Source organism: Oncorhynchus gorbuscha, linkage group LG11, assembly GCF_021184085.1.
Source record: "Oncorhynchus gorbuscha isolate QuinsamMale2020 ecotype Even-year linkage group LG11, OgorEven_v1.0, whole genome shotgun sequence".
Taxonomy (NCBI): Eukaryota; Metazoa; Chordata; class Actinopteri; order Salmoniformes; family Salmonidae; genus Oncorhynchus; species Oncorhynchus gorbuscha.
Genome location: NC_060183.1, coordinates 56,606,265 through 56,749,490, shown reverse-complemented (window position 1 = coordinate 56,749,490; position 143,226 = coordinate 56,606,265). Strand labels below are relative to the sequence as shown.

The window sequence follows — 143,226 nt, the reverse complement described above, 5'->3', positions numbered from 1 at the left end:
ATTTGTAGTCAGCAATAAGGGAGTGATTGCTTCCTGCAAGAGCACAAAATTCTTACAATTCTAGACATATTTGAAAAGTGAGTTGGGTAAAGAGCTTTTTTTTTCTTAAAGGGGCAGTGTTGTATTTTGAGACCGGCTTGAATAAGCTAAGTAGCCAATAGGCAGAGGGTTAGATAATTTGTCTGATTCACTGTGATAATGGTATGGGAATAATAATGCATTTTATTTTGTAAAGGTATTTTTTGCATCAAACAACACAACAACATTTTCAGTCATCTCCTTGTCTGAAGGACAAGTCCTGCATGTTTTTGTTTTTTCAAAAGTCTCATGGAATGTAGGCCTACATTGAACACCAGACATTGACTGCTACTGTAGGGTGAATGATAAAATTGTTAAGGGATGCATTTTCTCCATTGTTTTTGATGCTAGGCCACTCTGGTAGGCCTACATTATGATCAAATATCCTCAGTAGCCTACTTGGGTACCGCCTCAGTGTTCACAGTAAACGCTCACTCAGTAAACTCGCACTGCATTCTCACAATGTTCAAGTTTGTGCTCCGCAGACTTGAAATATGCTCAGTGCTGATTTTTTTTTAAGGAACATTGGTTAGCAGCCAATGGCTAGCAGTTTCTTACTGGCGATAAAAACAGATGATTGCCATCATTTTTCCAATCATTACTGAATTATTTAATGTAATAAGTCAAACATTAAACCTCGCAAACAATTCATAATATTTTTTAAAACTTTTATTTAATCAGGGGGGCCCAATTGAGACCAGGGTCTAATTTTCAATGGTTCCCTGAAAACAACATTACATTTGAACATCACATCATAAACAAATTATTAATGTCAATCAAAACTCATCAGGGTTTTCAAAATTCCCTAGTGGCACCAGGGAGTCCAAAATGTGTAACTAAAAGCGGATTTACCTAGTTCGATGGAGACCCGAGGAATCTCAAGAGTTAACCAAGACCTAACAACGAAGTTAGGTCATTCGGAAGCGTGTATAGTAGAGCTTTGTAAACAAAAATTTAGTAATGAAGTGATCTACGGGACTTTAATGAGGACCAGCCAACCTTTTGACATAGGATACAGTGATGCGTATTAAAACTATCACCTGTGATAAAGCGAAGGGCACTATGGTCGACGACATCCAAAGGTTTAAGAGTAGTGGCTGCTGCATTCCGATAAATGGTGTCACCGTAGTCAAGAACTGTCAGGAAAGTTGACTGTACAATCTGCCTTCTGCTGTTCAGGGAGAAGGATGATATATTTCTATAAAAGAAGCCTACTTTAAATCTCTAACTAGCTCATCCGTATGTTTTTTAAACATCAAATTATTATCAATCCAAAAACCCCAGATATTTATAGGAGGGAACCTGCTCGATGAAAGAACCAACCAATGTATGAATGTGTAAAGCCTTCTGAAATATCATTAGAAAACATCGTACATTTAGTTTTCCCGCATTAAGGACCATTTTTTTAAATTAACAAGGACTTTTTGCAAGGAAACAAAATCAGATTGCAGCTCCAGCATAGCCTGGTCAGCCATAGGGGCAATAGCGTATATAACAGTGACATTTGCATACAGATGAATGTTGCAGGTTTTTGAAAATAGACCAATATTATTTATATAAATAGTAAAGAGGACAGGTCCCAAAATCGAGCTCTCAGGGATACTTTTAGTAATAGTATGGTCGCCTTGTAAATAATTCATTTAGACCAGGTGTTTATTTGAAACAGACTTTTATCTGCTGAAATGTGCCGTATATTAAAAGGAACAGGCGGCTATTTGAGACTCACCGTTTAATTGTAGTTTTAGGGTATTCTATATTAGCCAGCACTTACAGACATAATATCCACCAGTAACGTTTCCTAAAAATAACATATTGTACTTCCACACTAGCCTAAATTAAGCTCACACTGGCCTAAATTAAACTCACACTGGCCTAAATTAAACTCACACTGGCCTAAATTAAACTCACACTGGCCTAAATCAAACTCACACTGGCCTAAATTAAACAAACTGACCTAAATCAAACTCACACTGGCCTAAATTAAACAAACTGACCTAAATCAAACTCACACTGGCCAAAATTAAACTCACACTGGCCTAAATTAAACTCACACTGGCCTAAATTAAACTAACACTCTCCTAAATTAAACTCACACTGGCCTAAATCAAACTCACACTGGCCTAAATTAAACTCACACTGGCCTAAATTAAACAAACTGACCTAAATCAAACTCACACTGGCCTAAATCAAACTCACACTGGCCTAAATTAAACTCACACTGGCCTAAATTAAACAAACTGACCTAAATCAAACTCACACTGGCCTAAAATAAACAAACTGGCCTAAATTAAACTGGCCTAAATTAAACAAACTGGCCTAAATTAAACTCACACTGGCCTAAATTGGTGTCTTGGAGATATATGTAACCACTTGCTGCATCACCTCAGTTTTTCAAATGTGCCTTTTCCAACCATCCTCCTATAAGTGACCCTCTGCGTGGCTCCATTACAGTTCTCCTTCAGTCTAACTCATGCTACCTGAGTCAGAAGGTCATTCCTAGACATGGCAGAATCCTGTCTGCCTCTTAACCTTGTTCAGCAGGCATACTGTAATATATCATCGTGCATGAGTGTCTCCCTCCTGTCTTCCTCATATACCACTGAGACAGCCAGACTCACAAGTCAGATAATTATTTGTGGATGGACTCTATTTGGAGAGATCGTTACTTCTCAACACTCTCCCCCTCATTCAATATCTATAGATACCATATCAACACATTGCAGTGGCCAACCTAATTATTATTTATTTGCTAATACATGTATATTACTTCATAACAAATGTTGCTCTTTCTACAGTAGCCACATTTTTTCATCCATATGTTCCTTCCATGAAAAAACATGTTGCACATGAAATAGAATCAACGCAGATGGTACAACATGTGGCAGAATTAGTCAAACTGCTGTACTACTATATAAGCACCTGACTTACCTATGAATCACTTGTACAGGAGCCAGCCTACTTTACATACCATCAGCACAGGTGGGGTCATCAGAAGAGAAGACACACGGTGGGTTATCCAGAGGTGGGCTTCCTTTGGGCCAATGAATCCTCTCCGTTGAGGACCAGATTATCTCTTTGTTAGTTCCATTGTAATGGGCCACAAGCTGCAAAACATCAAGAAAAAGTTCATGCAATTTTTACAAACGCGATGGCAGAAATTCCCATGGCCAAATGATACATTTAGAGGGATGAAAATGGAGCATGTTACCTAATTCAAATGAGCTGTTTTCTCCCACTTCAAATAAGAGCACAAATCACAGTATTACTCTAATGAGTGCCTGTTTAAATTCACAGTAGCATTAAAGCTGAATATTAAAATAGCCGTTACTCTTTTTCAGTGCCTTTAAAACATATGAGCCCATCAGTGAAAAAGCAAATCTTTGGCATGATTTTTTGGGGCATGTCCCATAATAAATAACTATGTGACTAAAATATTCAACATTAACATATACTAATATGTATAGCAAGACACAATATTGTTGACTTAACAGAACTGGCAAATTTTCAGACAAATTAGCTGTTTGGAAAAGGTTGTCTGAGAAATGGTGGCCTTTCAGCTCTAGCAATGGGAGGTTTATTGTTTGATGCTATGGGATTTGTCAGCCCAGTCAATAGCTTCCCTTTTCACAGAAGGGCATTGTGAAACATGACTCCCATGTCTCTAACCAGTTGCTGGAGAATGTCAGTTTAGCCTGCCTCCTTAGTGGAGGGCCAAACAGGCATGTTGGGTCTCACTGCTAGCCAGTCTGTGAAGGGGAAGGGCAGCCCCACTCAGAGGGATGTAAAAACAATGCAGGTTGTAACCGTTTGTTGTGGAGCAGGAGGACCACTCAACTCAACCATTTATCAATGGATTCACTAGTTGCTGGTTTCTACAGAACTGTGGCTTTCTAATCAGCTATTTATTCACATTGGGAAGTTTTGGTTAGGTTAGTGGACTTGCTGATCAATCTGTAACATTTGTGTCCTCCAGAGAGCAACTCTGGAACAGTTCAGAGAGTCATGGAAGTGTTTGTAGAGCACAAGACAAGATAAACAAATATCTTCATTTGAATTTCAGGGAAATGTTCATTTTTTACACATCTTATCATTAAAAGAGTACCGTACTCCAGAATACTGTATCTCCCAAACAGTAATAGCCTTTGCATGATGTTGAACATTTACTTTTAATTACATTGATGGCATCTTGGCAATTCCCAAGCAAAGCATTGGGATTTCAGCGCCACATAATTAATTATGTGGAGAGGAATTTCGAGGGAAATTGTTGTTACAGTAATTACAGCAACATCTGTAACAGATTAGACCAGTCCCCAAAAAAGCACCGCTCTCACTCATTACTAGTATTTACCACTGAAATATAAAATATAATAACCATAAAGTAAAAGAATTGATCTTTTGACAACATATATTTTTGTAGTTTAGAAACATAAATGTCTATGGAAATGTTGGCTAGAGCCATAAACAATAACTATAAATAAGACTGTATAAATAATCTGCATCCCTCATCACCTCTGTGGGATATTGTAAAAGCAGGAATTCGAACATGAACACTGTTAATGAAAGTTCACATAGGAAAACACATATTGATAATGCCAAATGTTTACTTGGAGAACTCTTAAGGGTTCTCTTGTAAATCACACTCAAAACGAACCTAAAAGTACCTTTGCCATAGTGAACATATGGCCACTCATCAAAGCATATTTGCATGACATCATTACATGCAGCTCAAATCTCATGATGATGCCAAAGTGATCAGTCTATCTGAGCCAGTCAGAGCCATGAGCTGCAGTCCCCACCACTGTGCATTGTGTGCACTTCAGACCACAATTCAAACAGTATAAAATAATGGTGCACTGTCTACCACTATGGTAAATTAGCAACAAATGTATTGTGTAATGTTTATAAACTATTGGTCCTTTTTGAAATAGTAATAAGTATCATGACCTGAACACAACTGTACAGTTAACTTGCCAGAAAAACAAAGCCTGAAAACAAAATAGCAAGTTGTGTCTTTCTGTGAGTGGCTTCCAAAATAGACAAGCTTTAGATGTCTTGCTTAAATTGATCTACCTGCAGAAGTATCACTTACCCCATACTCTCCAGATTCCTGGTTTGTCATTGCCCAGAGGTTAAAATCAGTGTTCCTGGCATTGTTTTTGTCTGTGGTCACAAGTCCTGTAACCCCTTAAACACAGAAAACCTTCACATTTAGACATTTCATATCACTCATAATGCAACAATGGGTTTAACAAATGCAATACCTTTTTCCTTCCCAATTGACACCAAATAGATGAATGCAAAGTCAACTAAACACATCACCATGATCAACTCATAATATTCACCCCAGAATCGCAGGTTTTGCATCCTCTGTGTGATGCTGATTCCATCGTTCTGGGAGCCCCCCTCAGCTAGCGTGTCCTCCAAGGCCTTAGCATACATCACAAAGCCATCATAGAAGCAGCCAGCGATGAAATCCATCTGAAAGGAATGGAATGGAGGTCTGTACATAAGCCAGCAAGAGAGTATTCTTCATGATCTTCATGTCTGAAACAAGTCGGAAACCAACAGGAACCCGAACAGCTTCTAGCCCCAAGCCATAAGACTGCTACATAGTTAGCCAAATAGCTACCTGGACTATCTACATTGACCCTTGTTGCACTTGACTCATCACATATGCTGCTGCTACTGCTTATTATCTATCCTGTTGCATAGTCACTTTACCACTACCTATATGTACATATCTACCTCAATTACCTTGTGCCCTTGCACATCAACTCGGTACTGGTTCCCCGTGTATATAGTCAAGTTATTGTTACTCATTGTGTATCTATTCCTTGTGTTATTATTTTTCTATTATTTAAAAAAAGTTATCTTTGCATTGTCGGGAAGGGCCCGTATGTAAGCATTTCACCTGTTGTTTATGAAGCATGTGACCAATAACATTTGATTGATTGACTTTGTTTACTATTTGCCTGGAATTCTACCTTGACCCCTATAGGCATGGGTCTATGGCTGTCTCTAGTTAAATATCTGTTTGCATACACTTAGTCTGCCAAAAGGCTATACATCTTCACAAAGAAGAGTGAAGTTTTTCATGAATCAAAGACGTCCATTAATAACTATGCATAAATGATCTGAATTTATGATCTCTCTTGGGTCCTTTGAAAGATATTTCAAAAACACAGTGCTTTTTTTCTAGTGTGGAGAATCGTATCAAAGGTGTAAAAGCCTTTCAACAAATAAACTTCGTGGCTCTGATGCTGAGATGTGGCAGGATTTCAAACAACTTACCAGAGAGGGTTCTATGTTCACATCAAAGTCCTTCTGAGCTCTAATGTGGAGCTCATCTTGGAACTGTTTGTACTCTGGATTATCAGGCTCCCTGTATGTTATTACCAACACAGACTGGCCGGAAGAGAGAGACAACAATGAGAAAGTGGAGCATTCCTGTGGAATTACACAGGGATGTAATTTCAACCTCAGTCCATAGGGGACTTGGCTTTGGGAAACGACATCGGTAGTCTGTGTAATACTTGGAATCCCTGAGTTGTGCATCGTTCTCTATCAAATAAACATGAATCCAACGTTTGTCCAAACAGCAGACCAGGCAATTCACGTGAGACATCCTACCACAAAATCTACCACTGTCTACACAGCAGGAATATGGTACGGATTTGATAAAAGTTGATTCATATGTTTATTTGATAGCGAGGGACACATTTCACTTCACGTCTGGTGGGTAGAGTTCCTATAAATTACACATATACCTGAGTCGACAGGAAAGTTTTTTTTGCCGTAGTCGCAACCCACCAAAACAATTCACAACTCAGGGAGTCCCAACTAATACAGACTCTGGATGTCCCAGAGCTATACATTCTACAAACACGTCACACAATAATTAGATGCTACGCACTTGCTCAGCACCTGGATTAAACTCTAGTTTCATGTCAAGTTAAACAGCATTTACCTAGCCAAAGCAATCTAGTACAGCCATCTTTACCTCTGCACAGGTCCCTGCAGCTACACTCTTCATCAAGCCAGCCAGACATACAAACCACATTCCCTCCCGCTCCCATGCATTTGCATGGTCCTAAACTCAGAACCTAATACCTCTAAACTGCATTTTCCTTTTAATCGGGATTGGAATGATTTTAGTGTCCTATTTTAAATTGTTGGTGTTGAGCTGCCATAACCAAATGACGTGCTTGGAATTACACCCAGAGCATCATAAACATGTACCAACTACTGTTTGACAGATTTTTAATGGTATGCAGAGTGATTTCCTACTGGGTGGAAATGTCAATGATAAACATGACATTTGAAGTGTATTGTCAACACCAGAAGTAGGATTAATGACGAACAGATGTCTCCTCTTTTATAATCTAAACGGTCTAATTAAAAGTCCATTATGAGTAAACAGCAACAACATTATTTATAGTGAAGAATAGACAATCTGCTGTATCCAAATGCACTTCAACTTATAGAAATGTCTTGAAGAGAAGGCAAAAACATAGAAGAGCAGCTGTGGTAACTCTGTATATTGCTTATGTTATCCCTCTTTCCTAGTTGCACCACTTGTTACAAATTTGCTATTACATGACAGTTGTGTCTTGTTGCATATTGTTTGATTATGTCTGGATGGAAAAGCACGCTTTCTGCCAAAGACTCAATATAAGGTCATCACTTGAGTTTTGACTTGTACTGTGCCTTGATATACTGAAATAAGCTTCATCCTGCTGAATGGCTCGACATAGTAATGATAAACAACCAACTTCCAAAAGCAATCAACGTTCTATGTGCAGCATATTGCCATTTCACTGAGTTACAGTTTATATGAGGAAATCAGTCAATTGAAAGAAATTAGTTAGGGCCTAATCTATGGATTTCACATGGCTTGGAATACAGATATTCGTCTGTTGGTCAAAGACACCTTACAAAAAATAGGCCTCAGGATCTTGTCACGGTATTTCTGTGCATTTAAATTTCCATCAATAAAAGGAATCAATATTAACTATGTATTAGTAAATCTCTACGAAGTTCTTCAGTTTATCTAAAATCCAACCACAGTGTATTGGTCCCGTGCACAGGATACAGGGTGTAAACAGTACAGTGAAATGCTTACTTGCAAGCTCTCAACAGTGCAGTGCACATTTATAAAGAAGAAGTACATAATAAGTAATAGATAGGTAGTAAGAAGAAAAATAGCCATGTTTGGAAATATATACATAATATTAATATACAGTATAGACAATGAAATGTGCTAAAGTGAGTAGTGACATGGTTGAGCAGCTTTGCTAAATTACAATTATTGAAGCTCTGTCGAGTTGGTTGTTGATTATTGCTAGAAAGCCATTTTCAAGTCTTGCCATAGATTTTCAAGTCGATTTAAGTCAAAACTTTAACAAGGCCACTCAAGAACATTCAATGTCATCTTGGTAAGCAACTCCAATGTATATTTGGCCTTGCGTTTTAGGTTATGTCCTGCTGAACGGTGAATGTCTTCCAGTGGCTTTTGGGAAGCAGACTGAACCAGGTTTTCCTCTAGGATTTTGCCTGTGCTGAGCTGTATTCTGTTTCTCTTTTAAAACTCCCTAGTCCTTGCTGATGACAAACATACCCATAACATGATGCAGCCACCACCATGCTTGAAAATATGAAGAGTGGTACTCAGTGATGTGTTTTGTTGGATTTGCCCTAAACATAATGCTTTGTATTCAGGACAAAAAGCTCATTTCTTTGACACATTTATTGCAGTATTACTTAAGTGCCTTGTAGCAAACAGGATGCATGCATTGGAATATTTTTTATTCTGTACAGGCTTCCTTCTTTTCACTCTATAATTTAAATGGAGTAACTACAATGTTGTTACATCATCATTTTTCTGATAATAAAATCATTAAACTAATTCACTGTTAAAATCACCATTGGCCTCATGGTGAAATCCCTGAGCAGTTTCCCTTCCCTTCCGGCAACTTAGTTAGGAAGAACGCCTGTATCTTTATAGTGACTGTGTGTATTGATACACCATCCAAAGCCTAATTAATAACTTCATCAAACTCAAAGGAATATTCAGCTTAATGACTCAAAACATTTCAGCTTTTCATTTTGTATTAATTTAAAAAATGTTCTACAAACAAAATTCCACTTTGACATTATGGGGTATTTGTGTGTAGATCAGTGGCACAATTTTAAATTCAGGATGTAACAACAAAATGTGGAAAAAGTAAAGGGGTGTGAATACATTCTGAGGGCACTGTAAGTGCCTTGATATTCAGTCTGATATCTCTACCCTAAACTTTTGTATTGTAACACTTCAGAAAAAAGATCTGCAATTGCCAGACAATAGCAGACATGTTTTACCACCACTTACTAATTAAGATGACTCAGTCAAGTGAATTAGCCTAACTTTTCTTTATCAATCCAAAGCCATTTGTAGCACCTTTCATTTGGAGTTCAACACCGGAATCCACATTTCCAATACTAAGTAGGTGACTACAGTAACTGCAGTGCAGTCAGTGACATTTAACAGCCAAATTGGAAGAGGAGCATCTGTACCCCCACTCACTTATTTTTTGACTCATTAATATGCATAAGTGGCTTTTAGCTGAAAAGAAAACACTCTCTCCTTCATTAAGTCCATCCAAGTATTAAAGAGGCAGGGAGGAAGTTATGACCTTTCTACAGATTATTGCCTGCCGGAGTCTGAACCATTATGAAGTTTGCATGTTGCAATTTCCTTTTGCAATTTGTGGGACCACAAATTGTTATTATAAGCAAAGGTCAGTTCTGACTTGAATGCAGTGAGTAGGCCTGGTTTAGGGGAAATTTGTGGGTTGGATTAAAAGGATGTGATAGGTTACCTCGTTAACTGTTAAGTTATGGATCAGAGAACCAAAATTGTTCCAAGCTGGTTGTCAATGGCTGGTGACAAACAACAAAAATATACATTGTACCTCATGCAATTTGTATTTGTTTACTGTCTACAAACATTTTGTTATGTTTTAAGATAAAACTTTACAGTAATTCATACACGTAGGCTACATGTGGGTCAACCTCATTCACCTTGATGAACTTTGTGTTCCCTTTTAATACAGGTTCAGTTGGAACAGAGGGGTGCGAAGGTATTCTTTTGATGGACAGGCTGCTGATTCACACACGAATGAGAGGTTTTGAATTGACTGACCTCAGTGAAAGACATCCATTTCACATGCCAAATGGCAGTTTCAGACTTGTGATCCTGTCTGGCTCCAATTACCGAAGGGGGGAAAGAACTGACACTTCTGCACCAACTAATTGACAGAGTATTTGGACACAATTACTCAAAAAGGATTCTGCAATAAATTAAATTAATCAAACGTAATGAATGAAATGGAAGGAATATTTCTCTGTCTCCATCCATGTTTGTCTGTCTGTCTGCCTGTCAGTCTCAGTGCAGTGTACCTTGAAGACCTTGATGGGATCAATCCAGAGGCTGTCGTTGTTCAGCCAGGGTTTGCGCTCCGTTAGGCTTTCAGCAAACACGTCCAGATAGAAGATGGCGTAGTTCTCAGGGTCTGGGATCTCACTCTGGAAAAGCTTCATGATTTTCAGAAACGTGTCCGGAGGCCCGCAGATATACACAACTGTAGAGAAGACAAAAAAAAACACAACACAAAAGTTACTTATAACTGATTATCTGAATTATGGTTCTATTTCCTATAACTGCTTTAGCTATTAAACCTCTCCATTTTGTGAATTGCTCCTCTTATCATTGGTAGACTAGATGTAGATATGAACCATATGAGGTATGGAAATCAATCCAAATCAGTAACTTCTGGGCAATGCTGTTATGAGGAATCATGTGTAGGTACGCCTACTGAAGTTGCACAGCCATGTGTCTGCTATTTAGGGGGAGTGTGCATGTGTGTTTAGAGTGTTTAAAGCTGTCTGTGCTGTACGCCTGCCTACATAATACCATCCCATTCTGCTTTCATGCAGTCTGCTCCATAGACAGTATGTCTGTAGGCATTATTTCCATTCGCTGCATATGTCATAGTGACTGCTGCCAGCTCTAAGGCAGTCCTCCCAGTTAGCAGACATTTCCTCAAGTGTTAGACCAAAGTCGGCACAGACCGCCTCGCAGACCCCAACTCTCATCTCTTCCAACATAGCTCACAAGGAGCCATGCCAAGAAGTCATGCCAAGTAGTCCTGATGTCTCCTGGACATCGTCCAAAACAAATGTAAAAAAGGCGGGGGAAAGTCAACCTGTGTTGTAGGAACCATAAGGATCTGCCTGGGCTTAACTTATTACAAAGCACATCAAATTGTTTGGTACATTTTGTTTCACTTAGCGGCAGACTCAAAGATAGCAACCAGCCCACCTTACCTGAACTCTCCATTTCTAGTAGAAGGCAGCATTAGCTCCCATGACTCACACAACATCTACACGTAGAGAAACGTAATGCTGCAATGACTATTAAATGCATCCCATTCTGTTCATAATCAAGCGCCTGAGTCTCCAAGCCTATATCATGATTACATTCCATTTGTAGTTTTCCCAGGTGTGACGCTTGAAAGAAGACAAATGGAACAGTCTCTGCAAAATTGCATGTTTAGAAACTACCATCAACGTCACAGTGTTTTGTGTAATGTGTATCTTACTTATTAAAGTGTAATACAAATATGACAGAGATCATTTTAGAGATCATTATTTTGTAGACCATTGTGTTACCATGGTCTAATCTGTTAGATGGACTTTAACAACTCTCGTAAGAGGACTTAGGAACCGTACGCCTTCATCGCATGTCTTTGTTCTCTTCCAGGAAGTTGTACACAACTTCCATAAACACATTTATATCTACGATAGACAGAAAAGAGCCAGTCACACAACACAAATGTGATGCATGCTGACAGTTTTTGATATACAGAACCAGTCAAAAGTTTGGACACACCTACTCATTCCAGGGTTTTCTTTATTTTTGCTATTTTCTACATTGTAGAATAATAGTGAAGACATCAAAAGTATGAAATAACACATATGGAATCATGTAGTAACCATAAAAGTGTTAAATAAATTAAAATATATTTTAGATTTGAGATTCTTTGCCTTGATGACAGCTTTACACACTCTTGGCATTCTCTCAACCAGCTTTATGAGGTAGTCACCTGGAATGCATTTCAATTAACATGTGTGCCTTGTTAAAAGTTAATTTGTGGAATTTCTTTCCTTCTTAATGTGTTTGAGCCAATCAGTTGTGTTGTGACAAGGTAGGGGTGGTATACAGAAGATAGCCCTATTTGATGAAAGACCAAGTCCATATTATGGCAAGAACAGTTCAAATAAGCAAAGAGAAATGACAGTCCAGCATTACTTTAAGACATGAAGGTCAGTCAATTCATAAAATGTCAAGAACTTTTAAAGTTTCTTCAAGTGCAGTTGCAAAAACCATCCACCGCTATGATGAAACACATCTCAACATCAACTGTTCAGAGTAGACTGCGTGAATCAGGCCTTCATGGTCGAATGCTGCAAAGAAACCACTAATAAAGGACACAAATAATAAGAGACTTGCTCGGGCAAAGAAACGTGAGCAATGGACATTAGACAGTGGAAATCAGCCCTATGGTCTGATGAGTCCAAATTAGAGATTTTTGGTTACAACCGCCATGTCTTTGTGAGATGCAGAGTAGGTGAACAGATGATCTCCGCATGTGGGGTTCCCACCGTGAATCATGGAGGAGGAGGTGTGATAGTGTGGGGGTGCTTTGCTGGTGACACTGTCGTGATTCATTTAGAATTCAAGCCACACTTAACCAGCATGGCTACCACAGCATTCTGCAGCGATACGCCATCCCATCTGGTTTGCGCTTAGTGGGACTATAATTTGTTTTTCAACAGGACAATGATGTGTATAAGGGCTATTTGATCAAGATGGAGAGTGATGGAGCAGCCAACAAGTGCTCAGCATATGTGGGAACTCTGTTGGAAAAGCATTCCTCATGAAGCTGGTTGAGAGAATGCCAAAAGTGTGCAAAGTTGTCAATAAGGCAAAGGGTGGCTACTTTGAAGAATCTCAAATATAAAATATATTTTGATTTGTTTAACACTTTTTTGGGTAATTCATGATACTTCCATATGTGTTATTTTATAGTTTTGATGTCTTCACTATTATTCTACAATGTAGAAAATAGTACAAATAAAGAATAAACCCTTGAATGAGTAGGTGTGTCTAGACTCTTGCCTGGTACTGTATATATATATATATATATATATATATATATATATATATTACAGGAAACACAATTTGTGTGATTTCAGTGAGAGGTCTATATAGTACCTGTGCTACATTATGTAGGCAACCCTGTTAGCACTCAGGTAGTCTGCAACAAACATTCACATACAGTATGTGCCTCCACAAAAGAGAAGACACAGCTTGATGTATTCTTCCTTCCAGCCGTATGGCATTTTTTACCTTTATTTAACTAAGCAAGTCAGTTAAGAACTTGCCTCTACCTTCTTGCCCATTGTTCTTTTGTCTGTACCCAATAATGTTTGTACCATGTTTTGTGCTGCTACCATGTTGTTTTGTCATTCATGCTGTGTTGCTTCCATTCTGTGTTGTCATGTGTTGATGCCTTGCTATGTTGTTGTCTTTAGGTCTCTCTTTATGTAATGTTGTGTTGTTTCTCTTGTTTTGTTCTATATTTCTATATTATATATATAAATCCCAGCCCCTGTCCCCGCAGGTCTTTTGCCTTTTGGTAGGCCATCATTGTAAATAAGAATTTGTTCTAGTTAAATAAAGGTTCAAAAATAAATACAAATAAAATAACACATTTCTTATTTACAATGACAGCCTACACCGGCCAAACACAGACGACGCTGGGCCAATTGTGCGCTGCCGTATGGGACTCCCAATCACAGCCGGTTGTGATAGAGCCTGTATTTGAACCAGGGTGTCTGTAGAGACGCCTCTAGTACTGCCTTAGACCGCTGTGCCACTTGGGAGCACAAGTGTATGTGTGCTTTTTAGTGGTCTGAAAATGATCAAGGTGTGAGCTTTCTCCACAAGTAACCTGGTGGGACTTTGAAAACATAATTGGCCTCATGTTCAGTCTGGTTGTTAAGGTTTGTTAATTTGAGGCAGGTAAATGTTTTTTGGGGAAGATATTACGTTTTGACCATTTCTCTTTTTTCATGAACAAATCTGATAGGAGGCTAATAATTAGACTTTAAAAGGTTTTCCCATCAGATTCAGAACACAAAATCAGAGGGACTATGTCGGAGTGAATCAATTTACATTACAAATCTGTACCTGACAACCACTGGCTTAAAAACAATCAACACTCAACGCTATACAGTACTGTCAAGACGTCAACCAAAATGAGAGACCACACAGTTGAGGTAAAGGTTGACAACCCAGGGTTTATATGTTGGTGATCTCAGAGGGATGAATGTGAATGGAATGTCAAGCCAGAACTCCAAGCTTAGACAAGCCGTGACAAAACCATTAGCTTCCGTGACCCCAAGCTCACCATGGCGGGCCCATAATTCAGCTAAGAGGTTTGGCAGCTTTCAAAATAATTTTCCTGATGTAACAGCAGTTAAGTACCATATGCAGTGTTTATTGCACTATTTGTTAATGTTACTGCTGGAAAAGTTTTTTCAAGTGCTTTAAAAGAGAATAAACCCAGTCATTTCCATGCATCACTCATTGACAACACAGCCGTATCTGTATTCTGTGCTATGCTGGTTAGTGCCGAGTCACTCTAGTCTATAATGTTCTTCTCAATCACTGATTTCTAATCAGTACCCTGACAATAACTATGGATGAAAACAGTGAGCCAAGAGTATTAATTTTGTGGTTATAGTAATGTTTTAGGGTTATTGAAAAAACCGAAGGCCCGTATCTTCCCAGATGATGTGAAAGAGTTTAGTGCCTTTACTTCTTCCAGATGAACCAACACACAGCATCAGACAGTTCCTACAAACAGAACAGTTCTGGGCCAAAGCACACATCAATATCACTTGCCAGTATTTGTGTTTTGCTGTTGGACTTTCAACACCCCAATTCCCCTCTATCGGTATAGATATTTTGATATTGCAGTATAACACTATGGTCCAAGGTGATTGTTTAGCTGATGCAACTGTCAGTAGAATTGATCGTTAACATCATTCCATTGTATTATTGATATGCAGCATCCAATTTTGATGGATTCTGAGTTACCAACCAATGTGAAAGCAACACATTTGAAAGCAACCAATTTGAAAGCAACAAATTCCTAAAATACTTAGTCTTGAATTTGTGAAATATTTATTCAACTGAGACACAAAAAAAGCATTGATGTCACTTAATTGTATTGATAAGGGTAAACAACAAGAAAGTCTAGCTGCATAATGCCTCTGTGAGCTGCCTGTTCCTGATGACTAACAGAGAGCAAACACTCACAAGTAACTGGTAGCAAACAAATGACCCATTTTCAACCTTAGATGTGTCAACACAATGGGTCATTTGCCACATCTAACAATAAATCCGAGTACATGGTGTATTAAGACAGAGGTGTAATGGGTCTCTACAGACAACATCTCTCTATATCACTAACAATACTATTTGTAAATGTTATAATGTAGAGTGATGTGTGTGTGACGACTTGGCAGAGTCTCTGTTTATATGCTTTCTCAGCCCATTACAAGTAGTGAGGATTAATGAACCATTTCTAAAATAGTTTTGGAGTTAATCAAATGTAATGACAACATTCCTGTTGTAATGAACATGTATTAACATATTCTACAGTGTGGGATCACCATGGAAACAATGTTACAACAGCTGTGTGTCACTGCGATTTTACAATCCACACTATTTGTGTAATGATAAGAATGTATTTTTAATTGTTTTGAAATAAGCAATAGGCTACATCAAGTACATTATGGTGAATTGTAAATAGAATGAGCTGGAAAACAAGGTGGTGTGAGTCAACAGGGCATTAATGAACAATAATAATGCCTTAGCCTTATTACAGGTAAAACTGAATATTTACAATACTTTTTTAGGTTTCAGCTGAAAATGCCTGTCTACTTAATTGGGATAGATGCTGTAAATAACATGTATGAAATACCTATTGAATAAGAAAAAAAATAAAGAAAATCTATGCGTGCAGGCACATAATCTCTCTCTCTCACACAAACACACTTTCAGTGATTACGCAGGTGGTTCACAGCAATAAATGGTGGTCTGGTAAGTCACATACTGGGTTTAGAAGTGCATTCTATACTGTCTTCTTCTCTTCACTTCTCCCTTTTTGTTTACAAAGCTCTTCATCACAAGCTTTCAACACATCTCACTTATCTGTTACAGTACAAAAATAAGGGCCACCAAACCCGCTCACAGGGTTGGTTAACTCTTGAGGTCCCTCGTGTCTCTACCAACCTGGGTAAATCAGCCTTTAGTTTTAATAGCTCATTAAATCTTGAATCCCTGGTGCCAATAGGGCAGTTTATAATTCTGATGAGGAGTGAATTCACTTAGGTTTAGAAGTGTTTTGTTGATTGTGGTGGCTTATTTGTGTTGTTGAGATGTGGTGTGTCTATCTGCTGTATCTTCTAGTTTATTGTTAACAGTTTTATTGATTTGATGTTGTGAGTGGTTTGTTCTCAGGGCACCATTGTGAATGAGACCCTGGTCTCAATTGAGACCCTGGTCTCTCCTGAATAGATCAAATCTAAATTTTAAAAAACAAAATAGGTAGGCTTACTAAATATGTTTTTATTATACTAAATAAGTATTCCAAGAACATGTTTAACTCCACTGTAGGCCTATGTAAGAATATGCTTTGACTAACACTGAGTGTACAAAACATTAGGAATACCTGCTCTTTCATGACATAGACTGACCAAGTGAATCCAGGTGAAAGCAATGATCTCTTATTGATTTCAGTTGTTAAATCCACTTCAATCAGTGTAGATGAAGTGGACGAGACAAGTTAAATAAGAATTTTTAGCCTTGAGAAAATTGAGATATGGATTGTGTATGTGTGCCATCACAGAGTAAATGGGCAAGACAAGATATTGAAGTGCCTTTGAACGGGGTATGATAGTAGGTGCCAGGCGCACCGGTTTGAGTGTGTCAAGAACTGCATCGCTTCTGGGTTTTTCACGCTCAACAGTTTCCCGTGTGTATCAACCACCCAAAGGACATCCAGCCAACTTGACACAGCTGTGGGATGTATTGGAGTCAACATGGGCCAGAATCCCTGTGGAACGCTTTCGACACCTTGTAGAGTCCATGACCCGAAGAATTGAGGGGAAAAGGGGGTGTTCCTAATGTTTTGTACGCTCAGTGTATATGACCAACACTGGCTACTCGTAAATTAAAAACGTAAGCCCAAATATCATATTAGCCTACTATCAAGCCAATGTTCCACATCTTATTATGGAACATCTACATTTCATATTGCACATGTGGAAATAGCCAATTTATAGACTTACTTCTTCCGTGGTCTTTCATGAAAGTAATGATTTCTTTATAATAGCTTGGCGAGTCTTGATATGGCAAGGCATCAACTGTGACATTTTCCGCTTTCAAAATTATGTAAATTCCTTCAGAGAGGAAGTAGTGAGGTCGGTCATCTTTTTTCACATCGTGAAAAATCAGAATGGCACGAGAGGTCCAATTAAACTGCGCGTGAATAATACTAGCAAAGTCTCCCAATTTTGTGGTTGAGGGTCCGGTGCGCACAATCGTTTTGTACTCATCCCCGTTAACAAACCCATATGCTGTTCCTCCCGCAGTTATCAATGGGAGTTTCCAATGAGATGCAAATCTTCCAACTGAGGCCACTGAATACACGCAACCTGGTCCGAAGAAAGCATCTGGTTTATTATAAAGTTTGGTGTCCACGGCGATAATCTGTGCCTTATTTTCTGCGCAGACACCGGTTGAATCCTCCGTGCTGAAATTCAAGAGTTGAATTGAGCGGCCTTTGAGAATTCCGTGCTTTTTCTGTAGATTCTCGTTCGCCATAATAATTGCTGGGAAAACCCGAGGCAAAGCCCAGGGATACTTGTGGTAATTGTCGGGAAGCATCACCGCAACTGTGATATTATTTCCCATATTCGTTCGACACCTGGATATGAGAGAGTATGTGAATACCACAAATAAACAGTATCCGAGATCCGTTTTATATCCCATTGCTTTAATTTGAAGTATAAAATAAATCCAAGAAAACGGACCTCGTGTGTTCACCTGGAGTAGTAAGACGCCTTACTGTCCTGAAACCTAACCATATGGCTCTCTATTGAAATGCAACTTCAGGCAATAGAAGAAATGTTTAGGTAATCCATGTGTCATTTATCATCTTTAACGTTGCTCTAATGGTTATCCAGCAGTGATTCTGTGCGTTGTTCACTTCAGCGCATTTCTCGGACTGATGTTCCTTATAACTCGCCCCTCCGAGTGTGATAACATCCATCCAAATGACTGGAACTTAAATCACAGAAACATTCAGTGCAGCCCCGCACACGTCATATCACAGGTCTGAGAAAGACTAGGAAGAGGCGCCCCCTGCCTGCTGTCCCTGTTCTTCAGTCCTGGTCCTTGGCACTAACATAACTGATTCAACTACCCTTGAATCAGGTGTTCCTGCTGGGCTAGAACAAAAACCTGCACACGTGTAGATCTCTATGACCAGGTCAAGAGATGATCAGTTAAATATGAACTGTTTTTGACAATAATCTGTAAGACACAATTTCAGCAGTTGCAAGCCTTGTGTTAAACTCCGTGGGAGTTGAATAAACAAAAATACAAGCATGCCGTACACATTCCCATTGCTATACTAGACGCTGAATTTGATTTACACAAATCTGAGATTCCATAATGATCCACTAGAGGCCAGGAGTTCCTCACAAGGGTTAATTTTGGCAAGCGCTACAATAATCTTTAATGACAAATACAATCATATTACATATTCATGTATATTTATTAACTCAGACAATTGTCATGTTATCAAAAGGGGAACTTCAAAATACACAAAGTCCAACCACGTGTCAATTCAATGTGCAACTTTGTTTTAAAAGCATCAGAACACAATGGTTGCTGAAACATATTGATAGTATGATTCATAACAAAGTCAAGCAACCTGGATGGTCAACAATAAAGACAGAATGAGAGGTTCATGCTCCTTATAGCCATTGGTATTGTAAGACAGTAATTCAGCACGATGCTTGGCATTTTCAGTTGCCTTTACAAACCCTATTTCTGAAAAGGTTCATCTGTGAAACTGGAGTCTCCAACTGCAATGCGGCATCATGTACATTTCAGAAACTAATCAGATATTTCCACTTTTCAGTTGAACCTCCTCTTTTCTCCTCTCTTCTCCCCATCCTCAGTTGGTGGACTTAGGCAGTCTGTAGATGCCTGCGGACATGATGAGCTGATGGTCTCGCACTTTCCTTTGCAGGAAGGCCTGCAGCTCATTCACGTCCATCTCTGTGACAATTGGTCCCGTGGCAACAAACATCCTGAGCATGGAGTGGATGCGCTCTAGGGTCATGGTCTCCAGGTTGGTCAGCATGGCCTGGATGTAGGCCCAGAACAACTGCACCAACAACCACGTACACAGAGGAGAGAGAACACTGCTGTTAGGGCTAGCTTGATTTATATTTGACAGGAGATTTGTATATGAATTCCATGCCTCCAATGTGTGTCTGCACGTGTGTGTGTAATGCACCTGTAGTTTCTCCTCCCTCTGCTCTGACTGGGTGGTGGTGTTGGAGTCTCCCTCCTCGTCACTGTCAATCAGCATCACCCCTTTCTCAGGTCTCTCCCGGGACGAGCCTGTTTCCAGGACAGAGTAGCGCCCCCCAGCCTCCTCCTTTAGGACCCCCTGCTGCTGCCACAGAGCCAACTTCCTCCTCACCATCTCCTGGGGCACGCCCAGGACCCCACTCAGCTCCTCCAGAGTCCACGAGCCTTCAGGACACATAGACAGAGAGAGCGATGGTAAAGCTAAATCTTAGTTACTTGAACAATGTTTGTATGCATTGATAAGTTGTACATAAGGCCTGTGATGGCCATAGTAATAACTTTTGTCTTGGAAGTGCAGGATGATGGCAGCATGGATGGGGGACACAGTCAGGTTAGTCAGAGTCCTGTCCTCCAGTTCCACATCCAGGGTCACTAAGCCCAAATGAGGCTTCCAGCTCAGGGTCCTCATCGCCTGGGGAGCGAGAGCATTTGAATTATGGAATTTCATTTTTAAATTAAATTTCCCTATTCATTCTCTGTTGGCCTGGCTGCCAGTCTGTTTATAAAGACTTCACTAAAGAAGAAACAGACTGGCACCCAGGCTACGGCTCCATCATCAAGTACCTTGAGTTTCTCGTAGCGGTGTGTGTAGGCCTCCATGGCTTGGGAGGCCAGGGGCGGGAGCTCCATCTTCTCCTCCTTCAGTGTGGGCCAGAACTCAGAGGACAGGATCATGGCTGACAGGGCCAGAGGGGGCTGCTCCTCCTCAGCCAGCCTGGACTCCTCCTCACGGATGTTGGTGTTGATCCTTCGTGAGTCAGCCACGTCCTGGAGAGAGAGAGAGGGAAGAGAGGAGAAGAGAGTGAGGCTCTGTCCTAAAGTGCTTAAATGCCCTCCTTTCCTCATACTGTACTGTCCTGTGTCCTCGGCTTTTATCCTATGATAGATGGGACTGCATGTATTTTTAAAGATACTGCTTTGATCAGTGGTGATCAGAGTATGTGAGCGGAGCACAGAGTGCCCAATTTGACTGGAGGTGGAGCAAGATTCCCCAAGGCCAGAGCGTCGGCCTTCTTGCCTGATCCAATTTCGCTCCAGTAGCGCTCACTTCACGAGCTCAGGCCATGCCCGTCCCAGCATGCATTTGTAGTCCACTTGTGTACTGCTATATTCCCTTGATTTAGCTACTGTCATCCAGTTTGCTAAATATTTTCATAAACAAACTGATAAAACAGGAGGACTAAGAGCAAAAGAGGGAGTGCAGTGATGGAGTCTCCACAACTAAATAATCATTGTGGAATCTGAAAAGACATGTATCCTGAAAGCATGATGGTGTACTTACTACGTGCACGTGCTAACAGAAAGGAATGAGGTTGGTAACTAGCTAAGTGTGTCATTGTAGCAAAGTATTTATAAACAAAAGAAATCAGATCTCTTAAAAGTTTTGTTCAGTTTCGTTCATTTATCTATACAATAGGCCAAAATTGATTTTGCATCCATTTTGATAGGGTTATTTTACCTAAAATCCTTTAGGCTTACCTGCAGAAAAATACAAAACAACTACGCACCCTGCCCAGCTGGCAAGAGTGGCCCAAAGGGTGTTTAGCATCCCCAGTGGCTCTGCAAGTGTGGAGAGGATATTCTCCACTGCTGTTCTGCTCTCCAGGCACCATCACATGAGTCTGAAGTCACAGACTCTGGCCAAACTTGTGTTTCTAAAAATGAATTCAAAGGCACTATAGACTGAGCCTAATAAGGCACTTTTCGATTACTTTGTATTTAATTTTAAGTCACCGCCTATATGCGCAATTTATAGACTACAATGATTTAATACAACAAAATGTTGTTTAAACGCTGAGCACTTGACTCCCTACCAGTCTAGTGTGTTGCACTCGCAAATGCTTCACCATGTAATTCTTTTTAGGCTATAGCCTTGAAATAATTGAAATAATATAGCCTAAATAGCACATTTTTGTTCCTCCTTACGCTCCCTGTCTGGCTCCTGACTTATTTAGAATGTTTATAAGCTGTTTAATATGACATGTAGCCCATTTAAAGTTATGAGCGCTTCTTCCAGTCACCTTTTTCTGTTGTTTATTCAAATACCTTTTTATTCCGACCTGCTCAACTCCACTCACATACTCTGATGGTGATCAGTTGTGACACAGCTAGGGAGTCATGATGTCAAAGCTCACGTTGGTATGAATGGGGACTTAAGGAGACACAGAGTAGTGTATGTACAGTACTTTACCTTCAGCATCACCTCGCAGTAGTGCATATGGGACTCTCCGAATCTCAGTTTGAGTAACTCCACATTACGGATCTCCCTGGAGGCACATGAGAAAAGTGACTTATAGAACAAATATGGAAGGATTTCACTCACCCAGTGAATACATTATAATACATTATACATTATAATCAACAAGACACCAGTATATCTGCGTAATAATAGTGTCTCCAAAGTGTCTCAAGTGTGTAGATGGATGCTGAGTAGTAGGATTTCATGGTGTGCAGTAAAGGAGTGAGTAATGTACAGTATAGCAATGGGATACATGCCTTTGGAGTGCAGGTACTAGCTACTGTACGTGAGTGTTGCGTACCTGGCTGTATTGTAGTTGAACTGGTGGAGCAGCCTGTCTGCCAGGACAGTTCTGTACTCGTCTATGAAAATCTCTTTACTGCCATATATGCTGACCAGAAGAGTGATGATGTCAGACGAACGTCGCTTAGACCCGGTCTTGTCTGAGAGAAGAAGGAAGATGATTTTGCATTTAGTGAAAGAGATGTGTTGGAGAGGTGTTCTTTCGGAGCAATTCTAGTTCAATGCAGCAGAAACAGGAAACGGACACAGTTTGTCTAGTGTGATGACAACCAGATAGTGATAATCATATACAATACATCTCCACTGGAGAATTGGAGTTCACAGAGTAAGAGAATGCAGTGTGTGTAAGGTGGGTACACAGAGGGTTCGACCTGTCACAGCATCCTTAGGGTCTGGGGTCCATTCCTCTGGGTCGCTGCCCTCGTCCTCACTGTCCTGGGTCTCCAGGGTCACGGGGTCGGCACGGGACAACTCATTGGCCAGGTCACTGCAGCCCTCCGCATCTCCAGTAAGGCTGGCCACTATCTGACGCACTGTATCCTCCCGCGTCCTAGCAGCAGCACACAAACGTTACGTCAACATCACAGGAACTCAACAGCAATATGCTATGGGAATCAAATCAGTCAAGTATCAAATAAAATATCTGTCACATAATTCGCACACAACGTGTAGACTAACAGTGAAATGCTAACTTATGAGCCCTTTCCAACAATAAAAAATAGAATATAGAATATAGAGAAATAAAATAATAACACAAGGAATAAATACACAATGAGTAATTATAAATTGGCTATATACACGGGGTACCAGTACCGAGTCGATGTGCAGTGGGTACGAGGTCATTGAGGTAGACACACCAAATATACAAACATTTGTGGACACCCCTTCAAATGAGTGGATTTGACTATTGGTACTTTTTAACTTTATTTAACTAGGCAAGTCAGTTAAAAACTAATTCTTATTTTATAATAAACCCTCCCCTAACCCAGACAGCGCTGGGACAATTGTGTGTTACCCTATGGGACTCCCGATCACGGCCGGTTGTGATACAGCCCAGGATCGAACCAGGGTCTGTAGTGACGCTTCTAGCACTGAGATGCAGTGCCTTAGACAGCTGCCCCACTCGGGAGCTGTTTATTCTCTATGTTGGTTAGGTCGGGGTGTGATTAAGGGTGGGTTATCAAGGGGAATTGTACATCTATGTTGGCCTGGTATGGTTCCCATTCAGAGGCAGCTGTTTATCGTTGTCTCTGATTGGGGATCATACTGTATTTAGGTAGCCATTTCCCAATTTTGCTTTGTGGGATCTTGTCTATGTATAGTTGCATGTGAGCATTATTATAGCTTCATGTTTCGGTTATTTGCTTTGTTGTTTTGTTCTTTAAAGTTTTCTATTCCAAAATAAAGGATGGAAACATACCACACTGCATCTTGGTCTACTCCTTATGACAAACGTGACAGTTATTGTGAAGTGGAAAATATCTAGGAGCAACAACGGCTCAGCCGCAAATTGGTAAGCCACACAAGCTCACAGAACTGGACCGCCGAGTGCTGAAGCGCGTAAAAATCGTCATTTGGAACAGTCACTACCGAGTTCCAAACTGCCTCTGGAAGCAACGTCAGCACAATATTTGTTTGTCCAGAGCTCCATGAAATGGGCTTCCATGGCCGAGCAGCCGCACACAAGCCCAAGATCACCATGTGCAATGCTAAGCGTCGGCTGGAGTGGTGTAAAGCTCACTGCCATTGGACTCTGGAAATGCATTCTCTGGAGTGACGAATCACGCTTCACCATCTGGCAGTCCTGGCGGACAAATCTCGGTTTGGCGGATGCCAGGAGAATGCATAGTGCCAACTGTAAAGTTTGGTGGAGGGGGAATAATGGTCTGGGGCTGTTTTTCATGGTTCAGGCTAGACCCCTTAGACCCAGTGAAGGGAAATCTTAACACTACAGCATGCAATGACATTCTCAACAATTCTGTGCTTCCAACTTTGTGGGAACAGTTTAGTGAAGGCCCTTTCCTGTTTCAGCATGACAATGCCCCCATGCACAAAGCAAGGTCCATACAGAAATGGTTTGTCAAGATCGGTGTGGAAGAACTTGACTGGCCTGCACAGAGCCCTGACCTCAACCCCATCGAACACCTTTGGGATTCATTGGAATGTTGACTAAGAGCCAGGCCTAATCTCCCAACATCAGTGCCCGACCTCACTAATGGTCATGGCTGAATGGAAGCAAGTCCCCACGGAAATGTTCCAACATCTAGTGGAAAGAAGAGTGGAGGATGTTGTATCAGCAAAGAGGGGACCAACTCCATATTAATGCCCATGATTTTGGAATGAGATGTTCAACAAGCAGGTGTCCACATTCTTTTGGTCATGTAGTGTATGTACATATTGGTAGGGATAAAGTGACTAGGCAACAGAATAGATCATAAACAATAGCAGCTGTGTATGTGACGAGTCACAAGAGTTAGTGCAAAAAGGGTCAATGCAGATAGTTAAATAGTTACCCAATAGCTACCCGGGATAACTATTTAGCAGTCTTATTGCTTGAGGGTTGAAGTTGTTCAGTGTCCTGTTTGTTCCAGTAGAGAGCAATATTCTCTAACATTTGCCTCACAATGCAACATGTAAAGTGTTGATCCAATATTTCATGAGCTGAAATAAAAGATCCCCGAAATTTTCATACGCACAAAAAGCATATTTCTCTCAAATGTTGTGCACAAATTTGTTTACATCCCTGTTATTGAGCATTTCTCATTTGCCAAGATAATCCATCCACCTGACAGGTGTGGCATATCAAGAAGCTGATTAAACAGCATGATCATTACACAGGTGCATCTTATGCTGGGGACAATAAAAGACCACTCTAAAATGTGCAGTTTTGTCATAACACAGATGTCTCAAGTTTTGAGGGAGCGTGCAATTGGCATGCTGACTGCAGGTATGTCCACCAGAGCTGTTGCCAGAACTGTTAACTTCTCTTGCATAAGCTGCCTCCAATGTCGTTTTAGAGAATTTGGCAGTATGTCCAAGCGGCCTCACAACAGCAGATCACGTGTAACCACACCAGCCCAGGACCTCCACATCCGTCTTCTTCACATGCAGGATCATCTGAGACCAGCCACCAGACAACTGAGGAATCTGTGGGTTTGTACAAGTTAAATATTTCTGCATAAACTATCAGAAACCGTCTCAGGAAAGCTCATCCGCATGGTCATCGTCCTCACCAGGGTCTTGACCTGACTGCAGTTCTGTGTCGCAACTGACTTTAGCGGGAAAATGCTCACCTTTGATGGCCATGCTGGAGAAGTGTGCTCTTCATAGATGAATCCTGGTCTCAACTGTACCGGGCAGATGGCAGACTGTGTGTATAGCGCCATGTGGCCAACGGTTTACTGATGTCAACGTTATGAACACAGTGCCCCATGGTTGGTGGTGGGGTTATGGTATGGGCAGGCACGGATGGCAATTTGAATGCACAGAGATACCGTGATGAGATCGAGGCCCAATGTCGTGCCATTCATCTGCCACCATCACCTCATATTTCAGCATGATAATGCACACCCCCATATCACAAGGATCTGTACACAATTGCTGGAAGCTGTAAATGTCCCAGTTCTTCCATGGCCTGCATACTCACCAGACATGTCACCCATTGAGCATGTTTGGTATGCTCTGGATCAACGTGTATGACATCGTGTTCCAGTTCCAGTCAATATCCAGCAACTTCACACAGCCACTGAAGATGAGTGGGACAACATTCCACAGGCCACAATCAACAGCCTGATCAACTCTATGCAAAGAAGATGTGTCGCGCTGCATGAAACACATGGTGGTCACACCAGATACTGACTTGTTTTCTGATCCACGCCCCTGACTTTTTTTTAAAAGGTATATGTGACCAAGAGATGCATATCTATATTCCCATTTATGTAAAATCCATAGATTAGGGCCTGATGATTTATTTTTCAATTGACTGATTTCCTTATATGAACTTTGAAATTGTTGCATGCTGCGTTTTATATTTTTGTTCAGTGTAAATACAGATTACAATAATACACGTGAACCCACCTGAGGTACTTGCGGATTGGTTGGCACGCAACCTGCAGGATGACCATGGATGGGTCCAGCTCCCGTAGGGCCTTTATAGCTGAGATGTACACCGTGATGATGTCAGAGGTATGGACTCCTAGAGGGGAAGAGGAATGTTGTTGGGATGGGATTCATATACACAAGTCTAGTTTCTTCTGTAACATTGTGTTCGCAAACAACACTTAGTCTTCACTGCTTTAAATGTGTAACAGACAAAATAAACAGCAAACACAGTCATTGTTTGTAACCCGCCATCGGTTCACTGACCTGGGTGAAGCAGACGGGTGTCAAAGGCGGTCTTAAGGGACGTGAGGAGCTGCTGCCTCTGATTGGTTCTCTCCAGGCAGAACTTGAGGTCATCGATGGCAGGCTTTGACTCAGGGAAATCTGACAGGGACAGAACAAACCACAGCATGTGGGGGAGAATAAATAACCACAACTCTCCTCCCTCTCCTTCCCAACAAATCTCTTCCCTATGCCATCAAGTGCCCAACACTAACTGCTTTCTCTTATTATTCACCACCTCCCTATCTTCTCTCTCTGTTCCCTAACCCCTCACCTCTGATGATGCTGAAGAGCTCCTCGATCCTCATGTTGACGTAGATCCTGCAGAAGAACTGGTGCATGTGACACCTCCAGCGCTGCAGCACAGCGTTGGCTGGCTGGCCCACCACTCCAGCCCCGCTGCCTGTGCCGTTGGGCACCGTGCCCAGTCCACTGACTCCACCCACATCACTGGCAAACACCCTGCTCAACCAGCCCAACACCAGCTCTAGCCACTGGAGAAAGAGAGAATGAAAGAAGAATTTGAGAATATTTTTAAGTAAGATAATAAGTAAAACAGATAAATGATCACATTTCTGAGATTTGAACTTGGTGTAGTAAATTGTTTGACCAAATCTTATTTGGTCAGCAACCTATTCTGTTGAGTAAGGCAAGCTGGAAAAGTCTAACTTGTTCATAGGTAATTCCACTTTATTCTGTGAGGTGGTCCTCCCATAGACATGCTCTTTGGTCTACTGTACCTCCTGAAAGTCGAAGAGGAAAGAGCTCTCGTACTCCCCCCTGCAGTGCTGCTCCATCCGCTGCTCTATCAGTTTGTGTAAGATGGACGTCACTGCCTCTGAGCTGACCCGCTCCAGTAGCTGCAACCTGGACCTGGGGGGCGGGACAATCACACTTTAGCAGATTTGTAGGAAGAAACAACCGCACAAGATACATTTTAAACATAGCAGGCACACAAAGGTAGAGATGTAGACAATGGTTAAGGAAGTGAACCCTGATCTAAGACATTTGTGATGTTGTTGTTTGTTGTTGTCATATTTGAATGTAAGACGTTAAGCAGTACAACAATTAGAGTCTATAAAACAGAGCAGACAGTGACACAGCACCCCACCATTCACTCACAGTACTTGGCTGAGCTCTTGCAGCTGCTCCAGGGCTTGCTGACACCAGCATCGCTGAGTGGGGACAGTGCAGCCCTGACAGACCCCCCCCTCAGGCCCCCCGCCCCCCTCCTCAGCCTCCCCTGCCTCCCCCTCCAGGGTCATGTGCACAGAGAAAGTCCTACTGTAGAACTCCAGTATTCTCTCCTGGAGCACAGCCGAGGGGGAGAACAGCAGAATGGCCCTGATGACAGAGAAGGCCCTCTCACGGAGACCCCTGGCCCCAGGGCCACACAGACCACCCCGGCCCTCGTCCTGCCAGGTACCCAGCCTCTCCAACCCTCCTGGGGAAAAGGACATAGAGCACATTTTTATGCATATGGCAAGATTCTGTTCAGTCAAAATTCTAGCATTATTAAGAGTGCATTTAACTGTAACTTCAATGTTTGAACCCACCTAGGAAAGGTTGCAGTCTGTCCAAAAGGGTACGGAAGGCCATGAGTAGGATCCTGGCCCTGTCCTTCTCCTCCAGTTCATTCTCTGGTTGCTTCATTCCAGCCCAGAACTCAGGGGCAATAGCAGTAGTAAGACGCACCTGCAGGGTCTCCATTAGCCATCCCTCCAGAAACTGTCCCAGGCTGTTAGAGCACAGCAGGCTAAGCCCCTCAGAGAGAGACTCATCAGACATTGTGATGTCATTGGACACTGGAGACACCTACAGACAGAGGAAATTGTTTATGTTCTTATAAACAGATATGGTCTAAGGTGTGCATGTACATTGATAGATCAACATTGGTCTTAGCTAGTTAGCTAATGCCTGCCATGTGAATCTGTTAACGTTAGCTATCTAACGTTACATGTCCAGCAGCCAACCACAGTGGTACAATTGATCTTATTTCATTCTCACAACACAAGGTACTACCGTAGGCAAGTTAGGTCCATCTACTCACCAGAGCTGCAGTTACGGTGTCCCAAGCAGAAGGTAGCCCCTGTGGTACTGAGAAAAACATATCAGTAGAGTCCATCATCCCGGGTGGACCTAATTACTCAGCGAGAACCAGTCGATTGTGTACTGACAAAGTTATCGTCTGTGTTATATCACTCACCCATATTAATAATATGTACGTATCATAGTTTATAAGAAATACTAATATGAATCTAAAATGTAATTATAGATGCCATTTGATTGAAGTTATCGCGCTCTTCCTAAACCCGTGGCGCATAATAGTGACGTGTGCGTGGTTGCGGAAGTCATAAAAGTGTGGCGGAAGTGTACGTGACAGTTTGTTAGCTAGTTGTCGTGGAAACAAGCTAAATGGAGGGATTTTGAAGCTAGTTAAGGACAGTGTCAGTGTCGAGAAGGAGTCCATATCGACTGCCTACATCTTTGCACAAATGAGCCAGTTTGCAAACTAGTTAAACCTAGTGAGAGTTATCTGTAGCAATACCTTGGCTTCAAACGGCAAAGTTATTATTGAGTCGCTAACTAACGTAGATAGTACTCTGGCTGTGTGCGCGGGGAAGGGCCCTGAAGAGCTGGAAAAGTAAGTATAATCGACAACATCATGACCCAACAAGGAGCAGCGCTACAAACCTACAACAACGAGCTTGTCAAGTGTAAGTGAATGTGGCATTTCGTATATTTGTCTTTAAATACTACGTTGCTTTAGTTAGCTAGTTTCTACCTAGCTAACAGTTATGTCAATATGTTAGCTAGCTAGCTTCTTGTTTTCACTTGTTTGGGTCCGTTGTGGAAATATCTGTATTTTTATACTGTACTTAGGCCCTTCAGGGACAAAGATTTCCCGGATGTATCATATTCCAGCTCCTCATTTTGGGCAACTACAGCTAATTAGGCACGTGTGACTGAATCTGGTTAGTTAACCTTGAAAGAGTATGCTGCTTCTATCCCATGCTTTGATGCAGCCTGTTTCTAGGCTCTTTCTCTTTGCTGCGGTTTCCTTTTCTCCCAATAGAAAGTCATTATTTCCCTAGGTGCATGTGCAGACAGTTCTTTTTTTCCTATATCACTACACAAGAGTATGTGTGATTCAGTCAACTGAGTTGTTGAAAGGTTAGGGAGGGGGATTAAATGCGGCAGAATCATGTTATTCCTTAGTCTGTATTTTACAGGCAAGAGACGCTAGACTTGGACCCAGTCTGTGAGGAAGTTTACCTGTTTGACTTGTCAAGGAAATATGTTAAGTTTGAAATACTTTTGTATTAATTTATTTATTTAAGCCTTCATTTAGTAATTTACACACTTGTGACACCCAGTGTGTAGTTAGTGGGAGGGGATATAACTGTTACAGGAATGTTGGTATCCAAGTAGTAGGTGTGTGTTTGTACTGCAGATACTGTCTGCAGCTATTCCAGACTACAGCAGACCCATGGGAAATAGCCACTGACTATAATTGACCTAATTTTAGCACAGCCATCAAACCCCTGACACGTAGTTTAAATCAAGACATGGCATTCTGCTTGTGTAGAATTTAAATGCATCCAACTCTGAGTAACTGTTTCAATCAGTCCATGTATAGATGCCCATAATCTCACTGACATGACTGGTAATGTCAGAGGAAGTTGATCTAGACTTTAGCCCAGGTGTTCTGCTTCATAAGACTATTTTCATTGGAATTGTCTAAGATCAATTGAACCCTTGATTCTCAACCCACTCATTATAGTTTTGATATATTTGAATCATAATGGCTGGCTTTGAAAATATAGGCTAGTATTATGGAGCTGATTCGATGGAGTGTTGATGCAACTAATGCCTATCTTTATACTGTGAAAGATCTAATTCCATAGCTACGGACTAAGATGTGACCTCTGGCAGTGGGATTTCATTAATGTATGATTGATACAGTCTCTCTCACTTTCATCCATCACAGGCTGGAATGGGCTGATTCAACAGGAAAGGGATGCTGAGTGAGGGTGACCTCAATTTAGACCTCCCCCTCTTATCCCTCTTACATTGTGCACAGGAAGTCTGACATGTATTTAGAAGGATAGATTATAGGCCTCTAGGTTCTCTTTAAAATACCCAGAGTTCTTACTATTCAGGCTGTTGGGACTAGGAATGTAGGCCCAGGCTATATTTGATGCTAAGCATTCAAGTAATTAATTTAGGCTACGGCTACACTGTAAAAACGGTCATGTACAAATGAATTGAACTGAATACCATGGTCGTATCCACATTAATTGTACATTTACATTCCATCTCCTAAACAGCCAGTGTTTCCTTTTCCCCAGGTATCGAGGAGCTGTGCTCTAAGAGGGATGAGTTGAACCGTCAGATACAGCTGGAGGAGGAGGAGAAGGGTCGTCTACAACACGACATTCGCGTCCTCACTGAGAAGCTAAGCCGCGTCAATGAGAGCTTGGCCAGACGACTCACCGCCCGCGCTGACTTTGACCGCACCATCGCTGAGACTGAGGCTGCCTATATGAAGGTCAGGCCAGGGTTCAGGGGCTTTATTTTTCGTATGTTTATTCAACGCTAGTTTAGTCTCACAAAACCCTGAATGGATATGTCCGCTCATGTTAATTTGACTGCAAAAAGACCCTACAAAACGTACAGGGCAAGACATTTTCTGACCCACAAGAACCCTGGAATTACTTGTTGTAATTCAAGACAACATACATCCCACGTGTTTTCTTAATATTCAACTCCCTTGGCGTTACTAAGAGCTTAATGGCAGAGCAAACAAACGCCCGTAAGTGTCGTTAATTAAAAACTGAGTGCTCAAAGTCAGACTTTCCAATCAAATTGTTACACAGCACATTGTGATGCTGCATTTCATTCCCACTTACCTCAGGCTATATGGTATTTCATAGACTGAGGCAAGTGTCTCATGTTAATTCCTGCCTTATTCTCAGATTCTGGAGAGCTCTCAGACACTGCTGAGTGTACTAAAGAAGGAAGCGGGAAATCTGGGCAAAGCCACTGAACCCAGAGGGAAAGACCACTGACGTCCAGACTACCTTCCCTCTCACCCAGATACCAGCACTTCCCATCACCATCTTATCTAGAACTGTTTGTAATATATTTATGTACAAATGTTTTGAATATCTAATTCTGCTCTTTACTGGTGTACTTATTTTATATCAATTGAATTATTTTAATAAAGTTTGAAGATTCCCTTCACATTTGCCATGTATGGAACCAACTCAGAAGTAATTCCGTTTGTTGTGTGTGCTGTGTCTTTCAACAAATACGCACACTGGAAGATTCTGCCTTCACATGAGGGCTGGAGACTAGTCTGACACTCTGCACCAGAAACTATTCACACTGTCAATGCTTCATCTATTTATTGAGATTTCATTTGTACAGTTCTGACATCTTTTTTTGCCCAAATCATTGACAACTACACATTTTACAGTAAGCACATCTTTGATGCTGGAGATTAATAGCTGTGTAGCTGGAAGCCTCATCTTTCTTAACAGGAATATACAATGGTCCCAGGCTTCATCAATATTCTTTCAAGTGAATCTCTCATCCCAATCTTGCTGGTGTCACTGAAACATGCCATTATAAAGCCCTGGCTCTTGGTCCCCTGATTCAATTAAAGGCACAATTCCCAGGAAAAGCTGCTGGCCTACTTAGGGATTTGGTCCTAAATGCAGCAGTTGGCACAGATGAATGGCAGGTGTGCTCTATATGCTTTGTGGGATTATCAATGGACACTAACCAGTTACCATTCCCTGGTTTCCCCAATAGGGTTGTGGCAGAGATTCATTCCTCGTTTCTCATCGACATACAGTACATAATTGAACACTTTCACTTTGCCTGTATTTGAGGTTTAAAATAAAATCTTGACAAGTGTAATCATGAAACAGTTACAGTATAGAAATGTTGCCAGTCCTGTCTAATCTAAACCCCTTCCTTTGAAGATATTCAAAAAGCAATACATTGGAGTATATAAACTGTACATCAATACTGTCCGACGGAATGTTTGAGAATGCGAGTTGTCCACCACAGTAATTAACGAGTCAATTGGCATTGAGTAAAAATCTTGAAGATTTAGAGCCATCTTATTTTTTTAAGTCTCCAATAAACAATTGTGTAAGATCAATGTCTTCATTACTAAAATAGACCAGCTCACTGTGGCAGGGGCTCCCAAACTCAGTCCTCTGGACCCCAATGACTGCATGGTTTGGTTTTTGCCCTAGCATTACACAGCTGATTCAAATCAACTATTCATCAAGTGTGTAGTGTTAAGGCAAAAAAAACAAACGTGCACCTCTTGGGGTTCTGCGGACCAAGTTTGGGAAACGTTGCTCTATGGAATGTGAATGTGTAGGAGGTCTGGCTGTTGAGGTCAGAAGATATTCACTGGTCAATGAAGGAAAAACATGGCCATGAGGACACACCCTTCCTTGTTCCATCTAGCACAGCTATTTGATCCATACACTACACAAGAACGAGTATCTGAAAGGCGTCCTTTCAAACGCACATGCTGGTGAATTGTTTCAATAGTTGCTATTCTTGGTTTACCTTTGATCTTGGTATCTTTCACACTTGGCAGTGTTCACACATTAACACTGAATGGGGGAAATAGTTTATAATAGTATTTTAGACAATGGGTCTAATTTACTGTCCCTTTGACTTTAAGCTTCTTGCAGAAGGTATAACATCAAATGGTCACGGGCTGCTGAGGCAATATTTGAAGCAGTACTTCACAGCTCTTTGATGCTCAAACAAAGTTGAGCAGGTCTACAGAGCATTTCTTAATTATAAGAGGTGAGTGTTGACATTCGCTTGCTCCTGCACTCCTCTGGCAAAATCTCTAACACAACATTGGAAACATACAAAAACTAAAAAGGCACACAGAAGAAGCATACACTAAGGGGAACCAAGTCAATTGAAATCAGGTAGAAAAACAAATGAGTAGGATTTTGGAACCCTTGCCGCATTTAAGTATAGTTTGTTTTTGTCTGCCCATTCCCTATGAAGTGTGGCGTCCTCAGCTCAGGATGGCTTCCTTGTTTAAGGGATTTGGTCACCACCACAATCCCCTTTACAAGGACACAGACACCATACACTGCATTCGGAAAGTACTCAGACCCCTTGACTTTTTCCACATTTTGTTACAGCCTTATTCTAAAATGGATAAACAAAACATATCCTCAATCTACACAAAATACCCCATAATGACAAAGTGAAAACAGGTTTTTAAAATAGTTTGCACATTTATAAAAAAGAAAGAAACTGAAATACCTTATTTACATAAGTATTCCGACCTTTTTCTATGAGACTGGAAATGTAGATGTTTCTTCAACTTGATTTGATTCCACCTGTGGTAAATTTAATTGATTGGACACACACACCTGTCTATATAAGGTCCCACAGTTGACAGTGCATGTCAGAGCAAAAACCAAGCCATAAAAGTGGAAGGAACTATCCATAGTACTCCGAGACAGGATTGTGTTGAGACACAGATCTGGGGAAGGGTACCAAAAACATTTCTACAGCATTGGAGGTCCCCAAGAACAGTGGCCTCCATCATTCTTAAAACTGAGGAAGTATGGAACCACCAAGATTCTTCCCAGAGCTGGCCGCGCGGCCAAACTGATGGTCACTGACAGAGCTCCAGAGTTCCTCTATTGAGATGGTTGTCCTTCTGGAAGTTTCTCCCATCTCTGCAGCACTCCACTCATCAGTTCTTTATGGGAGAGTGGCCAGACGGAAGCCACTCCTCAGTAAAAGGCACAATGCAGCCCGCTTGGAGTTACCCAAAAGGCACCTAAAGGACTCTGACCATGAGAAACAAGATTCTCTGGTCTGATGAAACCAAGATTGAACTCTTTGACCTGAATGCCAATTGTCTGGAGTGCCAGTCTGGAGGAAACCTGGCACCATCCCTATGGTGAAGCATGGTGGCAGCATCATCCTGTGGGGATGTTTTTCAGCGGCAGGAACTTGGAGACTAGTCAGGATCGAGGGAAAGATGAACAGAGCAAAGTACAGAGAGATCCTTGATGAAAACCTGCTCCAAAATGCTCAGGACCTCAGAATGGGGCAAAGATTCACCTTACAACAGGACAACAACCCTCAGCACACAGCCAAGACAATGCAGGAATGGCTTCAGGACAAGTCTCTGAATGTCCTTGAGTGGCTCAGCCAGAGCCCGAACTTGAACCCAATCAAACATCTCTGGAGAGACCGGAAAATAGCTGTGCAGTGATACTCCCCATCCAACCCGACAGAGCTTGAGAGGATCTGCAGAGAAGAATGGGAGAAACTCCCCAAATACAGGGGTGCGAAGCTTGTATCGTTATACCCAGGAAGACTCGAGGCTGTAATCGATGCCAAAGGTGCTTAAACAAAGTACTCATAAATGTAATTTATAAAAACCTGTTTTTGCTTTGTCATTATAGGGTATTGTGTGTAGATTAATGAGGGGGAAAAAACAATTGAATCCATTTTAGAATAAGGCTGTAACATTACAATGTGAAAAAGTCAAGGGGTCTGAATACTTTTTGAATGCATTGTATTGTGGTCATTCCTGTTATACATACGCAGTATATATAATATGACAACAATGATGGAGACAGAGAGACATCAAGGCAGACAGAATGGAGCCAGATAGCCGCCTTCTAGAGATCGTAAAGCCTGGAAAACAGCATTATAATGCATGATTATCTTTCAAGCTCAGATTTCTTTGGACAATCAAATACAGTCTGTCAGAGATCTGGTTCAGACTTCACCGCTCAATGGCAGTCAGTGAGAGGAATTGGTAGTGGTTGAGAGAACAGACAGATCAACTGTACATGTGAGGGTGAGGACAGTCCAGCTGCTTGGGTTGTGTGGTTGGTTGATGTCTATGTATCAAATTAAACGTGTGTGAAGAAAAAAAAAAAAAAAAAAAAAGTGCTTTGATTGTGTTGGAGTGCGACTTGAGGTCCAATTCTGTTAAGTCTCACTGGGCACTGGTAGAGGAGTCTGGTCCCAGCCTGGGTTGTGTAACTGTGGTTCTGAGTCCAAGCTGTAGGGCAGTGGTCATTCCGGTTTGGTCCAGGCATATCAGAAGTACAAAGCAGGTTCACTGCTGAAATCTGACAGCAAGGAGCTGTCTGCTGGGGTGAGCTGATTATATATAAAATGAAGAGCAGGGTAAGGGTGGAGAGAGAGAAATAGAGTTACTTTAGTAAATGATGTGCTGTTATGCCATTCTGATACTTTTAAAGTAGCCCCACAAATGTTTAGGTTGATGAATGAATGTGTCATATCACACACAGTACCAGTCAAAAGTTTGGACACACTTACTCATTCCAGGGATTTTCTTTATTTTTCTACATTGAAGACATCAAAATCATGTAGCAACCAACCAAAAGAGCGTTAAACAAATCAAAATATATTTTATATTTGAGATTATTCTAAGTAGCCACCCTTTGCCTTTATGACAGCTTTGCACACTCTTGGCATTCTCTCAACCAGCATCATGATGTAGTCACCTGGAATGCATTTCAATTAACAGGTGTGCCTTGTTAAATTTGTGGAATTTCTTTCCTTCTTAATGCGTTTGAGCAAATCAGTTGTGTTGTGACAAGGTAGGGGTGGTATACAGAAGATAGCCCTATTTGATGAAAGACCCAAGTCCATATTATGGCAAGAACAGCTCAAATGTGCAAAGAGAAATGACAGTCCAGCATTACTTTAAGACATGAAGGTCAGTCAATTCATAAAATGTCAAGAACTTAAAAATAAAAATAAAACATTTTCAAATGCAGTCGTAAAAACCATCAAACACTATGATGAAACTGGCTCTCATGAAGACCACCATAAGAAAGGAAGACCCAGAGTTACCTCTGCTGCAGAGGATAAGTTCATTACAGTTACCACCCTCAGAAATTGCAGCCCAAATAAATCCTTCAGAGTTCAAGTAACAGACACATCTCAACATCAACGGTTCAGAGGAGACTGTGTGAATCAGACCTTCATGGTCAAATTGCTGCAAAGAAACCACTACTAAAGGACAACAATAATAAGAAGATACTTGCTTAGGCCAAGAAACATGAGCAATGGACATTAGACCGGTGGAAATCAGCCCTATGGTCTGATGAGTCCAAATGAGAGATTTTTGGTTACAACCGCCATGTCTTTGTGAGATGCAGAGTAGATGAACAGATGATCTCCGCATGTGTGGTTCCCACTGTGAAGCATGGAGGAGGAGGTGTGATAGTGTGGGGGTGCTTTGCTGGTGACACTGTCGTGATTTATTTAGAATTCAAGGCACACTTAACCAGCATGGCTCCCACAGCATTCTGCAGCGATGCGTCATTCCATCTGGTTTGCGCTTAGTTGGACTATCATTTGTTTTTCAACAGGACAATGACCCAAAACACACCTCCAAGCTATATAAAGGCTATTTGACCAAGGAGGATAGTGATGGAGTGCTGCAACAGATGACCTGGCCTCCACAATCACCCGACCTCAACCAAACAGATGGTTTGGGATGAGTTGGACCGCAGTAAAGGAAGAGCAGCCAACAAGAGCTCAACATTTGTGGGAACTCCTTCAAGACTGCTAGAAAAGCATTCCAGGTGAAGCTTTTTGAGAGAATGCTAAGAGTGTGCAAAGCTGTCATCAAGGCAAAAGGGTGGCTACTTTGAAGAACCTCAAATATATTTTGATTTGTTTAACACTTTTTTTGTTTACTACATGATTCCATAGTTTTGATGCATTCATTATTATTCTACAATGTAGACAATAGTGAAAATAAAGAAAAACCCTTGAATGAGTAAGTGTCCAAACCTTTGACTGGTACTGTTGCCTTACCATAACTTCCCCTGTCATCTGTGTGCGCTGGAAATTGGTGTCCCCCTGGTAAACAGGGTCATCAAGCTTATGTTCCTGCCAGCTGTTAAAATCCACAGTGTGCTTGGGAATGTAACTGGACAGATCTGAAGGCATAGGAATGAGCAAAGCACAATGCAAGTCTGTAGCACATCGGTTATTTATTATACATTCTTTTTTTGCACGAGCTCATGTACACGTCGATTAAAGATTGGCAATAAACTGTGTAATGAATAACTAATGTAATTATACTGCATATCTACTGTTTAAATGGGGTGAAATTTATGGGAGAGCAGATAAAAATGACAGATGTGTTTAGTTACAACTCACTGAAAGAGTTTTTGCCTGCTGAACCCCAGCGGTTTCTTCATTAGGATGTAATGCTAACTCTGACCAGTAGGTGTCTCCCATGCTACATCAAACAGTAGCAGTTCAGTGCCAAACCACCATGCAGCCATTTCCAGATTACTAATAGGTTGTATGAATTCATTACTTTCCCTTATCGTACCCTCTTCACCATTAAAATATGTTTCATTTAGTCAGTTTGATTACTTTCCCTTTAACTCTGTCCTCTTCTCACTCCAATTCCATCCCCTCCCTCCCTCTTCCTCTCATTCTATTCTTTCCTTTCCCCTCCCCCCCATTCCCTCTTTCTCTCTCTCACCAGTGCCGTTGCTGGTGTAGCTCGGACGAGGGATGTGGATGCGGCCCACCATGCTGGGTTGATCCTCCTCCTGACCTCCTCCCTTCCCTTCCGCCGCCGCCTCCTCATCATCCTCCTCCTCTCCGCTGTCCCACACGCTGCTCTCTGAGGGGTACTCATAGCTGCTCTGCATGCTCGACTCGTTGAACGATATCTTCAGCTGAGTGAGGGGGAACGGAGAAGTCCGTCAGTGATTTAAAAACACTCAAACATAAGACTCAGTGGTGAAATGGTAGGCCTGCTGTTTTCTATGGTTCTCTTAAGGGTTGAGTGCTATGAATTGAATTGATCTCCTATCAGCACTTTCAATGAGTAAGTGTAGCAGAGAGAAAATGTCAGCTTCATGTTAATTCATGTACAAAGCTTGACATCAGGCTAACTCAATGATTGAGATTTCCCCTAGCTCTGCTTGCCACAATAATAATTTTCTTCCTCAGCACTACAAAGTCAGTTTAGTATGATAGTACAGCCACAAAAGATTCAACGCTGCAGAATTAAAATACCACCGGTTTATTGTGCATACTGTACTTTACTCCCCTATGATGACAGAATAGTTCTGACCACATTGAACAATAAAATAAATTTGTTTCCTTATTACTGTATCATTAACTGTAATTTGGCTTATCGCATTGTCAGGCCGGCCTACTTTGATTGGATGAATTTCAACACCAGCATTGTATGTGTACGTGACCCAAACTGAACCTAGTAGCCTACACAAGCACATTATCTTGATATATTGGGGTTACCTTAAAGGCACTTGTAAATATGAGAATATGTGCTTGACCTGTGAGTTTAATTTTCCAGTGTTGGCCTCTAGTATCATGGCACAGGGCAGGTGGCAGCCTCGCAGGGGCTGCTGGCATTGTGATTGATGGCTGGAGAGCTAGTTGTACGACATCTCCGTTTGGCAACAGCCCAGCACTGCACAAACATGCCACCGTGGGGTGAGACTTTGTGGCAACATGTTGCAGAACGTGACTATCAACTTCACAACAGCCAACCTCAATAGTCTGAAGGCTTAATGAAACTCAAAACATTGACCTTTAATGGCTAATAAGCTGTGACAATTAAGCATACTATGCAGATGGGTACATGTACAAAATGAGAATAGGCTATATCTCAGACATTCAATAACTCAAGTCATTTCTCAACTTCTCAGCCCCGATGATACTGTATGCTTTGATAAAACAAAAACCCATTGAGGCATGCTGCCTTAACGCTGATTTCGAAAGTGCTTTCATTTTCACTTGTGGTGCATTTTTCAGTTCATCATAATAAGCATGTGCTTTTAGAAGGGAAAGGGCATGCATTGAACTCTATTAATAATCTAAGCACTATAATTAGACAGTTTTATAAATCAGTCATTTTAATTCCTTACAATTAAAATTACATTAAAACCCAAGAAAGATGCAGATATCATATTAGGGACAAAACCAACTTGTTTTTTAACCATGTGATCTATCAAGACAGTGAATTAGTTGTGTGTTTGGCCTGGTCGTGGCTGAACCAGTGGCAGCCGTGGCCTTCCAGTGACAAAGACCAAATGAGGAGCACAAATACTATTTTTAAAAGTATTAAATCCAGTCTAAAGCTATATCACTGGAGCTCCAGCCCCAAAAGACCATCAGCTTTACAAATCAGCTCTTTTAAATGTCTAAAACCCTCGCTCTCTCCCAAGTTCCCTGATCAACTTAATCACGCCAAAGCATTTCACCACGTGGCCCATGTCCTGCTTTAGGAGTCCATCTCCATGCCACGAGAGTGTATCAATAAAATCAGACTAGCCGCGGGGTTAGCTTCCTCTCTGTGTAGATCTGGGCTGAGACGTCAGGGCTGCCCCTCTCTCTCTGCCCACCCGTGGCTATGAAGGCCTGTAATTATTCAAGAAGTGATTGCTGTCCTCCTCTCTGGGCACTGAGACAGGCTAACAGAGGGCCGATTCAGGCACCAGGCTCTTCCCATTCACCACTGCACACTTCAACAGGACAGAGACCACAGAACCAAATTGTCTGAGTGCTCTCTCACTCCAAACACAGGACAATGACACGGAAATGACTCAGCTGAAGAGGATTTGAGCATTTGCTGTTGGTTTTTATGATTTTGTTCCTCAAGAGAGTAGTGAGAGTGTATTAATATAGTGTTGAAAAAAAATGGTGTCCGTTTGCAATTCTGTCTGTGCGGGAGAGAAAGTGCACAACAGAAAGAGTAACAATGCGAGAGAAGGAGCGAGACAAAGCGAGAGGGAATTAAAATTTTCCAGGCCACCCAGCACGCTGTCCTAGTTTAGTAGAGGGTACAGTGACATGGTGCACATTGAGACACACACAGTAGAATCTGGTAGAGTTCATCCCAACATTCTGGCAGCGGATTGGAGGGGAGCTCTGCTGTGGAAATTGGGTAGGAGCTACAGCAAGTACAAGAGTGCAGGGTTTGGGCATTTCCATTTAAAAGGACCCATGAGCACCAACATGTGAAGTTCGTAGGATAATGTCATTAATTTATATATATAAATTATGTACATAGTACCAGTCAGAAGTCTGGATGCACCTACTGATTCCAGAGTTTTTCTTTATTTTTAATAGGTTCTACATTGTAGAATAGTGAGGACATCAAAACTATGAAATAACACATGGAATCATGTAGGAACCAAAAAAAGTGTTAAAATCAAAATATACGGCGGGAAACAAACGAAAGTAGCCACCCTTTGCCTTGATGACAGCTTTGCAAGAGGTTCTCCTGCTCCCTTATAATCCGTGAATTCCTTTTTGATTGTTTTTTGTGAGAGATGTAGCCACTTTCGTTTGTTTCCCGCCGTGTCAATGGAAGTGCGTTGGGCTTCTCTTTTGCGGTAAAACCATGTGTGGTTTTTAGGAGGATGAGGATTATTGGCTTCTACTTGGCCATCTATACAAATCCTTAAATTAAAAAAAAGGAACCTGGTTTTGTCACTTTCTAATTATAAAAACAGCGATGGTGAGATTCAAATGGTGAGATGAATGCTACAGCTAGTCATGGCTTTATGTGTCCCTGCATCGGCCACATAGGCTACAGAAAGATTGGATGCATGGAGATTTATTTAGTCAGACAATGTCCACATTATTCTCACATTTTAGAATGTAATAATAATTTTTATATTGCTGCATTGGCAAAGTATAAAAAGCAATTATTCTTAAAGTGGTAATGTCCTACTTTAATACTTTTTGCATGTTTTTTGGAGCAGTAGGGTTCTATATTAGGCCCTATATGTACAATTATATAACATTGAGGTCCTTTAACATTACAATGAAGTGCTTGTAGAAGTCCCTGAAAGTCCTAGAATTTTGCTTGCCAATGTCTTTATGAACCCTGCTTAGAGTATGTATAGTCCTATGTTGTTGTATAGGTGGAGTTATGGGCCAATATGCATATATTCATTTTTATTCCTCTAAGTACACTGCATGATCATCTTTTAGATTTTTGTTTCAAACCAATTAGAAATTTTGATCACGATGTTACACATTGGCCCCATTATTTATAGAAAGACCCATATACCTGTTTAAACAAGCTTCCATCCCGAAATTAGGAATAAGCAAAGGCTTTGATATCTGGTCAAATAGATGGAAAAAGGTTCTTAGACCAGTTTCACAAACTTGGTCCTAGTCCTGGCCCCCCCCAGGTGCACATTAAAATGTAAATACTACAGTATTAACAAGTATTTTTCACTACAGTGAATACTACAGTAAAGTCCCCAAAAACACTACAGTGAATACTATACTATTTATAACATAGTATACTATTGTTTTTTCAAAACAGTAAAATAAAAGTAGAGTACAGTAGAACACACTAGAGTAGTGCCTACTGTACATATTGTATCTCATTTGATCTCGTCTGAACCAACCAAATATGGTGTTTGGGGGCAGAGCTCATTACAATAACAGCCAGTGTGTACAATCATTTCCAGATATGCAAAAGAAGGATATTGTATATTTCTACCTTTGTGTTCAGGATACATCACCATGAAGAGAAGGACATTCATATCCATAATTATACATTTCTGTATAGTACAAATCAGGGACCCATGATGAAATTCCATTAACAAAATAAAACATTTCAAAGTCAAGGTGTCTTTCTGCAGACATCTTTGAATCTTAATTCAGAGCAGATATTTAAGAGCTTTTGGAAAACGTGGTCTCATAAAATACTGAGGGAGATTTTACTGTAATTCGGTTACCAAACTTTGCATTTGCAGTCTACACAGTTCTTCCAGCAAATATGTTTTTGTGAAGTTCAGTGTAAATTGTTCAAAGTAGTCTTTGTGCATAGAGTTATATATATTTATATTTTATTTAACTAGGCAAGTCAGTTAAGAACAAATTCTTATTTTCAATGACAGCCTAGGAACAGTGGGTTAACTGTCTGTTCGGGGGCAGAACGACAGATTTGTACCTTGTCAGCTTGGGGGTTTGAACTTGCAACTTCCCGGTTACCAGTACAATGCTCTAACCAGTAGGCTACCTTGCCGCCCCATATGGTTTGTTAAACTCTGAAATCTGTTTAAAATGTATGCCAAAGTAAAAAAAACTGAATCAAAGCGTAATTGCATTACTGTGGAATTGCCCAATTGTAGGTGTGAGTGGGTTTACATGGGTGTGTTTTGTGATAGGAGGGGAGGAGGGATAGCCTTGTTAATGTCCCTCATTGAGGTGTGTGTGGGTTTACATGGGTGTGTTTTGTGATAGGAGGGGAGGAGGGATAGCCTTGTTAATGTCCCTCATTGAGGTGTGCGTGGGTTTACATGGGTGTGTTTTGTGATAGGAGGGGAGGAGGGATAGCCTTGTTAATGTCCCTCATTGAGGTGTGTGTGGGTTTACATGGGTGTGTTTTGTGATAGGAGGGGAGGAGGGATAGCCTTGTTAATGTCCCTCATTGAGGTGTGCGTGGGTTTACATGGGTGTGTTTTGTGATAGGAGGGGAGGAGGGATAGCCTTGTTAATGTCCCTCATTGAGGTGTGTGTGGGTTTACATGGGTGTGTTTTGTGATAGGAGGGGAGGAGGGATAGCCTTGTTAATGTCCCTCATTGAGGTGTGTGTGGGTTTACATGGGTGTGTTTTGTGATAGGAGGGGGGAGGGATAGCCTTGTTAATGTCCCTCATTGAGGTGTGGAACACACTGACCAGATGCCTGATTAAAGCTCATCTCCTGCCAGCCAGTTAATATTAGAATCCTACTACAATGGAGGAGACAGACAGCCACTCGCATACATTATCATATACAGAGAGGAGATTTGAGCGTAAACGATGTTGTGGTCCTTCTGTAGCTCAATTGGTAGAGCATGGCGCTTGTAACGCCAGGGTAGTGGGTTCGATCCCCGGGACCACCCATACGTAGAATGTATGCACACATGACTGTAAGTCGCTTTGGATAAAAGCGTCTGCTAAATGGCATATATTATATTATTATTATATTATGTGAAATAGCTAGCTAGTTAACAGTGCGCGCTAGTAGCGTGTCAATCGGTGACATGTCTCGCTCTGAGACCTTGAAGTAGTTGTTGCCCATGTCGCTCTTTTTGTGGAGCGATAGGGAACGACGCTTCGAAGGTGACTGTTGTTGATGTGTTTAAAGGATCCCTGGTTCAAGCCCAGGTTGGGACAAAGATAGGAACGGAAGCAACACTGTTAGATGGGCATGGATTGGAGTTATTCCACTAACATGTTGACTAAACCATTGCAAAATAAATTGACACGTTATTCAATAATTTCATTCAAATTCCTCGCGGGCGTTTACGTAGCCAGGCGCTAAAATCGAATTTGCTTCTATTATAGGCACTTGACGCGCTGCAAGTCCCGCCTCTCCCATCTACTCATTGGTTTATAAAACGAGCATATTAACCCACGTGGGTGTTTGAAAGATGAGTGTGGACATCGGTTCCAGTCCAGTTGGTGGCGATAATGCACTTTAAAGGTGGTTACCAACAGCCATATATAATCCACAGAAGAACAATACAAAAAAACAAGGAGAGATTAAGAAAAAAGAAAAAAGAAAATAAACTGCTTTCACCAGTAGATTTCTTTTTCGAGTAGAGAAAACCTGATTTGACTGAAATTGATAAATTATACAAAAATCCAGCAAAAAAATAAAAATGCCCATATGCATTTCAGGTAAAATAACCCAATCTTAATCTCCCAGGACAAATAACTTGCTGTTGCTAGGTTATCTTAATGTCCATGAATGTTTGTGTTAGGACCGGTCCTCAAATGAAAACACTACATGATCAAAAGTATGTCGACACCAGGTCGAACATCTCATTCCAAAAATATGGGCATTAATATGCCGTTGGTCCCCCCTGTGCTGCTATAACAGCTTCCACTCTTCTGGGAAGGCTTTCCACTAGATGTAGAAACTAGAGGTCAATTATGATTTTTCAACGCCGATACTGATTTTTTTGGGAAATAATGACAATTACAACAATACTGAAAGAACACTTATTTTAACATAATACATCAATAAAATCAATTTGGCCACAAATAATGAAACATGTTCAATATGGTTTAAATAATGCAAAAACAAAGTGTTGGAGAAGAATGTGAAAGTGCAATATGTGCCATATAAGAAAGCTAACGTTTAAGTTCTTTGCTCAGAACATGAGAACATATGAAAGCTAGTGGTTCCTTTTAACATGAGTCTTCAATATTCCCAGGTAAGAAGTTTTAGGTTGTAGTTATTATAGGAATTATAGGACTATTTCTCTCTATACCATTTGTATTTCATTAACCTTTGACTATTGGATGTTCTTATAGGCACTTTACCAGTGTAACAGTACAGCTTCCGTCCCTCTCCTCGCTCCTACCTGGGCTAGAACAAGGAACACATCGACAACAGCCACCCTCGAAGCCACATTACCCATGCAGAGCAAGGGGAACAAACACTCCAAGTCTCAGAGTGAGTGACGTTTGAAACGCCATCAGCGCGCACCCCGCTAACTAGCTAGCCATTTCACATCGGTTACACCAGCCTAATCTCGGGAGTTGATATGCTTGAAGTCATAAACAGCACAATGCTTGAAGCACAACGGAGAGCTGCTGGCAAAACGCAGGAAAGTGCGGTTTGAATGAATGCTTATGAGCCTGTTGCTGCCTACCATCGCTCAGTCAGACTGCTATCAAATCATAGACTTAATTATAACATAATAACACACAGAAATACGAGCCTTAGGGTCATTAATCATCTCGAAAACAAGACGTTTATTCTTTCAGTGAAATACGGAACAGTTCCAAATTCTAACGGGTGGCATCCACAAGTCTAAATATTCCAGTTACATTGCACAACCTTCAATGTTATGTCATACTTAAGTAAAATTCCGGCAAACTAGGCGGCCCAAACTGTTGCATATACACTGACTCTGCGTGCAATGAACGCAATAGAGGTGACAATTTCACCTGGTTAATATTTCCTGCTAACCTGGATTTCTTTTAGCTAAATATGCAGGTTTAAAAATATATACTTCTGTGTATTGATTTTAAGAAAGGCATTGATGTTTATGGTTCGGTACACATTGGAGCAGCGTTATGCACTGCATAGATTATATGCAACGCAGGACACACAAGATAAACTAGTAATATCATCAACCATGTGTAGTTAACTAGTTGGTTATGATGATTGATTGATTTTTATAAGATAAGTTGAATGCTAGCTAGCAACTTAGCTTGGCTTACTGCATTCGCGTAACAAGCAGGCTCATCGTGGAGTGCAATGTAATCAGGTGGTTAGAGCATTAGACTAGTTAAATGTAAGGTTGCAAGATTGAATCCCCGAGCTGACAAGATAAAAATCTGTCTTTAACCCACCGTTCCTAGGCCATCATTGAAAATAAGAATGTGTTCTTAACTGACTTGCCTAGTTAAATAAAGATTAAATAAAAAGGTGTAAAAAATATTATAATAATAATAATAATAATGTGCAAAAATACCGATTTCTGATTATGAAAACGGCCCTAATTAAATGGGCCATTCAGATTAATCGGTCGACCTCTAGTTGGAACATTGCTGCAGGGACTTGCTTCCATACAGCCACAAGAGCATTAGTGAGGTTGGGCACTAAAGTTGAGCAGTCGGCATTCCAATTCATCCCAAAAGTGTTCGATGGGGTTGAGGTCAGGGCTCTGAAGGCCAGTCAATATCTTCCACACTGATCGACAAACCATTTCTGTATGGACCTCACTTTGTCCACGGGGGCATTGTCATGCTGAAACAGGAAAGGGCCTTCCCCAAACTGTTACCAAAGTTGGAAGCACAGAATCAGCTACATTAGAATGTCATGTTGTAGCGTTAAGATCTTTTCCCTGGAACTAAGGGGCCTAGCCCGAACCATGAAAAACAGCCCCAGACCATTATTATTCCTCCACCAAACGCTACAGTTGACACTATGCAGTCGGGCAGGTAGGGTTCTTCTGGCATCCGCCAAACCCGTTAGACTGCCAGATGGTGAGAGTGATTCATCACTCAAGGAGAACGCGTTTCCACTGCTCCAAAGTCAAATGGTGGAGAGCTTTACACCACTCCAGCTGATGCTTGGCATTCCGCATGTTGATCTTAGGCTTGTGTGCGGCTGCTCGGCCATTTCATGAAGCTCCCGACAAAAAGTTGTGCTGACGTTGCTTCCAGGTAGTGAGTGTTGCAACCGAGGACAGAAGATTTTTACTTGCTACAGGAGCTGTTCCTCCTAGATGTTTCCACTGCACAATAACAGCGCTTACAGTTGACCGGGGTAGCTCTAGCTGAGCAGAAATTTGTAGCAATTACTTGTTGGAAAGGTGGCATCCTATGACGGTGTCACGTTGAAAGTCACTGAGCTCGTCAGTAAGGCCATTCTACTGCCAATTGTTTGTCTATGCAGATTGCATGGCTGTGTGCTTGATTTTATACACCCGTCCGCAAAGGGTGGGGCCCGAATCCACTAATTTGAAGGGGTGTCCACACTTTTAAAAAATATATATACTATAGTTTGTTCACAGTTGGTTTTGGCATTTTAACCTGCGTGTCATGAACGTGTCTGGTGGAGATAAACAATCAACATGCGCACAATGACAAGCGGAGCCGGTTTGATCAGCATGTAACGCACAACATTTCAATTCCAATTTTTTAACCAGCCTTAAAGTAGACAGCAGCTCTACAGAACACAAAATAGTAGCAGGAACCATTGGTTTCTGAACTCGCTAACAACCATTAGCAAATCTTCAACCATGTGTTAGTAACCACACTTACTGATTTAGTGCCTTGAAGTACCACCCCCTACTCCTTACACACAGTCAATCATGTAGGCAGAATCTCTCACAGCTGTGGATGAAAGTGTTTGTTTGCTACAGTGTGAGCCGTCTCTTAGATACAGTCAAAGAGAATATGTCAAATGAATGAAAAAGTGATATGGTCCATTACAATGTCAAAGCTAAGGTGAATATATACACCAAATGTACTAAACATTAGGAACACCTTCCTAATATTTAGTTGCACCCCCTTTTGGCCTCAGAATAGCCTCAATTCATTGGTGTCAAAAGTGTTCCACAAGGATGCTGGCCCAGTTCTTGACACACTCAAAACTGTTGCGCCTGTCACCTACTACCATACCCCGTTCAGACACTTAAATATTTTGTCTTGCCCATTCACCCTCAATGGCACACATAAACCATCCATGTCTCAATTGTCTCAAGGCTTAAACATCCTTTAAAATCAGTCTCTTCCCCTTAATCTACCCAGATTATAGTGGTTTTAACAGGTAATGTCAATAAGAGATCATAGCTTTCACCTGGTCAGTCTATCATGGCAAGAGCAGGTGTTCCTATTGTTTTGTACACTCAGTGTCAGGAGTAAGAGAGAAAGCAAGTGCTGTGTATGGACCTCTTCCTTAACTGGAATCCTAATGGCAATATAGAATGGCCGCGGCTTGCGTTGCCAGGGTGACAAATGCCATAGATAAATGGGAGAGAGGAGGTGGAGCACGAACAGGCAGTACAGGGCTGAGAGGGAGAACGAGAGAGAGTGGAAGAGGCATGCTAGTAGACAGACAGACCGTATTGTATATGCTCATTGAAAGAGGGAGAAATAGGGCATAGCGTTTGAGAGAACTAACTGAGTCTGATTATAACCTTACCACAGAAACACAGTGCAAGAACATAATACACCACAGAAAACCATGGCACTACAGACAGATATGATCTGTGAGAAAGACCATCTACAGTACATGCAGTTGGTGCTGTAACTGTCACAGTGGGGTTAGAGGGGAATGTGAATATTATGTGTTTGTATATAAATAGACAGTAGCACTGAACACACACAGTGTTACATATACAGTCAGGCAACATTATCTACAAGAACACACTGAGAAAGTGTTATTAATAGGGGCTGTTCCATCTGCCCACATGACCTCAACACACAGTACTGTTTTTATACATCCCCGAAACCACCTACACATCATTCTATCCATCCGGTTCTCAAACACTTCTCTTTTCCTCGTTCTTTCGATCGCTCTGACACACACGGCTCAGGTCTGAATTAAACATGACACTGACGCTTTGCTGGATGAATTCTAATTAGTGACTGGCGGAGCTATACAAATGACACAGGCTGTATGAGAGCTGTGTGTGTGTGTGTGTGTGTGTGTGTGTGTGTGTGTGTGTGTGTGTGTGTGTGTGTGTGTGTGTGTGTGTGTGTGTGTGTGTGTGTGTGTGTGTGTGTGTGTGTGTGTGTGTGTGCATATGTAGGTTCAATATTTGACTGTGTGCCATCATCATGTTGTTGGCATTGCCCCAATAGTTCCGTTTCTCACCCTGCCCGCCCGGGCTCACAAAACTCTACAGCCAGATCACACTAACTGGAACGGTCACGCTTGTCACAGGCGCCGACGAACCACACACAGGTCGGAATGAAGCTGAAGACCCAGTATCAATGGCATATTTACACCTCGGTATGGGTCTCGAGGGAAACACTGATCTCTGCTGCTGCAGTAGATGCACCTTAAATACACAGACCTACTGGAGAGGCACAGGTAGGCAAGCGTGTGACAATGGGACGTAGTCATGATGAATGTTCCAAGATGCTGAGATAGTGGCTGAAAATGTTCATCTAAACCACACTGAGCCTCTTGGGTCCGACAAACAAACACACACACACAGTGCGTACAGAATCAAGCACACCCAGGCAGGTACAGTTGAAGTCGGAAGTTTACATACACCTTAGCAAAATACATTTAAACTCAGTTTCACAATTCCTGACATAATCCTAGTAAAAATTCCCTGTCTTAGGTCAGTTCAGATCACCACTTTATTTTAAGAATGTGAAATGTCAGAATAATAGAGAATTATTTATTTCAGTTTTTATTTCTTTCATCAGAAGTGGGTCAGAAGTTTACATACACTCAATTAGAATTTGGTAGCATAGCCTTTAAATTGTATAACTTGGGTCAAACGTTTCGGGTAGCCTTCCACAAGCTTCCCACAATAAGTTGGGTGAATTTTGGCCCATTCCTGCTGATAGAACCAGTGTACCGGAGTCAGGTTTGTAGGCCTCCTTACACGCACACGCTTTTTCAGTTCTGCCCACAAATATTCTATGGGATACAGGTCAGGGCTTTGTGATGGCCACTCCAATACCTTGACTTTGTTGTACTTAAGCCATTTTGCCACAACTTTAGAAGTACGCTTGGGGTCATTGTCCATTTGAAAGACCCATTTGCGACCAAGCTTTAACTGATGTCTTGAGATAATGCTTCAATATATCCACATAATTTTCCTTCTCATGATGCCATCTATTTTGTTAAGTGCACCAGTCCCTCCTGCAGCAAAGCACCCAAACAACATGATGCTGCCACCCCGTGCTTCATGGTTGGGATGGTGTTCTTCGTCTTGCAAGCATCCCCCTTTTCCCTCCAAACATAACGATGGTCATTATGGCCAAACAGTTCTATTGTCATTTCTTCAGACCAGAGGACATTTCTCCAAAAAGTACAATCTTTGTCCCCATGTGCAGTTGCAAACCGTGATCTGGTTATTTTATGGCGGTTTTGGAGCAGTGGCGTCTTCCTTGCTGAGCGGCCTTTCAGGTTATGTGGATAAAGGACTCGTTTTACTGTGGATATAGATACTTTTGTACCCGTTTCCTCCAGCATCTTCACAAGGTTCTTTGCTGTTGTTCTGGGATTGATTTGCACTTTTCACACCAAAGTACATTCATCTCTAGGAGACAGAACACATTTCCTTCCTGAGCGCTATGACGGCTTCATGGTCCCATGGTGTTTATACTTGCGTACTATTGTTTGTACAGATGAACGTGGTACCTCCAGACATTTGGAAATTGCTCCAGAGGATGAACCAGACTTATGGAGGTCTACAATTTTTTTTCTGAGGTCTTGGCTGTTTTCTTTTGATTTTCCCATGTTGTCAAGCAAAGAGGCACTAAGTTTGAAGGTAGGCCTTGAAATACATCCACAGATACACCTCCAATTGACTCAAATTGTCAATTAGCTTATCAGAAGCTTCTAAAACAATTACATAATTTTCTGGAATTTTCCAAGCTGTTTAAAAAGGCACAGTCAACTTAGTGTATGTAAACTTCTGACCCACTGGAATTGTGATACAGTGAATTATAAGTGAAATAATCTACCAATTTTTGGTAAAATGACTTGTGTCATGCAGAAAGTAGCTGTCCTAACCAAAACTACAGTTTGCTAACAAGAAATTTGTGGAGTGGTTGAAAAACACATTTGAATGACTCCAACCAAAGTGTATGTAAACTTCTGACTTCAACTGTACATAGATACACACTAGACAAATGCAGACAGAGACCGACACACAGTCAAGGAGGGAGCAAGGAGAGAGGCAAAGACTGAAGCGTGCAGAAGAAAACGAAGTAGTGAGATAAGAGGAGAGAAGGAGGAAGTGTGATGAGGGATGGGAAATGACTCAAGGAGGTAAATAATTAAACACAATGGACCTTTACACCTGGAGCACACAATAATTGGATTTCCTGTGTTACAGACACGGTGCATTGGCATTATTTAAGTATAAACATTTTTAACTTCCCTTACGCATGGCATGACTTTCCCACAACCAATAAAAAACAGTTTCTCTTAACATTGGACAGAGGAATGCACTATTGTAAACCATGACTGCTGCTAGGATTGTAATTTTTTTCCAATTTGAGATTTTTCAACTAGGGCTGATCCCAAATAGTTGACTAGTTAATTGTTTGGTCGATGGGCTGTTGGTCAACAGTGATTTTTTATTTGTCAAGCAGTGTGTGAGATAGATAAATAAAAGAATGATGGCACACGAGACACCTGCCTGATTTGTACCCTTCTCAGTAAACTAATCCATTGGAGGCCACGTGAATGGCACAGTTCAAGAAGGGAATTGTGGCCAAAATGCACATCTCTACAGAATGTGCTCTCTCCCAACAATTGGTCCACATTCATTGTTTCATAACTTCATTGTGTGAATTGTTTGCCTTGATTGTTTTTACATTTTTTTTTTTTTAACCAGGCATGTCAGTTAAGAACAAATTATTATTTACAATGACGGCCTACTCCGGCCAAACCCAGACGATGCTGGTCCAATTGTGCGCCACCCTATGGGACTCCCAATCATGGCCGGATGTGATGCAGCCTGGATTCGAACCAGGTACTATAGTGTCCCGCATCTAGGACTGAGATCCAGTGCCTTAGACTCCTGTGCCACTCGGAAGCCCTATCAGTTCCCTATTACATATATTTATTTTTTACCTTTATTTAACTAGGCAAGTCAGTTAAGAACAAATTATTATTTTCAAAGATGGCCTAGGAACAGTGGGTTAACTGCCTGTTCAGGGGCAGAACGACAGATTTGTACCTTTTCAGCTCGGGGATTTGAACTTGCAACCTTCCGGTTACTAGTCCAACGCTCTAACCGCTAGGCTACCCTGCCGCCCCATATCACCAGTAGTAGCCTACATTTACTTTGAATTCCTAATCTGTTTGTTTGGTTATGGTCATTTCTATTAATGCATTTAATATATTATTCCAGTCTTTCACCATTGTCATTGTTGGAGTGGACACGTTGTTTGCACAGCATACAACCTATGCTACACATGTGAGAAACAAGTTTGGGTTTATTTAATTCAATTTAGTCATTTGTTTAAAGCGCTACTTGTCAATGTTGAGTAAGGACACACCCCTGATTATGTGTAAAAGTAGGCATATAGACTACCTGGCCTGCATGCAAATGTAGGCATATAAATATGTGCACATTTGGGGATCGGATATTATTTCTGATTGGCTTAATGAACCACCACTAATGACCTGTGGAGCTTCTCAAAGTAATTTTGTTTTCTTCACCTCAAATAGCAGGAAAAAAAAGTCTGTTTTTACATCCAGTGAGAATGACAATAGTTCATCAATGTAGCTGAAAGATCTTTCCAGCTCTCTCCCTTTTCTATAACCACTTAGCGTGAAATGGAAAAATGTCATGCCCTGATCCAGTCGAAATGTCATAAAATAGATCTACTTGATGAGCTCTTATCTCTAGGGAAAAATAGCCTACTGCTGTGTCGGTCTCAAGCTCACTGGTGGAAAGAGGGCCCTACATTTTTTTTCAATGTTGCAAGTTTGCTAGCATGAGCTTCTGGCTGGACCAAAGTTGATACAATGTTTAAAGTTGGTTGCAGACAGGCCATGCATAGCCTATGTGTTTTATATAAAATAAAATACTTTTTGTTGATATTTTTTACCTGCGGGCTGCAATGTTTTTATTTGTTGGCTTTATGTAGATTATTTTTACATAGTTGGCAATTTCAATAGAAATAACATTTTAGGTTGGGACCGGCAGGTAACCTAGTGGTTAGAGCGTAGGAATAGTAACCCAAAGGTTGCAAGATTGAATCCCCGAGCTAGCAAGGTAAAAAAAAAAAATTTTTAAATCTGTCGTTCTGCCCCTGAACAAGCTAAAAATAAGAATTTGTTCTTAAATCGACTCTGCAGCACTACTTTGCCCCGACAAGAAAGGGCTGTTTGAAAAGGTTTCCCTGTCAAGATGAGCGGTGACACGGCGTGTTGGGGACATCACAGAGAATGTGGAACAGTTGAAAGACCTGGGTGAAATCCTTTACCTTTTCTCCTTGGCACTGGATGCGAGCAGTGATGCACGTGACACGGCGCAGTTGTTGATATTCTTACGAGGCGTAACCCCAGACTTTGAAATTGGAGGTGATTTCTTCAGTGCAGTCAATGAAGAGCACAACCACAGGGAAAGATTTATTAGAGGAGGTTAGTAAAGTGAGTGGCAAAGCTGGGACTGAGTTTTGAAAAGTTCTCCAGTGTGACCACTGATGGTGACAAAACATGACAGGGGAAAAAAAGGATACAAGATCAAGTAGCTGAGCTGAACTCAGATCAGAGAATTATTTCCCTGAGTTGCATTATTCATCAGGTGCTCTGTAAATGTGTTGAAAATGAGTCATGTTGGAGAAACAGGTCATTAAAGTGGTAAACTTCATAAGAGAAAAATATTTAAACCACAGGCAGTTTGTCTCACTGTTGGAAGAGAGTCGGGTCATGCAGATCTCCCCTACCATACAAACATGCGATGGCTGAGTTTGGGGAAGATGCTTAAAAGGGTGTGGGACCTGAAGTCAGAGATTGCAGAGTTTTTTCAAATGAAAGGAAAATATGTGGATTTCCCTCAACTACAAGATAAAGAATGGTTGGCTGATTTTGCCTTCACCGTGGACATCATGGCCCTCATGAATGAACTGAATTCCAGACTACAAGGATAGGCCTTTTTGCACATCAGATGTACAGCCTTGTCAAAGCCTTCAAGGGAAAATGATTCCTTCTGACCCGCCAACTAGAAGCCAACAATCTCACCAACCTTCCGACACTACTAGTCTGTTCCCTATCAGATGACCAGCGGGAGAAGTTTACATCGCTGCTGTGTGCTTTGAACAGTGAGTTTTCTCGTCATTTTGAGGATTTCAAAGTGTTGGAAAATGTCATGCTGTTGGTTTCCTCTCCTTTCACCTTCAATGTGGATAACACTCCCACTGACCTGCAACTTGAGCTTATCGATCTTCAATCTGATGCAGTGATTGGAGATATATTCAAAACAATGTCACTGACGAGCTTCTAAAGATTTAGGAGTCATGCTTAGAAGATGTATGTACTGTTTGGGATAACCCATGTATGTGAACAGACAGACGTTGATGAATTATAAGTCAAGGCACAGTTAATCTCTTACTGACTCACTTCTCAACAAATCCTGCACATGGCGACGTCAGAATCTATACCGGACTTCACTGCTCTAGTCAATGCCCATCAGAGACTTCACTACTCACACTGATTGAGTAGTTTAAATGTAAAGTTGAGCTTATTTATGTGCATGTTGAAAAAGCAAAATAAGAGACATATCTGGACGTGATTTACAGTAGATATCTTTCGACACATTCATACACATGATGTATAATCCTGTAATATGATACCTTGCTGATTCATCATATCAACCTACTTCATTCTGGCCTATGTGACAGTGTAACATCATGGGTCCAAACTACAGTAGCCTATACTCCTCATCATGAGTCCCATATCTGGATAACAGGCCCTAAACTCCTGAGCACTAAATTGATAGCTGACAGACAGTTGCGCCTGACCAGCCTGGAAGACAAACAGCAGTTGAGTGTACTATCAGACAGCCAATACAGCTGACAGTCACAGGCCCCTCCACTCACTTCCTGATGATGATGACGACATGTGACATGGCCTTCTGCTGAGAGCCAACATGACAATTAATCGACATAGACCCATGAATGTGCTATAGAGGTGTGATTGGGACTGCTATTTTATGTTTTCTGCTTGATAAACAAGGAAATCTGTACAAAAGACACAAGGATCAAAGCATTTTAAATAAAAGGTTATAGGTTTTCAGTGATATGTTTGTGGAAAAGATTCAGGCCATATCATGAGAAGGAAGTACATTTGAAAATAGTCCAGCCTCAAGAATTAATCTATGACCAGAACATCTCGTTAGGGGTATGCTCCTGGCTGTACTACTATGGGTATTTAGGTTCCATAGGGTATTATCAGCTAGTCACAAGCACTTTTTCATTTGAATAGAGGTTATTTACAAGTTGAATATGGTAGCCTACTTGTAGTCTGGAATGACTGGAATTACTACAACACAACAACAGTACTTAAGAGAACAGCCCAGTCACCAAACCTTTAAAATCAGCTTGAATGAATAGATCAGTTCTATCAATTACACATTACTCAGCTGCGTAGGTCCAGGCACAGGCCTTCCACTGAGAAAACACATGGAAATGGCAACATGGAAGCACAGGAAGAATACAAAATGGCAGGAATGGTCTCTTCTCGTTCTGTCACGAACACATGGGCCATCTCCTGTTTCCTATAATAACTCGTCACCAACCTCAAAAACAACCAGCCACTCCTCCCAATCTCTTCCTGCCAGCTCAATTTATATTCAATGACAGAGAATTGCCAGACCACAACAAAGAAATACACCAAAAGTTGTTCCAAAAGGTACTAAATGCATTCGGAAAGTATTCAGACCCCTTGAATTTTTCCACATTGTTACATTACAGCCTTATTCTAAAATGTATGAAATAGTTTTTTCCCCCACCTAATCAATCTACACACAATACGCCATAATGTCCAAGCAAAAACAGTTTTAAAAAACGAAATAATTTAGCAATTTTAAAAAAAATCAAATTTACATAAGTATTCAGACCTTTCACTCAGTACTTTGTTGAAGCACCTTCGGCAGTGATTGCAGCCTCGAGTCTTCTTGGGTATAACGCTACAAGCTTGGCACACCTGTATTTGGGGAGTTTTCCCATTCTTCTCTGCAGATCCTGCATCTTTCCCTCATTCCTGACAAGTCTCCCAGTCCCTGCCGCTGAATAACATCCCCACAACATGGGGATGTAGATTGATTAGGTGGGAAAAAACTATTTCATAATTTTAGAATAAGGGTGTAACATAACAAAACGTGGAAAAAGTCAAGGGGTCTGAGTACTTAGTGAAAGCACTATGTTATTACACATTCTGTCAAATCTATTACCATTGAGAGAATCTAGGCCAATCAAATTATTAAAGCCTTATGCAAATCAACCCTGGTGCAGTGTGACCTATATAACCAACTATCACTCCTTAAAGATAACATCACAAGCAAAGAGTAAAGGCTTAAAGGACAAGCACGATTATCCAACACACTATCCAAGATAATAAAAAGAATTACAGTAGGGCTAGGTGTAAAGCATGTACATGTAAGGGCCTTATTTGAATCTGTCATAATGATTTAATAATAATAATAATAATATATGCCATTTAGCAGACGCTTTTATCCAAAGCGACTTACAGTCATGAAAGCAATGCTGAGACTTAACTCCAACATGCTGCAGAATCCCCCCCCTCAACATTCAGAACTGAACAAGCAACCGTGGCCAATAAATGAGTGGAAGTACATTTTTGCAGAAACACAAGAACCTAGTAGGCGGCGATACACTGGTTTCAAGAGCCACTCTCTTATATTGATGTGTTTGAAAAACTTTACATCCAGCAAGCTCAGTTCCTCTTGAAATTGATTTGAATAGGAAAAAGCACATTTGAAAAACTCATCCCAAATGCTGAAAAGGAAACTCACACAGAACCATAGCCAAGTAATTCCGCACAATTCCATAGGCCTACCCTTGATGCTTTTGTAATTGCTGCCCTGCCCTAGCTTTAATACCAGAGGAACCTTGGCCGTGGTAAAATGATGACCGGGAGGAGAAGTATGCATGTACATACAACAAAGGCGAGGGAATTTGGTGAGCCCAAACATAGCATGCCTAATGAATTCTATAGAGTTCAGAGTACAAAAACACTGATTGCTTCTGAGGGGCCTCATTACTGCCTGTGTTCTCTGTCTCCTGGCCAGGGACAAACACAGGGACACACACACACACACACACACACACACTCAACCTGCTCAAGTGTGACGGGAGCTGTGGTTGAAAGGGGTAAAGACAGGAGACTGGTAATACCTAGAGACCAAAGGAGTAGGATATGACAGAGACAGTGCTGCACTGTCAAGTATGTAGCCTAGAGCTCAGAAAAATAGCCAATAAACAAACAATGATATCCATTTGGGGAGAGTTACAATTCTATTCATAAATTGAAATGTATAGGAGTGTCTTGATTAATGAATGGAATTGATCCCAACCTTGGTCACAAAAACACATCTCCATGTTGCAAACCATGTTGATGGCTGGTGCTAAAAGTCAACAGCTTCTGCCTTCCCTGTTCAATATTACTACTAAACGGGACGTTTTTTTTTTCTTGTGCCGATGGTCGGGGGCCGGAACATAATTATAAATAATTTGTACTCTGCAAATTGACGCAAGACAAATAGATATTGTATTTTGAAACCTTGATTACATTGATACACGATCACGTCTATTTATGAGTGGAAATACTTAGGATATAGATTTTCTACATTCAAATAATTGAGGTGAATTTAAAAATAAATTGCAGGCCAAATCAAATTGAATTTGGCCCGCGGGCCACCAGTTGACAATTCCTGCTGTAGAGTTAGTAGAATTGAATGTTGAATATCCTACATTTAGCAACAGAGGTCTGAGTAATATACAGTGCATTCGGAAAGTATTCAGACCCCTTCCCTTTTTTTGTTAACTTAAAGCCCCATCAATCTACACACAATACTCCATAATGACAAAGCGAACATGTTTTTAGAAATGTTTGCTAATTTATAAAAAATATAAAAAACAGAAATACCTTACTAACATAAGTATTCAGACCCTTTGCTATGAGACTTGAAATTGAGCTCAGGTGCATCCTGTTTCCATTGATCATGCTTGAGATGTTTCTACCACTTGGAGTCCACCAGTGGTAAATTATTTGGAAAGCCACACAGCTGTCTATATAAGGTCCCAAAGTTGACAGTGCATGTCAGAGCAAAAACCAAGAGTTCCAAGACAGGATTGTGTCGAGGCACATATCTGGGGAAGGTTACCAAAAAATGTTGGCAGCATTGAAGGTCCCCAAGAGCACAGTGGCATCAATCATTCTTAAATGGAAGAAGTTTAGAGCCACCTCTTCCTAGAGCTGGCCGCCTGCCCAAACTGAGCAATCGGGGGAGAAGGGCCTTGGTCAGGGATGTGACCAAGAACCCGATGGTCACTGACAGAGCTCCAGAGTACCTCTGTGGAGATGGGAGAACATTCCAGAAGGACAACCATCTCTGCAGCACTCCACCAATCAGGCCTTTATGGTAGAGTGGCCAGACGGAAGCCACTCCTCAGTAAAAGGCACATGACAGCCCACTTGGAGTTTGCCAAAAGGCACCTAAAGACTCTCAGACCATGAGAAACAAAAGTATCTTGTATGATGAAACTCTTTAGCCTGAATGCCAAGCATCATGTCTGGAGAAAACCTGGCACCATCCTACGGTGAAGCATGGTGGTGGCAGCATCATGCTTTGGGGATGTTTTTCAGTGGCAGGGACTGGAAGAGAGGAAGAGATGAACAGAGCAAAGTACAGAGAGATCATTGATGAAAACCTGCCCCAGAGCGCTGAGGACTTCAGACTGGGGAGATTGTTCACCTTCAAACAGGAAAACGACCCTAAGCACACAGCCAAGACAATGCAGGTGGGGACAAGTCTCTGAATGTCGTTGAGTGGCCCAGCCAGAGTCCGCCTTGAACCCAATCGGACATCTCTGGAGAGACATGAAAAAAGCTGTGCAGCAACGCTCACCATCCAACCTGACAGAGCTTGAGAGGATCTGTAGAGAAGAATGGGAGAGACGCCCCAAATACAGGTGTGCCAAGCTTGTAGCATCATTACCCAAGAAGACTTGAGGCTGTAATCACTTCCAAAGGTGCTTCAACAAAGTACTGAGTAAAGGGTCTGAATACTTATGTAAATGTGATAGTTTTATTATACATTTGCAAACATTTCTAAAAACCTGTTTTTGCTTTGTCATTGTGAGGTATTGTGTGTAGATTGATGAAGGGAAAAAAAATCAATTTTAGAATAAAGCTGTAAAGTAACGAAATGTGGAAAAAGTCAAGGGGTCGAAATACTTTCCGAATGCGCTGTACATAGTTTTTTCCCTTTCTTCTTTGGGACAGACAGGGTTGTTTGGAATGAGGCCTTACATTAACCTGTTAGTAAAAGGCCTAGACAATGACACCACACAATGACAGATAAAACAGGCCTACTTAGACCAGGGTCCTGGGGTGAACCTGACTAATAGACAGCCCGTTCAGTCCCATAGCTTAGACAGGTGGGTGTCTGGTACTAACCAACTCAAGTCAGGTTTTCCAAACCAAATCCTGGGGACAAAGTAACAGGTTGATCAGATCAGTATGCTTCAAGCAAAGACATACCCAATAAAGCGCTAGTAAGGAAATAAATAACATACATTTGCAGGACAGTGGTCAAAAACACTGCAAAATAAAAGTGCCACACAAACACACTAACAATATAATCTACAGAGGTGTGGTATAATGAGAAGGGCTGAAAAGCAGACCTAAATTAGAAGCTTAGCCTAGTCCACTCCATAGACATTAAAACCAGCTGATAGTGATAGCTCCAACATCATCCAGTCATTTCTATGGAAAACTCCCAATGGGACATGAAGGCGGAAGTATTTGAATTTGAAGTGCGCGTCCTCTGCATCCATTTTGGTGTCACGCGTTACGGTGTTCAGAGTTTGTTATAACCACTTCATTGATGTGATTATGATATAGGTCAAGCCCTATTGGTCATGTACATGCGAGGCATACATGCGTCACGTAAAGAGAGCCAGAGGTTGAGGGAATGTTTTTCCTAAACAGATTATTGATTTCAGTAACATAACTTTTCATTCAGAAATGGGTCAAATTATGTTGCATCTTCAGCAACACGGACAGCATGATAAATACTGATGTTCTGTAGTGGTCGTTGGAGGAGAGAGAGAGACAATGGATGCTAGTCACACAGTCACTCACTGTCTTTTTTTAACACAGCGCCACAAGTCTGAGCCAGGCGGCACAATCAAATCAATTGTGGTCAGACTCAATCTAGTCATTTGTGTCTTAATTATTTAACCAAACAGCTCACTTAAAGCATCAGACAAGCTCAGTGCATATATTTGATTAAAAACACAGGATGTGTCTATATATGGAAAAATAGGTTTTAAAATTTCAACCAATCGATTGGTCGAAAGAACAGACGTCTCTTGGTCAACCAAGATTCTATTTTGTTGGGGACAGCCCTACAAAGGATCATGGTGAAAGTGGCCATAACTAGCAAAGGATCATGGTCTATGTAGTTGTTTTCATCTTGCCTGAGAGTTAACCTTAATGTCAATAGCATAAGGGCGCGAGCACATGGTCCTGTGTGTAGACAAATGTAGTAGTCAGAATGGATCACTATTTAAATATCTACATTTGTAGAGAAATTTAAAATAATTAATCGTGGGGATCAAACTTGATTATAATAAACAAAATTAGAGCGCAAAACAGCAGTCTAAAAAATGATTCTGCCAATCGTTATTTACATAGGCTTTCTAGGGCAGACCAGGGATTTTGGCACCACTAGGTTGCTATGCAGTAGCCGACAAGCAGAGCTCATGACTTCACGCTCCAGACCAGACACTGGGGGCTAGGCCCAAACATATGCATAGTCGCAAAGAAACATTGTTTAATTATACTAAATGACAAAGCACAAATGGAAAATGAAAACAAGGAGGGCTACATTATCACTGTAAAAAAGGCTTCTTTAGATTAGTGTTCAAACAGCATGTGAAGTACCACAAGTTGGGCACTGTGTCTCACCTTCTTGCCAGTGGAGCCTGTCTTGATGAGGCAGGAGCGTCCCAGGGACTGGTAACCACCAATGACCTCGATCTCCTCCACAGCAGGGTAGCGCTTCTTCAGCAGGGAACCCAGCTGGGCGTAGGGGGCCTGGGATGGCGTGGGGGGGGTCTGGGCCCCTCCGGAGGGCTCCTGGGGCTCTGGAGAGCCAGGCTGAGGCTCTGACTTACGTTTAGGCACCACAGTGAAAGTATTACCCTTCCGCCCATGCACCACTGGAGTTGGACTGGGGGCTACAGGCTTCGAAGGGTCCACATCTATGTCATCTATGTTGGTGACAGGTAGCTGGTCAGCTGGGGCATCCTCTGGAGGTGGCGACTGGATAGAGGGAACTGAGGAGGGTGCTGGGGATGGAGAGGGGGGCTGGGTGGCAGTGGGGAGAGGTGGGTCTGGTTTGGTTGGCCTGGCTGCCCTCACCTCTTTCCTCTTGGAGGCTGCTGGGGTGGGTGGAGGGGTAATGGGAATTGGCACTCCTGGAGTGGGCATCTCTGCCAATCTCTGGGAGGGAGGAAACTTGATGGGGCTGGAGGGGGCCGTGCTTCCCGGGGAAGAGGCTGCTCTGTGGCGTTTGGGGAAGACGGTGAAGGAGTTGCGGGACTGGAGGCGCAGGTTGGCAAGGGCACGAGCCTGGATGTCCCCGGAAGGCAGCAGGGAGAGGTCAGGTTGGGGCGAGGGACAGATCTTGAACACTGGAGAGGGGGGACACATCAAGGGTGTGGTGGGTCTGGCAGGGGACTCGGCACGAGCACAGCAGGTATCCGGAGAGCATGGCACCTTGGATTTGGGGGGCACCTCTGTGCTCTCCCAATCGCTCTCTCGGAAAGGCTTGGTCAGGGGCCCATCTGCCTTCTCTCTGGGGTTGCCCACCACACTGTGTCCCCCACTCACCTCAAAACGCTGACGGTAGGAAGACACTGATAGAGGGGGTCCAGCAGAGTGCAGGATGCTGTCAGGCTCATAAAGAGGGGGCTGTAGATTTGGTTTCGAAGACTGGGAGCTGGGGGAGACTGAGGAAGATGACTGTGTGTTGCCTAGGGTGCGGACTGGTGAGCTAGGCTGGGCGTGTGATTTGTATTTTGGCACCAGATCTGGCTGTGGCTTGGGTCGTTGTCTTGGCCTGCTTGAACTGGTCTCCAAGTCCAGTAGGTTCTCTGTGCTGCGAGACTTGGGTTGCAGTTTTCCGTAGTTGCTGTCAAATTTCTGCAGCATGCGGCTCACCCTGCCCTGACCCTCTCCTGTCTCGAATGCGCCCTCGTGACAAGGATGACTTAGCGTGCTCAAGTTCTCCTCGCTCCTGCTTAGTGTGGTGTCATAAATAACCACCTCCTTTGCCCGTATCTCGGTCACCCCACCAGCTCTCCTGTCCAAGAGGTCATTGAGGGAGCTGTAACTGCTTAGCCCATTCTGCTGCAGATAAGAACCGCTTTTTATTCCACTGGCCCCCGGAAAGTAATCCGGATCGGATTCTATGATAATGATATTCTCAGCGCGTATAGTCCGAATTCCAGGTACACTGCCATACAATTCCAGTATGTGCTGGACGGGACGAATGGCACACTCCCTGTCCTGCCGTTTCTTTCGCTCCTTCTCCAGTTTGATGAAGGGATTCTCCTGCAATGGGCCTAGACTGTCCTGCAGAACCAGGCTTTCCTGTCCCTCGCCATCGTTTACCGTTTTCTCCGAGTCATACGGGTCGGTGGCAGTCAAGGAGTCTTTGTTAGTTTTCACCGGCGAGAGCTCTGGCGAGGTGGGGGAACTGCCACGCTTGCCTGCAAAGTGCTGGCTCGCTGGAATGATGGTGTAGTTCCGAACTGAATCAGCGTTGGTTTCATTGTCTTGTTTGGGGGCGCTGCTGTTTCCCGTTATTTCGCCATTAACCCGCGATGAGCTCGCGTTAGGGCAAGGCTCAGCTGCTCCTGCTCCAGACCCGCCACCCTTTGCTTTCCTCCGCTCCAGAATCTCTCGTTTCCAGGCCGGCATCGTCGGGCTCTCCTGCCCAGCCTCCTGACGGAGAACACGGACTTCTCCTCCACCAGACATTGTGGGGAGAAATGTAATGTATCCGGGAGATGGTGTTCCCCGACTGGGAAAGAAAGCTGTATGTCGCTGTACCTGCAGCGCCGAAAATCGCATACACACTTACATCCCCACGGTCTCTTTCGGTCTTTCTGCGTTCTTCCTCCTCTGTCTGTGACTCCTGCCCCGCCCTCCGCACCTGTAAATCTACGTCATTATTCAGTCTTAAGAACAGCGCCCCAAGAAGCAACCTCATTTGGTGATATCGATTTGGAATACACCCCATTTTCACAGAGTACCACCCATCAAAGGAAATCCCTCCTCTTTCTATTGTTGAGTAAGTAAAGAGGAACTGTCACTCAAGGAAATTCAGTTCAGCCCCACTTTTACGGTTTAACCCTTTCAGTGAATAAATTGAAATATTTTATCATACAAGCACGTATCGACTCCTCAATTGTTCTTTTATTTATTTTTTAATCAATGCATTTCATTTCAATTTAATTACTGACATAAACATGAAAAGTACCATTAAATGGTTTTAATAGATTCAAGTATTTAAATGTGTGTGTGGAGCAGAGCAAATAATCGACCATTCGTGTCCAAGACCAATACATTTAAAGTCCCTGCTGTTGCCTTGCCAGCACTCTAAATAAAAGGGTGCTGGATATAAAATAATTAATTTGGTCAAGCTATGCCTACTACTATTCTACTAGTTGTTTAGGGAAAACATTAAATGAAATCCTGTGAGACTATTGGATCATGTTCGATTCTCTCACCTTAATCCATGTAATAATAGGAAAACAAGAGATTGGAGCTTGATAGGCCTAAAATGGTCAAACAGCTCAACATGTATTTTATTTTCCTAAATGAAGCTTATGCAGCCTTAGCCATGATATTAGCGATTATGACTTTTCCTTCCATGAAAGTTCATATAGGAGTGAGTTCCTTTTATTACTTGAACGGCCTTGCCAATGTTGGTTTAGGCATAGGAAATTGAGTGGGTCACACGCCCATCTTCAATGTAAATAGCGACACCTTGTGCCCACATTTCGTCGTCATAAGGCACAACAGTGGACATACCAAAGATCTAAGTCTACATGGGACATAACGGCAATCCGTTCAGCATTGTCCAAAAGAGGGCTGATTAATGTTTCATAGATTTCTGATGATATTAAATAATATTACACTATCAACTTTACCTGCTTAAATGTTTATTTACACATATATACAAACAACAACAAGGTTACCAAAAACGAGCAGAAAAGAAAACAAACTGGGACAGTCTAACCAAATTCAAGACAGTACTTCAATTATCCCTCCCCAGCACCACATTTCACGTTAGGAATTACACTTTGAAGGATACAATTAGGCCATGCTTGAACAAGAGGACCATAACACAGATCAAATACAATACATTTTATCCACAGGCAGCAATGTTCATGGGAGAGCCATACAGACAAAGCGCATGGAAACACTGTCACACTGTCCTCAGACGAGGTCAGAAACTGAGGGGAAACCCATGACCCTCATCTCCAGCCATTAGTCCACTGACAATAGTCTGTTAATTAAAACAACCCACCTGTATAGACGGGTTGGCACACAACGTCACGAAAGTGATCCAAGCGCATCGATGTGGCCCGGAATGCATGCGTTGTTATGATAGCTAGCAATAATAGTGAATTTCGTTTTGCATGGCCCGGTGCCCAAGATGGGTAGGATAATTCACTTAAGACCGCGGTCTACCCGGGGCCATGCAAAATTAACTCCACCATTGACAAGAACCTGCCATGAGGGGAATGGTAGGTGGGTCGTTGTAGCCTGTATCTTCTCATTGATATCATATCTTGTTTAGAGGTGTTTTCGCTAGCTAGCTAACCAATAATGTATTTGAGAGACAGCAAGTACTCATTGTGCAAATATATTTATGTTTTCAATAAACATTGAAAGTAAATATAGTTTACATGTTGTCAACAATCTAAGCCAGGGATGGAGAACTTTGGGGGTCACGAAATTCTGAACTCATGAGGTCTGGATCTGTGTACCTACATCCATACAGTCCCCCTTACATCCAGACACACACATTTGATTTATTACCTTTATTTAACTAGGCAAGTCAGTTAAGAACAAATTCTTATTTTCAATGACGGCCTAGGAACAGTGGGTTAACAGGGGCAGTACGACAGAATTTTACCTTGTCAGCTCGGGATTTGATCTTGCAACCTTTTGGTTACTTTTCCAACCCTCTAACCACTAGGCTACCCTGCCGCCCCAACATGCCTTAAGAGCCAGCCCTAACCTTTTGGGGGCCCTACCTTTTGCACCCCTACCTTGCAAGCAAAACGTGACAGCGGAAGGAATAATATGCAGTTTTACAGCTAATTTCCTGATATTCTACACATTCTACCTTAGGGAGAGAAATGTTTGCTGTTTTTAATATGATATCTGAGTGAGTAACAAAATCAATGGGGCCCCCCTGGTCGGTAATTAGACAAAGTTTAAATAGCTGGCAAGACTATAATTTACCAATCTAAAAAATGTTAGCTGACATGGTATAATTGAGTGACTGACATAACATGAGAAAAACTGCTGATACACAACCAAATTTGCCCAACCTGGTCTGGGTTCCCCCCCCCCATAGTTGCGCACGCATCAATTTTGTTGCTAAACAAAACTGCCCCTGGCCTCAGTTGACGCGGCAGGCACGAATCATCAGCAGCTGCAGGAGGATGAAGAGCGGTGAGACAATGAGACCGAACCACAGATCGCGCGCCTGCTCCTGCTCTGCCAGCTTCTGGCACAGCAGCACCTCACACACCAGCTTAAGGCTGAGCACCGTCAGCACCCATAGCAGCCTCAGCACTGCCAGCCTTTTCTCATTCTCCTGGTACAGCCGGATGGACACGATGGCTGTGAAGTAGGTGCTGAGGCCATCAGCGGCAAACAGAGGGATGAAGACCAGCCACCAGCTCATCCCAGGGTCAAAGAAGTCGGCCCGTAGCGCTACCAGCACGCTGAAAACCAGCAGAGCCCCCAGTTGGAGGAAGAGCTCAAAAGTGGCAAAGCCCAGCCATTGGACCAGCTCCCGCAGAGAGAACAGCATTGCCTTAAGGTGGAGGAAGTAGACACAGGTGGACTGTTCAACCAGGGATGAGCTGGGGTATAGTCACTGGTTCGACTCAGGAGAGGTGATGTTCCAGACTCAGGGTGGTAAAGTGTGAAGGAAAGGAGACATGGACATCTGGGCAGGAATCCACAGAAGGCAATAGAAGAGGAACTGCTGCACAGACGATAAAGTTCATCTACATCATTGAAGACAGTGGGGGGCAGAGAGGACGGAATACTGTGAGCCAGTGATGAGCTTCACATGTGGAGGATGTCTTCAAAGAATCAAGGTGTTCTGCCTTTATTTAGAAACAGAGATATTTTATTCAGAGCATGACAACCAAATGTAACTTCCATTTATTGAAATGGCCATACACTGAACATCAGGGACAATAACAGTTTTCAGTTCCCTTTTACCAAATTACATTGTAACAAGCGTGAAGTCGATTGAAACAAACGTATCAAAAATTGCAAACATTGTTAATCTCAATCTGTAAAGTTAGTCTAGACGAAACTGATGTGTCGTTCAGAAATACAATGGTTCGAGGGTAGTGATGATAGTTGAAATCGCAAACGAATAACGTAATATCTGTCTAGTAGTTAACCGATCAAATGCTGTATTGTCAGATTATTCGGATAGTTAGCTAACGTTAGCTGAGCTACAGTCAGACAGTGCTAGCACAATGAGCTAGCTCGCTATCTACAGAATCTCCTAGCGAAGCCCTTCTTCATCTCATACTAGCAAGCTACAATCACCACATACATCTATTTCTCCTTCTTTGCACGTGTGAACTGATGGGGGTTATTGTATGACATTACAAGATTTTAACAACAGTTTGAGGTTTTACCTTAATCCATTGAGTTCCGATTTTTTCGTAATGTTTTCCTTCCTTCACTGAGATAGTGTACAATCGCGAGAATTTGTACGTTCACGGAATTTACGGTGGCCCGTTAGTGCGTGAGACTAGTGCAAGCGAATGCCAATGAGCAAGGACGTACTGTACCAGGTAAGAACACGAACATTAACCTTGTTGTATGTTAGTTTATGCTGATAAATTACGTTTTGGATGTTGCAAGGTGAACAAGTTATACATCTGCAGAATATGAGCAGGAGGAGTTGCAAGTGTGCTTGCTATAGCCGTTTGGTGTATGGAGCACATGATCCTTGATCGAATAAATTGAAGTTAGCTTTCTGTCATTACATTTAATTATTTTACACCTATTGTTTAATAACAGATTTAGCTTAATCATTACTAATAGTGGGTGTTGTATGTCATAAAGCACAATATTGTAAACTTGCTTTCTAAATCAGTCATTTAACTCGTTGTATTTTTATTTTATCAAACGCGCTTTTTTTGTCAGGTATCGCTTTAACGTTACTCGTTTCCAGCTGTGAACTTTTGATGTCAGGTGTCAAAGCATGCATTTTGCTTCTCTAGTCCGCGTGTTTATGGATAGTTCCTAAGAAAATAGGAATTATGGACGGACTCTCCACCCATTTGAATAAAATCAGCCATTTTAATATAAATGTAGACCTTTTCATGTTAATAAATCTTGAAATTATATCATTAAACGGATCTGGGATGTGCTTTCATAAATGTGAACAAACACTCTTGCTCACGTTGTGTGAACCAGCATTATCACTGCTGTCACTCAGGGTCATCCAATTGTTTCGTTTAAGTCGGGTTTCACGCATGCTTGGCCAGTTAATGTGGGTGAATGTGTAAACCATTCTCTCATTCCAATGCCTCTCAGAAATGTGGGCGTGAATATAAGTTCCATTGTCAAACACCTCTCTCTTCCTCTCTCTCAGGGCAAAGATGCAACCTGTCGAGTCTCTCCTCCACAGTGGCTATTTCCACCCAACACTCAGATACTGGCAGACCTGTGCCTCAGACTTGAGACCTGAGAACCTCATCTACCCCATCTTCATCACGTAATGTCTCTCCTCTACCACATAGACACTAGGATGTCTTGATGTTGTGATACAAATGTCAAAGTAAGGTAAACTGTACAGTACCAGTGAGAAGTTTGTACACACCAACTCATTCAAGGCTTTTTCTTTATTTGTACAATTTTCCACATTGTAGAAAAATAGCGAAGACATAAAACTATGAAATAACACATATGTTTGAAAAAGTTTTTAAAAATGAGCATATGTGGGAACTCCTTCAAGACTGCTGGAAAAGCATTCCTCTTGAAGCTGGTTGAGAGAATGCCAAGTGTGCAAAGCTGTCATCAAGGCAAAGGATGGCTACTTTGAAGAATCTCAAATATAAAATTTGATTTGTTTAACTCTTTTTTTTTTGGTTACTATATGATTCCATATGTGTTATTTCATCGTTTTGATGGCTTCACTATTATTCTACAATGTAGAAAATAGTCAAATTACAGAAAAACCCTTGAATGAGGTGTGTCTAAACTTTTGACTGGTACTGTATATATTTGGGTGGCTATGTGTCTTTGTGACATGGCAGCTTTCTGGTTCTTTTCTCCAACAGTGACAGCCCTGATGCTGTGGAGCACATCGCTAGTCTACCTGGCCAGGCCAGGTAATGACTCCAGATTACATGTTCATTTGGTTTATAATCTCATCTATGATAATTGCTCATCTATGCTGGGTACAGTAGTTGAATACCCCCAATGTGCTATTAATGTATCATGTATTGTAATCCTATTTTAAAACATATGACTTTGAAAAAAAAATACTTTCAATTAGAATTATCATGGCTATTTGATTGAGTGAGAATGAGCGGGGGATGGGACCATTGAGAGCAAGGCTGTGACCTCCAGATAAATACTGTGAGGCAGGGTGGATCCAGAGACAACAACTGGGCCAAGATAAGAAGAGAATCCATTAGCTTTTTGTCCCTCACAACCCTCTCTTATCATGTACCGTTTGGTTACAATAAAGTAGGCTGTAAACCAATACTGAGCCCTAAACCTTGGTACTATTATGTGTCAGAGTTGAAAATATTGTGTCTATAGTTCAAATCAAATCCAAGTTTATTTGTCACGTGCGCCGAATACAACAGGTGTAGACCTTACAGTGAAATGCTTACTTACAGGCTCTAACCAATAGTCCAAAAAAGGTATTAGGTGAACAATAGGTAAGTAAAGAAATAAAAAGACAGTGAAAAATAACAGAAGCAAGACTTTATACAGTAGCGAGGCTATAAAAGTAGCGAGGCTACATACAGACACCGGTTAGTCAGGCTGATTGAGGTAGTATGTACATGAGATATGGTTAAAGTGACTATGCGTATATGATGATGGGTGGTGGGACATAATGCAGACAGCCCGGTTAGCCAATGTGCGGGAGCACTGGTTGGTCGGCCCAATTTGAGGTAGTATGTACATGAATGTATAGTTAAAGTGACTATTTATATATGATAAACAGAGAGTAGCAGCAACGTAAAAGAGGGGTTGGGGGGGCACACAATGCAAATAGTCCGGGTAGCCATTTGATGACCTGTTACATTACATTTACATTTAAGTCATTTAGCAGACGCTCTTATCCAGAGCGACTTACAAATTGGTGCATTCACCTTATGACATCCAGTGGAACAGCCACTTTACAATAGTGCATCTAAATATTTTAAGGGGGGAGGGGGGTGAGAAGGATTACTTTATCCTATCCTAAGTATTCCTTAAAGAGGTGGGGTTTCAGGTGTCTCCGGAAGGTGGTGATTGACTCCGCTGTCCTGGCGTCGTGAGGGAGTTTGTTCCACCATTGGGGAGCCAGAGCAGCGAACAGTTTTGACTGGGCTGAGCGGGAACTGTACTTCCTCAGTGGTAGGGAGGCGAGCAGGCCAGAGGTGGATGAACGCAGTGCCCTTATTTGGGTGTAGGGCCTGATCAGAGCCTGGAGGTACTGAGGTGCCGTTCCCCTCACAGCTCCGTAGGCAAGCACCATGGTCTTGTAGCGGATGCGAGCTTCAACTGGAAGCCAGTGGAGAGAGCGGAGGAGCGGGGTGACGTGAGAGAACTTGGGAAGGTTGAACACTAGACGGGCTGCGGCGTTCTGGATGAGTTGTAGGGGTTTAATGGCACAGGCAGGGAGCCCAGCCAACAGCGAGTTGCAGTAATCCAGACGGGAGATGACAAGTGCCTGGATTAGGACCTGCGCCGCTTCCTGTGTGAGGCAGGGTCGTACTCTGCGGATGTTGTAGAGCATGAACCTACAGGAACGGGCCACCGCCTTGATGTTAGTTGAGAACGACAGGGTGTTGTCCAGGATCACGCCAAGGTTCTTAGCGCTCTGGGAGGAGGACACAATGGAGTTGTCAACCGTGATGGCGAGATCATGGAACGGGCAGTCCTTCCCCGGGAGGAAGAGCAGCTCCGTCTTGCCGAAGTTCAGCTTGAGGTGGTGATCCGTCATCCACACTGATATGTCTGCCAGACATGCAGAGATGCGATTCACCACCTGGTCATCAGAAGGGGGAAAGGAGAAGATTAATTGTGTGTCGTCTGCATAGCAATGATAGGAGAGACCATGTGAGGTTATGACAGAGCCAAGTGACTTGGTGTATAGCGAGAATAGGAGAGGGCCTAGAACAGAGTCCTGGGGGACACCAGTGGTGAGAGCGCGTGGTGAGGAGACAGATTCTCGCCACGCCACCTGGTAGGAGCGACCTGTCAGGTAGGACGCAATCCAAGCGTGGGCCGTGCTGGAGATGCCCAACTCGGAGAGGGTGGAGAGGAGGATCTGATGGTTCACAGTATCGAAGGCAGCAGATAGGTCTAGAAGGATGAGAGCAGAGGAGAGAGAGTTAGCTTTAGCGGTGCGGAGCGCCTCCGTGATACAGAGTGATTCAGGAGTCTTATGGCTTGGGGGTAAAAACTGTTGAGAAGCCTATTTGTTATAGACTTGGCACTCCGGTAGTTATCTGACTTCGGCAGTTATCTAACTTACTAAGACTGATTTGGTTTGTTGCCCAAGAAAACATGATTTTAGGCTATGGAGATCAAATACATCACAATGCATTGCTAATGAAGTGCCACTATATAATATCTTGCATCAAAGTTGTATTGAAATAGCACTTTGTTGTTTGTCCATTCCCTGTGTCTCCCTCAATCTATTTTTTTCTCTTCTCAGATATGGAGTGAATAAACTGGAGGGCATGCTACGCCCCCTTGTGGAAAAGGGTTTGAAGTGTGTGCTGATTTTCGGAGTGCCTGCAAAAATAGCTAAGGTACCAGTAAACTATACTGTATCAAAAATATAAACGCAACATGTAAAGTGTTCCACGTTCCATGAGCTGAAATAAAAGATCCCTGAACTTTTCCATAAAGACAAAAAAAAAATTCTCTCCAATTTTGTGCACATATTTGTTTATGTCCCTGTTAGTGAGCATTTCTCATTTTCTGAGATAGTCGATCCACCTCACAGGTGCTGTAATATCAAGAAGCTGTTTAAACAGCATGATCATTATATAGGTGCACCTTGTGCTGGGGACAATAAAAGGCCACTCTAAAATGTGCAGTTTTGTCACACAACACAATGACACAGATGTCTAAAGTTTTGAGGAAGCATGCAATTGTCATGCCGACTGCAGGAACGTCCACCAGAGCTGTTACCAGATAATTTAATATTAATGTCTCTACCATAAGCCGCCTCCAACGTCATTGGAGAGAATTTGGGAGTACTTCCAACCAGCCTCACAACCGCAGACCATGTGTAACCACACCAGCCCAGGACCTCCACATCTGGCTTTTTCACCTGTGGTATCGTCTGAGACCAGCAACCCGGACAGCTGATGAAACTGAGGAGTATTTGTCTGTAATAAAGCAATTTTGTGGGGGAAAACTCATTCTGATTGGCTGGGTCTGGCTCCCCATTGGGTGAACCTGGTTTCCAAGTGGGTGGGCCTATGTCCTCCCAAGCCAACTCATGGCTGCACCCCTGCCCAGTCATGTGAAATCCATAGATTAGGGCCTAATGAATTTATTTAAATGGACTGATTTCCTTTATATGAACTGTAACTCAGTAAAATTGTTGCATGTTGCATTTATATTTTTGTTTAGTGTGTGTATATATAGGTATTTCTATGAACTAGGGTACCAGTGAGGATTTCCTACACTGGACAACTTGTTACAGCTGTTGATAAGTCATTGATAATAATCAGCATCCCCCCCCCCCATGTCATTACATTAAGATATGGGGGGATTGTGGCTATCTATATTGAATACGATTCACAAGTTGATTTAAAACCTATGCTTAACCTTTTATCATGGTTGGTGTTTTGACTGATTTGTCTAAAATCGTGTGACATAAAACAACTTTTCTTTCCTTGCATTTATGGCAGTGTAAATTGTCGTTATATAATATTATGCATGAATCAGTTAAATTAGACATTGAACTTGAACCCTTTAAGAATCCTGGATCTAATTGTTTTTGTAACTCAGAAATGCAGTGTAACTACGTAACATTTAGTTTCTCCTTATGTTACGGGGTGAAAATCAAATAAATGATGTAGGCGATTGCAAAATCGAATGCTTCTAACCAAAAGGGTCACCTTACCTTGATACTTAAAACCTAAGTCAATACTGGGGCAGCAGCTTAGCCTAGTGGTTAGAGCGTTGGACTAGTAACCGGACAGCTGTTGAACAGCTGTTGTGATAGTGCATGCGATGCAACAACAGCCCAAGCGCTGGAAAAAAGGTGTACACAAGGAATGTCCTGAATATTTTGGTGTCTCATTCCTTACATTGGTGAAGACAGTTGTGCCTGGATCCACATTGGATCTAATATCCCTAGTGAATTGATATTGATCATCTGTTGTTGTCTGCTTGATTGACAGCAGGGTCTCGTTAGATTTAACAGAGAAGGCATTAAGATAATGAGTCTATGTATTTGTGCCACAGATTGGACAGAGTTTACTGTGCACAATTGTGTAGGATATTCTGGATATAATGACAAGCCTAGTGGTCTTATTCACAATATGATCAGGTAATGAAATAACATGACAAATACATTTTGTTTTCCATGTTACACCTGCAACAAAAAAATGTGTTGGGGGGGGGGGGGTTCTATATTAAGCCCTACATGTACAATTTATATAAATTATTCAATTGTATAACACTGAGGTCCTTAAAAATTACAATGAAGTGCTTGAAAAAGTCCCTGAAAGTCCTTGAATTTTGCTTGCCAATGTCTTTATGAACCCTGCTTAGAGTATGTATAGTCCTAGGCCTACAGTCGTGACCAAAAGTTTTGAGAATGACACAAATATACATTTTCACAGTGGGCTCACTCACAATTTTCCTAAGAACACAGCCATGAATAAAGAATGATACCAACACATTCTCCGATAGCAACTTCTCACAACCATCCAGGAACAGTTTGGTGACGAACAATGCCTTTCCCAGCATGATTGTGGCTCGGGGAACAAAACATCAATATTTTAGGTCCATGGCCAGGAAACTCCCCAGACCTTAATCCCATTGAGAACTTGAGAACTCCCATTGAGAACTCCTCAAGAGGCGGGTGGACAAACAAACAACCCACAAATTCTGACAAACTCCAAGCATTGATTATGCAAGAATAGGCTGCCATCAGTCAGGATGTGGCCCAGAAGTTAATTGACAGCATGCCAGGGCGGATTGCAGAGGTCTTGAAAAAGAAGGGTGCAAATATTGACTCTTTGCATCAACTTCATGTAATTGTCAATAAAAGCCTTTGATACTTATGAAATGCTTGTAATTATACTTCAGTATTCCATAGTAACATCTGACAAAAGTATCTAAAGACACTGAAGCAGCCAACTTTGTGGAAATTAATATCTGTGTCATTCTCAAAACTTTTGGCCACGACTGTATGTTGTTGTTGTATAGGTGGAGTTATGGGCCAATATGCATACATTCATTTTTATTCCTCTAAGTACACATGTGGTACTGCATGAAAATCATTTTTGTTTGTTTTAAAACATTTTGTAGTGTTGAACCCAATATCACACATTGGCCCTAATTATTTATAGAAAGACCGATACAGATGTAGGATCTTAATTTGATCACTTTTGTTAGTAATTTCCACTTTAACATTTCAGACTTGATTTACCCTAATGTAAAATGTATCAACCCCTACAATAAATGTCAATGAATTATAATCCACAGAATAATTCACATTTCCTGTTGCTGCAGGATTATTTCCCTGCTGCAGGATTATTAACCTGCTGTAGCAAACTGTCTCAATTTAAGATCCTATATCTGTATGCTCTTGATATGCATTTAAAAGGCTTGACGCCAGATTTCTTGCACACCTTGTCATCCTCTCAGGATGAGAGAGGTTCGGGTGCAGACACAGACAATACTCCGGCTGTGTTGGCTGTGAAGAAGATAAAGTCTCTTTTCCCTGACCTGCTGATGGCCTGTGACGTCTGCCTCTGTCCCTACACCTCACATGGACACTGTGGTCAGTCACTCTCAATCACATTCCATTTGTCTAAAACTAATGAAAATATAATTTATTTTGATGGACAGTACATTGTTATAAGACTGCCCTCTGATTCTCCTTCAGGAATTTTGCGGGAGGATGGCACTCTGGACAATGGTGCCAGTTGCCAACGTTTGGCAGAAGTGGCATTGGCCTATGCCCGTGCTGGTGAGTTTGTTCACTCCTCACCCCTCTGTTTTCTACTCACTTCTAAAAAATAGTGTTTATCAATACCAATGTTGTTACTGTTTATGGGGCCTTATACCCATGTCAATAGTTTAAGATCTCTTGTTTGTCTCGTACAGGTTGTCACATCATTGCACCCTCTGATATGATGGATGGGCGAGTGGGAGCTATCAAACATTCACTGATGTCCAATGACATGGGCAACAAGGTAACAGATGGGAGCACTAGTTTGTACATACAAATAGAACGCATATTCATATGGACTCAATAAGGAAAGGAAAACTAGCATTAAGGAAATCCTCAGTAAGGAAGCCGTTTGCTAAAAGGCAGAATTTCCTGAATGAAAATGTCCAAGAAAATACATGTATTTCCTCCTCCTCCTCAGGTGTCAGTGCTGAGTTACAGTGCCAAGTTTGCTTCCTGTTACTATGGTCCCTTCAGGTAACAATTGATTGTAAAACTTAAGATGGGCAGAAAAGGCATTACTTACGCGTTACCATTTGACAAGATGTTCTAAGATCTGTTATTACGTGTGTGTAGAGATGCAGCACAGTCCAAGCCAGCATTTGGAGATAGGCGCTGTTATCAGCTGCCCTCCGGTGCAAGGGGCCTGGCACTACGAGCTGTGGTAAGAAAGTGTCTGAAGTCTGTCCGTGTGTATTAGGGAGAGATCGTGTTTGTGTCAGAGATCTTCTGTTTACCCAGCTGGTTGAGGTTTTGTTTATGGTTTTATCTCAGGACAGAGATGTCAAGGAGGGAGCAGATATGCTGATGGTGAAGCCAGGACTGCCCTATCTGGACATAGTGAGGGAGGTCAAAGACAAGGTCAGTATGTTCTCCCTCATTAACCCCTTTCTGTCTGGTAACAGTGTTTCAGGCTCTGGGAGTGGTGTTGATAGTTTGAGCTAAATAACCACACCACACTAAATTCACATCCAAGCTTTTCATCAGTTATCTATAAAGACTACAAAACTTGCCTCTTTAGCTTCTCTTCTGACAACATGAACTCAGCAAAAAAAGAAACAGCCCTTTTTCAGGACCCTGTCTTTCAAAGATAATTTGTAAAAATCCAAATAACTTCACAAATCTCCACTGTAAAGGGTTTAAACACTGTTTCCCATGCTTGTTCAATGAACCATAAATAATTCATGAACATGCACCTGTGGAACGGTCATTAAGACACTAACAGCTTACAGATGGAAGGCAATTTAAGGTCACAGTTATGAAGACTTAGGACACTAAAGAGGCCTTTCTACTGACTCTGGAAAAACACCAAAAGAAAGATGCTCAGGGTCCCTGCTCATCTGCGTGAACTTCCCTTAGGCATGCTGCAAGGAGATATGAGGACTGCAGATGTGGCCAGGGCAATAAATTGCGATGTCTGTACTGTGAGATGCCTAAGACAGAGCTACAGGGACGCACAATCTCTCCATCAGTGCTCAGACTGTCCGCAATAGGCTGAGAGAGGCTAGACTGAGGGCTTGTAGGCCTGTTGTAACTGTCAAAAACGTCACCAATGGGCACAAACCCACTGTCGTTGGACCAGACAGGACTGGCAAAAAATGCTCTTCACTGACGAGTCACGGTTTTGGCTCACCAGGGGTGATAGTCCGATTCGCATTTATCGTCAAAGGAATGAGTGTTACATTTAGGCCTGTACTTTGGAGCGGGATCAATTTGGAGGTGGAGGGTCCGTCATGGTCTGGGGCGGTGTGTCACAGCATCATCGGACTGAGCTTGTTGTCATTGCAGGCAATCTCAACGCTGTGCGTTACAGGGAAGACTTCCTCCTCCCTCATGTGGTAACCCTTCCTGCAGGCTCATCCTGACATGACCCTCCAGCATGACCATGCCACCAGCCCTACTGCTTGTTCTGTGTGTGATTTCCTGCAAGACAGGAATGTCAGTGTTCTGCCATGGCCAGTGAAGATCCCAGATCTCAATCCCATTGAGTACGTCTGGGACCTTTTGGATCGGAGAGTGAGGGCTAGGGCCATTCCCCCCCAGAAATGCCTGGGAACTTGCAGGTGCCTTGGTGGAAGAGTGGGGTAACATCTCACAGCAAGAACTGGCAAATCCGGTGCAATCCATGAGGGGGAGATGCACTGCAGTACTTAATGCAGCTAGTGGCCACACCAGATACAGACTCTTACTTTTGATTTGTCAAAATCCCCCCCCCCCCTTTGTGCAGGGACACATTATTCAATGTCTGTTAGTCACATGTCTGTGGGACTCGTTCAGTTTGTCTCAGTTGTTGAATCTTGTTATGTTCATACAAATATGTACACATGTTAAGTTTGCTGAAAATAAACGCAGTTGACAGTGAGGAGATGTTTCTTTTTTTGCTGAGTTTACATGTTTTCACTATCTTTCACAATAGTTTCATCTGCTCCATCGCTTTCTTACCATCCTTCTCTGGTCTTTTCCAGCACCCCACTCACCCACTGGCAGTGTATAATGTGTCAGGGGAGTTTGCCATGCTGTGGCATGGGGCCCAGGCTGGAGCTTTTGACCTGCGCACCGCTGTACTGGAGTCTATGACTGCCTTCCGCAGGGCAGGTGAGAGGGGATGGGAGAATTTGGGTCTGGAGGAACAGTGCTCTCTATAGAGAGATTGAGTTCTACTGCTCTAGTTGTATATTCTTCCCCTGCTCTAGGTGCTGACATCATCATCACCTACTACACACCTCAACTGCTCACCTGGCTGAAAGAGTAACAGACAGAAGGATGGACATAAAGAATGATCATGTGACAAACTCCTTTTTACCTAGCTGTGCAAGGCTGACCTACACTGACAAATGGTGTCTATTCAAACCAAACTGACATGTGAGAACAGGCAATCTATCTTCATACATTAATTTACAGTTTATTTTTCTATATAACATTGTTACGTCATATTGTTTTTTTTCTTTGTGTGCAGCAACCACTAATTCTCACCAAAGGTGGGAGTCTTGAAGCTCGTAGACACATTTGTAAAGCGTATCAAATTCGCTTTGAAGGGTTTGTCTGTTAGATGAAAGAATGGTAATATAAAATATGTCGATTGTGATTTTGTTTTATGGGCATTATTTACGATTCTATAGTTCTCTAAATAGAGTATGACGAATATAGGCCTTGACTTTTTATAGCTCTGTGACGTCTGTAATAGCTCTGGCTTTAGCGCTGACATTTAGCAGTGGTTGTAAGGTTGGGTCAAGAAACCTGTAAAGATATTTTTTACCAGTGTAAATGGTCCTGTCCCAGAAAATAGAGATTTGTTAGATAACAGCAATAAAGCTACAATCAAGTCTGAAATGTGATCCATCAAGTAACATTTTCTTAATTACATATAACTTTGTTCAATACGTTTGTCATAGATTTTACTAAATATAATGAAAGCAAAATAGGTTGCAGTTCAGATACACTCGACTCTGCTGGTTACCTTCTGTACTTGGGTGTTGTCAGATATATCCACCTCCCAAACAAGGAGTTTACAGACAAGTCGTCATTATCACAAGCACAGAGGAAAAGTACCGGCTAGACATATGCAGAACTATCTAATTCTGTACTAATCAGTGAAATCTTGAAGGAAGGATGCATTTTCAAAGTACAAAAACCCTACCCCTAGTCCCTCTCTAAAATAGCCATCTAAGAGAGGATCTTATTTTCTGGAGGGTTTTCACTGGAAGGTGCCGCTTTGAAGACTGTCCACACATCCTCCCCTGCAAAATAGAAAAACAGAAGTTTAACATACTTTACTCAGCTACTATACCTACACACACCCATAGATTTGACAGGACATGTGAAACTGGATGTAAACTTTGGCAGGTCAAAACACTTACCCCTGAGCTGATATTGTCAACCTGTAGCTGATTTGATCTTTCCGGAGGGGCAGCAGCAGGAAATTATGCTGTCAGCCACATAGGACAGCGCTGAGAAGGGACACAATTTCTTAATGTGCAATATTACAGTATGTGTCTGTTTCACTGCTTTTATGTATTTTCCTCATCCTATGTTCATTACATTGTTACTACTTTTAAACTAGGGCTCTTCGTTAGGAGAACAGATATTTTTTAACTCCAGTGAATTTCAAAGCTTTCTATTTTGTCTGCCAATCTTTTGTCATCTGTAAATGATGCACAATCGGGAGCATCCTGTCATCACCACCATGTACGGCAACTGCGCTGCCCTCAACTGCAAGGCTCTCCAGAGGGTAGTGCGGTCTGTACAACGCATCACAGGGGGCAAACTAGCTGCCCTCTGTGACACCTGCAGCACCCGATGTCACAGGAAGGACAAAAGATCATCAAGGACAACAATGACCCGAGCCACTGCCTGTTCACCCCGCTATCATCCAGAAGGCGAGGTCAGTACAGGTGCATCAAAGCTGGGACCGAGAGACTGAAAAACAGCTTCTATCTCAAGGCCATCAGACTGTTAAACAGCCATCACTAACAGAGAGGCTGCTGTCGAGTGGTCCTTCTGTAGCTCAGTTGGTAGAGCATGGCGCTTGCTGCCAGGGTCCCCGGGACCACCCATACGTAGAATGTATGCACACATGACTGTAAGTCGCTTTGGATAAAAGCGTCTGCTAAATGGCATATATTATTATTATTAACATACAGACTCATCTCTGGCCACTTTAATAAATGGACATAATAAAGGTATCACTAGTCACGTTAAATAATGCCACTTTAATAATGTTTACATATCCTACATTACTCATCTCATATGTATACACTTTTCTATACCATCTACTGCATCTTGCCTATGCCGCACTGCTAATCGCTCATCCATATATTTATATGTACATATTCTTATTCATCCCTTACATTTGTGTGTATAAGGTAGTTGTGAATTTGTTAGATTAGTAGAACTTTACAGTAGATTACAGTTCTGATTATTCACAATACAATCCTGCACTTTAGTCTACCTACAAGGGCAACCAGCAAAGCTATGCGACAGGCTGGTAAAATGATACCACCCCTGTCAGGTTTCAAGTTGTAACTCCTTGGCCAATTGAGAAAAATCCTAACCATTATCGTATAAGTGTCTTATTTTGATGAGCATGAAAAGGAATTACTCTAGAAAATGGTAAATTATTGCATTCATTGAATAATGTGTACAATTTTGATTTTAGTTAAAGATTGAGTAAATGATGGTATATTAGACTTGTAATTATTTGCTATATAATGTTGTAATTTTCTTACCGCTGAAGATGAGTCACATCATGGGTTGGCTTCAGAAGATGATCTTGGTCATAGACTATATGGGCTGTGGTAGGTAGCTTGTACAGTCACAGGAGCTGAAGAAAGGTGCTCAGTTCTATGCAAGTGCTCTAGCTGTTGGAGGTGTGTGCAGACTGCACAGACAAGCCAATGAGAGAACATTCATCATCACAGATGCCTGCATCAGCAATTATGTATGAATAATGAAGAAGAAACTCACTCTGCTAAATTGTCAACATATTTCTTTGTCAAATATTTTCAACAAAAACATGCTTTTGCTCATTCTATTTTTCTCTACCCAAGAATACATTGAGTAGGCCCATCTTTTATACACACAATATATATTGTGTATTTGTTTACTATTGTTATTAGTTTTGTGTTTATAAACCTCTCTGATAGTGCACAATAATTCCCTAACGACCAATTGCTGCTATGTAATTGATTGGTTTACCCCTGGTTTTAATGTCTGGTTTACCATTCTGATGAGATGGCGAGGTTTCTGAAATCCACTTGTCGGGTCTATAACATGTGGGGCAGGAGACTTCTTGCGTTTGTCACTAGTGACCACAAACCACCCGAATTTATGATTTCATTATTATTTTTTACAATCGAGTCTTACAGGTGCAGAACATTGTAATTTTTCCTGGTTCGCTAGCTACAGTAGCTACCGCTGGTTAGCCATTTGATTCGTCTCCATAAAGATTGTCCACGGGCAGGTGGTTCACGGTTTCATATTATACGAATTTATGTTGGGGGGGGGGTAGTTATTGATATAGCTACATTAATGTTTAAGGACACACTTGCAAAGTGACATTTAGGAACGTATGACAGCTAACGTTAGCTTGTAGCTTGTCTTGCTATCGCGTAACGTTAGCTAGGTAACGTTAACTTAGTTAGCGAGCTGAAAGGTTTTGCTTCCCTAAATGTGTAGCTTTCAATATATTAATCACACATTTCAAAACAAACCGTAACTAATATTGTCTGTTTTAATTTGACTGTTTTTTTGGTTGGAGGTATGTAGAACATAGCTAATTGTTGATGCCGGTAATGTAACTAGCAGGCCTTTGATCACTACTCATTTATATTAACGTTACACATAAAAGTAATTGGACGACGCGAAAGCGTCTTCTATGGGGAGTTTAAGAGCCCCGACGCTCGGTCGGATATTATTAACATGCATCACACGCGGTACCGTTTTTGAAGCATAAGGACCTTAACTTTAATATCAGCGATACATAATTTTCAATAAACAACAGGTTAAATTGACACACGTAGGTTTATGGTTCCCACACAGCCATATGTCCATGTTACAGCCCTTGTTTACGGGAGACAAGAGTTACATGCGTCTCCCAACACCTGTGTGTAAACTGAAGAAGGATACCACAAACGGGTTGTAGTTGGAAAATAATGTCGGCTGCAACTGTGTTAAAATCGACTAAAACAGTGTACATTAAGTGTATATATTTCGTTTGTACAATTATTTTGATGTGATATGAAAGTAGAGATATTAGAATCAGATTCACGTTTGAGAATCGAGAATCAATTGAGAATCGATTCACGTTTAGATGGCGTATTTTGCTGTTTTGGCTTCCAGAGCAATTCGCCTATAAACAGAACAAGTCCTTGGTTTAGCTAGCAATGTAATGTTTACAGAAAAAAGGGGCTGTTTGTTTGCGAATGCAAGATTAACGTTAGCTAGTAACTTCAGAAGATTCGCTAGCAAACGTTGTAGCTATATGTGGATATGTATAATTTATGGATATAGCCACCATTCCTTGTGTCCATTATTCCATATGATCAAGACTGATGATTATACACATGACTGGTTAATTCCACTTCATTCTATCAACTCATGACTAGTTGCTGGACTTCAGTGGGCAAACCTTGCCATGTGGTGTGGGGTTCCAGTCAAACTCTTAGCTGTCATGCTTACTATAAAACGAGTTGGAAGGAAATAGGGTTATTTTCTGGAGCAGGGTCTTATGTTTTGGGTGCTGCTGTCATGCATGTGTTACTGTATAGCTTCAAATAAAATAAAAACATTTTATTAGTCACGTGCCAAATACAACAGGTGGAGACCTGAAATGCTTACTTACAAGCCCCTAACCAACAATGCAGTTTCAAAAAAGTACGGATAAGAATAAGAGATAAAAGTAACAAGAAATTAAAGAGCAGCAGTAAAAGAACAATAGCGCAGATTGAGAGCTTCAAGTTCCTTGGTGTCCATGTAACAGTATAATTTTAAACCATCCCCTCGCCCATACCCTGGCGCAAACCAGGGACCTTCTGCACACATCAACAACAGTCACCCTCGAAGCATCGTTACCCATCACTCCACAAAAGCCACGGCCCTTGCAGAGCAAGGGGAACTACTACTTCAAGGTCTCAGAGCAAGTGACGTAACCGATTGAAACGCTATTTAGCGCACACCGCTAACTAAGCTAGCCGTTTCACATCCGTTACATCCACATCACCAACAAACTTACATGGTCCAAGCACACCAAGGCAGTTGTGAAGAGGGCACGACAAAACCTATTCCCCCTCAGGAGACTGAAAAGATTTGGCATGGGTCCTCAGATCCTCAAAAGGTTCTACAGCTGCACCATCGAGAGCATCCTGACTGGTTGCATCACTGCCTGGTATGGCAACAGCTCGGCCCAGACCACAAGGCACTACAGAGAGTAGTGCGAACGGCCCAGTACTTCACTGGGGCCAAGCTTCCTGCCATCCAGGACCTCTATACCAGGCGGTGTCAGAGGAAGGCTCTAAAAATTGTCAAAGACTCCAGCCACCCTAGTCAAGCCATAAGACTCCTGAACATCTAGTCAAATGGCTACACAGACTGTTTGCTGTGCTGCCCCCAACCCCCTCTTTACACCACTGCTACTCTCTGTTGTCATCTATGCATAGTCACTTTAATAACTCTACCTAAATGTACATACTACCTCAACTAATCGGTGCTCCTGCACATTGTATTGGTACCCGCCTGTATATAGTCTCTCCACTGCAGCTCCGTCGATGAGAATGGGGGCGTGCTCAGTCCTCTTTGTCATGTCATCCACAATCATCTCCTTTGTCTTGATCACATTGAGAGAGAGGTTGGTGTCCTGGCACCACACGGCCAGGTCTCTGACCTCCCTATAGGCTGTCTCGTCGTTGTCGGTGATCAGGCCTACCACTGTTTTTTTGTATTTTTTTTTTTTTACCCCGTTTTCTCCCCAATTTCGTGGTATCCAATTGTTTTTAGTAGCTACTATCTTGTCTCATCGCTACAACTCCCGTAAGGGCTCGGGAGAGACGAAGGTTGAAAGTCATGCGTCCGTCAAGGTCTGCTCCGTGAAAGACTGCACCGTCAAGGTCTGTCACATCATATGACCTGAGAAGATGGTAGCTTTAGCCTAGGGCTAGGGATAAGCCAAATAAAGATGGCCATTGTGCAGCAATATTTGTTTTGTTGGTTTCCACCACAAGAGTCACAAAGATACATTTTGGACTCAAGGCCTATGTTAGCATAACTGCTGTTATGCAAAAACAAAAATATACACCCAGTTCTCCCAGTTCAACACTGACGACACCCTGCTATTGGTGTCTGGAGTCTACCTGGGCTCTAATCAAATCAAATTGTATTTGTCACATACACATGGTTAGCAGATGTTAATGTGAGTGTAGCGAAATGCTTGTGCTTCTAGTTCTGACAATGCAGTAATAACTAACGAGTAATCTAACCTAACAATTTCTAACATGTAAAAAACCCAAATACTGCATAGTTTCCTAGGAACGCGAAGCAAGGCGACCATCTCTGTCGACGCCGGAAGTCACTCTTCCTCTGGGGAGATTGCTGTCATCTGTCTTGGTAGGACACACACACCTGCTATTTCTCACTCACTTTTTGTCTCCTTCCTTCTCTCCTCTATCTCTTTCTCATAATGTGCTTTCATTGGTAATTGTTCTGGAATGTGCATCACAAGGCATTTAACAAATGAAATTAGGCTACTTAATTCAAAACGCAAGTTATCCTCATTAGAAATGTTTTGGTACGCAATGACTTTACTTACGACACAGACATTGTGACTCATGTGTGGCACATAGATGGAGCTCAGTATGAGGACATGTGGAGGCCAACTAAATGACATACACAGCACACCTCTTAATTATAACCCTGACAGTAAGGCAACAAACATTTCCTCAGTGTTTGTTTGCATGCAAAACAGGTCTTAAAAGTAGCATATTTGCTCTGAAACACCCAAGCCAGATTATAACCATTTTTTATAACCCATTTCAGTTGTGCAAGTGCATCTGTGAAAACACAAAGAATCTCACCACACCTGAGACACGTTTTTGCAACATCGTATGAAATAGGCCTACCTGTATTCATGAAGATTGATCTGACCTTTCTATGATAACGTAACTGATATCTAAAATATAACAATATTTTATATTCTCATACTCTAACGGGTCCTTATCCAATGTGGGAATCATAAAACACAGGACAAGATGTTAAAAACTGTCCATTGTGCCAATAGATGGAATGCACTCACATGAGATTTGCCGTGATGTTGACAGAGTGGCATGGGAGGTTTATTTCTTAGACTGGGGTAAGATGTCAATTTTTGGGACACATCCTCAGTAGTGTGCCTTCGAATCAGTGGGTGTTTCGGCCTTTAATCACTAAACACCCTCATCAAAGGTGGCCAGCTAAAGGGTGATCAAGCCTTTACTTGTGTCCCATGCCCAATTAAGATGTACCACGGAACTATGCAAGGCAGGGGCGTCCTCTTCCCTGAGCCAGCCATACAGCTGACCGCATACCTCATATGCCCTCCTCAAGTTGGAGGGATCTGAATTGGGTTCTCAGGTGGGGGTGGGGGGGTCATGAAGTTATAGCCCAGCAAGGGTCCTTCCGTTTGATCCAGATCCACTGGCTGCCTCTTTCAGCTGCTTGAGAAACTGCTCTGACGGTCTGCCGCAGAGCCTGTCCATGGATTCCAAGTTCTTTCAGCAACCTGATGATGGAAGAAGCCACGAATCCTCTGCATCCAGATTCAACTGGCCAGACTTTTGCATTCCAGCCACGCTGAGTTGCGTCTGCTGCCAACTCTGTGTAACGCAGTTTCTTACGCTCGTAGGCCTCTTCAACAGAGTTTTCCCACGGGACTGTGAGCTCTATGATGTACACAGCCTTTCGTGAAGGGGACCAGAGTACCATGTCTGGCCTAAGATTGGTAGAAGCAATCTCAGGTGGAAAAATGAGTTGCTGGCCAATATCGACAAGCATCTTCCAGTCCCGGGCCATGGCTAGGTGTCCAGTTTCTGGCTTTGTAGGAGGATACTTGGGCCTTTTCTGTCCCTCCCGGATGAATGTTGTTGTTTTGACGGGATTGCTTGTTTTTGGAGGTAATGAATTGGTTGCACTCCTCTTGGTCTCAAGTGCTGCAGCCAGGCTCTTGAGGACCTGATTGTGCCTCCAGGTGTAGCGGCCTTGTGAGAGGCTGGTCTTGCAACCTGTCATTATATGCCTGAGAGTCGCTGGAGCTGGGCAGAGGGGGCAGGTCGAGTCCTCGCCATACCATTGATGTAGATCTTTTGGTGATGGAAGCACATCATAAACAGCTCTTATGATGAAGCTAATGTTGCTTGCCTCCATTTGCCAAAGCTCACTCCAGTTGATCTTTCTCCTCTCCAGGCCTTCCCACCGCGTCCATTGCCCTTGTTTAGCAAGAGACAGCCTTTGCACTTCTTGCAGTCTCCTCCTGTCTGCGCACCTCCTCGACCACCAGCTTCCTGCGTTCAGATGTTGTTGCCTTATGGAACGTTGGTTTGCTTGCTGCCAGGCCAAAGCCTCCTCTTCCATGCTGGATATTCCCCACAATGTTTTGGTGTCTCAGGGCTGATGTTGCTTGCTGCACAGCCTTGGATGATGTCCATTTTTTCGTCCAGTTTGTAGGGGAGGTGCAGCCTTGCTAATGGTCTGGTCTTTGGAGTCCTTCAATGTCATCTGAAGTCTTACTTTAGAGCACTTGTACTCCTCCGTTAGACTTGTAAGAGGTAGTTCAAGGACCCCTTTGCCATAGAGGCCGATGTTACTCAGGCATCGTGGGACACCCAGCCATTTCTTCACGTATGAGGTAATGGTTCGCTCCATCTTCTCCACTGTTGTTATTGGGACCTCATAGACGGTGAGTGGCCACATTACCCGGGGGAGAAGTCCAAACTGTAGGCACCAAAGCTTGAGCCTCCCAAGCAGTAGGGTCTTGTTGATGTTCTAAAGACCGTCGGCGATGTCCTGCCTTACTTGCTGCACTTGATCTTTATCCCGGAGGCTTTCGTTGTACCATCTACCCAGGCTCTTGATGGGTTGCTCAGACACCGTTGGTATCGGGTCATCTCCAATGCAGAACCTCACATCTTTAAGCTGTCCCTTGACTATGGAGATACTTCGAGATTTGCTTGGCTTGATTTTCATCCGGGCCCACTTGATGTTATCCTGCAGTTTTGCAAGTAGCCGCCTGGTGCATGCTGCAGTGGTGGTCAGTGTAGTTATGTCATCCATGTATGCTCGGATAGGTGGGAGACGGAGCCCTTCCTTAGTTCTCTCACCGCCGACCACCCATCTCAATGCCCTGATGATGACTTCCATGGCCATAGTGAAGGTCAGAGGAGAAATTGTACAGCCTGCCAATATGCCTACTTCCAAGCGCTGCCATGTTGTTGTGAAGTCAGGTGTTGTGAAACACAATTGCAGGTCTTGGAAATAGGCCTTTACCAGTGTAGTGATGGGTTCTGGTACGTGGAAAATGTTGAAGGATTCCCAGAGGAGTTCATGGGGAACTGAGCCTGCTGCTGTTATGGTTGTCTCATGTGCTGTGTTCCTACTCGTGGTCGTTTCCGTTCCTGGGTCCGTAACTGTGTGATCAGTCGTTGAGCCATCTTGCGCCCCAGCTCTCGCAGGCTCTAGGGGTATGTTCCTTAGTTGACTTTCAGTAGCACTTAGCGAGTGTCTCCAACATACTGAAACAGTGTCGGAGACTGCCAACATGGGTAGCTAGCCCATGACAGCCCCAGTGGGGTCTATTCCCTCCGGTCAGCTGTCTCTCCAAGCTGTCACACAGACTTTCCTATGTTGTTAGCTGTCCTTTCACAGCAGTCACTGGACTGGTCCAGATGATCAGAATATAGAATATATAATAATATATAGGTAATATAGATAACCATGGGTGTGTCTTGTCCTGCTCTCCTCCACAGAGAACTACACCCTCCTGTCCTGTGTGAGGAACAAGCCCTATTTTGTGTTTGGCTGCTGGCTGAACGAGACCCACCTCGTCTCTGGCTACCTGCACTGGATCGGCAACATGACCTTCTGCTCTGTGCTCTGGCTCAATAAAGCCTTTCAGGTCGGTCCCATACATGGTCATAAATGTTATCATTGGTAGAGGACAAAACAGCTGTGGGTCTATTTGCCTTTATATAGTGACCATTTTGACTGAGTCATCTTACAACTAGTCAAACTGAATTAAACTGTGGACTTCCAACACACAGAATTATAGGATCTCTCTGGTTTCACTAATCTTGGTTTCTTTTAACAAGGTTTTGGTCTATATCAGCTCTCTAAGTTCGAGTTATCAACTCCCTAAAGGCGTCCGCATGCTTGTGATGTTTTGGTCTTCGGTAAGGTTTTTTTTCGGCTGTTTGTGCGCACACCAAAATATAGTCAGGCAGAAGTTCGTAGCCGAAGTCTACGCCCTTTCATTGGTCATCAGTAGAGATTCTTCAATTAAGTGTTTTAAATCTAATTTTATTTGTCACATGCGCCGAATACAACAGGTGTTGCATTTCACCTTACAGTGAAATGCTTACTTATGAGCCCCTAACCAACAATGCAGTTAAAAAAATACGGATAAGAAATAAAACTAACAAGTAATTAAAGAGCAGCAGTAAAATAACAATAGCGAGACTCTATACAGGGGGGTACCGGTACAGAGTCAATGTGTGGGGGCACCGGTTAGTTGAGGTAATATGTACATGTAGGTAGAGTTATTAGTGTGACTATGCATAGATGACAACAGAGAGTAGCAGTGGTGTAAAGAGGGTGTGGGGGGGTGGCACAGCAAATAGCCTGGGTAGCCATTTGACTAGATGTTCAGGAGTCTTATGGCTTGACTAGGGTGGCTGGAATCTTTGACCATTTTTAGGGCCTTCCTCTGACACCGCCTGGTATAGAGGTCCTGGATGGCAGGAAGCCTGGCCCCAGTGATGTACTGGGCCGTTCGCACTACTCTCTGTAGTGCCGTGTGGTCGGAGGCAGAGCAATTGCCATACCAGGCAGTGATGTAACCAGATTGTCATGCTGGTGATAGAGGACCCAAAAGCGACTTAACAGAAACAGAGTTTATTTAAGTCCAAACAGGGAATAACAGAAATCCTCTAGTCTGTAGAGGGGAATAACTGGAGAAGCGGCCACAGACTGCAGGTCGCCTCGGGTAGGCGCAGGCCGTAGTCGACAGAGACACCTGCTCACACGCAGCATCTGACGAAGGCAAAAAACACGACAGGACAGGGCGATACACAATCACAGCAAAAACACGACAGGACAGGGCGAAACGCAATCACAGCATGGTGAATACTAAACAAGGAACCGACGGGACAGGAACGGAACACAAAGGAATAAATAGGGACTCTAATCAGGGGAAAGGATCGGGAACAGGTGTGGGAAGACTAAATGATGATTAGGGGAATAGGAACAGCTGGGAGCAGGAACGGAACGATAGAGAGAAGAGAGAGCGAGAGAGTGAGAGAGGGAGGGGAGAGAGAGGGATAGAAGGAGGGAAAGAACCAAATAAGACCAGCAGAGGGAAACGAATAGAATGGGGAGCACAGGGACAAGACATGATAATAAATGACAAACATGACAGTACCCCCCACTCACCGAGCGCCTCCTGGCGCACTCGAGGAGGAATCCTGGCGGCAACGGAGGAAATCATCGATGAGTGAACGGTCCAGCACGTCCCGAGACGGAACCCAACTCCTCTCCTCAGGACCGTAACCCTCCCAATCCACTAAGTATTGGAGACCCCGTCCCCGAGAACGCATGTCCATGATCTTATGTACCTTGTAAATAGGTGCGCTCTCGACAAGGACGGGAGGGGGGGAGGGAAGACGAACGGGGGTGCGAAGAAAGGGCTTAACACAGGAGACATGGAAGACAGGATGGACGCGACGAAGATGTCGCGGAAGAAGCAGCGCACAGCGACAGGATTGACGACCTGGGAGACACGGAACGGACCAATGAACCGCGGAGTCAACTTACGAGAAGCTGTCGTAAGAGGAAGGTTGCGAGTGGAAAGCCACACTCTCTGGCCGCAACAATACCTTGGACTCTTAATCCTGCGTTTATTGGCGGCTCTCACAGTCTTCCCCGCAGACAAAGGCAGACCGGTAATGAAGTCTAAGGCGATGTGAGACCATGGTCGAGAAGGAATGGGGAGCGGTCTGAGACGACCGGCAGGAGGAGAGTTACCCGACTTAGTCTGCGCGCAGTCCGAACAAGCAGCCACGAAACGGCGCGTGTCACGCTCCTGAGTCGGCCACCAAAAGCGCTGGCGAATAGACGCAAGAGTGCCTCGAACACCGGGATGACCAGCTAACTTGGCAGAGTGAGCCCACTGAAGAACAGCCAGACGAGTGGAAACAGGAACGAAAAGGAGGTTACTAGGACAAGCGCGCGGCGACGCAGTGTGCGTGAGTGCTTGCTTAACCTGTCTTTCAATTCCCCAGACTGTTAACCCGACAACACGCCCATAAGGAAGAATCCCCTCGGGATCAGTAGAAGCCACAGAAGAACTAAACAGACGGGATAAGGCATCAGGCTTGGTGTTCTTGCTACCCGGACGGTAAGAAATCACAAACTCGAAACGAGCGAAAAACAACGCCCAACGAGCTTGACGGGCATTAAGTCGTTTGGCAGAACGGATGTACTCAAGGTTCTTATGGTCTGTCCAAACGACAAAAGGAACGGTCGCCCCCTCCAACCACTGTCGCCATTCGCCTAGGGCTAAGCGGATGGCGAGCAGTTCACGGTTACCCACATCATAGTTGCGCTCAGATGGCGACAGGCGATGAGAAAAATAAGCGCAAGGATGAACCTTATCGTCAGACTGGAAGCGCTGGGATAGAATGGCTCCCACGCCTACCTCTGAAGCGTCAACCTCGACAATGAATTGTCTAGTGACGTCAGGAGTAACGAGGATAGGAGCGGACGTAAAACGTTCTTTTAGAAGATCAAAAGCTCCCTGGGCGGAACCGGACCACTTAAAACACGTCTTGACAGAAGTAAGAGCTGTGAGAGGGGCAGCAACTTGACCAAAATTACGAATGAAACGCCGATAGAAATTAGCGAAACCTAAAAGCGCTGCAACTCGACACGTGACCTTGGAACGGGCCAATCACTGACAGCTTGGACCTTAGCGGAATCCATCTGAATGCCTTCAGCGGAAATAACGGAACCGAGAAAAGTAACGGAGGAGACATGAAAAGAGCACTTCTCAGCCTTTACGTAGAGACAATTCTCTAAAAGGCGCTGTAGAACACGTCGAACGTGCTGAACATGAATCTCGAGTGACGGAGAAAAAATCAGGATATCGTCAAGATAGACAAAAACAAAGATGTTCAGCATGTCTCTCAGAACATCATTAACTAATGCCTGAAAAACAGCTGGCGCATTGGCGAGACCGAACGGCAGAACCCGGTACTCAAAATGCCCTAACGGAGTGTTAAACGCCGTTTTCCACTCGTCCCCCTCTCTGATGCGCACGAGATGGTAAGCGTTACGAAGGTCCAACTTAGTAAAGCACCTGGCTCCCTGCAGAATCTCGAAGACTGATGACATAAGGGGAAGCGGATAACGATTCTTAACCGTTATGTCATTCAGCCCTCGATAATCCACGCAGGGGCGCAGAGTACCGTCCTTCTTCTTAACAAAAAAGAACCCCGCCTCGGCCGGAGAAGAAGAAGGCACTATGGTACCGGCGTCAAGAGACACAGACAAATAATCCTCGAGAGCCTTACGTTCGGGAGCCGACAGAGAGTATAGTCTACCTCGAGGAGGAGTGGTCCCCGGAAGGAGATCAATACTACAATCATACGACCGGTGAGGAGGAAGGGAGTTGGCTCGGGACCGACTGAAGACCGTGCGCAGATCATGATATTCCTCCGGCACTCCTGTCAAATCGCCAGGTTCCTCCTGAGAAGTAGGGACAGAAGAAACGGGAGGGATGGCAGACATTAAACACTTCACATGACAAGAAACGTTCCAGGATAGGATAGAATTACTAGACCAATTAATAGAAGGATTATGACATACTAGCCAGGGATGACCCAAAACAACAGGTGTAAACGGTGAACGGAAAATCAAAAAAGAAATAGTCTCACTGTGGTTACCAGATACTGTGAGAGTTAAAGGTAGTGTCTCAAATTTGATACTGGGAAGATGACTACCATCTAAGGCAAACATGGGCGTAGGCTTGTCTAACGGTCTGAAAGGAATGTTATGTTTCCGAACCCATGCTTCGTCCATGAAACAACCCTCAGCCCCAGAGTCAATCAAGGCACTGCATGTAGCACCCGAACCGGTCCAGCGTAGATGGACCGACATAGTAGTACAAGATCTAGATGAAGAGACCAGAGTAGTAGCGCTCACCAGTAGCCCTCCGCTTACTGATGGGCTCTGGCCTCTTACTGGACATGAATTAACAAAATGTCCAGCAACTCCGCAATAGAGGCACAGGCGGTTGGTGATCCTCCGTTCCCTCTCCTTAGTCGAGATGCGAATCCCTCCCAGCTGCATGGGCTCAGTCTCAAAGCCAGAGGAGGGAGATGGTTGCGATGCGGAGCAGGGAAACACCGTTGATGCGAGCTCTCTTCCACGAGCCCGGTGACGAATATCTACCCGTCGTTCTATGCGGATGGCGAGAGCAATCAAAGAGTCCACATCTGAAGGAACCTCCCGGGAGAGAATCTCATCCTTAACCACTGCGTGGAGTCCCTCCAGAAAACGAGCGAGCAGCGCCGGCTCGTTCCACTCACTAGAGGCAGCAAGAGTGCGAAACTCAATAGAATAATCCGTTATGGACCGTTCACCTTGGCATAAGGAAGCCAGGGCCCTAGAAGCCTCCCTACCAAAAACTGAACGGTCAAAAACCCGAATCATCTCCTCTTTAAAGTTCTGGAACTTGTTAGAGCAATCAGCCCTTGCCTCCCAGATAGCTGTGCCCCATTCTCGAGCCCGGCCAGTAAGGAGTGAAATGACGTAAGCTACCCGAGCTCTCTCTCTAGAGTATGTGTTGGGTTGGAGAGAGAACACAATCTCACACTGCGTGAGAAAGGAGCGGCACTCAGTGGGCTGCCCGGAGTAGCAAGGTGGGTTATTAACCCTAGGTTCTGGAGGCTCGGCAGGCCAGGAAGTAACAGGTGGCACGAGACGTAGACTCTGGAACTGTCCAGAGAGGTCGGAAACCTGAGCGGCCAGGTTCTCCACGGCATGGCGAGCAGCAGACAATTCCTGCTCGTGTCTGCCGAGCATGGCTCCTTGGATCTTGACGGCAGTGTAACGAGCGTCTGAAGTCGCTGGGTCCATTCCTTGGTCGGTTCCTTCTTTCATGCTGGTGATAGAGGACCCAAAAGCGACTTAACAGAAACAGAGTTTATTTAAGTCCAAACAGGGAATAACAGAAATCCTCTAGTCTGTAGAGGGGGAATAACTGGAGAAGCGGCCACAGACTGCAGGTCGCCTCGGGTAGGCGCAGGCCGTAGTCGACAGAGACACCTGCTCACACGCAGCATCTGACGAAGGCAAAAAACACGACAGGACAGGGCGATACACAATCACAGCAAAAACACGACAGGACAGGGCGAAACGCAATCACAGCATGGTGAATACTAAACAAGGAACCGACGGGACAGGAACGGAACACAAAGGAATAAATAGGGACTCTAATCAGGGGAAAGGATCGGGAACAGGTGTGGGAAGACTAAATGATGATTAGGGGAATAGGAACAGCTGGGAGCAGGAACGGAACGATAGAGAGAAGAGAGAGCGAGAGAGTGAGAGAGGGAGGGGGAGAGAGAGGGATAGAAGGAGGGAAAGAACCAAATAAGACCAGCAGAGGGAAACGAATAGAATGGGGAGCACAGGGACAAGACATGATAATAAATGACAAACATGACACAGATGCTCTCGATGGTGCAGCTGTAGAACCTTTTGAGGATCTGAGGACCCATGCCAAATCTTTTCAGTCTCCTGAGGGGGAATGCCTTCTTCACGACTGTCTTGGTGTGCTTGGACCATGTTAGTTTGTTGGTGATGTGGACACCAAGGAACTTGAAGCTCTCAACCTGCTCCACTGTAGCCCCGTCGATATGAATGGGGACGTGCTCACTCCTCTTTTTCTTGTAGTCCACAAGCGTCTCTTTTGTTGTCATTCAAAGTTACAGTTCATACAAAGAAATCAGTTAATTGAAGTTAATTGAAATAAATAATTCATTTTAAGCTATGGATTTTTCATGACTGGGCAGGGGCACAGCCATGGGTGGGCCTGGGAGGGCATAGGTCCACCAACTTGGGAGCCAGGTCCAACCACTGGGGAGCCAGGCCAGGCCAAGCCAATCAGAATTAGTTTTCCCCCACAAAAGGGGTGGCTGGTCTCAGAACATCCCGTAGGTGAAGAAGCCGGATGTGGAGGTCCTGGTTGGACTTACTGCCAAATGATCTAAAATGACATTGGAGCGGCTTATGGTAGAGAAATTAATATTACATTCTCTGGCAACAGCTCTGTTGGACATTTCTGCAGTCAGCATGCCAATTGCATTCCCCCTCAACTTGAGACATCTGTGGCATTGTGTTGTGCCAAATCTGCACATTTGTCTTTTTATTGTAGCTTCTTGATATGCCACACCTGTCAGGTGAATAGATTATCTTGGCAAAGGAGAAATGCTCACTAACGGGGATGTAAACAAATTTGTGCAAAACATTTGAGAGAAATAAGCTTTTTTTGCGTATGGAATATGTCATTTTATATTTTATTTCAGCTCATGAAACATGGGACCAACACTTTACATTTTGTGTTTATAGGGAGAGGACAAGACCTACCTGCTCTTCACCACCGGCAGCCTTACCTACTCCCCCCACCAGATAGGTATCAAGCGGATCATGCCTGACCAGATGATCACGTCTGTGCCTGTCCTGGGGGAGGAGTGCAGCACAGACAAGTTCTTTGACTCTCTAGACCATGTGATCGGCATGGGCCTGTCTCCAGGCCACAGGTGAGGGAGTGAGTGTGCGTCATGGGCAGCAGTGTGAAGAGGCTGAATAACTTAGTTGCAAGGCTACAGGTGCAAAGATGTGACAGAAGGAGTGCACCAGAAACCCATTTGAATGACTGTCATAAAAACATAGTAACTAATCTCTCATGGACAGATTCTCGCGGACAGATTAAACAGCAAGAATCTGTCAAAGCTCAAGCATAATTGTGTGATTACGAGCAGCAATAGTTCCTGGTTTTAGGTTTTTATCATTGATTATCTGGACGAATCAGCATTGGGCGTACATGGTACTTAAATTGGTGCAGAGATTTTCAAGCCCATGTGCAGATGATTGACAATTTTTAGTGGAAACTGTTTATCGTAAAAATTCATGAAAACCAAAATGTGCTTTTGGCCATGATGAACACGGGTGAATTTAACAGAAGGGAGGGGTTTGGCAGAGTTTCCTTTTGCACAATGGCAATCACAATTGTTAACTGCATTTCCCCCAGAAGTAAATCAGGAAATTAGAATTTAGCTTCTGGGTAACCAAGATTACATAGTAAATATTTGTCTTACAACATCACCTTGCTTTCCTCACTTTGTTTTTGATGCTGAACAAGTACACCTTTACCAAGACCGTCCATGCTGTTGTCTCTGTCCAGGTATCTGTATTGTGAACAGTCGAGCGTGGCTGGCGGGCTGGGTGATCTCTGACCCCATGTCTCCGCACCCCATCGCTGAGGAGATTGACCTGCATGTCATTGACCTGAATAGCCTGCGGGAGGAGAGGCGGAGCCCTTAGGCCCACCGAGCCTTCACACCCAACGAAGAGTGCTTCTTTATCTTCTTGGACGTCAGCAGAGATTTTGTGGCCAGGTATGTATGTCACGGCTGCTTTAATAGTTACAGGCAGTATGGGGTTACTATGGGTTTATAAATGACTTCTGATCCCTTTTTCAATGTTATTGGGCCTTTGTATCAGATACTAACAGATAAATTGTGTGTATTATATGAAGGACATATTCTTCCAAATACAGATTTGATCATCTTTAATCCGGTTCAGCATGTGTTTTATGAAGTTGAACTAAATGTAATGCAAACCCCAGCTGGGCACAGAAATCACCTACAGTACCTTCAGAAAGTATTCATACCCCTTGACTTTTTCCACATTTTGTTATGTTACAGACTGAATTTAAAAGATATTAAATTGGGATTTTGTGTCACATGCCTACACTCAATATCCCATCATGTCAAAGTAGAATTAGGTTTTTAGAGATGTTAACAAATGAATACAAAATTAAAATTTACATGTACATTTAAGTCATTTAGCAGACGCTCTTATCCAGAGCGACTTACAAATTGGTGCATTCACCTTATGACATCGAGTGGAACAGTCACTTTACAATAGTGCATCTAAATCTTAAAGGGGGGGGGGGTGAGAGAGGGATACTTATCCTATCCTAGGTATCCTTAAAGAGGTGGGGTTTCAGGTGTCTCCGGAAGGTGGTGATTGACTCCGCTGTCCTGGCGTCGTGAGGGAGTTTGTTCCACCATTGGGGGGCCAGAGCAGCGAACAGTTTTGACTGGGCTGAGCGGGAGCTGTACTTCCTCAGTGGTAGGGAGGCGAGCAGGCCAGAGGTGGATGAACGCAGTGCCCTTGTTTGGGTGTAGGGCCTGATCAGAGCCTGGAGGTACTGAGGTGCCGTTCCCCTCACAGCTCCGTAGGCAAGCACCATGGTCTTGTAGCGGATGCGAGCTTCAACTGGAAGCTAGTGGAGAGAACGGAGGAGCGGGGTGACGTGAGAGAACTTGGGAAGGTTGAACACCAGACGGGCTGCTGCGTTCTGGATGAGTTGAGGGGTTTAATGTCTTGGGTCAGTAAGTATTCAACCCCTTTGTTATGGCAAGCCTAAATAAGTTCAGGAGTAAAAAAGGGTTTAACAAGTCACATAATAAGTTGCATTGACTTTCTCTGTGTGCAATAATAGTGTACAAGAATACAGGCATCCTTCCTAACTCAGTTGCCGGATAGGAAGGAAATCACTCAGAGATTTTACCATGGGGCCAATGGTGACATTGAAACAGTTACTGAGTTTAATTGCAGTGATAGGAGAAAACTGATGATGGAACAACAACATTGTAGTTACTCCACAATACTAACCTAAATTAAAAGGAAGCCTGTACAGAATAAAACATATTCCATAACATGCATCCTGTTTGCAATAAGGCACAAAAGTAAAACTACAAATAATTTAACCTTATGTCTGTTATGTTTGGGGAAAATTCAACACAACACATCACTGAGTACCACTCTTCATATTTTCAAGCATAGTGGTGGCTGCATTATGTTATGGGTGTGTTTGTCATCGCCAAGGACTAGGGAGTTGTTTAGGATAAAAAGAAACGGAATAGAGTTAAACAGGCAAAATCCTAGAGGAAAACCTGGTTCGGTCAGCTTTGCAACAGACACTCAGTGACATTCATCTTTCAGCAGGACATTAACTTAAAACACAAGGACCAATATACGCTTGAGTTACTTACCAAGACGACATTGAATGTTTCAGAGTGGCCGAGTTAAACTTTTGACATAAATCAGCTTTAAAAACCATGGCAAGACTTGAAAATGGCAGTCTAGCAATGATCAACAACCGACTTGACAGAGCTTGAATAATTTTATAAAGAATAATGTGCAAATATTATACAATCCAGTTGTGCTCTTAGATTTACCCTGAAAGACTCACAGCTGTAATTGCTACAAAAGGTGATTCTTACGTGTATTGATTGACTCAAGGGTATGAATACATATGCAAATTAGATTTCTGTATTTCAATCATTTCTAAAATTTCTTAACATGTTTTCACTTTGTCATTATGGGGTATTGTGTGTAGATGGGTGAGAATTAAAAAAAAACATTTTTTTATTAATTTTGAATTCCGGCTGTAACACAACAAAATGGGGAAAAAGTTAAGGGGTATGAATACTTCACTCGTCATTCACCAGTGATTATCACTCTCCCCCTAGTGGTGCAGAGGACAAACATGGTTACATCTGGGACCACCACCACCACAACATCTGCCTGGTGCGGCTGCAGCATGACATAGTGGTCAACTCTGTGGCCTTCAGCCCAACCGACCTGGAGCTGCTGCTCTCTGCCAGTGACGACTCCACCATCAAGGTGTGGCACTCGGCTCGTCTGCCTTGCACAGACGTCCGCCCGCGCCCCGCACCCTCTCCTGGCTGGTCCGCAACAAGAACACCACCTCTGTCAACGGGAAACCCTGAAAACCTGAGAGGGGTGGGAGGGGACTGGAAATGGGAGCGGGGTAAAGACTTTCATAGGTGACGCACACTCCAGGAGTAGCTATCTTCATTGTGGGAGAATCACACTTTTTATGCCTGCCTACACAGTGTGGTAGATATGACATCACCAACCTCCAAGGACATGTGACAGCTGGGGTAAGCCACAAGGAGGCATAATTGCAACAGCAATTTCACAGGCCTCTCCATAAATGTCCTTTTTGAAGGTGACACCTAGCCAGGTGAATTGCTGTCATGGTGAAGGTCATACGGTACAGGTAAATTCCTCCTGGACCTTTGCAAGGTCTGGGAGGGAAATTACATTAATTGGTTATAATGATCATGCTTCCAAAGAATGAATGAGCTACTGGAGAAGAAACATGGGAGACTACTTCAAGAAAAAAAATATTTTGAGTTTGTTCACTGAATGAAGAGATGTGGACACTAAAATATGGTCAAAGATCACACTTGTGTGTTTTGTCTTCTGTTAAGTCTTTCGATCTATGTGCATGTTTGCACATATTCTTTCACATTTGTTTATGTTGGGTTGTACTATCACATCAGTGATGTCATATGATTGCAGAGCTGAGGATGTCTGAAATTACCAAGAGCAATTCAAGTGGTCTGGTACCTCCTGAAAGTGTGTTTGTGAATGTGTGTCAGAGGGGCCCGAATAACCCAGGACTGTAATGGCCGAAAAGGTATATCTTCATTGTTACACTCAAGTTTCACCAAATTGTCATGATAGAAATATCACTGAACTTTGTTGCTTACATTTCACAATCTACAAAATGACTGACTCTCCTTTAAAACACATGCTAGATGAATAAGGTGACACAACCGACTCATTGCTCCTGAACACTGCCAGTATGATGCCAGTTCCAAATCAATCTTTTACTAAATGGTTGTAACAGTCCTGTGGTCATTTTATCCCTGATGGATAAACATCCAACTGGTCATGGGATTGGTTCATAGGAAGACGTGTCTTTATTACTATTGTGTCTGCAAATATGCTTAATGAATGCTTCCAAAGAGGCTTACAATGAGAGTGCCACCTGTAACACCCCACCTGGTCCAAGGTCATACGGTTCATGTGAAAACTGGCAATATCAAGGCAGTATTCCTTTAAAATTGTTTTGCAGCCATCGGGTAAAGATATCCGTATCTGAACTAGCACACGATTTATGTAAGTGTTGCATTTTTATAGAGCCTACTGACGAAGCACAAAGCAGTACAGTAGGGCATGGTCATATCTGCAGCAAAAGCCTTCCGTTCTCTAATGCTTTTAAAACACTCTCCTTAAACCTGAGCTAGACAGCTGTGTGCCTGTTGCTTCTCTGATTGGATATAACCACAACCTACCCCAGCTCTGGTCATGCATCATTTTATTGTGCATAGAAAATGTCAAATTTAAGTTGTTTAATAAAAATATGTCTTGCTCTTTTTCAGTTGTCTCTGGCTAATCTGCAACCCTACACCAGATTTGATTGAACTTCAAATAGACACATACCTGTTACCTTTCATTTCCAATGTGAGTGGAAAAGAGCCTTGTGATCACAGGGCAAAATTCAATCAATGCTCATATAACAAAATCACATGCTTGGTTCATGTTCTCCGACCAAAGCAAAGAGACAATCACAAGGTGTATAGTATCCATAAAGTAGATCTCCCCAGAGCCCTATACTACGAATGTAGTTAGCGAGGTAACTTTATTCAACTCGGGATAAATCGGTACCACGTAAGTGGCTCACATTTTAGCCAGGTACATTACTTTTTTATATGGCAACGAATCCTTCAGATCTAATCTGGCCAACTCATGCAACTCCGGGCTAACTCCATTAACCCGAATGAAGGTGTCGGAGTCTCGAGTTGAGGCCTAATGAAATCAGATTGCATCATCATCCTGTTCATTTGAGAACGACTGACACCTGATTTTACACCTGATTTTAAATCAAATGTCAGGTATTTTAACGATCACATTGCACATTTAGTAATGACAGAATACATTTAAAACTTTACGCACCAACTTTGACTTAATACAATTATTTTATTAATTGGAGTGGGGGAAACTGTTTGTGCATTAATAAGCACACCCAAGACGAACTTTAACGTAATACAAAGATGTCACTAATAACCTATTTCACACCATAGCCTGCTGAATAGGCAAGAACTTTAATTTTGATTTAAACACAAATGAAAACGTGGCACTGGCTCGCCCATTGATTGAGGTGGCACTGGCTCGCCCATTGATTGAGGTTTCAGGAGTGTCTCAATTAAGAGTTCCAGTAGCCATGTGCGACATTCACTCGCCCGTTTACAAGCCTGCTAGAGTTGTAGGGAGACGATCAATATCCATCGTCGTATGGATGAAGCCTGAGCAGTAATGTGAAGCTGGCTAGCTTTCGAAAACCCTGAGTAAATCTAGCTTGTTTGGTAGTATAACCCTCCGGAAGTAAAGTCACACGGACTCAGTTTTATCAAATGTATTTATTTTCACAACACCATTCTCATTGGTAGATAATGTATTGAGAAACAGGTATACTTTCCCCCCCTCCAATTCATTGTTATAGATACAATATATAATCCCAGGACTACTCCATGCTAGATAGGTGTTTGAATTAACATGCAATCAAATCAAACACCTCAAAATGTGCCAATAAAAACAACTACAGCACACAAGTCTTGACAGTCACAATCATGAGAGCATAAAACAAAATGACTCCTGCAAGATCAGTGAGACTTCCTTGGTTAAATAAGACAAAGAAATCAATGAAACTTAAACAGGTAACTATATTAAATCAGAATTGCTTTCCTTTAACACATGCATATAATTAACATTACACACTGTGCTGTTATATTTATGTAACCTGCCCTTCAACAAAAACACCTACATGTGATTCTACCATTACAGTGACAAAAATATACATAATCTACATTAACACATCAAATGTCTTTGTATATTAGTTATAGCTGAATAATGACCAACAATCATATTTTAAGTGAAGGAGATGTCCTTAAATAATTCTCATCCACTCTACACAAGATAGATAAGGTTAACCTGTCACAAGTATGACATTCAGAAACACTTAATTGTTCTATTCAATACAATTATGCTGGCATAATAGCCTGCTAACTTACCATTTATTTATGCGCTAGCTCAGTATAAATACTAATCTTGAAATTTGAGATAAAATATGCATTTCGTATTTGAAAAGAGCAGGAGCTTTCTCAGCTTAGCCTATAACATATAGTTCATATAATTGTTAGTTAATATACTGTATTTTATTACAGTATCATATATCTTAATTGGGTACATGTCTACTGTGGCGTACTCTTGTACACTACAGCTATATAGGCACTGTTCATCTACCTAGCTAACAGAACTGGACTGAAAAGTATACTGAGGAAAGATACGATGATCGGTTCATCTGAGCCTCGAGCGGATCAAATCCAAATCTAATTGTATTGGTCACATGCGCTGCATACAGCAGGTGTAGACCTTACCATGAAATGCTTACTTAAAAGCCCTTTACTAACATTGCAATTGAGAAAAATAAATTGTTAAGTAAAAACATAGATAGTTAAAAAAATAAAGAGCAGCAGTAAAATAGTAGCGAGGTACAAAATATGTTACAAATAACACGAAAACACACAATAGCACAATTGGTTAAGGGCCCGTAAAAATCGGCAGCCATCTCCTCCGACGCCATTCAGTCAAAATGGTATATAATGCTCAAATTAAGTATTGCCCATGTCTGCATGAAGCTCAGGATAATGCAGAGGATGTGGTGCCTTTGAAAGGTCAATTAAGAGGTGTCAAATTTGGGCCGCTTTGCAGCTATTTTGATAATGTCTTCTACTAAGCATGGCAAAGAATTAACGGTAACACAAACTTAATGCTGCTTCAATTTGATGGAAAACTATTTTAATTCAAGCTAAAGCCTGTTGTGCACATGCACAGTATTATGCACCCACCTTGTTCAATGATTTATTAGGCTTTAAGTACAGCGCATACAGCATGGATGTGAGCAGTGGTGTGTATTCATGGATGCCAAGGGAAGCCAGGCTCTCCCACAAAAATAACAAACAAATTAATTTAGCTTTCATCTTTCTGTGTTTCATAAATGTCCTTCAATTCACAAGAGGCTGAATGTATCACAGGAGAAAGCATTCAAGCAAACAAAATAGCAACCCTCTGTCTCTGTATGTGTAGCTCATCTATGCTGTCTGATCAAAAAGAGTGACATTGTTGCCACCCATAGCATTGAATGCAAGGGAAGCCAAGGAGCATTTGGCATCCCTTGATAATTCTTTCTATAAAATAGCCAATCAACGTTGAGCTAAACTGAGTGAGATCAGCTGTGAATGGTCCTGGCACACCAAAAAAAAGAAGTCTCAAGGTAAGCCAGTTTGGATTTGGCCTCAGACCAATCACATCACATTAGAAGCCAAACATCATTGACAGAAAACTGGAATTAATTGCATCCCATTGTGTCGTTGTCCTCCAGTGGCTACCTAGCTAAAATTGTCCCATTCCTAAATTAGCAATGGATAGAGAATTGTACTTGTGGTTTACTTAATTATCCGTACTGGCCAATGATTATAATGGGAAATCTGATCCAACCATAAATTCATACATTGTGTACCTGGCCCGAGAGGATGGAAGTTCAACATGTAGTAATGTTAGGCTAATGTCAACTAGCTGGCCTGGCGCATCATTGCCAATGAAAGGAAGTTAGGGTAGTGAACTAGTATTTTAGCCAGGTAGCCTTGAACAACAAAAAACATTTTTTAAAGTGTATGACAGAGTCATAGATCGTTTAGGCAACAGGAAAGTGGAGGATGGCATTGGCGTTTCTAGGGTAGGTTGCAGGGTGAGTCAACATGTTTTTCTACTTTCACAGAAATCAGAACCATGGACAGCTACATCATATTTAGCTTATATTAGTTGGACAATGTTTTTTGTGGTATCTTTTAGTTGTCACTGTATTAGACTAAGCATAGGTGATTAGATGATGTTGAAATGGTGCTGGAATAGTGGAGGCAGCTCCTGTTTTCTTTGTGACTTGCGGTAACTCAGTGGTTCTAAATCAATAGTTGTTTCGTAGTCTGAAAATGACAGAAACATTAACTTGCTTGATCATGCTGTAGGCCATGTAACTGTTACATGCAATATCTTTTGTGGACTTCACCAGACAGAGGTTGCTCTCCTGTTTTGTGATGAAAACAAAGCTGTGGTTGAATTTATTCTGCTACGGTGTCTTCTTATCGTCTCGGCCTTCAGGCCTATATATTATGGTGTCAAGGCATATGAACTAACAGGTTATAGAGCAAACAACTCAATAATCACAACACATAGGTTGTAATATGCCCCCCCCCCGGCTTGGCTTCCCCAGTGATTTTACCCCACGCACTGCTACTGGATGCGAGTGCACAACTGTTTAAATGGGAAAGCGTACTTGTGTTTTTGGAATGCTCTAAGCTACTTAGTTAGACCCGTTGCTCCTCAAGGAGCATTTGCCATCTATAATCAACTAGTATAATTGTACTGTTGTCCCCCCACAATTTATTTGTATTACATTTTTTAAATATTTTTTTTTTACAGATTGCACTTGCTAGTCTTACGCATAACCTAACCCATCCTCCTTTATCCGGGCTTGGGACCGGCTTGTAGCTTTTTTGAGAAAGCACTAGGCGGAGTTTGTGGAACATTTCTTTCATATAAATTACCGACCGGTTGGTTTTGCCATTTAAAAAGTTGTGCCTGCTCACATGATGAATGGGCAGGATCTCGAACACATCCTTGTCCATGTGTACAACAGGTGCTACCTCAAGTAAAAGCAGTTTTTCACAACTTGACAGTGTCATTTTGGCACGATCACATCATGTCTCCAAATTAAGAAAATTGGAAAATAATAGAAATACATAACGTGATTTATGTGCAATGAGCCTATTTGCTGACCAATTTTGACAAGCTCTTATTGCCTTGCATTCAAAAACAGTCACGGCATCCTCTGCATAATACTGCACTTCTAGTAGTCAGAGCCAACACGTGGGTTGGCCATATCACCCTATTTTTCTCTGTTTAAACCAATTGAAAAGATCTGCTAGCAGAATTCATTTTTCATTCCAGTGCCTTCAGCCAGCAAAATAAACAGTGTCTATGATATACTTATAATAATAAATATGAAATGTATTATAATATTACTTATATTATGCAATTTCAGAAGTTATATATATATATATATTAGTCTGCGTTTTGTGCCTTTGTGTAGGGGGCTTCCACAGCCTCTACAAGCCTGTGAGGTCTACAATGGCCTTGATGAAAATGGTATCATCCCTAAGGTAGGAGCTCTTGCCTGTCAGTTTAGCTAATGGACAGAAGAGTGGGCAGCCACTGGCTATGTTCATCTCACTGATTGGCCGCTGGAAAGAGGTGGAGCTGACATCAGGTCGGAAGGCGTCAATAATATGCTCCCTGTTATTCTGATCCAGCAGCATCAGAGTCACCTATCGGAAGAAAATGAGTAGGGAGACTTCATATTTTGATTGATTTATAATGCAGTCGGTTGTAGTTAATTATGTTAGACATAAGTAAGATCAGGTTAATATGACAGATGGAGTTGAATAAGGAATCAGAAAGGTAGAGAAACTCACTTTTTGACTGAAGGGCCATTTGAGCAGAGCGTCACACTTGCCCCTCATCACCACAAAGAAAAGAGAAAGGTGTGTCCCTCGACCTGTTCCATCCCCATTCAGATACAGTCTCAGACACATCTTATAGCCATATTTACTGGAATAGAACGCTGTGGGGGAAGATAACTTCTTTAGACAGGCCCTCGGTATCTGCCTCTCACAAGGAAAACATGAGTGCATAAATGTGTATTGGTATGGTATATTTACAATACAGTAAGGATCCGCAGGTGTAGAGAATAACATATAATTAGCGTGGATCTAACCTGGTGAGAACATGGCGGGTGTTCGCCCGGCCACAGCGTCCTGCCGGCGGCGTGAGAAGTCAGCTATCTTCCAAACAAACACACCGTCAAAGGTGCAGAACTGGAGCTCCCTCAGAGTCTGGTCTGTCTCGGCTAGCTGTAGATCCCGCATGGTGAGAGTACGCTCTAGTTGACGCACCTTGTTGCTGAGGTTCTCTATCTTGTCCTGGTCTAGTCGATGTTGTCGAGAGAAGGCCTCTAAAGTGAGAGAGCTCCTCTCTACTTCTCTGTTCAGTACACACACTATATTCTCCAGCACTGTCACCTGCAGGACCACAAGGGGAGACCAGAGAACACAATGAATACCAATCCTACACTATGAGTTGCTGTATCTTCAACAACTTCAGATGGACAAATATTCAGGTCATCTATTATAGTTAAATAACAACACGGTACATGTAGGACGCCAGTCTGTTTCATAATTTACCAGCTTGATTATCATTGTCACACAGGAGGAGGGACAACAACCACCACATTTGGACTGCGAAATTTAGACAAGCTAGGAAATTACAGCATCTAGCCTTCGTACATAACAAATATCTGCTCAAATGAGACCCACCTTATGGTCAAGGCCACTGGTCTGTCCAGAGGCAGCGGTTCCGCCCCCAACTGTGGCTGCAGAAGCTGTGGCTCCCTCCTCAGGAGCGCGGTACAGGCCAATCCCAGAGTCCTCCTGCCACTCCCCCAGCCCCGGGGCCTCCGGACGCTGCAGCCGCACCATAGACGTCGCCAGGATCAGACGCATGTGCTCCATGACGCTCGTCTGCTCATGGTCACTGTGCTTTCCATTATCAATCTGCGGTGACACAACACAAGGCACACACAGAGTTAACTAGTCTATTCGATACTGTTCAGTGTCAATTTCAGATGCCCTTCAATATTGAGATTAAAGCTGGAATTAAATTGTAGAGGGCTGCACATAAAGATAATTTACTCTCTACAAACACTAGCTGTCTCTTTTGAGACATGGCTCTCTTAAGGGTGTGTCCAATACTCAAGGGCAGATCTAAATCCGAGATACACTGAACAAAAATATAAACGCAACATGTAAAGTGTTGGTACCATGTTTCATGAGCATAAATAAAAATTCTCCGAAATTTTCCATACTCAAAAATATTCTCTCAAATTTTGTGCACACATTTTTGGTTTACATCACAGTTAGTGAGCATTTATCCTTTGGCAAGATAATCCATCCATCTAACAGGTGTGGCATATTGAGAAGTTGATTAAACAGCATCATTACACAGGAGCACCTTGTGCTGGAGATAATAAAAAATTACTAAAATGTGCACTTGTCACATTACCATGCCACAGATGTCTCAAGTTGAGTAAGCATGCAATTTGCATGCTGACTGCAGGAATGTCCACCAGATAATTTAATGTTAATTTCTCTACCATAAGCCGCATCCAACGTAGCTTTAGAGAATTTGGCAGTACGTCCAATCGGCCTCACAACTGCAGACAACGTGTATGGCGTTGTGTGGGTGAGCGGTTTGCTGATGTCAATGTTGTGAACAGAGTGCCCCATGGTGGAGGTGGGGTTATGGTATGGGCAGGTATAAGCTACGGACAACGAACACAATTGCATTTTATCGATGGCAATTTGAATGCACAGAGATATTGTAATGAGATCCCGAGGCCCATTTTTAAAGGTATCTGTCTGTGACCAACAGATGCACATCTGTATTCCTAGTCATGTGAAATCCATAGCTTAGGGCCTAATGACCATATTTCAAATGACTGATTTCTTTATATGAACTGTACCTGAGTAAAATCTTTGAAATTGTTGCATTTATATATTTAGTCAGTATGATAGTCATCTTTGCACCCCAACAATGGGCAAGTTTCTCTTGATCTACAAGGCTACAAATAGGCATATTTATTTTACTAACAAATGAGGTCATAGGAAGGTCAGGTCATAGGAAAATATAAACCTGTTCCCTCTATGACAAACAAGAAACCAGTACTAAAGAGCTGGTTGGGACATTATGTTCAAAGATCATCATATAGATAAAAACCTTATCTGATTAGATATAATTGATCTTCTACACATACCACAGCCTTGCAGCCAACCTCACTGAATGGACATGCAGTCTTAGACTTGGCACAGGATCTGCTGTGATCTTGAAACTGAAGGGAAAGAACAGAAGGAGAAAGGTCAGGGTTATGAAGATGAATGGGGGCAAACCCTGAAATTACCCAGCATATTTTAAAATGTGAAGGTTGACAGTTGAGGTTATTTTGATCTAAGTTCAAAGGTCCAACTCAAATGGAAAGTGAAACTACCTTTTTAGTGTTATGAGAAGACTTTGTAGTAAGACCGACTTCTACTAAAGACTGATAAATGATTAACATAGGCCATTCTGTTCATGCTCTGGCCTCCCACATGAAAAAAAAATACAGTATACTGTAGTATCATTATATACTGTAGTTTTTTTGCAGACTTTACTGTAGTATTCACTATAATCTACAGTGAATACTATAGTATTTACTGCAGTGTTTTGAAGACATTAATTAAAATCTTATGAAATGCTTACTTACAGCCCCTTCCCAACAATGCAGAGAGAAAGAAATGACTGACTTACTATTGTGTTTTGCAAACATTACTGAAGTATTCTGTACACTAGAATCTTGCTTAATTAAGTTAAATTATTTTATTTGTAATCTTGTCGTTACTTTCTCCTAGAAGAAACTTACTGGACAAACTATAAGAGCAAATTGTCCATACCCTGTAGGTAGGACTGTGGTCTGAACGGTTAGGTTCCACACTTCTGCTCTTTTCTATAACTTGTAGGCAACACAATATATGGTCTATACTTGGCATGTAGGTTTTTCAGTAATGGGTGGCACACATTGGGAAATGGGGGAGGGGACCCACATGCAAATACAGGTTCTATTGATGACTGACTGGCACTCGTCTGGAAACCCAGCAATTGACGATGTTGTTTACATATCCTTTCTTACTGCCTTGTTTTTTTGTTTGCCTGGTTACTACACGATCGAGGGATACTACAGTGTGTATAATATGTTCTACAACATTCTATAGTAAGCACTACACAGTCGAGGGATACTGGTGTGGACTATAGGATTCTGCAGTATACAACAGAATTCTATAGTAAGTACTACAGTATTCTATAGTAAACTGTATTATTTTTATGTGGGCTATTCTTGGCTAGGCAATAATGCATCCTTATTGAAAGCAGCAACAGTATGGCACCAACAATAGTAATTTAGCAAATGCTCTTAGCCAGAGCGACTCACGGGAGAAATTAGGATAAGTGCCTTGCTCAAGGGCACTGACAGATTTTTCACTTAGTCGTCTCGGGGATTCGAACCTGCCCACCGCTCTTAACAGCTAGGCTGCATGAAAGGTCAGAGATACAGTAGAGCATAGGGCTGTGCGGTATACCGTATTTTACTATATACACAGGTATTTATGCACGAACCAGTTTGGGTTTTTACTTTACCTTCTATAACGGCATTTGACTGTTTGGTTTGTTAAATGTGATACGCCGTGTGTAACGTTCATTTTTCCTCCACTCTCGCTCCACATGCCGCTTTCCACACAGACCTAGTCCCACCCCGTCACTCAAGAAGCGCATTTGTTGTAGTCTGCATGGTCAATGCAGCACATGCAACAATTTTGATGACAACGATGTTGTTTCCACTTTGATCTTAATTTAAATCCACAAGCGTTCTATAATTACAATATTAGTTTGTGTTTATTACATCTGCAAACAGCTAGTTTGTAATTTCTTAGCAAGTTAAGATAAATCGTGTTAGCCACTAATGCTAATCGCTAGTTAATACTTTTATTAGCTGGTTAGCTAGTCAGCTATGCTAGCCAGCTAAGCTAGCCTTATACCAGTACTGGTGGAGGCTTAAATCAGCATGTTGTTTTTGAAACAGTATCTTCTAAAACAAATAGGAATAAGCAAAGCATGAATATGTTGGCTATATGAATAAAGACTTAATGTAGACAAAGAATAGGGTCCCCTAGGAAACACTGCACATCACTTTGGTTCCTACCCTGTCACAACTTCCATGGTATTTTCATGTAAAGCAAAACTCTATTCAAAGTGCCCACTATTATTTATATTCTAACTATATAATTATAATAAACATTCAATTTCCATGATTCCAAAAGTTCACCCAAGTTTTTTGATCTAAATCACAATTGCAACATTTGGTTTCAAATAAGGCCTAGTATTTTTGCCCATATCGTGGCAGTGGGGAAATTATCTCAAATGAGTGCAGGAAATGCAAAAATGGATGGAAATGCAGGAAATTATTTTAGGTTGAAGTTAAATTGAACAGTATAAAACAATCCGAATGGAAAAAGACCCATTGAAATCATTTAGAATATAAACTCAGCAAAAAAAGAAAGCCCCTTTTTCAGGACCCTGTCTTTCAAAGATAATTCGTAAAAATCCAAATAACTTCACAGATCTTCATTGTAAAGGGTTTAAACACTGTTTCCCAAGCTTGTTCAATGAACCATAACAATTAATGAACATAAACCTGTGGAATGGTCATTAACTGTGGGACAGTATTGAGTAGCTTGGATAAAAAGGTGCCAAGAGTAAACTACCTGCCACTCAGGCCCAAAAGCTAGAATATGCATATAATTAGTAGATTTGGATAGAAAACACTGAGGTTTCTAAAACTGCTTGAATGATGTCCATAAGTATAACAGAACTCATATAAGGCAAAATCCTGAGAAAAAAAAATCCAACCAGGAAGTGGGAAATCTGAAGTTTGTAGTTTTTCAAGGCATTGCCTGTCAAATAGTGTCTATGGGGTCATATTGCACTTCCTAAGGCTTCCACCAGATGTCACAGTCTTTAGAACCTTTGAGGCTTCTACTGTGAAGGAGGAGAGAATGAGAGTTGTTTCAACCAGAAGTCTGGCAGTAGGCTATGAGCTGATCACTTAGGACACTAAAAGAGGCCTTTCTACTGACTCTGAAAAACACAAAGATCGGTACAGCCGAACATCACACCTGCTGGACAGGTACTGGATGGCAACAACTGCCCGAGTTACACCAGGAACACACAATCCCTCCGTCAGTGCTCAGACTGTCCGCACTAGGCTGAGAGGCTGGACTGAATGCTTGTAGGCCTGTTGTAAGGCAGGTCCTCACCAGACATCACCGGCAACAATGTCGCCTATAGGCACAAACCCACCATCACTGGCCCAGACAGGACTGTCGTCTTCACTGACGACTCACTGTTTTGTCTTACCAGGGGTGATTGTCGGATTCACGTTTATCATCAAAGGAATGAGTGTTACACTGAGGCCTGTACTCTGGAGCGGGATCGATTTGGAGGTGGAGGGTCCATCATAGTCTGGGGTGGTGTGTCACAGCATCATCGGACTGAGCATGTTATTGCAGGCAATCGCAACGCTGTGCGTTACAGGGAATACATCCTCCTCCCTTATGTGGTACCCTCCCTGCAGGTTCATCCTGACATTCTGCTCATTCTGTGTGTTATTTCCTGCAAGACAGGAATGTCAGTGTTCTGCCATGGCCAACAAAGAGCCCAGATCTCAATCCCATTGAGCACGTCTGGGACCTGTTGGATTGGCGGGTGAGGGCTCGGGCCATTCCCCCCAAAACTGTCTGGGAACTTGCCTTGGTGGAAGAGTGGGGTAACATTGCAGAGCAAGAACTGGCAAATCTGGTGCAGTCCATGAGGAGAAGAGGCACTGCAGTACTTAATGCAGCTGGTGGCCACACCAGACACTGACTGACTTTTGATTTTGACCCCCCCTTTGTTAAGGGACACATTATTCCATTTCTGTTAGTCACATGTCTGTGGAACTTGTTCAGTTTATGTCTCAGGTTGTTGAATCTTGTCATGTTCATACAAATAGTTACACATGTTAAGTCAGCTGAAAATAAATGCAGTTGAGAGCGAGAGGACCTTTCTTTTTTTGCTGAGTTTGTGTTGCCACCCTAGGGTCACACTACTAAAAAAGCACATTTCAGAACTTTTATTAATCAAAAACAAAATACCATCATAAATTTGAAAAATACCATGATATGATATTTTGTCCATATCACCCAGCCCTAGTAGAGCACAGACCTTTTCCCGTGGGATCTTTTTCTTTCCACAGTCCTTGCACTGCATGGGAAACTTCTGGCAGATTTCATCATGAGCCTGTAACGCATGACAAGTGGCATTGGTAAGAGAATATCAGTTCATCCCAGAGTGTAAGGAGGACATTCCATAAGCATCTCATCCTTACTCTAAAGTACTGGAGCTAATTGTACATTTGTTGGCCATTGGTTGGTGTTCTCCAGATAAGCTCCCTCACCTTGATCTGCTTGAAGTTGAAGGAGACTTTGCAGTACTTGCAGTTCAATGTTCTTTCTTCACATTCTCTCTCGTTATGCTTCTCTTTTTCACTACGCAGGATGAGGACCTGGCAGGCTTCACATGGTACGTGCTCATACTCACACTTGCCCTCGTGTTGTGCCTAGAAACAAAAATAAAGAGACACTATTCAAACAAATTCATCACATGCAGCCCAGATTGTAAACACATGGACACAAGCTTTGAGAGGAATAATGGTACATGTTACACCACATTTGAAAACCCCTAGAACCAAATTGAGTAGTTTGACAGAGCTTGTTAGATTTAGTGCACAATGAGGTTCAGTTCTGTGTTTTGAGATTATACCGTAAAGGACAGTCATTCCTTATCAGACTTTATGTAATTCCTCAAACAAAATGGAGTGGTGTTATTACTGGTCTTAGAATTTACATTGAAGTTGAATGGTATTCGAATTGTAGGTAGGTTTAACACCTGACATTTACTTATGAGTGTACTGTGGTAGGAAATGTAGTTTACAATGACTGTAAACTTGTGCATAGATCCCTTTCCTGCAGTCAAATGACCTGATCACCCTTGAGTGGCCTCATGGGTGGAATGTTATTATTAATGTTCATATTTTTTTATACGCTGAAAATCCTGTGTTTCAATATCAAATGGTTTTTCTATATTTCATTCTTCTGTGGTATATAAAGTGTAATAGTGGGATGCACCCCAGTTAGCAATTGATTGTGGGTGTTGCAACAGTTGAAGCAGTTTGTTGCACCCAGCAGATAAGCAGGCAGTTAGGGACATTTTCAAGTTCAAATACAAACATCCCCCTCTGAGCGGGAAGCATGATAAGAGTGTGGGGTCCAGGAGTATTTTTGAGGATGTGCAAAGTAAGCCTTTGTGTCTACTAACTAAAGTATTTGGCATTCATGAAACGCAAACACAATACTGCTGCACAGTTCATGCAGTAACAAGCAAATTATAACTCAACATTTACTGTGTTTTGTTTTTCTTGGTCTCATCTCAAAAACATGTGGTCAGGTAAAGGAGGGTGGGTTGGAGAGGGTGTATGGCATTTCTGCTCTGTGGAATCACTCCTCTCTGAGCATCAGTGGGAGCAGCAGAACTGGTGAGTACACATCTATTTTCTTCATTTCGACCTGGGACTAACCATACAGGCATGGCCCACTGTAGGCTTCTATGACTAACTCTTACCATATACAAACCCAAATATAGCTCCACCCACCACTAACTTTAACCAGCATCAACATCACTCCCTGAATGGAAAGAATTTCAGCCCATGCCTGGTTGGTGAGCAACAGTATATATCTTCCTATTCCCCAGTGTATCAAAGTATGTGACACTGAATGAGGTTTGTCTTTCATTTCTCCATCTTGACATATCACACTAAAAAGATCAGAGAAACCCCACACATCACGTATGTTCTGCATGATAAAACAAATTATGGTAACACTTCTTTTGAATAGTCTGTAGAGTATCTACAGACTATCCACTAACCCGAACCCTTATCCTAACCCTAACCTTAATCCCTTAATCTAACCCTAACAGTAACCTTGCAAGCATTTGCTTGTCAGCAGGTAGTTTTGTTGATAGTCACACTTCATTTGGATAGTCTAAACCAACAGAGGTTTAGCTAATCAGCAAGTTGTCAGGGTGACATTCATCTACACGTATGCAAAGAAATGATCTCCCGAATCAGTCCTATTGCAGTGTAGATACCGTTAGTATTAGTATCACTACTCCCCCCCATGTTAAACTACTGTTGATTTGCAGTACACTATAGGCTAAACTTCTACCCCCAGCTTGGAGACAGACATGTACCCGGTATCAATCATTACCCAAAACCTCCTTTTTACTGCATTAGCATAGACAAGAATGTCACATATAATTTGATAGTCTTGACAGCCCTTTTATAACCCAAAGAAGCAAATACAACACTCTGACCAAATAAAAAAAATGGCCTTTTAAAACATCCCCCATGCTGACATGTCTTGTATTATACAACAGTACATGTTTTTTTTAACCTTCAGCACTGTAGGGCAAAGTTCATTCCTCAAAAAAATACTTCCCTCCTGTTTTTAAGGCACTAAAGTCAAAGGACATCGAGATGTTTAGTATATCAGCTAGTATCACTATCATGACTATTATTGCTAAACATTGAACTGAATACTGTAAACATGGTTAATCTAGCACAGGGAGACTTCGGGACTTTCCACCTTATAGTGTGCCAGTCAAAGCATGTAGGGACTTTCCAGGCTGAGCCTTAATGAGACAAAGGCATCCTGTTTCAAACCAGAAGTTCAAAATCTGTGCCAAATCAAGCACCACAAATTTAATAGTAAACCTACAGGTATGAATTTAAGTCCTTACTATACCTCATATTCTTTGATGCAACCTGTCCAGGAGCAGCCCCCATTGAAACATTTGGCAGGCAGGCTGGCGATTTCTCTACCGGCTGCATTGTCTGGAAAAGCCTTGGGGGGGGGGGCAAGAACAAAGCGTACTATAATTACATGGCTGTCTGGTTCACTGTGAGCTGTCCAGACAATGTGGGGTATGGTTGAAGGATGTGGTTGGTGCCTTGTGAAAATGACATCTGGCCAACTACCTAAGCAAAGGAATATCCTACATAGTTCACTTCTTCCCCCTCAAGTTTAATTTTCTCCCGCAAGCTTCGAACTGTAATGAATCGGAATCTTGTGAATGAAAACACTAGTATTGGTGTCCTTTTTTCGCCAGGAGCAACATGAGTCACCAGTGATATTCTTAGAAGTCAAATTAAAATGGTACAAACGCTTACCTCATTGCTATTGAGAATGGACTGGGGCTCCTCGTATATCTCCTCCTGTTGACAGGCTTCACAGGGCTTGGGTCCAGAGCTGATGATGGAGACATACGTCATGGGATTTTACAGTTAAACATGATTTCAGTGGATTAGCCTCACCTGATCCACTACCAGCATCGCTGATGATCACCAGTGTGATATAAAGCACAGGGCTAAACTAGAAAGATGAATCATTTAACTATGTAGCACTTTGCAAAATACAGGACACTTTTGTTGGGCATGTCAAGAGTGGGATAAAAATAGGTGATACTCAGATCTACAACAAGACAGTAATAGGTATTAATAACACTAGAATTAGAGAGCACGGGCAAGACATACAGTACAAGGACAGGCGCATCCGTATGCAAGGCAACAAATTACCTTCCACGTACTCCTTCACTCATAGCTTTTCCCAGTACAGATTCTATGTGGTCTGAACTCTGATAATGATTTCTTTACATTTCACAAGTCAGAAATGTCCCGTCTTGAACATACATCCAATAACTCACTGATAGTCAGGTGATAAAATCAGGACATCCTGTAACTACATAATGCTGATGCTCAACTCCATTCCAACTTCTTTCAATTCCACTGCACATTTGACTGGAGCTCACAAATTAAAAAAGGGACAAAAACATTGCTCTTTCATTTGTAGCAGCATGTGAATTATAAAAAACTCCATGATGCCACTTCTCTTTAAAGGACTAAAAGGTCTAACAAAAATGGAAGATCATTGTTAAAAGAAGGGGGAATCACAGAAAAAAAGGTGCCCAAAGTTAAGAACACCAGTGTGTTAATGATCAGATTAACAAACATAAATAATTAGGCAGTGTGATATGGAGAGTAAAAACTCCTGGTGAGTAGACATCTTGAGTAGTAATCAGCAAGAGCAGCTTGATCCAGTGTTACCACCTCCAGAGCTAAAATCCATTCCAGATAATCCCAGTGGAGGCTGGACCTGCATTAGTGTTGATCATCTGACAGCACTACCACACTCCCACCGCAGACAGACACGCAGTCCATGATGGCTCATCAAGTGGAAGGGTGAGATGCTGATGGGAGCAACAACAACACCACAGAGAGACGCTGCAGTACTGCAACTACAGCAGGACAGGGTGGGGTGGAGCAGCATGCTCAGTGAGAAAGGGTTTTTAAAGGTGGGGGAAAGAGCAGGGTTTGCAGAGCCGGGAGAGTGGCTGAGGGGAGGAGGTCCTGTAGTCTACCTGGTGAGCAGTTTGAAACAGTGGACACAGAAGCGATGTCCACACTGAGCCTGGACCGGCTTCCTCAGGACCTGGTGACACTGCTGGCATTGGTACTTAGTTTCCATGGAAACAGCCAGCACATTCTTCGGGATCCCTTGGAGGGAGGAATCTAAAGAGGGCAGGGCCATGCTCCTCCATCAACTTCTGATACAGCTTCCTGTGTAAACAAACAAACACTTATGAGTAGATCGATCAACTGCAGCGAATCCCCCTACCCCCTCCCAGGCCACTGCAAGTTTAGGCTAGCTACAGAACTCAAAACAGTTATGTTTATTCATTTGCAGCTGTTGCACGTGGGATGCATTCACAGTTGTGCACCCCCCTAACACATCCACATACAACTTCAGCACATAGTATTACGAGAATAATTTGTATACTATCAAAGGGTATAGTGATGTTCCCTTCAAGACATCTTGTGAAAGAGAAATAAGATGTGAAAGGGGATGTATTGTGAAACAGATAGGCCTACCAACTGCCAGTTGGGTAGAATAAAGGCCATTGTAGAATGAATACACAGGGTCTGGCTTGTGGGTTGCTTTGTACAGAGGTAACTTGTGATCCTGCATGTGATACATGTTTTGTCATATGACACAGCTGGGAAGAACTAGGCTAAATGTGGGTTGTGATGAACAAAGCTGTGATGACAAGTGCATGACTTGGCAGTAAGGTACAACAGACTAAAACCCTATTTCATACAATATAACAATGGTGACCTGCCAATAAGGGCAGGTGGGGCTCTTGTTATTAGTTTCTAAAAATTATAATAATTGAAAAATAGAGCATGTTCTTTTGGCATTAATTCATGTCACAAATCAGTTTGCAAACAAAGTTTTATTTTTATTTTTAATAGTTGTACTTTAAAAAAATATATTTTTAGAGCCGCATACAAACATGGCCTCGTTCTTGAGTAAGGCAGCTCCAAAATACAGATGTTTTCAGCCCATCTCAGTGCTTACTGTGGTGGAGGGGCAGCCAGCGAAAATACAGAGCATAGGCGTTTGTAATCTTCGCCGTGATTGGCTCAGTGTTCTGTCACTCATGGGGACACGGCAGAATCTACCGGGCGAGCTAGGCTGTTCAAACACCCTTGGTTGTTGCCACAGATTTACATTAGAAGTGCCTGTCCAAGAAGGCCCAAGGTCATTGGCCACAGATAAAATGTCAAATCACGTAATAGCCATCCTAGCTTTGATTGGACTGATCATGTCAACATACTTTCAAAATCTTCGCTAGCAAGCTAGCTAGCTAAACAAGCAGTCATCATCATGAATCACATCGACATTCTACTGGCAAATCCTTTTCAATTCTCGTCAAATGAAGAGAAAGTATAGATAAAACGTATCGGTGCTCATCGACCATAAACATTACACAACAAGTCGGAAATCACAAATTCAACAATGAGTGGTTTGGAAGGAATAAGTGGTTAACTGAGAGTGTCGCAAAGCAATCCCCATTTTGCTTCGCCTGCCTGCTATTCGGTGGAGAGGGTGTGTGGTCCAAGTCTGGGTTTAAGGATTTAAAACAGCTGTCTGAAAAGTTATCTTTTCAAGTTTAAAAGGATAAACCTCTGTTGGTGTCCATTGAAGTGCTGAACAAATAGGCCTACCTCGTCGCAGCTTGTTTGCTTGCACTTGCTTATACTTTGAGCTAAGTGTTAATGAGAACAAACATTATGAAATTCACTAAACATAAATGTAATAATGTTTGTGTATTGTTCAAAAGTCACAACTCATGTTGGCATTCATTACTATTGAAGAAGAATTGCGGTCGAGTTTCACAAATCCACAAGGCGTCTTATTTATTTAAGCAAGTCAGCCATATCAGCTATGGTTTTTAAAAAGGCAGTAAATGAGGCTGAATGAACTGTTTCGCTGCCAGACAAGGCCCCGCTGATAGCCAGGTGTAGCGGTGGTAAGTGGTGCTGAAGGAAAGCTCCACTGTTGGGACAGCTTTATGTAGGCCTAACAGTTTGTGGGCACCGTTTGTCACCGTTATAGTGCAATTAATGCATTGTTTAGTGTTGTGTAGTGGCATTGCTGGCATGCATCTATAAAAATTGGGTGAATTTGCCCCACCAAGATTTACATGCTAAAATCACAATAGCAATATATAACATAAAGCAATGTATAACATTGTAACTGCAGCATTATTACAAGTTTTAGGCTTGCTTGAGTCTCCATAGAAACCATATAAGTAAGACAGGCCAAGCGGAGAAAAGATGGCCCGTGTAAAACAGAACCATAAAACACATTACTGGTATCCTGGAGACCATAGCGTACCTAGGGATTTGTTCTCCCTAATCAGTAAACCATTGGTAACAGAACATGAGCAGGGCTCTGGTTAAAAGTAGAGTCAGGTAAACAGAGTTTGCGGTCTGTGGCAATTTATCAATTCCTATACAGCAGAGAGTGAACACCCCACAGCAAAGGGTTTGTCACACAATTTACCGATCCAATCAAACCAGCTAAGTTGATGCAATGTACAAATGACCTCGACTAACCTGTACCCCCACACATTGACTCGGTACCCTGTATTTAGCTTCATTATTGTTATTTTATTGTGTTACTTTTTGTATTATTATTACTTCAGTTTCTACTACTACGCCACAAGATGGCACTCTCTTTTACTTGAGTAAAAGTAAAGTAAATTAATATAAAATGACTCAAATAAAAGTGAAAGTCACCCAGTAAAATACTACTCGAGTAAAAGTCTGAAAGTATTTGGTTATATACACATACACACATACACACATACACACATACACACACACATTTACTTTTGACACACTTAAGTATCAAAAGTAAATGTAATTGCAAAAATATCAAAAGTAATTGCTTATATTAAGCAAACCAGAGGGCACAAGTCTTGTTTTTCAAATGTATTTACGGATAGCTAGGGTTACACTACAACACGCAGACATCATTTACAAACAAAGCATTTGTTATTTAGTGAGTCCACCAGATCAGAGGCAGTAGAGATGACCAAGGATGTTATATTGATAAGCGAGTAAATTGGACTATATTCCTGTCATACTAAGCATTCAAAATGTAACGAGTCCTTTTGGTGTCAGGGAAAATATATAAGTAGAAGTTGTCTACAATATAAATAGTAAAGTACAGATATGCCAAAAAACAACTTGAGAACTTAAAATTATTTTTACACCACTGCAACTTTGCAGCCCCTCCACCAAAAATAAAGTTAATCTATCACGTTCCTCTTTAAGTTCTTCATTAATCTTTCCAAACCCTAATTTCATGTACTTGTTGGATAGGGTGAATCACTGGCTCTTGCACATGAGGTACATGGTCACTTTGTGGACATAATTTGGACAGTATATATCTATTGTCTTGGCCAGTTTGCTATCTGAGAAAGATTTATCCAATTAAACTAATGGGAGGTGCCATATACAATCCATGACATATTTTATTTTTTTTCAATCATTAGCACATCTATTTTATCAACTTTAGTTTCTCAAAATGTTTGGCAACTTGGACCATCCAGTGATGGTGGATTGATATTCAACAGACCTCTGATCATTGGTAGGCTATTTCGTGTAGGCTGCAATAAATACAGAGGATCTCGGAATTGAACCAAGGTATGAACGCTCTGGTTTTGAATCACGGTTCTCTGTGCAACTCAAGAATCAAGACCATATTAGCCAATCTCTGGGATACTCAGTATCTCTAGGACAGGCCTACTCATCACAAGTGTCCCAGAAAGGAAATTCCCCCGCTAAAGGGGCGCAATGTCACCGTCCTCGGCTCCACACCGTAAAGACGTAGCCTACTCAAGAAGCACTGTCAATAGGCCTCCCACTGACCCAGTAAAGCCAAGGCATTTCTAGATCCGGGCCGAGGTGAACGAAGCGTACTTCTTGGTCTCAGAAAGGCAGCAGCGATACACTAGGTCATCTGCTACATCCTCCTTCTCCCGCAGCAACCAACAGCTGGGCAGAGCCCAATCTCTCCTGGACAGATGGTAGTAGCACCTCTTGACAAAGGGATGCAACAACTAATGAGAAACGTTGTTCCATGCAGCACGCAACACTCGAACAGAGTGGAAATAAATTCCAACTGACCAGGGCGCCAATAAAACATACGTCTAGGTCTATGGAAGGCAAATAGAGATGCACCAAGCCATCCGATGCGCCTCTGCTGCATATGCACTGGGTCCCAATAGGTCTTTGGAAAGAAGGACCTAAGAAGATCAACGAAAGTGGCAGTCCATGAAGCAGTCGGAGTCCACACACACACACACACTACTGTTTTACATATTTATTTAACTAGACGAGTTGGCTAAGAACAAATTCTTATTTACAATGACAACCTATTACGGCCAAACCCGGACGACGCTGGGCCAATTGTGTGCCGCCCTATGGGACTCCCAATCACGGCCGGTTGTGATACAGCCTGAATTCGAACCAGGGTGTCTGTAGTGACGCAGTGCCTTAGACCGCTGCACCATTCAGGAGCCCCAGCGTAGAGAGATGGACACCCTACCGCTGTCACACATCTGCCACTCGAGGCCCTGAACATCAGATGCTTTCACACAAGTGCACACTATAGGAAAGGTCAGAGAATTTGGAAGACCTAATGCAGTCTCATAGTGCAGTGTTTAAATGAACCATTAAACTAGATTGAAATCCAAAAATCTGTGTTCAGGATTGTAAAAAGGAAGTACTTGTACAAATGACAATTGTCAGTGTATGCTATATTTGACCGGCAGATGGTAGCTTTTATGCCTTTCCCTTACCTAAACCTCACCGAAACTATATCCAACCTTAACCTAACCCGAACTCCTAAACCGAATTCCTAAACCTAACCCGAACTCCTAAACCAAATTCCTAAACCTAACCCGAATTCCTAAACCTAAACTTAATTCGTTTCAACCCCCTATACCTAAACTTAATTGTTGTTCTGCAGGTCACAATTCCACTTCCTTTATGCTGCATTCGTGACATCTCGTAAATGTGTAAATACAAACATAGGACTGGGAAAAATCCACTTGAATGCCCCTCCAACTCGTATTACTTCTGGGAAACCTGTCTATCAAGATGCGTTTTAGTGCTCGTCGGAGCTTCCCATTTCTTAGCTGTGATGTCGGAAATAGGACTTTGTTTCATTCATGTGGATTTTGGTCCGAACAATTAGTCAACCGGTAACATTTTCACAGGCTTATAATAAAGTTCACTTGCTTGTTTAACATTGACAATATGGTCAAACATTACCCATATTGTAGTTGACAAAAACGCACATGGTCATCGTTTGGTTTAAAAAGGCAGTTAACCCACTGTTCGTCAGCCGTCATTGAAAATATGAATTTGTTCGTAACCGACTTGCCTAGTTAAATACGTTTTTTATTTATTTAAATAAAATATTTTTAAAAACGTCACAACTCGGCAACAACATTTTCTCCGTTTCCCCACTTGAAATTCCAGCCTGTAGGGTCATTCTAGTGAACTAGCAACTTCCGATAACTCATAGCACGTAAACGCAGCATCTTCTCTGTGCTCCAAGTTACCCACTTGCAGCTCTCTGACATCATATCATGTCAAAAAAAAGTTGTGTTAACAGAAATAACAAAATACAAATTGTAATGTCTTTAAACTTTTGAACACATGCTTAAATAGATTTTTGTGCATGCATTTACATTCATGGCTGTGATCATTTTCTAAATTGATAGGTGAAACTGCTCTGTAGCCAGCACAGAACAGATTAGGCATGTGCCGTCTTGGCAGGTCATTCAGCTAGCTAATTATTTATTTATTGAAACTTTTACTGTACTGATGTGTCCTTTCATCTTCCATTTGATTCAGAAATAAAAAGCAACTCTGGATATACTTCTTATGGGCAAATAAAAAAGAGAAAAAAAGAGCAAAACAATCATAGCTAGCTTTTTAATGACCTCTATCCTTGATTGTATTTCCCACTTAAAAGCACATTAATATACAAAACTCATTATGACATAACTGGTAACTACAACCTTCCCACTTGGTCATGAACGTAGCATTAGGACTTGCTTCCATTCAGCCACAAGAGCATTAGTGAGGTCGGGCACTGGTGTTGGGCGATAGGCCTGGCTCGCAGTCAGCGTTCCAATTCATCCCAAATGTGGTCAATGGGAGGTCAGGGCGCTGTGCAGGCCAGTCAAGTTATTCCACACTGATCTCAACAAAGAATTTCTGTATGGAACTCGCTTTGTGCACGTGGGCATTGTCATATCGAAACAAGGGCCTTCCCGAAACTGCTTTCACAAAGTTGTAAGCACAGAATCTAGAATGTCATTATATGCTGTAGCGTTAAGATTTCCCTTCACTGGAATGAAGGGGCCTAGCCCGAACCATGGAAAGCCACCCCAGATCATTATTCCTCCTCCACCAAACTAAGGTTGGCACTATACATTCTGGCAGGTAGCGGACTGCCAGATGGTGAAATGTGACTAATTACTCCAGAGAACGCGTTTCCACATTTCCAGAGTCCAATGGCGGTGAGCTTTACACCACTCCAGACGACGTTTGGCATTGCACATTGTGATCTTAGGCTTGTGTGCGGCTGCTCGGCCATGGAAACCCATTCCATGAAGCTCACGACGTACAGTTCTTGTGCTGACATTGCTTCCCGAGGCAGTTTGGACCAGGGCAGCTCTAGCAGGGCAGAAATTTGACAAACTTACTTGTTGGAATGGTGGCATCCTATCATGGTGCCACGTTGAAAGTCACTGAGCTTTTCAGTAGGGCCATTCTACTGCCAATGTTTGTCTAAAGTGATTGCATGGCTGTGTGCTCGATTTGATACGCCAGTCAGCAACGAGTGTGGCTGAAATAGCCGAAGCCACTAATTTGAAGGGTTGTACCTTCCATAAGTCCAAACGAGAGCAAGGTCAATTATATTATACTGCCGATGTAACCAATACAATAAAATATAATTGATAAGACTGACTTCACGAAGAGAATTTGAATGTCATAAACTAACGAATGTGGCATAGGCTGCGACATTGACCCTGGAAAAAAGTAAACAAGATTGCCGTTAAATAATTTTCAAGTAGAGATCCATCCGACATTTCAAGGTACTGTAAAGTTTAGGTACGTGTATTTGTCTGTATATACGTTTCTGCCGGATCAAAAAAAATACGTATAAACAGTAAAGCGGATCTTCCTACTCTGTGCTGCACCTTAAATACGCAGCCATGTTCAGGCAGGCATAGGCTAAGATCGAGTCTAAATTCACGATAAAAAATGTAGTTGCTCTGAGTAGGAGTCATCGTCACAATCATTTAACTGCTAGTTAAGTAACCCAAGTGTTACACTCACCAATACGTGCTCCAATGTGATACTACTGGAACATTTGTAATGGAACTTGCAAAAAGCGGTGCGACAAAAACAACAGTTACACATGGGCTAAACAAACGCACAGCCAATAACACAACATGATGGCTCAAACACGTATCACGAAAGTCATGTTTTTGTTTAGTTAGCTTTTGGAAACGTTAACTTGAGCACATAACTTTCCCGAACATCACACTTAACGTTATACATTGTAATATTTGATTTACCTGATATAGTAGGATGGCTAACATTCGATGTTTGCTGATGCGTTGTCTTCTAGCCAAGATATGAAATGCAATCATAATTGACTGTAGCACATATAAGGCACACACAATAGTTCCATTATGAGTGACACATTTCCAGTCTATTTAAAATGAACCCATTATTCCCTTGCCCTTTTCAACACTCTTTTAACCGTCATGACACGTCATCACGTCCTTCATTTTTGGTAAAAGGCGCCTGTGCCAGCTAGCGCACAACAAAGAAATGTTGCGTTCACTCCTCGTTTCAAGTCGAAGAAGCCCTGGTAGGGGCGCGTTTATGTTCGAAGGTATGCAAGTGAGACTGTATTGTAACTAAATAACCATGGACAATATATATTTCGATAATTAGAGAATGATAATGTATTATTTGTTTTATTTAGCTATAAGGTCGTATAGTAGCGGTTAGCGGAGTGTACCACAACTCCACAGTAAGGGGTTCTCCATTATATCACTTCACAGAACTACCGCTAATAAATAGGGCAAACCAAATTGGTTTTCCCCTACTCATCTGTAGATCTACCGCGCAGACTAGACCAGGGTTTCTCAAGCGAGACATATCACAACTACAGCTACCAGATGTATTATCCTGCTCAAATATTAGACTATAAATAGTACCTTTACTATATTATATTTATGCTAAGATTTTGGATCATTTACTTTATATTCGTATTCTTATTTTATTTCTTATTGTTGTAGCATTTTCGAGAAGGAACCTGCAACTATTCATTTCGTTGGGCGATGCATACCGTACATATCCTGTACATACAGTACGACTAATAAAACGTGAAACAAGAAGTGCTCAGAGTACTTTCAGGGGTTCCCTGAAAAAGCAGGGCTAAAATGAACTAAATGACAATAACTGCAGCAATGCCAAATTACCTATAATGGAAGAACTGTTTGACAAACAGTTTTGCAATTTTATATTTCGAGTGTCGACAATTAATTTTGGCCTCACATTGTATTCTTAAAAATGTGTAGGGTTCCCTAGAAAAGGGTACAGTGGGCCGAGTACCCCTTGGACTAGACTCGGTATTGATTACTTCTTCATTGTCATATGATCTCCTGAAGCCAAAGGAAAAACTCCTATCACAACTCACTGGGCACACACTGGTTTGTCACATGAACCTTAGCCTAAGGTACCTTAGCGTGAAATGCATACTTACAAGCCCTTAACCAACAATGCAGAATTTTCCAATGTAAATATTTGTTAATAAAATACAAATGTAAGAAAAATAAGTGACACAATAAAATAACAATAACAAGGCTATATACATGAGGTACCGGTACCGAGTCAATATGCGGGGGTACATACTATTCGAGGTAATTGGGGTAATATGTACTGTACATGTAGGTAGGAGTAAAGTGACTATGCATAGATAATAAACAGCGAGTAGCAGCAGTGTAAAAAAAGGGGTCAATGCAAATAGTCCGGTGGCCATTTGATGAACTGTTTAGAAGTCTTATGGCTTCGGGGTAGAAGCTGTTAAGGAGCCTTTTGGACCTAGACTTGGCGCTCCGATACCGCCTGCCGTGCGGCACCAGAAAGTACAGTCTATGACTAGGATGGCTGGTGTATTTGACCATTTTTTGGGGGGGCCTTCCTCTGACACCGCCTGGTATAGAGGTCTTGGATGGCAGGAAGCTTGGCCCCAGTGATGTACTGGGCCATACACATTACCCTCCGTAGCACCTTGCGGTCGAATGCCGAGTAATTGCCATACCAAGCGGTGATGCAAACAATCAGGATACTCTCAATGGTGCAGCTGTGGAACTGTTTGAGCATCTGAGAACCCATGCCAAATCTATTCAGTTTCCTGAGGGGATGTTGTTGTGCCCTATTCATGACTGTCTCGGTGTGTTTGTACTAGGATAGTTTGTTAGTGATGTGGACGCCAAGGAACTTGAAGCTCTCGACCCGCTCCACTATAGCCCTGGGATCGTGCTAGGCCCCCTTTTTTCCTGTAGTCCACTATCAGCTCTTTGGTCTTGCTCATGTTGAGGTAGATGTTGTCCTGGCACCACACTGACACGTTTCTGACCTCCTCCCTGTAGGCTGTCTCATCATTGTTGGTGATCAGGCCTACCACCGTTGTGTCGTCGGGCAAACTTAATGATGGTGTTGGAGTTTCCTGTAGTCCACTATCAACTCTTTTGTCTTGTGTTGAACCGTTGTATTACGTTGAACTAATGTGGAATAGATGTTGAATTGACGTATGTGCCCAGTTTGAAGTTGTGTACTGGAAACAGAGCACTGGAAACCACCTGTGGTCCCATGATCTCTCTGTACTAAGGTCACTACAGTATTAATACCATGTCCTGATGGGATGTACATGTGTACTCTACTGTATGTCTGATGCTGTTTGGTGTCACCCACAGCCCTTTGTGTCCGGCAGCATCACCATGGCGTGGACTCTGCAGACGTGCAGTATGACGGACTGTACCGAGGCCACATCCCCACCAGCCCCATCCAGAAAGCCCTGTTGGCTGTCGGCTCTGGGGTGGCAGCCCTGCAAGACCCCTACAGACATGGTGAGAGGGATGCCCACTTCCAGTTGTGATACTTTCATATGGTCATTTTGCATCTGTAAGGAGTTTGGCATGCTTAACTGTTCTTACAGAACATGTGGGTAGGCTGTGTTCACTGTTTTACTTTCTTTTCTTTTGCATTTGAAACTCAAACTATTTGAATGAGTTTCATTACGCACGGTACACAATACCATGCAGGGTTATTTAATGGTTGTCATGTGTCATTTAGATCCCTAGTTATCAAGGTGTGGAAAACACTGACATTTTAGAAAAACAAGAAACTAAAAGAGTCATAGGGAAACTATGTCATAGATGTTATTTTGATTTAAACAAGTCCTTGAAATATAAATTATTCAAAAGGGTGAGAAATAACTTGAAAGTGACTCATGGTGTAACATACTGTACTGCATTTTCTCAATAAAAAGTACCACATTTCTCTTCACTATAAGCCGTGTTCCCTATGTAGACATGGTGGCAGTGCTGGGAGAAACGACAGGACATCTGGCCCTGATGACGCTTCGGGATCGAATGAGAGGAGACCCTGAGGGCTATACCATTCTAACGTATGCCACAACTTCTGCTGTCTATCTCACTCTATGTTCACCCTGAAATATACATCTCTATGATTTTAAATAAGTTGTGTGTACAATTGCTTGTCTGTGAATGCTCATGTGTGCATGTTTCACCTATTTCTGTGTAAGTGAGCGCCCACGGATCAGACTATCTACATTGGATCTGTCCAAGATGGCTTCCCTTCCAGATGGATCCTTTGGGAGAGAGTACCTGCGCTTCCTTGAGGACAATGTGAGTTTGTGAAGGACATAATGGATCTCTTTATAGAGGAAGCGTAGTGGTTATTTGCCAATCCTCGTATTCCTCTACGTCTCTCTTTCTCAGAGGGTGACCCCTGACTCGAGGGTGAACGTGAAATTTGTGGATAATGAGGAGTTGGCGTACGTCATGCAGCGGTACCGAGAAGTCCACGATTTACTGCACACCTTACTAGGCATGCCCACTAACATGCTGGGTGAGTCTGGGGAAAGGGGATTCACTGAGAGTATTGGTATTACTGTGTTTCACTACATGTATTTTCTTTCTCACTTCCTCAAACTCAGGTGAAGTGGCAGTAAAGTCGTTTGAGGCTGCTCAAACTGGCCTGCCCATGTGCATCCTGGGAGCAGCGTTGGGACCGCTCCGTCTGTCCACAAGGTGCTGCCCATCAGGCTCTCTTCTCATTCATACTGTATGTAGTGATATAAACCAGGGGCCTTTTCAGGAGACTGACTGTCTGCCATGTTGAATAGGAAGTAGTCTTGACTCTACTCGGTACATTTCTGCAATGTTTATTGAATACATCCCAAGATTTATCTGTGATGTCATCAGTTTCCAGGAAGTTGTACTGTATATTCTAAGGGAGACTGGTGGTAAATGGAACATACACTTCCTGGACACCTCTGATATTTGGTAATCAATCACACACCTGAGCAGCACCCTGAGGTGTAAAGAGAACTGACATTTAGGTGGATGACTTCCTTCAGGGAACTAAGACAATATAGTTGGTTTATTTGCAAGTGTCACAGAGCTAGTTGAGCTAGTTATATTCAACACACTGTAGTTATTGACTGAAAGGAATGGAATTCTGTCTTCTGAAAGAATTACAGTTCACACGTATTGTATTTCTGGAAGGGAAGTCTAGTTTCCTTCCTGGCTGAAAAACATCCCCCATGTGTGTGGAAACTAATACTTCTGAAAGTGTCATCATGATTTTTCTGAGTATTGGTTTTGCCTGTAAATGATTTCTGCTCTGTAATACAATAACCATTGACATCACAGTCTGGTATTTGTACAGCGATGCCGTTATTACGGCCTGATTGTTTGCTTGTGCCGCTCCCGCAGTCGTCTGGAGCCCTTGGTGACGTCCCTGGGACCGTGGGCTGTGAGGAATGGCCGGCAGGCCCGCTGTGTCTTCAGCATCTTCTACGAGCGCCGCTGGGAGCAGAGTCTGGAGGACCTGAGAAAGGAGCTGAACATCGAGCCTCCCCCGCTCACCATCACGGCCACCAGCCAGAAAGCCACATTAGATTCTTAGCACTGACCTCGAATGTCAGAGGTCACTGTACAACCAGATGGGACAGAATGCAGGGACTCTTTGGAGGGATGTCATACAGTAATTTAGGCATTGTATGTGGAGTGACTGAGTCATAGCAATTGTGTTAAGCTTCCCCCATGATTTCAAGTGAAGGAAGAAAAGGCCAATATTCACAGTGGGTGCAGAGGATTACCAGAGGGGTGGATGCAATTTTCACCATGGCACGGATACACATGATTATTCGAATATGGCACATATTAGTTAATTATTGCATTCTATCCATGCTACCTGAGACATGAAACAGACAAGTTGGAGGGCATGCAGTAGGGCATACAGATAGGTCAGATCGTATTGGTCACATACACATGGTTAGCAGATGTTATTGCGAGTGTAGCGAAATGCTTGTGCTTCTAGTTCCGACGCACAAGCATTTCGCTACACTCGCAATAACATCTGCTAACCATGTGTGTGTGTGACCAATACAATCTGACCTATCTGCATGCCCTCCCACTTGTCTGTTTCATGCCTCAGGTAGCATGGATAGAATGCAAAAATTGACTAATATGTGCCATATTGGAATAATTATGTGTGAAGTATGGTGAAACTTGCACTCCTGGGAGGGCATACATGCAATTTGCCTAAATGGAAACACCTCTTCATTTTTATTGGACACTGTAGCAATATTTTTGTGAAAAACTGTATTTGTTGTTTTTTAAAAGTCACCTTGACCTAGAGAGATTTACACTGTTACCAAATCATCACAACAGGGTAAGCCTACACAAAACAGCCCTTATTTGTAGTGGTTGCTAAAAATCCCCTATGGGGAAAAAATGAATGGTGGAAAAACGATTGGAACCTTTTCCCTGTTTGACAGTTGGTTTTTATGGGCATTATTGCTCATACTGTGGTACTCTGTTCTACTATATCTGCCATTTCCATTACACATGTCACAATGATTCAATATAAACCTACCTATTGAGTGCAGGGCACTTTTTGTACCACCTTGTTGAGGATCTTGTAGGTCATGGCTAAATGGGATAAGATACAGCTTTTGTCAAATGAATGCCTAAATGTGATTTTATTTGCATGTTAGCTAACCTGAACCCTAACGCTTTTCCTGAGATCTTAACCTAATTCACCTAATCTGCTATGTTAATTATCCTAACCTGCTAATAAAAGTAACAAAAGCTGTAGGCTACATATCCCATCTAGTCAAAACCGGTTCTTGCATTAGGCCTACCAGCTGGTATTCTTCAACCACCTAATCATCACAAGGCTAGGCAGACCGAGGACAAGGGAGAGCATGTTGCTGGCAGTTAGGCTATGTGAGGTGGAAGTGAGTAGTTATTTAGTCATCAATTGATGACTGTTGATAGAAAAAAATAATGTCTGGTATCAGAAAAACACTAAGACTTCATTTTTTAAATATCTGACATAGCCCCATTGGTATCACACATTGCACATTTACTGTAAAGAATGGCAGTCATGTAATGTGTTTTATATGTATTCATGATGAGCACAGGGCTGTTCATGTATCTCAGGGGTGAGATGTGTCGCTCATCAATAAATGCTTTGCACATTGTTGATGCCCGTTTCAATGACTCTGGGATGAGTACAGTCGTACAGCATTATGAAAAGACTAAAAAGGCTCTATTCAATCAGATCTGCTTTAGCCAAGGTCATTTGACTCTGATGTGTGCCACAGAAAGTATTTGACTCAAGTGACAAAATTAAGGAAATTAGAGGGGGGGTTTCGCCAAGGCCATTTTCTTGCCTGCCTTCTAATTTCCTTAATTTTGTGGCTAGAGTCAAATACTTTCTGTGTGGCACACATCAGAGTAAAATACTTTATGTAGAACAAACTTCACGTCAGGATAGGAAAGCGAAATGAATCATTTGTGTATGTGTGTTATATTTAACATAGAGGGAGTAAAATGTAGGCAAGCAATAAACATTTCAGAACAACGACTAGTCGAATAAGACATGGGAAAGATGACGGGTTTTGGAAAAGAGATTTATATACAGACTAATACACTTGAAACAAATAGCCAAACCGAAAACTACAGACATTTCTTAGTGCCTCCACCACGATCAAACCGCCATAAACCTGTTTTTATTATTATTATTTTTTATTTCAACGTTATTTAACCAGGTAGGCTAATTGAGAACAACTTCTCATTTACAACTGCGACCTGGCCAAGATAAAGCAAAGCCGTTTGACACATACAACAACACAGAGTTACACATACATTTAAGTCATTTAGCAGACGCTCTTATCCAGAGCGACTTACACCTAAGACCAGTCCAAATGACTTGTTATTTTGTAATCAACTTACATTATGTCTCTACTATTATTCTGACATTTCACATACTTAACATAAAGTGGTGATCCTAACTGACCTAAGACTGGGCATTTCTACTCGGTTTAAATGTCAGGAATTGTGAAAAACTGAGTTTAAATGTATTTGGCTAAGGTTTATGTAAACTTCCAACTTCAACTGTATATGTTGCCCTAGATTAGAAGACTAAATAAACCCATGCTCCCCAGAATGTCATAAATGATAGAGTGAATGCTTCAATCTAGTTGACATTGGTAAAGTTCTCTGTCATCTTTGTTTCTTTTAACGAGCAACGACAAATCAATATTTCTCCACAAGTAGAGTTTCACAATCATCACACATAACATAGCCGGAACTGTTATCCTCTTTTAAAATTTCACCAAGCAATACTTTTCACAGCTTTTCTCTTATTTAATTCAACTCTGACATTGTCCATTTTGCCTCCATAACTTTTTCTGCCCGTTCCCAATAACATTTGGCGAATGGCGAGCATACAGGCACACGCTTTGATCACACCAACAGTGTTACATTTTGGTACACCAGAATTACATTCATTTCCAATGAAACGCTGCATTTGCCAATGGTAGCAGAAGGTGAATGTTGAACTTTTGTTGCATACATATCCTGATGCTGCATACTACTTTGCGCAATGACACTGACAGTCTCATTGCACAAAATAGTACACAGCATCATCAGGATATATGTATGCAACAAAAGTTCAACATTCACCTTCTGCTACCACTTCTGTCAAGCCATCACACCGAACGCACTGCAACTGCCTCTGCAACGCAACCAAAATACAATGACGTTTCGCTGTCGGTGTGATCGCAGCCTTAAATTTAGGCCTACGCACTAATGCCAGATAGCCTAAAGCGTAAATGTAGCCTATAGACATAAATTGCACAAGACTTAAACATGTATGGATTTTTTGTAAGGTATTGTTTTCTCTTTATTCAACACTTTAACCGCAGGGATTGCGGGTTACAAGTCAACCTTCGCATCACTATGACACTACATTGCCCCCTGCTGTTCTTACATTAACTTACAGTAAATTATCATAACATATAATAACAGAAATATAAATAACATACTCCTATATCTAAAATGACTACAGTATGACTCATTAGGACTACTGTATAATTTGATCAAGAGACTCATACAGAAATCTCTACAGATTCATTACTTCAGTTTAAAATAAACAAAGAATAAATTAGAAATATATCTCCCATCAAAAAACCTTCTGTATACCTATTCAATGCAGAGAGACATAGGAGCCTAAATTTGGCCAATTTGATTACATTCAAATAAATTGTGAAGCTTTGATAGTATTCTATTAGTAGGATGTACACATATTATAAGTAATTCAGTATCATTTTATCAGCAGGTGTAATGTCATACTACTTGTTGTAAGCATTAATGAGCCCTTTCTCTGTTATATTATCAACTCATATGATATGTCTTATGAAAATGTTACCCGTAATTCTATATCATTGACACTTCAGTTACAGTACTTCAGAGGTCAGTGCAGTATGCTGACACTGCGGTCAGCCACAGCAACTGCTGCAGCAGCGGCGGGCCACTAAAGGTGCAACACAGCACTGGAGTCTGGGTCATAAAATATCAGGGTCTGACTAGGCCAGTCCAGGAGTAGCCCTAGACTCTTGGGCTTGTGGACCACATGCAGGGGTGTGTTCTTCCCCGCATGGCAGAAGGAGAAGTCCCCATTGTATTTGGAGAGCACCCAGGACTGGATGTTGTAGCCCAGGTGGGAGTTGTTGCCCGAGCCCTTGCGCCCCATGCTGGAGTAGCATACCCACACCTTGAAGACCCCGCTCTCACCCATGTCAATCACCCAGCTGTGGGTGCCGGAGGAGATGGCCAGGGTGCCCAGCGCATTGGGCCAGCAGTCGAAGCAAGCTGGGTTGTAGGGCGGGGACTGGCGTGACCACTTAGGCCGGAAGGTCAGAGTGCAAAGCTCTTCTGAGAGGGAAAGTGCGGAGCTGACAGTACGCTCGTCAAATGTCAGATTTGCTGAACCATAAGCTTAAGAGAGAGAGGGAAGAGAAGAGTGTATTTTTATTCAGAATTAATTAAGCACTTATTGCCAGTTGTTCAGACACTAACTACAACTATTTGAAACTACTGTATCCTGAACTATAAGTTGCCCTGGCCTGTATCATGTTACCAGTTGGTCCCAGCAGTATGGCGCTGGCCCACAGGCCCCTCATGAGTTTGCTGTCACTACAGCTGGCGTTCAGGTTGAGATGGTCGGTGTCATGAGGCTCACCCACCCCCTCTGCCTCCTCAATCCTGATACACACACAAACACACACACACACGGGGCAAGTCATGTATATCTGGATAATGAACAACGCAGGATTGCTTCACCAAGTGGTTGAGAAAATATACATGTCAAAATAGAATATTTACCTCTCAGCTATTTCCTGGCCAGAGTCTGAAACACAAGAGAGCGTCAACGATGATTTACAGCAATCAAGTGTATCATTATTATCATCATCATTTGCACCACCATCACCACCTATTTTTTCATCCTTCTTTCTTCCACATCTATACACTCCCACGTCCCACCCTCTATAGTTGTTCTAAATCAATTATATACACACTAGAATGCTGATGCTATGTATTAGGATGCTGTGAAGCCACCGGTCAGCCATTTTGGTACTCCCCAGTAAGAGCAGTTCTCCAAAGGAATGTATGGAATATCATGTAAAAGTATGCCTTAAAGGGGCAATCTGCAGTAGCTACATTCATTTTGGGACTTATAAATTAATGATTTGTACCCATTGATTCTTGAAGAATATAACTTAAATGCCTCATGAGCTTACTTCAACTGTCGTACCTCATCAGTACCCAAAATATAAGCTTGTTTTACTCCAATGTTTGCCAACAAAGTGAATGTAAACAAACACGGTATAGCCGCAAATCATAGTTAAAACTATAATTTTTATATAATTGACTTTTAGTCCTTGCATCCATAGCTCGGTCAATGAATTTGAGAGTGGCTACATTTCTCCAGCCCCATACCTCAGCTTCTTAGCGAAACAGTGGCGGAGAGATTGAGCACCCCCTATCAGTCATCTAGTGTTTATTTAATTTATTTATTTTATTTCACTTCACCTTTATTTAACCAGGTTGGCCAGTTGAAAACAAGTTCTCATTTACAACTGCGACCTGGCTAAGATAAAGCATAGCAGTGCGACACAAACAACAACAGACTTACAAATGGAATAAACAAATCAAATCAAATCAAATCAAATTTTATTTGTCACATACACATGGTTAGCAGATGTTAATGCGAGTGTAGCGAAATGCTTGTGCTTCTAGTTCCGACAATGCAGTGATAACCAACAAGTAATCTAACTAACAATTCCAAAACTACTGTCTTATACACAGTGTAAGGGGATGAGGAACATGTACATAAGGATATATGAATGAGTGATGGTACAGAGCAGCATACAGTAGATGGTATCGAGTACAGTATATACATATGAGATGAGTGTGTAGACAAAGTAAACAAAGTGGCATAGTTAAAGTGGCTAGTGATACATGTGTTACATAAGGATGCAGTCGATGATGTAGAGTACAGTATATACATATGCATATGAGATGAATAATGTAGGGTAAGTAACATTATATAAGGTAGCATTGTTTAAAGTGGCTAGTGATATATTTACATCATTTCCCATCAATTCCCATTATTAAAATGGCTGGAGTTGGGTCAGTGTCAATGACAGTGTGTTGGCAGCAGCCACTCAGTGTTAGTGGTGGCTGTTTAACAGTCTGATGGCCTTGAGATAGAAGCTGTTTTTCAGTCTCTCGGTCCCAGCTTTGATGCACCTGTACTGACCTCGCCTTCTGGATGATAGCGGGGTGAACAGGCAGTGGTTCGGGTGGTTGATGTCCTTGATGATCTTTATGGCCTTCCTGTAACAACGGGTGGTGTAGGTGTCCTGGAGGGCAGGTAGTTTGCCCCCGGTGATGCGTTGTGCAGACCTCACTACCCTCTGGAGAGCCTTACGGTTGAGGGCGGAGCAGTTGCCGTACCAGGCGGTGATACAGCCCGCCAGGATGCTCTCGATTGTGCATCTGTAGAAGTTTGTGAGTGCTTTTGGTGACAAGCCGAATTTCTTCAGCCTCCTGAGGTTGAATAGGCGCTGCTGCGCCTTCTTCATGACGCTGTCAGTGTGAGTGGACCAATTCAGTTTGTCTGTGATGTGTATGCCGAGGAACTTAAAACTAGCTACCCTCTCCACTACTGTTCCATCGATGTGGATAGGGGGTGTTCCCTCTGCTGTTTCCTGAAGTCCACAATCATCTCCTTAGTTTTGTTGACGTTGAGTGTGAGGTTATTTTCCTGACACCACACTCCGAGGGCCCTCACCTCCTCCCTGTAGGCCGTCTCGTCGTTGTTGGTAATCAAGCCTACCACTGTTGTGTCATCCGCAAACTTGATGATTGAGTTGGAGGCGTGCGTGGCCACGCAGTCGTGGGTGAACAGGGAGTACAGGAGAGGGCTCAGAACGCACCCTTGTGGGGCCCCGTGTTGAGGATCAGCGGGGAGGAGATGTTGTTGCCTACCCTCACCACCTGGGGGCGGCCCGTCAGGAAGTCCAGTACCCAGTTGCACAGGGCGGGGTCGAGACCCAGGGTCTCGAGCTTGATGACGAGCTTGGAGGGTACTATGGTGTTGAATGCCGAGCTGTAGTCGATGAACAGCATTCTCACATAGGTATTCCTCTTGTCCAGGTGGGTTAGGGCAGTGTGCAGTGTGGTTGAGATTGCATCGTCTGTGGACCTATTTGGGCAGTAAGCAAATTGGAGTGGGTCTAGGGTGTCAGGTAGGGTGGAGGTGATATGGTCCTTGACTAGTCTCTCAAAGCACTTCATGATGACGGAAGTGAGTGCTACGGGGCGGTAGTCGTTTAGCTCAGTTACCTTAGCTTTCTTGGGAACAGGAACAATGGTGGCCCTCTTGAAGCATGTGGGAACAGCAGACTGGTATAGGGATTGATTGAATATGTCCGTAAACACACCGGCCAGCTGGTCTGCGCATGCTCTGAGGGCGCGGCTGGGGATGCAGTCTGGGCCTGCAGCCTTGCGAGGGTTAACACGTTTAAATGTCTTACTCACCTCGGCTGCAGTGAAGGAGAGACCGCATGTTTCCGTTGCAGGCCGTGTCAGTGGCACTGTATTGTCCTCAAAACATGCAGTCAATAATACAACAGAAAAAGTTTATATACATTGTGTGAAAATGAGGTAGGATAAGGGAGGTTAGGCAATAAATAGGCCATAGTGGTGAAATAATTACAATATATGTCACGTTCTGACCTTTATTTCCTTTTTTTTGTCTTTATTTAGTATGGTCAGGGCGTGAGTTGGGGTGGGCAGTCTGTTTGTTTTTCTATGTTTGGTTTCTGTTTCGGCCTAGTATGGTTCTCAATCAGAGGCAGGTGTCGTTAGTTGTCTCTGATTGAGAATCATACTTAGGTAGCCTGGGTTTCACTGTTGGTTTGTGGGTGTTTGTTTTCATGTGTGCGTTTGTCGCCACATGGTACTGTTTCGGGTTTTGTAGATTTCACGTTATCATTTATTGTTTTTGTTCGAGTGTTCATTTCTCTTTATTAAAAATATTATGGACACTTACCATGTTGCACTTTGGTCCACCTCTCCTTCTTCCTAAGACAACCGTTACAGAAACACCCACCAACCCAGGACCAAGCAGCGTGGTAACAGGCAGCAGCAGCAGCAGCAGGAGAGGCAGAGATACCTGGAGAACTGGACTTAGGAGGAGATTCTGGACGGTAAAGGACCCTGGGAACAGCCAGGGGAATATCGCCACCCCAAAGCAGAGCTGGAGGCAGCGAAAGCAGAGAGGCGGCATTATGAGGAGCTAGCACGGCAGCGCAGCTGGAAGCCCGAGAGAAAGGTTTTGCGGCCGGAGTCCGCACCTTTGGGGGGAGGGGAGGTACTGTCACGTTTTGACCTTTATTTCCTTTGTGTTGTCTTTATTTAGTATGGTCAGGGCGTGAGTTGGGGTGGGCAGTCTGTTTGTTTTTCTATGTTTGTTTTCTGTTTTGGCCTAGTATGGTTCTCAATCAGAGGCAGGTGTCGTTAGTTGTCTCTGATTGAGAATCATACTTAGGTAGCCTGGGTTTCACTGTTGGTTTGTGGGCGTTTAATGTTTTTGTTCGAGTGTTCATTTTCTTTATTAAAAACATTATGGACACTTACCATGCTGCACTTTGGTCCTCCTCTCCTTCTTCTCAAGACAACTGTTACAATATAGCAATTAAACACCGGAGTGATAGATGTGCAGAAGATGAGTGTGCATGTAGAGATACTGGGGAGCAAAGGAGCAAAATAAAAATGTAAAATAACAGTATGGGGGATGAGGTAGTTGGATGGGCTATTTGTAGATGGGCTAAGTACAGGTGCAGTGATGTGTGAGCTGCTCTGACAGCTGGTGATTAAAGTTGAGGGAGATACGAGTCTCCAGCTTCAGTGAGTTTTGCAGTTAGTTCCAGTCATTGGCAGCAGATAACTGGAAGGAAAGGTGGCCAAAGAGAAATTGGCTTTTTTGGGTGACCAGTGAGATATACTTGCTGGAGCGAGTACTACTGGTGGGTGCTGCTATGGTGACCAGTGAGCTGAGATAAGACTGGGCTTTACCTAGCAAACTTATAGATGACCTTGAGCCAGTGGGTTTGGCGACGAATATGAAGCGAGGGCCAGCCAACGAGAGCATACAGGTCGCAGTGGTGGGTAGTATATGGGGCGTTGGTGACAAAACGGATGGCACTGTGATAGACTGCATCCAATTTGCTGAGTAGAGTGTTGAAGGCTATTTTGTAAATGACATCGCCGAAGTCAAGGATCGGTAGGGTGGTCAGTTTTACGAGGGTATGTTTGGCAGCATGAGTGAAGGATAATTTATTGTGAAATAGGAAGCCGATTCTAAATTTAATTTTGGATTGGAGATGCTTAATGTGAGTCTGGAAGGAGACTTTACAGTCTAACCAGACATCTAGGTATTTGTAGTCCACATATTCTAAATCAGAACCATCCAGAGTAGTGATGCTGGACAGGCGGGCAGATGCAGGCAGCGATCGGTAGAAGAGCATGCATTTAGTTTTACTTGCATCTAAGAGCAGTTGGAGGCCACAGAAGGAGAGTTGTAATGGCATTGAAGCTTGTCTGGAGATTAGTTAACACAGTGTCCAAAGAAGGGACAGAAGAATACAAAATCGTGTCGTCTGCGTAGAGGTGGATCAGATCATCACCAGCAGCAAGAGCGTCATCATTGAGGTATACAGAGAAGAGAGTCGGTCCGAGAATTGAACCCTGTGGCACCCCCATAGAGACTGCCAGAAGTCCAGACAACAGGCCCTTCGATTTGACACACTGAACTCGGTCTGAGAAGTAGTTGGTGAACCAGGCGAGGCAGTCATTTGAGAAACCAAGGCTGTTGAGTCTGCCGATAAGAATGTAGTGATTGACAGATTCGAAAGCTTTGGCCAGGTCGATGAATACAGCTGCACAGTATTGTCTCTTATCGATGGCGGTTATGATGTCGTTTAGAACCTTGAGCGTGGCTGAGGTGCACCCATGACCAGCTCTGAAACCAGATTGCATAGCGGAGAAGGTACGGTGGGATTTGAAATGGTCGTTAATCTGTTTGTTAACTTGGCTTTCGAAAGACCTTAGAAAGGCAGGGTAGGATAGATTTTGGTCTGTAGCAGTTTGCGTCTTGAGTGTCTCCCCCTTTGAAGAGGGGGAAGAACGCGGCTGCTTTCCAATCTTTGGGAATCTCAGACGATACGAAAGAGGTTGAACAGGCTAGTGATAGGGGTTGCAACAATTTCTGTTAGAAATTTCTGTTAGGGAAGCAAAGGCTAGCTTTTTCTATCTGCCTGTTCCTAACTGCCTCACATGCATTGGTTCCTAACTTCCCTGAAAAGTTGCATATCACAGAGGCTATTCGATACTAATGCAGTACGCCACAGGATGTTTTTGTGCTGGTCAAGGGCAGTCAGGTGTGGAGAGAACCATGGGCTATATCTGTTCCTGGTTCTACATTTTTTGAACGGGGCATGCTTATTTAAGATGGTGAGGAAAGCACTTTTAAAGAATAACCAGGCATCCTCTACTGTTGGAATGAGTTCAATATCCTTCCAGGATACCCGGGCCAGGTTGATTAGAAAAGCCTGCTTGCGGCCTCCCGGGTGGCGCAGTGGTCTAAAGCACTGCATTGCATTGCTAGCTGTGCCACCAGAGACTCTGGGTTCAAGCCCAGGCTCTGTCGCAGCCGCAACCCGGGAGGTCCATGGGGCGATGCACAATTGGCCTAGCGTCGTCCGGATTAGGGATGGTTTGGCCGGTAGTGATATCCTTGTCTCATCGTGCAATAGCGACTCCTGTGGCGGGTGTTTCCTTTTTTTTTAAAGACTGCTCTCTGAAGTGTTTTAGGGAGTGTTTGACAGTGATGAGGGGTGATGAGCGTTTGACCCATTACGGACACAGGCAATGAGGCAGTGATCGCTGAGATCTGATTGAAGAGAGCAGAGGTGTAGTTGGAGGACAGGTTGGTTAGGATGATATCTATGAGGGTGCCCGTGTTTACGGATTTGGGGTTGTGCCTGGTAGGTTCATTGATAATTTGTGTGAGATTGAGGTCATCGAGCTTAGATTGTAGTATGGCAGGGGAGTTAAGCATGTCCCAGTTTAGGTCACCTAACAGCACGAGCTCTGAAGATAGATGGGGGGCAATCAATTCACATATGGTGTCCAGGGTACAGCTGGGGGAAGAAGGTGGTCTATAGCAAGCGGCAACAGTGAGAGACTTGTTTCTGGAAAGGTGGATTTTTTAAAGTAGAATTGTTTGGGTACAGACCTGGATAGTAAGACAGAACTCTGAAGGCTTACTCCGCCCCCTTTGGCAGTTCTATCTTGTCGAAAAATGTTATAGTTAGGGATGGAAATTCCAGGGTTTTTGGTAGTCTTCCTAAGCCAGGATTCAGGGTTGGCAGAGTGTGCTAAAGCAGTGAATAAAATAAATTTAGGGAGGAGGCTTCTAATGTTAACATGCATGAAATCAAGGCTTTTACAGTTACAGAAGTCAACAAATTAGAGCACCTGGGGAATGGGAGTGGAGCTAGGCACTGCAGGGCCTGGATTAACCTCTACATCACCAGAGGAACAGAGGAGGAGTAGGATAAGGGTACGACTAAAGGCTATAAGAACTGGTCGTCTAGTACGTTCGGAACAGAGAGTAAAAGGACCAGGTTTCTGGGCACGGTAGAATAGATTCAAGGCATAGTGTACAGACAAAGATATGGTAGGATGTGAATAGAATGGAGGTAAACCTATGCATTGAGTGAAGATGAGAGAGATATTGTCTCTAGAAACATCATTTAAACCAGGTGAGGTCACTGCATGTGTGGGAGGTGGAACTAAAGAGTTAGCTAAGGCATATTGAGCAGGGCTAGAGGCTCTACACTGAAATAAGGCAATAATTACTAATCAAAACAGCAATGGACAAGGCATATTGATATTTGGGAGAGGCATGTGGGGCCGAGTGATCAATTGGGTCCAGTGAGTAGCTGGACGAGCTGGAGACACGGCGATTCAGACAGCTAGCGGAAGTGCCTTAGAGGGACGTCGCAACGGAAGGAGTCAGTTGTAGCCCCAGTGTATATATAAATCATTGGTCTCTCCCTCCCTACCTGTACCCATCTCCCTTACTCACTGCCAGCTGTATGTCCGGTGTGTTTGTGAGGGTGTGCACCAGACGTGTGCGCGTCTGTGTGAGCATAGCCAGGGCCTGGCCCCAGTGGGCTCTCTGGGTGAGAAGGCACTGCTCCACCCTCTCCTCCTCCCTCTGCACCGCTTCCAGCAGCCGCTGTTCCTCCTCTTCCACCGCCTCCCTCACCACACTGACCTGGGCCACCACTTGCTCCCGTGCCCCGCTCACCTCTACCTGCATGGACACGCAGCAGAGGGCATAGGGGACACAGCAAAAATATTTTTATGGAATCCATTAGATATCTGTGTGTAGGGCTTGCGATTCCAAAGCTGTATGAACTGTAAGCACATAAGGGACAGTGTGAGTGTCACAGGGCTACTCACCTGCAGTGCCCGCTCTTTGGCAGTCAGGGTCTGGTTGATAAAGCGCTCCATGCGCTGGGCCTGCAGCTGCATTTTCTCACATATGTTAACCAGTTGGTTCTGTTTAGGACAACACACACACACATTCAGTGACTGGCATAAAACGAGACTGGTGTTGGACTTGAAAACCACAGAGCTGATCAGGTACATTCTCAAAAGCAGGGACCCACTATCCTGATAAGCTTATTCCTGTAGTGCTGAACTGCCATCACCAACATGTCATTGTGTATCCTGAAATAGAAAATAATTTAGAAGAGCACTGATGATAATTGATGCTGCCTCTTCCCAACAGCTTGAAACTCTTGTCTCCTCACACCCCATGACACATCAACAGGGGAAACTCCTCAGTCTGGTGTGGGATAAGTGTGGCACACCCTACACACCCACCAGGCATGTGAATACACACTTTCAAAACACAAACCAGCTGACCCTTTGTACTGTCGTACCCCAGGTAACCAAAGGTATACTCAGTTTGCCTGTTGCATTCTCACTCCTAACTCTAGGTAAACAAAGTCTCCTGGCCCCATTCACTGTGACCATGGTCCATATGACGCACAATATGCAGCTTAAATGTAACTGCTCAAAAAGGACATGGTGTTATTAATATGTGGAGAGTATATGTGGAGAGACTACAATATGTGGAGAGACTACATCTGGATAATATGATTTCGGGAAAAGTCTGGGCTCTCACCCTAACGCCCGTCACTCTGCTGACCAGGGGTGTCACTGTGTGGCTCTGGCAGGATCCCACTATGGTGCAGTGCAAGCATATAAGTTTCTGCTCGGAGCTGCAGAACCAGTCCAGGTCTGATTCATGTTCCATGCAAAGTTCCGATTCACCCGAGAATTTTCCGGATTCTGAGTCGGAGGTGGTCACCACTGATGTAGAGGCAGCCTTTCTAGACAACCTGGAGACGACTTTAGCTGACAGAGTTTCATGTTGGTGTACATCCAAGGAGAAGAAAATCGGCTGTTGTAAATCCATATTAAAGTCTCCCGAACTTTCTCAAACTTCCACTCCAGTGTCTGGGTCATCTTGCAAAGACACAGGTGTCAAACCACATGATTCTGGCTCCGCGCTCATGGCACGTCAAATAGCCTACTAGGCTAATAGCAATAGAACGTGACAGGTAGCTTCAGTAGCCAATCTACTCCAGTTATAACACAGGTGTATCAAGGTATAAACACGGAAGTAACACGTACACTAGAGCTGAAAAGCAAGTTTAGCAACAACTGCAACAACGGGGCTGTATCAATGAAAAATAAACTACATGATATTTTAGCTTTAGTGTAGGCTATATATTTGAATATTGTATAATTCAATAAACAAAATAAGCCTACATTTAGCGTCCTGGAATGGTATAGGCTAGGCCTACATTTCAATTCCGAAAATGTATTTTGAGACTCTTGTGCCGCGTTCAAAATAACTGGGAACTCGGATAAATACGACTGGGAAAAATAGATTTGAACCGTCATCCAACTCGGAATTACAATTTGGGAACTCAGGTCTCTTTCTAGAGTCCCGATTATCTGACCTGAAGATCACTGGCGTCACGATTTGACCTCGTATTTTTCAGAGTTCCCAATTGTTTTGCAAGTGGCAACATGACCGAGTTTATGACTTGCAATTTTGAATTGGATGACCATTCAAAGTCCGTGATTCATTTTTTCCAAGTTCCCATTTGTCTTGAACGCACTGAAGTTGGAGATTCCCGAGTTCCCAGTTGTTTTAAAACACAGCAATATACACATGACTGATTATACCGGGGGTCATTCACTTCATGTCCGAAACTCTGATAGGACTGCCTGGAGTTTCTGATTTGGGAAGTATCAGAATAAACCATTAGGAAGCTCTATGCAAATAATTTACCTTCATTTTAGCTCGGAGGTTCCGAGTTTCCAACTTGATTTCAACGTGGCATTAGAACGTTTTATAAAATAAATGGCTTACTGTAAACCCCACAGTAAACGTGTAGGCTAATCTTGGTTTCTAGTCTATGCCTAGCACTTTTGGCCATTTTACTTAGGCCTAAATAAACATAATATCAAATGTATTTAAAGTGCAATTTCAGAGATACATTTCCATTGACGGAAATAAAATGAACAAAAAGGGAAAGGGGGATAAAAACAGTTGCATTAAAAATGGAATCGTTTTTATTTTGAAGGAGGAAACAACCACCTGTCTGGTGGATTAAATAAGGGGTTCTCCTCAGGGACTCCCAGACATTTGAACTATTCCACAACTAGCACACCAGTTTTAAATTGTCAACAAAAATTCAAACCCTTGACTATGTGAACCAGGTGAGTTAGGTCAAGGCTACAATACAATTGCGAAATGTCTAGGTTTGAGGACCACTGGACTAAATAACGCAGAAGACTATAATCCGAGTGTAGAAATCTACTCTGAATCGAATAGCTAGGCCTACTCTAAATCTACTCGGAATCGGACAGGGATTACAATCACATAAAACAGGGCAGGGTAATCCAAGGGTTCTTTCCATCCATGGGCAACTCCTGTCTGGCACCCGGCAATCCTACCGCTTCTGTTTTCGCGCTAAAATGACAGCTCACTGTCGGAATACACAGGAACAAGCAATAGAAACGTGATGGCGTCAGGAGAGAAATGGGTGGTGCTCAAAATAAATCCCCGTCTTTGATTGGAGAATCGGATAGGACAATAGATTAAGAACACAAAATATGTAACGCTTTTTTGGATTGGATTGAAGCTTTTCAAAGCAGTATTCTCAGTGGTTGAAAAATGTTTAGCTTCTTCGAACCCTCCCCCAAATCTTGCCTGGCTTTCTTCTACGCCAGCGGTGTGTCACGGAGGTTTGTTAGCCGGTGGGGAGGACCAAATTCGGACATCGATTGACCCTATTTAACCAAACTGGCAGTAAGTCGGGTCTGGGGGGTCGCCCTGACGACTTGTACACGAGTAGATCGCCTCACCTGTTCTTACATTTCTCCCCTTGATCGACCGCTCTTCCAATGTCGGATTTCAAGCTCGGGATTGTTCGACTTGGCCGTGTGGCCGGGAAGGTGAGCTGGATCCAGGGGCTGCCATGTGTGCGACAAGAAGGGAGGGGATCACAAAAGTGCTTACAAAATGGCTCGTTGAGATAGGTGATGGCTGGCATCGAATATGAAAACAGACAGACATAAGTCGTGGATCTTTTTAGAATTGTAGGTGGTCTAATATAAATGTTTCGCTGGATTCGTCTTCTCTCGAAGCCGCCCAGAACAACCTATTAATTAG

The 143,226-nt window shown here is 42.5% G+C and overlaps 10 protein-coding genes, 1 long non-coding RNA gene and 1 pseudogene across 15 annotated transcripts in view; 5 read left to right on the top strand and 7 right to left on the bottom strand.

Moving 5' to 3' along the window:
- Window positions 1-18,516, bottom strand: part of LOC124048988 (atrial natriuretic peptide receptor 2-like) — a 57,556-nt gene extending 39,040 nt beyond the window's left edge. For both annotated transcript variants that reach the window (XM_046370237.1, XM_046370238.1), the window contains exons 1-6: window positions 17,545-18,516; window positions 10,519-10,700; window positions 6,370-6,483; window positions 5,421-5,556; window positions 5,168-5,262; window positions 3,047-3,182 (exon numbers count right to left, since the gene is read on the bottom strand). In XM_046370237.1, the coding sequence (XP_046226193.1) occupies window positions 3,047-3,182; window positions 5,168-5,262; window positions 5,421-5,556; window positions 6,370-6,483; window positions 10,519-10,700; window positions 17,545-18,247 (1,366 nt within the window). In that variant the 5' untranslated portion in view covers window positions 18,248-18,516. The remainder of the gene's footprint in view (window positions 1-3,046; window positions 3,183-5,167; window positions 5,263-5,420; window positions 5,557-6,369; window positions 6,484-10,518; window positions 10,701-17,544) is intronic.
- A 499-nt stretch (window positions 18,517-19,015) lies between these two features.
- On the bottom strand, window positions 19,016-29,143 carry anapc2 (anaphase promoting complex subunit 2). 2 transcript variants are annotated; one of them, XM_046370235.1, is made up of 15 exons: window positions 28,993-29,133; window positions 28,837-28,883; window positions 28,343-28,601; window positions 27,909-28,230; window positions 27,527-27,659; window positions 27,061-27,280; window positions 26,769-26,888; window positions 26,481-26,598; window positions 22,775-22,953; window positions 22,402-22,543; window positions 22,053-22,128; window positions 20,426-20,629; window positions 20,141-20,273; window positions 19,785-20,026; window positions 19,016-19,652 (listed from the first exon to the last, which is right to left on the bottom strand). In XM_046370235.1, the coding sequence occupies exons 1-15, from the start codon at window positions 28,994-28,996 to the stop codon at window positions 19,440-19,442; spliced, it is 2,412 nt and encodes an 803-aa protein (XP_046226191.1). In that variant the 5' UTR covers window positions 28,997-29,133; the 3' UTR covers window positions 19,016-19,439. The 2 variants fall into 2 exon arrangements, with proteins under 2 accessions (XP_046226191.1, XP_046226190.1); XM_046370234.1 differs by having other exon boundaries at window positions 28,837-29,143.
- A 9-nt stretch (window positions 29,144-29,152) lies between these two features.
- On the top strand, window positions 29,153-32,033 carry ssna1 (Sjogren syndrome nuclear autoantigen 1). Its single transcript, XM_046370236.1, has 3 exons — window positions 29,153-29,503; window positions 31,139-31,338; window positions 31,766-32,033. The coding sequence occupies exons 1-3, from the start codon at window positions 29,452-29,454 to the stop codon at window positions 31,856-31,858; spliced, it is 345 nt and encodes a 114-aa protein (XP_046226192.1). The 5' UTR covers window positions 29,153-29,451; the 3' UTR covers window positions 31,859-32,033.
- Window positions 32,034-35,696: 3,663 nt separating this feature from the next.
- tprn (taperin) lies at window positions 35,697-63,494 on the bottom strand. Its single transcript, XM_046370231.1, has 4 exons — window positions 61,229-63,494; window positions 38,350-38,548; window positions 37,668-37,792; window positions 35,697-35,975 (listed from the first exon to the last, which is right to left on the bottom strand). Exons 1-4 carry the CDS (start codon window positions 63,398-63,400, stop codon window positions 35,913-35,915), a joined length of 2,559 nt encoding a protein of 852 aa, XP_046226187.1. The 5' UTR covers window positions 63,401-63,494; the 3' UTR covers window positions 35,697-35,912.
- Window positions 63,495-64,481: 987 nt separating this feature from the next.
- Window positions 64,482-67,382, bottom strand: LOC124048983 (transmembrane protein 203-like). The gene is made up of 2 exons (XM_046370233.1): window positions 67,234-67,382; window positions 64,482-66,684 (listed from the first exon to the last, which is right to left on the bottom strand). The coding sequence occupies exon 2, from the start codon at window positions 66,381-66,383 to the stop codon at window positions 65,967-65,969; it is 417 nt and encodes a 138-aa protein (XP_046226189.1). The 5' UTR covers window positions 66,384-66,684; window positions 67,234-67,382; the 3' UTR covers window positions 64,482-65,966.
- On the top strand, window positions 67,262-78,302 carry LOC124048982 (delta-aminolevulinic acid dehydratase-like). Its single transcript, XM_046370232.1, has 12 exons — window positions 67,262-67,392; window positions 68,199-68,321; window positions 68,887-68,937; window positions 71,487-71,583; window positions 74,666-74,801; window positions 74,907-74,990; window positions 75,128-75,216; window positions 75,394-75,449; window positions 75,549-75,636; window positions 75,747-75,833; window positions 77,438-77,567; window positions 77,666-78,302. Exons 2-12 carry the CDS (start codon window positions 68,206-68,208, stop codon window positions 77,722-77,724), a joined length of 993 nt encoding a protein of 330 aa, XP_046226188.1. The 5' UTR covers window positions 67,262-67,392; window positions 68,199-68,205; the 3' UTR covers window positions 77,725-78,302.
- LOC124048985 lies at window positions 77,853-80,355 on the bottom strand. Its single transcript, XR_006841337.1, has 3 exons — window positions 80,198-80,355; window positions 78,830-78,919; window positions 77,853-78,709 (listed from the first exon to the last, which is right to left on the bottom strand). It is a non-coding gene; the product is annotated as an uncharacterized LOC124048985 (long non-coding RNA).
- An 898-nt stretch (window positions 80,356-81,253) lies between these two features.
- Window positions 81,254-99,196, top strand: LOC124047685 (annotated as a pseudogene).
- A 1,083-nt stretch (window positions 99,197-100,279) lies between these two features.
- traf2b (Tnf receptor-associated factor 2b) lies at window positions 100,280-123,154 on the bottom strand. 2 transcript variants are annotated; one of them, XM_046370227.1, is made up of 11 exons: window positions 122,796-123,154; window positions 115,203-115,401; window positions 113,956-114,034; window positions 113,531-113,629; window positions 111,127-111,288; window positions 110,895-110,969; window positions 106,861-106,935; window positions 105,365-105,601; window positions 104,767-105,070; window positions 104,465-104,613; window positions 100,280-104,317 (listed from the first exon to the last, which is right to left on the bottom strand). In XM_046370227.1, the coding sequence occupies exons 2-11, from the start codon at window positions 115,370-115,372 to the stop codon at window positions 104,099-104,101; spliced, it is 1,569 nt and encodes a 522-aa protein (XP_046226183.1). In that variant the 5' UTR covers window positions 115,373-115,401; window positions 122,796-123,154; the 3' UTR covers window positions 100,280-104,098. The 2 variants fall into 2 exon arrangements, with proteins under 2 accessions (XP_046226183.1, XP_046226184.1); XM_046370228.1 differs by lacking the exon at window positions 122,796-123,154 and adding an exon at window positions 122,554-122,672.
- Window positions 111,988-129,028, top strand: coq4 (coenzyme Q4 homolog (S. cerevisiae)). 2 transcript variants are annotated; one of them, XM_046370229.1, is made up of 8 exons: window positions 111,988-112,024; window positions 112,176-112,263; window positions 125,208-125,360; window positions 125,824-125,920; window positions 126,059-126,161; window positions 126,255-126,384; window positions 126,473-126,566; window positions 127,254-129,028. In XM_046370229.1, exons 1-8 carry the CDS (start codon window positions 112,016-112,018, stop codon window positions 127,444-127,446), a joined length of 867 nt encoding a protein of 288 aa, XP_046226185.1. In that variant the 5' UTR covers window positions 111,988-112,015; the 3' UTR covers window positions 127,447-129,028. The 2 variants fall into 2 exon arrangements, with proteins under 2 accessions (XP_046226185.1, XP_046226186.1); XM_046370230.1 differs by lacking the exons at window positions 111,988-112,024; window positions 112,176-112,263 and adding an exon at window positions 122,996-123,118.
- Window positions 129,029-130,814: 1,786 nt separating this feature from the next.
- Window positions 130,815-140,955, bottom strand: bspry (B-box and SPRY domain containing). The gene is given in 6 exon segments (XM_046367992.1): window positions 130,815-131,828; window positions 131,971-132,095; window positions 132,216-132,240; window positions 139,548-139,782; window positions 139,932-140,030; window positions 140,662-140,955. Coding segments are annotated over 6 exon segments (1,302 nt in total). The 3' UTR covers window positions 130,815-131,304.
- A 1,705-nt stretch (window positions 140,956-142,660) lies between these two features.
- The window catches only part of zmynd19 (zinc finger, MYND-type containing 19), a 3,096-nt gene continuing 2,530 nt past the window's right edge, over window positions 142,661-143,226 (top strand). Inside the window, exon 1 of the mRNA XM_046368200.1 lies at window positions 142,661-143,009. Within this exon, the coding sequence (XP_046224156.1) occupies window positions 142,959-143,009 (51 nt within the window). The 5' untranslated portion in view covers window positions 142,661-142,958. The remainder of the gene's footprint in view (window positions 143,010-143,226) is intronic.

What these genes read in the sequence shown, in the direction of transcription:
- coq4 (XM_046370229.1), top strand. An exon ending in CAGTGGGAGCAGCAGAACTG is followed by an intron (nt 112,264 to 125,207) that starts GTGAGTACACAT and finishes TGTCACCCACAG; the next exon opens with CCCTTTGTGTCCGGCAGCAT. An exon ending in TGCGCTTCCTTGAGGACAAT is followed by an intron (nt 126,162 to 126,254) that starts GTGAGTTTGTGA and finishes TCTCTTTCTCAG; the next exon opens with AGGGTGACCCCTGACTCGAG.
- LOC124048982 (XM_046370232.1), top strand. Translation starts at nt 68,206, where the DNA reads ATGCAACCTGTCGAGTCTCTCCTCCACAGTGGCTATTTCCACCCAACA. An exon ending in ATCTACCCCATCTTCATCAC is followed by an intron (nt 68,322 to 68,886) that starts GTAATGTCTCTC and finishes TTTCTCCAACAG; the next exon opens with TGACAGCCCTGATGCTGTGG. An exon ending in AGTCTACCTGGCCAGGCCAG is followed by an intron (nt 68,938 to 71,486) that starts GTAATGACTCCA and finishes TTCTCTTCTCAG; the next exon opens with ATATGGAGTGAATAAACTGG.
- tprn (XM_046370231.1), bottom strand. Translation starts at nt 63,400, where the DNA reads ATGCGATTTTCGGCGCTGCAGGTACAGCGACATACAGCTTTCTTTCCC. An exon ending in CAGGCTCCACTGGCAAGAAG is followed by an intron (nt 38,549 to 61,228) that starts GTGAGACACAGT and finishes CCCCTCACTCAG; the next exon opens with CTGAAGATATCGTTCAACGA. An exon ending in CTACACCAGCAACGGCACTG is followed by an intron (nt 37,793 to 38,349) that starts GTGAGAGAGAGA and finishes CTATGCCTTCAG; the next exon opens with ATCTGTCCAGTTACATTCCC.
- traf2b (XM_046370227.1), bottom strand. Translation starts at nt 115,372, where the DNA reads ATGGCCCTGCCCTCTTTAGATTCCTCCCTCCAAGGGATCCCGAAGAAT. An exon ending in TGTTTCAAACTGCTCACCAG is followed by an intron (nt 114,035 to 115,202) that starts GTAGACTACAGG and finishes CTCCATCATCAG; the next exon opens with CTCTGGACCCAAGCCCTGTG. An exon ending in AATGGCCCTTCAGTCAAAAA is followed by an intron (nt 104,318 to 104,464) that starts GTGAGTTTCTCT and finishes TTCTTCCGATAG; the next exon opens with GTGACTCTGATGCTGCTGGA.
- ssna1 (XM_046370236.1), top strand. Translation starts at nt 29,452, where the DNA reads ATGACCCAACAAGGAGCAGCGCTACAAACCTACAACAACGAGCTTGTC. An exon ending in CAACAACGAGCTTGTCAAGT is followed by an intron (nt 29,504 to 31,138) that starts GTAAGTGAATGT and finishes CCTTTTCCCCAG; the next exon opens with GTATCGAGGAGCTGTGCTCT. An exon ending in CTGAGGCTGCCTATATGAAG is followed by an intron (nt 31,339 to 31,765) that starts GTCAGGCCAGGG and finishes CCTTATTCTCAG; the next exon opens with ATTCTGGAGAGCTCTCAGAC.
- anapc2 (XM_046370234.1), bottom strand. Translation starts at nt 28,914, where the DNA reads ATGATGGACTCTACTGATATGTTTTTCTCAGTACCACAGGGGCTACCT. An exon ending in TCCTCTTCGACTTTCAGGAG is followed by an intron (nt 27,281 to 27,526) that starts GTACAGTAGACC and finishes CTCTTTCTCCAG; the next exon opens with TGGCTAGAGCTGGTGTTGGG. An exon ending in ACCGCTACGAGAAACTCAAG is followed by an intron (nt 20,274 to 20,425) that starts GTACTTGATGAT and finishes CTCGCTCCCCAG; the next exon opens with GCGATGAGGACCCTGAGCTG.
- LOC124048983 (XM_046370233.1), bottom strand. Translation starts at nt 66,383, where the DNA reads ATGCTGTTCTCTCTGCGGGAGCTGGTCCAATGGCTGGGCTTTGCCACT.